The following is a 126977-nucleotide window of genomic DNA, read 5'->3' on the forward strand; positions in this document are numbered from 1 at the left end:
CGATGACGGATCTATTCGCGACTACGTGATGACCGTCAAACCTCGACGCGATATTGTACCACAGGTGGACGAGCTTGGCGGCATGGTCCAAGAGATCGAATGCAGACGCGACAACCCACTCGCTTGCCATAGCACCGTGACGCACATGTGCGAGCTCTACGCTGCATGCGGTGACAAACGCAAGCGTGACTGGTCCAAGGCGACGCAGTGCCAAGAGTACTTCCATGGCAACTAAAGTGGATCTTCGATCTGCTTCCACTTCAAAGGGATTAAATAAAAGGGTTTAAATATACTGAACTTTGTAAGGACTCTTCAATCGAATGTCGCGCATAACAGCATTGCAGCCACAAACCATTTTACTTTGGAAAATGAGCAGCGTAGCTCGCCAAGAAGTGACGACGGAGGTGACGACGCCTCCATCCACCGACACGGCTCCCATCTATCGTGTTGAACTTCAACCACGACCGCATGTGACTTTCGACGAGAGCGTCGTAGACAACGAGCACCTTGGACGTAGGCGCTCCAACAGTAAGTCGATTCTCGGAACCTTTTAACAATTTATAGTGGCTGACTTCGTTTGGTGCCATAGAATGCTGCATTTTTCACAAGAAGAGGGAGTTCGGAGAGAGCTCCAGTGAGAGCGGTGATAACTCAGATGGCTCGGATAGTGGTGGTGAGCATCATAACCACAATCACTCACATGACTGCAAGCATAAAGCGCGTCGACGTCGGACGAGGCGGAAGAAGCGGGCGCCTTCGCCATCTTCTTCCGACGAGGAAAAGATGTCTGCGCCGGCTGAGTAATGTGGGCGGTAAGGAAGTTAGTAAACAGATCAAGATGATGGAAGAAAGCACTTTGTATTCGAGCGTGAGCTATACTAGTTGACTTGCCAACTGCATTACGGTCGGGAAGCACCTCCACGCTATAAGCACCGCGGTCTGGAGAGTTAGAAGTGATAAAGACCGCTTGCACGACTTTAATACAGCTAGTACACAGCATTGATTTACTAGGTTGTGCTCGCTGGTGTCTCCTCCACTTTCTCCTGCAGCGACTCCCCTTTCGCTTGCGTGTCCGCTTTCAACTGTTCAGATCTTGCCTCAGAGCCCTGCATCAATATCGATTAATGACTCTAGCGAGCTGCTACAATAACGGAGCATGAGTGCCGCCTCTTACCTTGTTTTGGTCAACAATTAGCATGCAGTCGATGATCGCACGTGAGTTCAACAACGAGTTGTCCCATAAATTAAGCAAATGGAGCAGAAAGTTGTGGCGCAAACCGTGATCCAGGAGCCTGTGGGCGCAAGACAGTGAGCACCAATAGAGTTTCTCGTTTGAAGTGGTTGAGTCAACGCACCATCTCCCGTGGTTCCGAGCGAACATGCGGCACGAAGACGCTACCATAAAGTCGGCCAGGATCCTGCTCGCACATTATGAGAAGTCAGAGACTACAGTAGTTCTCATCACCCATTCACAATTTGCACATACTTGGACTCCTTCACGTGGCGGTTCCACTTCTTCATAAACTCCTTCTCTTCCAGCGAGACATCCTCAAATTCGTCCAGTAACTACATCAATAGAAACGAACCACAAAAAATATCAGCATTCAGCTCATTCGCCACTCCATTCCCCCTGTCAAGCTCAACACGTACCCGCTCGCTCTGCTTGGTGATCCAAGTCTCATCAACATCGTCGTCGCTGTCATAGTCCTTTTCGTGGTCCAGTACCACAGCGCCAGTTCGAGAGTGGAAATACTGGCGTTGTAGAAGAGGCGCATAGAACTCCTGGGGCTGTTCTTGCGAGAGCTCATCCATCTCATCAAACTCCTGCATCAAGCCTTCAACAGCCTCCACTGCCTGAGAGCCATACGGGCCATATTTCTTTCCAGACAAGTGGGTAAAGTGGTGCTCAAAGCGACTTGGCTCCTCATTCGGAAACATGTCAAGCTCCGACAACGCTGAGCGGCGACCGGAGCTGCCATTCCGCGGGTGATACTCTTGCATTACCATCACATAAATGTGCGGGATGTTATCGTGTCCAACCTGCATGTTAAAAATGTAAATTAGGCATTTAAATCATCGCGTGAAATTCGTAACCGGGCACACAGCCGCCAACTCACCGTAGCTTGGAAGCGGAAGCGGTCGTGGGACGAAACCAAGTGAGCAACCAGACCACGCAATGAGCCAGCAAACATGTTGCACCATGCGCACGAGTACTCCATGCGCTTCTCGCTCATTCGTCGCAACATCGAATGGTACAGAAAATGGAACCACACCTGCACAAGATTATCAAATCAAGATACAAAGAGAGAGTAAGTATCCTATGCTCCTTGGCTTATGCAGTAAGAGTATAACATACCCCTGAACACGGATTCTGCTCAGCAGAGGTAACATCCCGTTTCGGGACGGCTAATGCGAAGTCCTCGTCGATTTGCTTGCTCTCGTCCTCCGACTTCAGCTTGGCGTCATAAATGCTTGCAAGACGCTGCATCTTTTTCGTCTTAGGCAGCGGATCCCACGTGATGCGGAACTCGCACTTGACGCCTACAGCACATCACACATTCGATCAGCTCGATCTAGTAAGTTGTCGAGCTGCTGAACATGTACTCACCACCATTGACCGACGACGCAATCGCCGGCAATTCAACGGTAACATATCCCACACGACGACGTGACATGTTGAGACGCAGGAGGTTGCCGAAGAGAGGCTTGCGGCCGTTGGCACACGTCGTCAGCAAGTCCTTCCCCCTTACGATGGACGCCACTGACGGAGCTGCGAACTTAAAAGCCGACTGGGCAGCGATCGTCTCGCCGACGTCACTGATCTCCACCACCTGGAAGACTGCGACGCAAATATCGGCGTTGAGGTCCACGAACTCCTTGGAAAGCGTCAGATCCTTGGAGCATGGCACGGGGATTAAACACGTGGCAAGAAGCGTGAATTGATTGTCATCGAACTTCTTGCCGTCAGCTTTGTAGAGCGAGACCAGCACTCCTGGACGCTGTTTTTGGCTCTTGAAGGCCTCCATGGTATCGGATGTCATGCCGATCTTGAAATCCTTCATGGTGGCACCAGCCTGCGCCTTCTTTACCTGCTTCTTCTCCTTCTTTGCTTTGGCCTCCTTTTGCTGCCAAGCCGGATCCAAACGATAACTCAGCGTCCTTGGCAAGAATAACGGACTTTGGAGGTGCTTGACCTCCAGCAGCTTATACAGAGCGGTAAGTCCGTGATACGTCTCCGCAAACTCATCCTCCATGTGCTCCTGGCGGACTTTGGTGCGACGCTCCTTATTGAGCGGCAGCTTACGCTCATGGCTCTCGTCACGTTTGCGCTTGCTGCTCCCTGCGTCCGCCATCCTCTGATGCGCGCGAAAGCTAAGAAATGCGGGCAGCCAACCCCGACCACCTATGCAACAACATGCTATGAATTTTAAGGAGCTTTTGGATATTCTAAAACAAAGGATTATGTACTATCACCGGTCATCTGATTCTGATAACATCAGCTAGAATCTTTTTCTTCAGTCGAAAATGACGGTTTCCAGTAGCAGCGAGGCGACGATTAACGCTGCGCCGATGGCCTCAGTGCTCGCAGACGCGAGTGCAGATGCGTCCATACTACGCAACTTTGCTGTGATTCTGTGCAGCGAATGTCAGTATCTTGAATTCCCGGGATGCGACCTGCACGGCGCGTTATACACACAGCAGCTGACGGACCCGGACGGGAAGCTACACGCCAAGTGTCCGAGCTGCACGGCGGCCACCAATAACGCGCGGCCATTTCGCGATGGCTGTCGCCGCTGCAAATCGCCTACTATTGTCTCCATGTGGTCCTGTTCGTTGCAGGAGATTCAGCAGGCCATAGACGCCTTCCCTGTTTCAGCAGAAGAGATCGAACACACTGTCATTAACTGCGAGCGCTGCCTCAGTGTCATCTTCCCAAGAGCTAGAGAAGTGTTGACCACGCGTTCAGCACTGGAACTGCTGGCAGCGGCTAGCGGCAAACCACTGAAAGTGGCTAACTTCCAACTGAGCATGCCACATGTGGACGGGTGTCTACGAAAAGGGATGCCGTTGCAGGCGGTGGCCGTGCAATTACCAAAGAGCGAGCTGAAGTTTGTGGTGGACAGGATCTCCAGGTGTCCGCTAGCTCCGAAAATGACTGGCAAACCGCAATATCGACCTCGAAAAGTGGAGCTGGTCACCCAGCAGAATCATTTACAACAGGTGACGACATCAACTCGTGATAAATGTGGACTTGTGAGGACTAAAGCACTGTATTATATGCTGCTGTAGGTTGCAATTCGACTGCTATCGACAGTAATCGATGCTTTTGATGCAGATTCGCCTGTTGTGGCTCAACCACTTCGACAGGTTTGCAGTAACGGCTACAGCGTCTTGCGAATGATTTTCTGACAAGTGAAATACTGCAATTAGGTTGTAGCGGTGCTTGGGAAGATGGAACCCCTCGCTCTATTCTCTGAATGGTCTCCACCTCGCCAGCTTTCAGCGGAGAAAGTGTTTCCGAAGGAAGTGACTGCAAGCTCGGTTTTCGACGAGCAGCATGCCGCCTCTAAGTACGTTGTTGGTGTTTTAATTATATGTACGGATTTATCCGCATTAAAACGTGATATTTGTTTTGATAAAACCTCACAGAATCTTTGAAAGCGATTCAAGTTTTTGGAGATCAGCTAGCAAAACAGATTACCAGTCAGCACAATCGAACGAGTGGATTGTGTGTCAGTTTGGCTCTGCGGTCTCGCTTTCGTGCGTTGAGCTAAAGTGGAGAGCAGACTTTGTTCCGGAGAGCTTTTCACTTAGCATTTCGACAGACGGAATGTCGTATGAAACTGTGGCAATTGTTACGGATCGCATCACAGACAATCGGATACTTGTACCGAAGGTTTGTTACACGAATGACATATTTCTTTGCTGATGGAGTGGTTATTCAATGCTAATGTCATTGTTTTTCGATTGACAGGGAACACTGTTAGCCTCTATTAAAATTACCATGTTTTCTTCAGGTGTGGTTGGTACGTTTCGATAGCATGTGTCATTACTGTAAGGTCATAGCTTTATGACGTGCTGGTTGTTGTCCAGGTGAAACGTTTGGTCTCGAGGCAATTGTATGCCAAGAAGCAGCGTTTAGCTCTGTGCACACGTCACCTGACGTGATGCTGCGTAGTATTCAGCAATGGCTCTTTGATGCTGCTGTTTCTTCGTTGCCTGAAATCCGGGATCTCGCGCTTCAAGCTCTGCAAAAGCTGCTGCTTGCATCAGGTTCCCTTTGTGGGCTTCTCCAGCTGGCAACGTGCCTCGTGCTCAATACACACGTCACAGCCACAACAGCTACTGCTGATTTCGATAGACAAGATTATGATCGCCTGGACCTGCTTTCCGAGGACGGAAAGAAATCTGCGCGCGTATTTATGAAAGAGCTGGCGACGTCAATTCAGCGTATTATGATCGGCAACCACTCGCATGGTCGTGTTCTAGATCAGCAGCTCATAGAACAAGTGTTTTTGATGCATGAAGAGGGGGATTCTTCACCAAACAAGGTGAGGAGAGTTAAACTATCACCTTTTCAACTGTTAATATGCTAAGGTACTCTTTTACGATGTAGGAGGCTACCAATGCTGGCTTATCAGCTTCTCTGGTGACGCTTCTGGTCGGGCGACACCAGTTCTTAAACTCTGTGGAGCGCAGATCACAGGTACGCTGACCATTCTTATTGTCAGTAAGCTCACTAACGAAACTCTGCAGCTGGGGATGATTATTCTTCACATGTTGAGTGAACTGTCGGCGTGGCAAATGAAACGAATGCAGAAGGCTGAAGAGTTGACCGGGAAAAAAGAGCTCGAGCTCATGCAGTTGGAAGAACCTTTCTCGATAGAGATTTGTCCCGACTTTTTCGCTATATCTCACCGTCTACTTGTCAGCATACTGTCGCGTTGGCTGTCCAGTGTCCAGGATCAAGCTAAGAGTGAAGGAAAAGGAAGCGATGCTGTGTCCAATGGGGATCACGGTACTGAAGACGTGTATGATGCGTTGGCTTCGTCGTGTGTGCGTTTTTGCTCCGATGCTGATCTGCTAGGGAGCCAGAGTGGTGTCGATTCATCCCTGGAACTACCCAACGGTGCAAGCTCGGGTCATTCGAAGTTCTCTCCTGATGGTCTATGCGTTGCTGTGCTCGAAATCATAACCTCAAACCTTCGTCGTTTGGTTCTCTCGAGGATTGACCCATTTGAGATTGGAATTACGCCAGCTCTGGTCCGAAGTGAGAGCGATTTACTGTTCGCGCCACCTGCGTTGAACCCCACCGTGACTTCACTTGAACAACTCATCTCACTCGGTACCAAGCGGAGTGACGCATTCTTTCCCGTATCCTTGAAAGCTGCTGCTGCAATGGAAGTTGGAACCGAAGCCTTTTATCCCTCATCACACCAGCGAACGAAAGTATTGGCGTCTCGCATGGGAAAGGGCGCGACATTAGAAGCACAAGTGCGTTGGCCTGTTCAAGAGCGTGACCAAGAAGATCCACGCTACGAGCGACTCATTTTAATGCTCCAGATGGAGTGCATTAAACTGGGCATTCGACACGCGATTCGAGGCAGCTGGTATTTCTTCATGCACTTGGTAGTGGAAGTGCCTTCAACTCGAGACACGGAGGAGGTGTTGACACAGCACTTTGCGTCGTGCATTCAGCGTGCGGGCTTCTCGTCGTGGCAAGTAGCTGCAGGCGCTCAAGAGCTCTCAATCAATCTGCAGCGCCATCTCCATTGGAACCGCGTGGAGAAGATGTCCCAGGACTCGGGAGCTGGCTGGATTCGCGTGTACCCTGCTGACGTTGCTGCGTACGATGAAGTGCTTACCGATGTCGAGGGATTTCTTGCAGAGCACGGGAAGTATAAGACGACAATGGCACGTCCCTAGTGTCTCCTGCATATATGAAACCAAGGTTGAATACAATAGACTACGATGAATACGTTAAAAAAATGTTGCTGTTCATTGAATTCCTCGAGCTACGAGCGTAACAACTGCCTTATCTGTAGCTGAGTAGGCGAATAGCGACGTGGCAACTTTACCTACCACCTTGGGGATAAATGTCACCATCACCGGAATAAACTTCCGAGGCTCAATGGTTGTCGTGGAGTACGCACACGAGAAGGGTTCCTGCAGATCTTGCAAGAAGACCGTCATGGGTTCGTTCGAGCCATTGCAAACATACACAGGTGCTTCGTGTGACTCGCCAACAGGGCAGTTTCCAAACTCGACAGCTCTGGCGTGGAAGTACAAGCCTCTCCGCTTTCCGCGCTTGGTGTAGTAAAAGGAATCTGTCTGTGCAGAGAGCTGGTGTCGAGATCGAGCGATCGCATCAAACGGTGGTAACATCCGGCTTACTCGTCGATCAACCACAACACTCACCTCTCGCATATAAATCTCGCCAACTCGAATTTTCAGCGAGCCAAACCAGTTCTCAGCTCTAGGCAACAGGTTTGAGCTGCTTTTATCATTACCACGCTGCATAAGTCCAGCCTTATCAACGGGTTGGGATATCGGCATCACCGATACAATGACTTCAGATGCCGGTTGAATCATCCCTGTAGCTGGACGCACCTGTAGATTCTCTGTAGTACGAACTTTGAATGGCAATATCTGGGCTGTGTTGTTTGACAACCGCAGCTTGGCCTTCGTGGTAATCCTTTCGGCGCTTTTACTGCGAACACGATCAAACCGAATAAACGTGGGGCGAATTTCCACTTGGTCGACAGATGTGCTAGCTTGGAGCTCGTCGACACGTCCACTGGCAGTATCAATTCCGTCACCTTTCTTTGTGTTTCCAGATGCCTCCAATTCCAACTGCCGCTTCACACTTGCTTCGATGACGACCTCGTATGGGTGGAACAGCGACTCCACACCCACTCCTCTAAACTGGAAAATCCCTGCTACTGCCCCCGCATAACGTGCATTGAAGGTGACGTGGAACGCACTCGAGGCCTTGGGTCCTATCTCCAACACCGCTGGCGAGACGCTAAACTGCTGACAGCCAGTGCTAAGTGGAAGAAGGGAGACGCAAATTCTTCCAACCGCGTTGGTTCCATTCGTGAAAATGATTTGCTCTGTCATGATGTCGCCAACGGAGCAGAGAAACCTTCGACACCGGCGTGGCACCTACCAGCACAAGCATTACACCAAAGTCATATTATTGTACAAAGCATAGTAGGAGGCGGGTACTCGTACCATAGCGGTCTCCATTGTCACGTGAAGCTTGTTTCGATCGAGCTACAAAAAAGAAAAGCAAAAAGTTTAGATTACGTACATGTACAAAGCAGATAGCACAGCGTACCACATCGATGGGCCTCTCGGACGTATACGGATATTTCGGAGCTGCATTTGTTCTCAAATCGATACCAGCAATAGCACGATGCTGACCAATCAAACGCTTTTTCTGCGACATATTACGCGAGCGCTGGGCATTCTCCCCGTAGCGAAAGCGTACGCCGTTCGGATCAATGTCATCCGACTCCAAACCAAGTTCGTCTCGAGCTGTCTCGTCATTGTCTGGCACTCTGCTGTAGCGATCTCTTTCGTAGTCTTCATTTCCCACAGAAGCGTCATCAATATCATCTCCGCGCTCTTCTTCACTCTCAAAACTATCGGCCTTTGAGCGATACATTTCATCGCGGAACGGGTTCTGGGTAGCAGCCACTTTAGCCAGCGATTGATCAAAAGTAGCGGACGTAGATCTGGATTTCAGACCTTCCGACCTCTTTGAATCCACGCCGCTGAACTGCTTACTCGGTAAATGATTTTCTTTCGGAATACACTTCGGTACATTTCGTTTTTGAACTGCGTCATTTGCAGAGCCATTTGCAGAGCCAAGCTGATGCTTTATTTGCGGACGGGGCGGTATTCCAAATCGCGTGCAAGATTCAGCAGACTGCGGGCTTCTAGACACAGAATCGGTGTTGGATGGACACGAAATTTCACGAATAGTGTCCAGCTCTGGCGTCTCTTGCGATCTACTTCTCCTCACACCGTTCACAGGACCAGTACCACCTGAAAGCCGTTCCAGCTCTCGACTCTGACGACAAACATCATCGTCAAGTTGAGTAACCGAGATATCTTCTCCCCAACTATCGGTAGTTCGCGACAGTGGCAGCATTGATTCCAGTGGACGCTCATAATTACGAACAAACTCGCGCACATCCTCGGGCAGCTCGACACCCAATGGCTCTTTTGCAGGGGGAGATGATGCTAGTCGGATCGAATTGTCAATGAGAGCATCGATCTCACGCAAGGATTCTTCTATAACTCCAGGCCCTCTTTGCAATGTCGCCACATACTCAGGTGACGGATCCTCTAGAATTTCTTGATCAGGAAGTGACGGGAGCCTTCTCGTCACATTTTCTGCTTCACCAGCATAATCAGCAAAGCTTTGATTCGGTTCATGGTGAATGTGTCGTCCGCCAGCGCTTCTAAGGTGACTTTTCTCCTAAGAAAAAGAAAAAATGCGTTAACCTCAATAATAAGCGCAAATGTTACAACTAGCATCATGCCACCAACCTGTAGGTACTTCAACGAGTTGGGCGTGTACATGAGTTTCGCATTGTCAAAATGTACGTCGTAGCCTGACGAAAAAGATGAGTTCGATCCAGAGAGCTCCAAGTCGCGATCAAAACGATCGTGAAGCGCCACACCCTGAGAAGGATCAGTTGGTGACAGCTGCTGCTTTGGGGTGTGCATTCCAGACCCTTCGTCTTCAGCTTTGGCAGCTTCAAACTACACAGCAAGAGCACCTTAGAATACACGAAGCCAGCTTGTTACCCTCGTTCGATATGTACATACCAAAGGATCATCGACATTTCTGGGCGACGAGAGCTCCACATGGTCGAGGTTACGTGACTTACTCTCGAAGAAGTCGCTGGGCCTGCCGCTGGAGTAATGGGACTCCGCCAGAGCTCCAACATCTTCAGAAAAGCTGTCATCCCCACCCAACTCGTTCTTCCTTAAAAAAGAAGCTGGTCCAGCCATTTATAAACCACACAAAAATCTCGTTAGGCTGTGGTTTTACCACCTATAAACAATATCAACCCACCAGCGTCCACGAACTCCTCGTCCGCCGGCATGATCTGCTGCTCATGTGTCGGTAGCACGAAGTCTGGGGGTGGGAACGCGTCCACAGCTGGCAAATCGAAGCTATTGTTAGCCTCATGCTCGTATTGATGGCTCTGATCTATCGGTTGGGCGTCGTAGCGTTCCTGTTGTACGTTCTCGCGTTCGATGGCCGAGATGAAGCTGAGCTCCTCGCCCACGTCACTGCTGCGGCGTGGCTGCTCTTTCTGGCGCCGGAGACGACTCTGAGCCTTCTGTTCCTCCCAACGCTCTAGATACGACGCCATCTGCGTACGCACCGGCGCCTCCATTGCCGGCTTCGACGTCAGTTGCCTTTCGCGCGGTTCGAGTTTTTGAATAAAACGTTCGAGTTGATGTGATTTAAACATTTTGTTATGTCTCGCCCTGTCGCGTGTTTTTTCAGCTTGCATTTGCGATCATACAAAATTTAAGTTTGAAAATGTGATGGCACAAGTCACAGATTCCTGTGGTGGATGGCAGCCGGCGACCACAAGTGAACGAGCGATCAGGAAGACGCGACGTTCATGGCGTCCGAATCAGTGTCTGCTGCGCCAGTCAGGGCAATGCCAGCGCCAGTGAATGTCAAGCTGTCGGAGCCTATTACTGCAGCAGCAGTGACGCAGCCGCCTGCCGCTGCCACCAGCGTGCGCGTGCCCAGCAGCTCCTTCACCTACCGGCATTTCATGGGCGGCGCTGTCGGTGGAATGACGGCCGCACTCATTACGTCGCCATTGGAGGTCGTTAAGACACGATTGCAGATCCGCGGCGGAAGGTGCGTCCCGTATTGATTGAATTGAGGAGTGCTTGAGCTAACAGAACACTGGTTTGATATGGTGCAGTGGATCCTTCGGCACCCAGACGACGTTTGGCGTCATGCGCTCAATTGGAAGAACTGGTGAGTAGCTAGCGTCACTAATACAATAGTAGCGTAGTTTCTGATTAATATTTTGGTGTTGCAGAGTCGATTTATGGCTTGTGGAGAGGCATCACGCCCACTTTGGTCGGCGTCATCCCGGCGCGTGCTATCTACTTCGGCTCGTACTCAACATTCAAGGAGAGGTTTGCTAACAACGGCCTGAATGGACGTTTGTACAACTTTTTGTCTGCTGCCGGAGCTGGATCTCTCTCGGCAACTTTGTGCTGCCCTATTTGGGTCGTCAAGACGCGCCTCCAGCTCATGCCAGCACATGCATTGACTGGTTCAACGACCCGCCGAAACGTCTTGTCAGTGGGATTTGCTGAAGTTGAAACATCAGTTGCATCAAAGGCAAGACCGCAGTTTTCAAGTGTCCGTCAGGTGGCTCTGGATATGTACTGGAAAGAAGGCCCACGGGCATTTTTCCGCGGCTTGTCGGCCTCGTATTGGGGCATCTCAGAGAGTGCGATTCAGTTCGCTTTGTACGAAGAGTGCAAGGACCACATTGAAGAGCCTTCGAACCTCAAATACTTTCTGACGGCTGGGGCTTGCAAGCTGCTCGCATCGATGTGCACATATCCCCATGAGGTGCGTATCGTTGCCTGATATCTACTTGCTTGTGTACATTTACTTACCGTAACAATAATTCTGCTTGAATAGGTCGTACGAACACGAATGCGAGATCAGCGCGCACCATTGGATTCGAAGGAACTCAAGTACGTGTACACTGTAGAAGACTGCGCTGGCCAGTTACATTCTCTCGGTCTATGCTAACGTGCCTGTTGTGATCTGTATCGCAGATATAAATCAATGATCCAGTCGATCATCAAGATATACAAGGAGGAGGGACGACGTGGACTGTACTCGGGCATGCCTGCGCATTTAATGCGTGTGGTACCTAACGCAGCAATTTTGTTCATGGTGGTTGAAGTGGTCGCCAACACAAAGTAAGTCGCTTTCTCCACCTTTAGATTCCGTCCCGCCCTCCTTGAAATGTCAATTATTTGCACTGGATAGAAGACCGGGTGGCGGGGCTTTGTAGTTAAAAACCATTAGGCAAAAGTACATGTAAACTTCAAAGTCGCTACTGTGTCAAAAACTTACTTCTATAAGACAACTTCAACATCTGCGTTAAATTGCACAATTTTATCCAATCAGATTGCACCAAGATATTCCACTGGTCCGTAGGCACCGATCAAGGTCTGTCTGTACCTCTCCATTCCTGCACCAGTCCTTAACAAGTGCATTAGATAACTATGGCGTCGCTGGAGGCCCAGATTAAGAAGCAAGTGGAGTTCTACTTCTCCGACAGTAACTTCCGTCGCGACCGCTTCTTGCGTGAGGAGACCAAGAAGCACGAGGGCGGCTATGTGCCGTTCAGTGTGCTCTTCACCTTCAAGAAGCTGGCGGCGCTCACTGTGGATGGTGCTGTGCTGCAGGCTGCCATCGCCGACTCTGACGTCGTGGAGCTCAATGAGGCTAAGAACGCGCTGCGCCGCAAGAACCCGTTGCCCGAGACGGACGACGGCCCCGATCGCACCATCGTGCTCGCTGGACTGGGCAAGGCTCTGCCCACGATCGACGAGATTAAAGAAGGCCTGAAGTCGCTGAACGTGGAGCTTCTCTTCATTGACCGCAAGAGCTACCGTCGCAACTTCTCCGGTGTGGTCCACGTGGAACTTAAGGACAAGGATGCCGTGCAGCGCGCTGTGGACTCGGCGGCCTCGCTGAGCATCAATGGCTACGTTCCTAACGTCATCTCCAAGGTAGACTACCTGAAGCTGTCCGATGACGACCAGGTTGAGTTTGACAAGGCTACCAACGCTATGCTCGTGGCCAAGGACGTGCCAAACAAGCCCGTGACTTTCTTCCTGGACGAGTTGTTGCCTATCTGGAAGGACGACGCCAAGCTGCGCGCCCGTGTACGTTACTTCGAGGGCCCCAAGGAGCTCTATCTGCTGTTCTCGCAAGTGGCATTCGCTGAGAAGGTGTTGAAGGCTCTCTCAGAAGATTTACCGGTTGTTGTGGACGAGACGAAGCTGACATTTGAGCTGGTCACCGACAAGGAAGCCATCAAGGCTCGTCCTCGTCGCCCCCACAACGACAAGGACGACAAGAACGCGAACAAGAAGCGTAAGCGCGACGACGAGAAGGTCATTCACATCTCCAACATTGGTCCTCGCACACGCATGGACGACATTAAGCAGCTCCTTGCTACTGTCATTGACCCGACAACGCAGTCGCCGTACGTCGAATACGATGGCCTGGACACAGCTTCATTCAGAATTAGCGTTGCTGAGGCCACGTCAGTGTTTGAGAAGCTGTCGGCGCTTTCGGGACCGGAACTTGGCGGCAAGAAGGTGTCGTTCCACTTACTGGATGTGGATGAGGAGCTGAAGGTCGACGTCCAGTACGACGAAGGTCTGATTGTGCGTTTCAACGAGGTTGACGGCGAGGTGTCGCGCGATGACATTAAGAACACGATCAACGAGAAGCTTGGCGACAAGTCTGCCGATGGTGCTGGTGTTGCCTTCATCCAGTACCAGATTAACGACAAGGATGGGTACCTTCGTGTCACTAACGCTGATCTCGCGAAGGAGGTTGTTGAAATGTTCGCGGACGGTGGACTGGAAGTGAATGGCGTGAAGATCCCTAAGGCTGCTGTTATTGAGGGTGAAGAGGAGAAGAAGTTCTGGGAAGACGCTCGTTCGGCTCGCTACAAGCGCTTCAAGCAGTCCCGGTCGAACCGTAACCAACACCGTGGAGGACGCGGTGGCCGAGGTGGCCGAGGTGGCCGTGGAGGACGTGGTGGCCGTGGTCGTCGCCACTAGATAGATACAGCGAACCGCGCGCACGCACACAGCGCAGCTGTATGTATGCAGCTCGATAAGTGCAGTGCGACGTCAGCTACTTACGTTCACTTTTGCATGCCTTTGGCATGATTTTGAGTGACAAGCTCCGGAGGAGAGGATTCCTAGAGACGCAAAAGAATAAATATATTGTGGGACCTGCTTTCATCTTTAAAACCTCGGAAGAATGGTTACGTTTCTTCACGTGTCACGTGCCAGATACGACGATGCATCGTTCATTTTAACGTTGCCGTCAACTCCAGAGCTCAACTGGTGGATCAAAGCCTGAAGTTTCGCTTGCTTCCCAACCTCATTAGCCTGCTCAGAAGGACGAAATGTTAAAGTCTGGAACATGCAACTGAAGGCTCACAGCAATAGCTTACCAGGTGACGGATCTCTTCTTCGCACTTGCGCAAATGCTCGTCCTTCGACTCAGCCACAAGTCGCTGCTCGGCTGCTTGGATCTCAAGCATGGCCATATCACTTTCGAGCTTACGATGGGCTTTCCTGAGATCATCGAGATCACGACTAGCAGCTCGACGTTTCTCCCGCTCGTCTTCTAGCGCATTCTTGCTAACAGCAGCAGCGTCATCGAGGCGTGCCATCTACATGTACAGTCGACGTTGAAAATGTTTGTAAGCCCTTTGCAGTCGTCGTGAACGAGAACTTTCATCGCACCTTTCGCTCCAGCTGCTCCGCAAGCTCTTTCTTCTCTTGTAGTCGTGATTGAATTGAGATATTCATCGACTCGAGGCTTGCCACCTCGTCTCGAATCGCGTCCACTTCGCCCTCAATGCTCTTCTTCTCGTCAGCAAGAGCTTTATGAGCCTTTGATAGCAGCACTAGCTCTTTGTACGTGTTCTCGTTTGTCAGCTTCTGTTCATTTAGTTCATCTTCCAGTCGCTGAAGAGCAATACACAGCGTACAGTCAAGTTAATGAGCCACATATCCAACGCATCGCATGTAACGTACTCTCGTCTCGTCGTGAGCCAACTCCAGCTGTTCTCGCTGAGCTGTGTAGTCTCCTGAGATGGTTGCCATCTCCTCACGGAGCTCCTCTAATTCCTTTTCACGCAGCGTCATCTCTTCCATCGCAACCGAATGAGTCTGGGCAATTTCCTCGATTCGGATCTCCAGTACTTGGACCTTCCGTTTGAGTTCACTATTTTCATCTTCCAGCATTCCACGCTTTGCACGACTCTCTTGAAGAAGCGCTTCACGTTGCTGAAGAGAACTAATCTGCTTGTTCATGTGCTGTCCCATGCTTTCGCATTGCATCGTGACCTCGCGAAGTTTCGATTCATATGCGTCACGCATTTTCTGAGTCGTGTCTTCTTTCTGACGAATTTGTTCAGCAAACTTGACTCCAATGTCTTTGAGGGCCTGATTTTGCTGAGCCTTGAGGTCATCTTGAAGATGCAACATTTGTTGCATCTCAGTCTGAAGCTTATCTACTGTCTTGGCACTCACTTCAGCATTCGCTTGGAGCGACGCAATAGTCGACTGCAAGTTGTCACTTGCGTCTCCAAGTCGCTGGCTGAAACCAACGATCCCCTCGGCCAAGCCCAAATCATGAAATCGTTTATTCCCAGATATCTGAAGCTGTTGGGTCAGCAGCATCAGAGCCTCCACCACAATATCTTTGTCGGTCCGATTGAACAATGCAGCGCCAAGCACCGCCGATACTTCAGAAGTCTGGAGGAATTGGACTAACGCGCGCTTGTTCTTATCGGCCATGCTTTCGTCGGATATCAGACTCGAGAGAACGCTCTACCAACATCGTAAAAAAAACATTAGTCAAAAGGTTCAGAATAATACACAACAGCTCGGCATCCTTACCACCAGGTGTATGGACAGTTGAGGGTGAAAGCGAATCAAATCCTGAGGTTCGACAGCGCCGATGAGAGCAGACTCAACTTGAATTAGTGTTGCGCTCTGTCGGTTATTCATTAAGAAGCGTCAGTAAGAAATGTTACACCATACTGCGATGTATCTTTCTAGCGTACCTGGTTCAGACTGATGCTTTCAACGCACAGCGAGCGTATTGTTGGTAGTTCACTCATTTTGGCCAGAAGATGACATACCTCCACGCTGTGGAGATATTCGTCAGAGTTACTTAGTACCTCATTGTCTTCGGCGCTTTGCACGACTGTGGTGGTGTCAGTGATGCATCGTATCATCCCAGTGACGACAGGGTTTAATCGTTCTGCATTCTCTGAAGACTCAAACAAACTCCGAATAGAGCGGACGTCGTCCCCGATGATCTTTAAAATCAATTGGGCAGTCGTGGTAGCCGCCAGCTTGGACGGATGTAGTGTCGCTTGCAGCACACGGTACAGCACGTCTTGATCGGATAAGCTTTTGACCAACATCTTCCGGAATACGTGGCTGAGTTGGACGATGGAGGCGAGGAAATGAGCAGCAACCAGAATCTGCTCGGCTTCCCCGTTTAAATTGATCGTCATCAAGCAGTTGTCGATCGTAGGTGCGATCTTCGGATACTTTTCTAGCAGCTCTAAAATTTCTTGACTGTCGGCAAGATCACACAGTAAGTCCACACTCACCATCTGCAGCAGGGAACGTCGATCCAGAATCGTGGTCGTATCCGACATGCTCTCGTCCGCGTTATCGTGCCAGGATCCGTCCAACACAGAAAAGACCAATACAAACGCCTGGTCCACGTTCTTTTCACTAAAAAGTTTGCTTCCCATTGACTCCGTAAGCACAAGACGTGCGAGGATCGCCATGCTAAACACCAATAGCTCAGCGTCCTCCGTGCTGTTAAGTAAGATTGTCAACGAGCGGTAGAAATCCTTGATCTTCTTCATCTCCTTGGCGTAAATCCTAACACCAGCACTTATCTTAATCATCTCAGCCAACACGAGAAGTTGCAGCTTCAGTCCTGTGTCCACTTCGCAACCATTCCGCAATGCTGAGACTGAGACGCTCTCGACGAGCCATTGCAACAGCTTACACAGCGCATGTGATGGATACCCAATTGCCGTTTTCCTTGCAAACAAGTAGCAGAGCTCTAGCAGTTGCAGCGAGTCCTCTGGAGTCTGCTGTGTCTGAGTCGGCTGCGAGTACTCTGTGGATGCCTCGTCCTGTACGCCTACTGCCTTATTCGACGCCACAACAGCGAGAAGATGCTCTGCCAACGTATCGAGTAGCTGCAAACTCAGCGCAGTGTGGTTTGCAGCGAAAAATTCGTTGTGTGCTGAGAGTTTCCGCGCTGCTCGATACAGATCGGAAGCTGTACGACCACTTGGGGACGCAAGATAACTGTCCACGGCGACCACCAGAGCGGATTTGCCCGGCTTCTTACCACGCTTTTCGATAGTCGCTCGACGGCTGTAGATTCCCGACACGGAGGAGGAGAAGGAGGTGAACGTTGCGCCGTCAGAATCGTTCATGGCGTTGGCACAGTTGCTGTGTTACTTGAAAAGTTCGCACAAATATCATTCTATCAAGACAAATGTTTGATAATCACTTACTTAAGTAATTCAGATATTGCTATTGTTTAAATTCGTTAATCAAGAGCACAACCCATTTGCAGCCCAAGTTGTAATTTTAAATGCTGTGCTCCTATTGGCCTGATACCCCCAGTATCGACAACAAATAAAATTGGGGTACAATTTGAACGGTAAGATTCAGAATTAATTAGTGTAAAATACGGGAGCAACCAGCCGGACCAATAAAAAAATCATGAAATTAGTACTGTACATAATAGTTCGGACTAGTTCAGTGTAAAAGTCAATCAATTTTCACCATTTTGTGGAACCAATCTCAATTTGCATCCCCTTGCAGACGTGACAAACACGTCAAATTGTGACCACCTGTTTAATTTCACCTTACCAACTGGTAAAACGCGTAACTAACACTTGGCTATCCAAAATCTACAGATATTTGGCCGTAATGCCTCCAACTTCATTAGCAAGAATTAGCGATAGGTTTGGAAATACAAGGTAGAATGGTGAGTTAGATTGTTTTAATTTTACAGTTATCTGTGTTGTGCACAACACGGACGAAACGGGAGACATAGCCTACAAGACTACCATGCACTGGAAAAGCTTCCAAATAGCAAGGTGCTACATCTCGGAGACGAAGACAACTTTCCGATGTAGCTACTATCGCGGTCGCCGTGGTGGGCCTGGCTGCCTCGCCAAGCTGGATGTGATGCGGCAAGGTCGGGTCAAGGAAAAACGATTTCCTCCTCGACGAAAGTCAGAGTCGCAAACATACTAGCCAGTCTCATGGCCACGAGGTTCAGGCCAGTGAGATCATTGAGATTTCGGAGAAGTCATCTGAGAGACAAGGAGAGTCGGCTGCACCACCGGAACCTCAAGATATAAGTCAGGAAAGGGCTGAGGAGACCAACATTTTGGCCATCCCACAGATTTCCGCGCCCCCCTCGCAGATTTGGAATCTCATTCGAGAAGAGTTCACTGGTGGCACAATCATGCGAGGGTTGACCCGGGAGCAGGCCATCAGCCGCGTCTACCAAGCCCGTAATCGGCACTTTGGAGGGTCGATATATATTGAGGGTGAGGCGAGGAAGGAGGAGGAGCTTGAGTAGAAGGGAGAAAAAGAGATGTGATTGAATTTTATGAGTCTGTCTTCAAAGAGTTTTCTGGGCACCATTGATTTATCTTTCCTGTAAAAGGTGATGCAATTGACTTATGCAGGATTGGGTACAGAACATATTAAGTATGGTAAGACATTTTGTACAATAACTTGTACGCTATGTCACCAATTAGGACAGCCTCTCTGTGGCCCAAGTTGGGGGCAGTTCGTATCCCAGATGGTGCAGCTGAAGACGTTGAGGACTTTGACTAAAATTACTACTTCGAGGATAATCGACTGTTTCTTGCGGTAGTGAGTTGCTAGAAGAATGTCTATACCTTTATGAAGGTCGCAAAGTTCTTTACCGTCGTGCAGTTCTAGTATCAGTGAGATAAGCTTGCTTTCTCTTCCGTATTGTTCTCGTTGAGTGCATTAAGTGTTCATTTCCTGATCTTTCAATGTGTGCACAGGTGCAGTTTTCTTCTGATTTGCATGCAAGTATTGAAGGTGTTGATCAAGTGCAATCTTCAAGGGAACGAGACTTAGTGCGATGCGCGCCTGACGCTATAGTCTGGGCTAGCTCTGAGTGAACTTGTTTCACTCGGTAGCGAATCGTCTCCACTGGTCTCAAAAACCTTGGGTTTTGTCATATTGATTTACTGCAATCAATATTTTGCTGCTATGGTTTATGTGATTTGCACAGAACTAATATATTATCTTTTGTATACACAGATGCCTGTCAGTCTTCGCGCATCAATTTTGTGCCAACATCAAGAGATGCTGTCGGACCGGTACTCAATGTGCGGTTTCTTATTGATCAGCAACGTTCTTCAGACTAGGAATTTCATCACCCCAGCCATGTTGCGGTCTATTTTGGCTCGGTTGGTAGAGGTGAACCCAAGTGTGGATCATGGACATACACGCTACGGTGCCTACACTATGAATTTGCTGCCTACACTACGAATTTGTTGCAGAAGGGTCTGCAGAAGCGGCAGAAACAGCTGATTTACCTGAACACAAGGTCGGGGTTCAAGAGCAGACCCAAGCGACCTGCCTCCACCGTGCGGAGTCGAAAATCGGCTCTGCTGATTATAGGTAGGCGGCCTGGGCAACGAGCAGGTACATGGCATTGTATCGCTCGTGCCTGGGTTGGTAACAAGTTTGTGTTCATCGATTCCGACACCTATCACTTCTTCCCTAACCGGGAGGAGCTTTTGACAAGTTTCTTTGAGACAGTAGATGGTGTGTACTCAATTGAGGACATTCCTCGTGCTAATCTTTAAAATTTAAATAATACGTATTTACTTTTAACAAAACGTGTTGTTGTATAAATTTTATATATCGATTTTTTTTCTTTTTCTTATTTCTGTATGAGTGTCTTACATAGTGACCCTCTTAAATTAAAAAAAGGTGTTTTAATAGTGCTTTTGTAAAAATGTCTGCTACAATTTCTTTGGTGTTGCAGTATTTAATTTCAAATTCTTTTCGCTCTACTTTTTCTTGTACAAAGTGATACCGAATTTACTTCTGCCATGTAGTTCTGGGTTGTAGGAAAGTTTAATACAACTTTGATTGTCCTCAAATAGAGCAATAGCATGTAAGCTTTCGTGTTTAAGCTCTACTAAAAGAAGCTTTAAGAAAATAAGCAGCGACATAGGGCTATGTTTCTGGTAGTTTCTGGGATTCTAGGAACGTCTTTGGTTCAGATATGTGTCTGATAGCCAAAAGAGCGTAGATATGAGTGAGGTGCTCTTTTCGTTCGTTAATGTCGAGTGGATCATCAAGTAGACACGAGTGTTCATCCTCGTTCTGAGCGTTCGTTTTGTGTTTGACTTTCTTCATCTTTACCACTACTGCCGCGGCAAGCGCATGGACGCTGCGTTTTAGTAGTGAGGCTATTGGAGGGAGGAATTGTGGTGTTGGTAGCGACGGTGATAGCGTCGGTGCGGGGCTATTTTGGTCCGAGATTGCTGCTGTATTGAGGAATTCCAAGTGTGGGGACTCGTCTTCTCTAAGCACAACATCCCTGCTGTAGATAACACGGTTTTCTTTCGTGTCAAGGAGTCTGTATCCCTTTTTGTTTGATGGGAGCCCTAAGTATATGCACTTCTTAGCACGTGGTTCTAGTTTTGTGCGGTGTATCTCAGGGATGTGAGCGTACGCAGTACACCTAAACACTTTGATGTAGTGCGCGGATGGTTTCGCTTGAACCATTTCTCGTATGGGGTGACCTTATCGGTTACCGAGCTGGGAGTAATGTTCAGAAGGTCAGCAACGTGTTTGACGCATTCTCCCCAAAGAACCTGCGGTAGGTTACCATCAATGAGGAAAGCCCTGGCTCGTTCGAGTAGTGTACGCATGCGCCTCTCTGAAACTCCATTTTGCTGGGGCGCGTACGCATTTGTAAATTGTGCGTGCGTATTGTACTTCTGAAAAATCATTTTTCCAAGTTTCTCATATTCTCGGGCATTGTCGCTTTGAAGATGTCTAATTTCTTCATCGGGTATGTTCTCATTGAACTGGAGTTCGCCTACATCAGCGCGAAAAACATTTTGTGCTTTCTTGCGAAAACCTTCATAGCATTCGTACAGCTCAGACTTTCGCTTGATGGTGTAGATGAACATGTACCGTGAGTAGTCATCTATGAAGGTCAGAAAATATTGACACCCCGAGAGTGTGGGGACGAATGGACCAGCCATATCGGAATGAACCTTTTCAAGAGAGAGCTTTGCCCGTTCAACGGTACGTTTATTAAATGGGTTACGATGGGCCTTGACGTATGTGCAGGAAGAGCAAAAGTAGTCTTTCTTGGAATCAAAGTCTCCAGGCCCATGTCCATGACAGTGTTGCCTTTAGCCAGATCCTGCATAATGCGAAAGTTAGGATGACCCATTCGTTTATGCCAAAGTAAAACATTATCAGGCTTACCTGAAGTGGCCACATGGGCTACCTGACTTGAGGTTGCCGGGCTCGCTTGAAACTGGTAGAGCCGAGTCCCTTCACCAATTTTGGCTTCAAATTTGGTTCGGCTAGCGAAGAACAGAGCGCACTTCTTGGCGTAAGTTGATTTTGAAATCATCTTCGACGGCTTGGCGCACGGAGAGTAGGTTGAGCTTCAGCTGGGGCGCATATAGCACGTTGGTCAAGGATATTTCTTGTTTCTTTCCCTTCGTGTCCTTGATTGTCATCTTGACATCACCAGTTCCTTTTATCGGAATCTGGTGATTGCCGCCGACAGTGATTGACTTGCCAGCACTTGGGATCAGCTTCTCAAACCACTTCGGATTGGACGTAACGTGGCGAGTGCAGCCCGAGTCGACAGTCCACACTGGGTCATGCTTCGCATCTTGGGCGGTGAGACTTACAGCCTCTGTTTCTCGTCTGAGGTCCAGAGTGGTGATGGCTATGATTCCATACTCGTTGTCGGAGTCGGTGTCCTTGCGGCGACCGTGGAATTTATTGTGACTCTTGGATTTTCCAGATGTATTCTTCTGGTTGCCGTTCTGGCTTCTGTTTCGATTGCTGTTCCGCTTGCTCTTGTAGTCATTCCGATTATGGTTTCGTGACTTGCCGCCGAAACCGTCCTTGTAAGGATGCTGTCGAGCTTGATTAGACGAAGGTTTCAGCTTAAAGTTGGCGGGAAGCACCGTTCCTGCCATTACCTGACCATTTTGTAGGTGGCGCTGTAGAACATAGCAGTCGACAGTATCGTGATTGGTGCGTAGGCAGTATGTACAGCTCATCGTTGAGATGAGAGCCTTGCTCTCTTGATAGGGAGCTTGAACCAAGATTTGTTCAGGTGCTAAAGCCTGTAGGGCCTGCTCGTTTCGGGTTTCCCTCGATTCGGGTGTTCCTTGTTTGAGCGTGTAGCGGTTTTTCGCCAGCTCATGCTGCACCTTGGCCTCGATGTGACGCTTTAGCTCTTCGTAGGGAATATATTTCCTGCTACCCTTTCAGACCGATAGTTGCTGCTTCCATTTTCCAGGAAGCGCATGGTACAAGTAGAGTGACTTCTGTTCGTCACTGAGCACACTGTTTGTGGCTTCGGAGGCAACCTTCATCGCAGATTCGATGTCAATTATAAACCCCGTAAGGTCTGAACCTTCTTCATACCTCAGTGCCATCAGGTATGATAGCACATGATACGGGTCGCCGTGGATGGCAGCACCTTTGTACTTGCTACAGATCGCCTGGAAGATCTCAAACGCAGTAGTCTTGTCATTGACCATGAGAACATGTTGGTCATCGATGGTCTTGATAAGGAAAGCTTTTGCTTTTGCCTCGTTGAGTTGAAGCTTTTTCGAGCTCAGCCTCTGGCTTTTAGCCTTCAGCTTCTCTGCTCGCTTCAGTTCATCCCGCTTCTGAGCTGTGAATGACTGGAGAACGGGAGGATTCTCCTGCCTTATTTCCACATCGCCGTCGTCTCCGGCTGTGGGTGCATCCGAACTTGCGGAGCTGGCATCAGAGGAGGACTCGCTCGGTGCGGAGCCCACCATTTCGTCGGCCTTGGGAGCAGCGGCAGCATCAAGCGCGGCGGACATGTCGTTCATATCGGACAGTGCCGGGTTGAGTTCTTCATCGGAGTCGAGCTCGTATTCGGAGTCACCGGTGTAGTCGATACGCTCGACGTAGCCGAGGAGGTTATTTCCTTCGAGGGCGGCAGTGACGCGGGTCTTCCAGATGATGACGTTCCGGCCATTGAGGCGCGGAAACTCGCGGTCGTCAGCGGTGGAGGCTTGCGTTGAGCTCATAAGCTATTGAGGGTGAGGCGAGGAAGGTGGAGGAGCTTGAGTAGAAGGGAGAAAAAAAGAGATGTGATTGAATTTTATGAGTCTGTCTTCAAAGCGTTTTCTGGGCACCATTGATTTATCTTTCCTGTAAAAGGTGATTTATCGACTTATGTAGGATTGGGTACAGAACATATTTTGTATGGTAAGACATTTTGTACAATAACTTGTACGCTATGTCACCAATTAGGACACATCATTGACAATATACGGTCAAATTGAAGTCCCTCCTCTTTCGCTAGCTCGCGACGGGACGAATTTCTTTCACTTCAACTTTATTTATTCTAGTGAAGACGGCCCAGAACGCGTTCTTTGATGGGGACACCCCGCGCTGATTCGGCTACTGATTTACGCTAACGTTTCTCTTTTCATCGACAGCACATTCCACTGTATTCCTCCATCTGTCTATCAGTGTGTCATCATCATGGTGTACGACAAAGCGTCCCGTTGCTACGTCCCTGCCGTCACAATGCTATCGACTAGCAAAACTGAGTGGAATTAGTGGCACTGTCTACACTATGTACACGTAAAAGCCAGCATGAACATGGAGCCTAGCACAATCACATGTGACTACGAAAAAGCAATCATCAACGCGGTGAGGAATCAATTCCCTGACAGTTCGATCGTCGGTTGCCTATTCCACTTTAAGCAAGCGGTTCGCCGTCGGATGCAGAAATTGTGCATTCCAATAGCTGAGATTTCTACTGCAATGGGTCGGGGAATGCTCGACGTTCTCACAATTCTGCCCCGCGACCAGATCGACCCTCTCGGTACTGAGTACGTCATCGAGCGTAGTAAGGCGTCCCTAGCAGCAAAGGCATTCCCTACAGTGAGGAGGTCTTTTGGACCTACTTTCGTCGAACGTGGATCGAGATTCTCCCCCTCGTCTTTAAAATGTTCGTGGCATTAACCGGCGTCTGGTCAACCGAATCAACACCCCCTCGAAAGGTCTAGCCGCGAATTAAACTCAGCATTCCCCCTAGTCTGCGTTGGAGTATGCAGTGAAATATTGCTTTGACTCATACCGCTCTAGGTTTAGCTTTCCACCAAGGGTGATGCCAAGGTTGCGTGTACCGTTCAAGTACTTCAAATCTCTCTTAACGGAATTCCAGTGAGGTTTTCCTGGGCTTACCAGGAATCGACTGACTTCTCGTAGAAAGTATGCAAGATCAGGTCTAGCACTTACAATGTACATTCGGGCAGGACGAAGTAGGCTCCTTGGGTAGGCAAGCGGGCACGACCTCTGGTAATGTCGTCGAGCAAAGTGAGATAGTGGTGTGCGGGCCTCTCGAGTACACCAACAAAAGGGGCGAGATTGGGTCTTGGTATTTCAATTGCCCAGACACAAGACGATCTGTGGAAGGCTATATCACATATATGTGTGGAAACCCAATTTCATGGCAATCGAGGAAGCACCACACCGTAGTTCTGTCCACAACAGAGGCCGAATACATAGCTTTATGTCAGTGCATGCAAGAAGTTATTTTCTTAAAGCTTCTTTTAGTAGAGCTAAAACACGAAAGCTCACATGCTATTGCTCTATTTGAGGACAATCAAAGCTGTATCAAACTCTTGTACAACCCAGAACCACATGGCAGAAGCAAACACATTGACATTCGGTATCAGTGCAAAAAGAATTTGAATTTAAACACTGCAATATTAAAGAAATGGTAGTAGACATTTTTACAAAGTCACTATCAAAACCCCTTTTTATAAATTTAAGAGGGACTATGTAAGACACTCATAAAATATACATATATATATATACAACATCAAGTTTTTAAAAGCAAAACGTATTATTTAAATCTTAAAGCTTAGCACGAGAAGTGTCCTCAATTAAGCACACCCCATCTATTGTCTAAAAGAAACTTGTCAAAAGCTCCTTCCGGTTAGGGAAGAAGTGATAGGTGTCGGAATCGATGAACACAAACTTGTTACCAACCCAGGCACGAGCGATACAATGCCATGTACCTGCTCGTTGCCCAGGCCGCCTACCTATAATCAGCAGAGCCGATTTTCGACTCCGCACGATGGAGGCAGGTCGCTTGGGTCTGCTCTTGAACCCCGACCTTGTGTTCAGGTAAATCAGCTGTTTCTGCCGCTTCTGCAGACCCTTCTGCAACAAATTCATAGTGTAGGCAACAAATTCATAGTGTAGGCACCGTAGCGTGTATGTCCATGATCCACACTTGGGTTCACCTCTACCAACCGAGCCAAAATAGACCGCAACATGGCTGGGGTGATGAAATTCCTAGTCTGGAGAGCGTTGCTGATCAATAAGAAACCGCACATTGAGTACCGGTCCGACAGAATCTCTTGATGTTAGCACAAAATTGATGCGCGAAGACTGACAGGCATCTGTGTATACAAAAGATAATATATTAGTTCTGTGCAAATCACATAAACCATAGCAGCAAAATATTGATTGCAGTAAATCAATATGACAAAACCCAAGGTTTTTGAGACCAGTGGAGACGATTCGCTACCGAGTGAAACAAGTTCACTCAGAGCTAGCCCAGACTATAGCGTCAGGCGCGCATCGCACTAAGTCTCGTTCCCTTGAAGATTGCACTTGATCAACACCTTCAATACTTGCATGCAAATCAGAAGAAAACTGCACCTGTGCACAAGTTGAAAGATCAGGAAATGAACACTTAATGCACTCAACGAGAACAATACGGAAGAGAAAGCAAGCTTATCTCACTGATACTAGAACTGTACGACGGTAAAGAACTTTGCGACCTTCATCAAGGTATGGACATTCTTCTAGCAACTCACTACCGCAAGAAACAGTCGATTATCCTCGAAGTAGTAATTTTAGTCAAAGTCCTCAACGTCTTCAGCTGCACCATCTGGGATAAGAACTGCCCCCAACTTGGGCCACAGAGAGGCTGTCCTAATTGGTGACATAGCGTACAAGTTATTGTACAAAATGTCTTACCATACTTAATATGTTCTGTACCCAATCCTGCATAAGTCGATTGCATCACCTTTTACAGGAAAGGTAAATCAATGGTGCCCAGAAAACTCTTTGAAGACAGACTTATAAATTCAATCACATCTCTTTTTTCTCCCTTCTACTCAAGCTCCTTCACTTCATCACCTCCACTTCAACATGAGGCAAACCACACACGTTGGTGGTGCCACCACATGCTTGACAAGTATCACTTCATCGTCTTCAACTTCAAGGTACTCGTAGGCGCGGCAGTTGCTGCACCGTGGCTCTACGGGGATTGTCCGCTTGATGCACTCACCGTGGTACGGCTGCCGATAGCTGTCTTGGTCACACACCCATGTCTCACCATCTAGAGGATTCAGGCATATGACGCAATCGGTAACACGGTTAACCCCGTAGCCTTGCTTGATTCTTGGTGACCAGGTGCCTGGACGTGCTCCTCTTCCCTATTTTCCTGACGAGCTTGATCATCTTGTGCACCTTGAATCGCTTGGTGGTCGTCATTGTCTTTATGTTCTAGCTCCAAAAGGCTGGGCATGGCAACGATGTCCGAAAGGTCATCATCTCCAGTCAGCAGCAGCTGATCAAGAAGATTATGTGCATAATCATCATCCACCTGGTCCTCGGCGTCATCACGGGGCCAAACTAAAGAGGGCCATTTATAGGGAGGGTCATTTCAAAAAACAGGGCTGTAGTCGATGCTTTGTGCAAGAAAATGATCAATAAAAACATCTGAAAACTGTTTGCGTTGTCGCTGCGTTGTTGTTTACAAAAGTGAAGATATAAAAAAATCGTGTCCGTTGCATCCAACCGTGTCCGTTGCAGAATCAGCAAAAATTCACTGTGACAGGGAGCATACAAAAGTCAAGTAATTTAAAAAGTGTGTCTGTAGCAAGAAGGCGTGTCCGTTGCATTGTCAAAATGGCGCCTAAGCCAACACTCCCTGCCTGCGGCTACTTGGTGGTCTACCTCGGCCTATCACCGTCTACTACAAGCGCTCTACTGGATGAAGCAAAAGGACCGAGCTGTGCCAAGTTCTGCTTGGAAATACTGCTGTTAGATGCGATGCAAATGCTAAAGTGAGATTTACAGTTAAGCTCCTACCCACGAACTCTGCCAGTGCAGCTCCTGCTGCTCTCCTTGTGTCGCGGCAGGGTTGCAGTTCAATACTGCAACTTCATGTAAGGTTGTGGCTGTCGACTTGATTCTGGATAGCCTTCTTTCAGTCCAAAATGTAACTTACGCAGTGCTTCAGACTACACTGTCCCCGAAGACGACATCCATGTCCATAATGCAAATATAGAAAAGTGACAAAACGTGTCACTCATGATGAATCATCATGACTAATGATCACTCATGACCATGTTACCCCATAGACGATCCAAATGTGAGACGGGCGGGTGTTATTGGTCAAGTTGCACTTCAACTAGCTGAAGTTATTGCTCCAAATCGTCGCACGGTCCCGTTAGCTACTGGCAGCTGTAGCCAATGAAGGATAGGCTCGTTGAAGTGCATGGTCACCACTAGACGTCACATATAGCGCCACATGCGAAGGAACGTCTTTTTGAAGTGAAGCCATCATTTCCCATGAGTTCTTTTCTTGCTGTAGACCTTCCCACGATACCAATAACTGCCAAACACCATTGTCTTTTCGGTGGTTTAAAATGGTTTCCACGCCAAGAACCATCCCTTGGTTGCCAACATGAGCCAAACGTTCTGTGTCGATATTGAGGCTAGAGTCGGCATAAAACTTGAGACGCGAGCCATGCACGATGTAACGCTTGTTCGTCACTAAGTGCCTAATTGTGAACGAATGTGGAGCTGTCATCACAACTTCGAGCGGGCCAACCCATCTAGCCAGCAACTTGTTCACTGATAAACGTGAGTCAATACGTGACCAGAGGACGAAATCTTTGATAGTGAAGTTGCACCCTGTCCATTTGGACCGAGCCATATTCTGGAGTCGACGTTTCTCGCTCTGATCCATAACTTCTCGGTGCATTTCAGCTAGGCTGGCACGCAGCCTGTCTAGCTGTTGATCTTGCATTTCAGTGGCATCCGGTAGGATCTCGAGGTTTTGACCTCTCGATCAGGATTGACTCGAAAAGGGTTGGTCGTGGTAGCCCCGTGAGGAGTTCGCTGGGGGCTTTATCTCCCAGCGATCGTACAGGTGTGAGGTTGATGTTTCCTTGAACTAGCGACAGCAGGTACACCCACTCATGCGTGTCCAGTTTGAATTCCATAAGTAGAGCACGTAGAACTTGCAGTACGTCGCGGCTCAGACGCTCTTCTGTTCCGTTTATCCATGATGCATATGCGACTTCCAAACTCTGGTCGACGCCAAGCCTTTTGCAAACTCGACTGATCACCTCATTCTTAAAGTGGCTACCCTGATCCGATATCAGTACAGTCGGTGCACCGAAACGTTTCCACCAATCCACTAGAGCCCACGCCTTCACTGTACTTGTTGGTGAATCGCACGCCACTAGCTCACAAAAGTGCGTCAAACCGTCCTTAAGTACCAGTAAATATCGACTCGAGCCCATGCTATCGCCCATGTAGAGAAAATCAACGTGCAACAGCTCATTCCGTTCCTTGGCGTCGTACGTACGTCCCCACGGGCGAGGTATAATATTCCCTCCTTTCACATGCTTGCAGAGGAGGCATCGGCTAAGAAAACGGCGACACAACTGTGCCAAATTGCCGATCTCAAATAGCACTGTCACGGTAGTGATCATTGGCTCAATGTCCCTATGTCCTTGCACGCCACAGTGTGCTACAATCAGGATACGTTGCAGAAGGGCCGGCTCAGCTCCCGGTACCCAGAAGCGATCGTTAATCAGTATGGTACCCTCATCGTCGCGGCGCGCGGAGGCTGGTGCGAGACTTGTGTGTTTTGTCTGAGCCGCTTTGATCTCGCTGAGTGTCGGGAAAACAAATCCTTCTGCTCGCGGGAGTAAACGCAGCATGTCTACATTTGCTGTTGAGACTTCTCTCTGTTCACTGCGCGTGGTGACCACCTTGCATTTGGCCACACCACCTCCCCCACTCGATGGAAGCCCCCATCGCGATAGCAAGTCAGCCCACAGGTTGACTGACCCGTCGATGTGTTCAATTTGATACGGTAGTCCAGTCAAAGAAAGTGCCCAGCGTTGCAATATTCCACGCACGTGTTGCTTCACTTCTTGTCCGGGAGCCAAACACGTAGATGAGGTTCTTGTGGTCACAGTATAAACGGAAACCATTTGCACGCACAAGCAAGTACGTGGGGTTTCGTGAGGCCCAAATAATAGGGTATGCTTCCTTTTCAATGACACTCCATCGCGTTTCCGTATAGTCACACTTACCACTCTTGCAGACAAGCAATTCGTGCTGTTGACCCGTCACAGGCACTCCAGCGATCCAGTCACGAGCTTGAGTGACAACGAGACCCCAACCTCGGTCAGAAGCATCCGACATCACACAAATGTCAGCGTCACTCGAGGAGAAATTTAGCGTCTGTGCCGTCGTAAGAAGCTGTCGTGCCTGTTCGAAAGCGTCACCGTCTTCCGGTTCCCAGTTAACCACAGCACCTGTAGCCAGTCGCTTCGTCCGGCCGACCAGCTTTAAAATTCCTTCCAATTTGTCGTGCAAAGGCTGCATAACTCTGCTGTAGTCCATTAGCGAATCGCGCATCCATCCTGTAGCGCAAAGAAACTGCTGCAGGTCCGCAGCCGTAGACGGTAACGGGAGCTCGACTAGACCACTGAGTCTTTCAGGATCGTGACAAATACCTTCGCCGCTAAAGATTTTCCCACACCACTAAGTTTATTTACGAAACAGGAAACTCTTCACAACACTCAGCTTCAGCCGTCGCTCACGGACACGAGCCAACAAACGGCGTAGTGTCGCGACAAATTCTTCTGGACTACGTGCATGCATCAGAATATCATCAATCCAGATAAGTACTTCATCGTGCATGTCCTCAAACACGACGTTCATCTGGTTTTGAAAATGCAGTGGTGAGTCAGCTGATCCTTGCGGTACACGACAAGGAGTCCATACTCCGTCATCAGTGATGAAACTCATAGATGCTTGACTGTCAAAATGAAGCGGTAATTGTTAGAAGCCGCTTGGCAGATCAAATCCAGCAAACCCATAAGCACCAGCAACTTTCTTCGCCGACGAAGTAAGATCGGACCCGGTACCAGCTATCGGAACTGTTACCGCATTCACTGGGCGATAGTCGATTGTCAATCGAAACTCATTTGGCCTACCAGCTTTCGATACGGGCACCGCAGCACACGCCCAGAGACTCATGTTGTTTCGACGAATGAATCCCATCGTCTCGAACTGTTGACCATGGTTCCGCAAGAACGCACTCTCTGCAGGTGCGTAACGGCGTGGGCGAGCTCGAATTGGTATAGCATCAGGTTGTAACGTAATGCGTAGTGGCTCGACATCGGCCGGAGGACCAGCTAGTAGATCGATTCGAAAGACATCTTCATACTCCAGAACAGCCTCTCGAAGAAAGCCTAAATATCCCTTGTCAAACTCGTTGTCTCCAGCTGCCACTATCATGTCTTCCAACTTGGAGTGGATCTCCGTTGACGGCATTGACTCAGGAACTCCTACGTCAAAAGGGTCCTTATCCGCAGGAGGGGGACCAGGAGCGAGTTGTGATAGCTGTTCATTGGCATCATTTCCTAAGGCCAACAGAGTGTCGTTACCTAGGAGGAAATCTTCTTCATCTCCCTCCATAATTTTACAGTAGACATCGGCCACATGCACTGGTCCAGCCATTGTCTGCAACAGAAGATCAAGCTGAACGGCTTCGCGACACTCCACAAAATTACCACCGGCCGCTACTTTCCTTTCCACTCTTGCCAGTGGCACAATGTCAATCGTAGCTCCAAGTTCCTTGAGCTCGTCGAGGTACTGACGAGGTAACCAAGTTTCGTCTGAGCCGGTGTCGGCAAGGTACGAAATTGTCAAATGGTTGTTTACCAACACTTCACCTGGTGCTGGCGTAGCACCGACCTTCTTGACCCGTCCTCGGACCTCTTTCATCTTTTCCACTGCTCTGGCCTTGTCTTCCTCCTGGTGGCGGACGGGCAATCGCGTAGCCAATGCGAACCCTTGCAATGCCAGCAGCCTGTTTTGGGCGGTGACGTCTCCTTCCTGGATGGTTGGGGCCTGGTATAACCACCAGAACCTCCAAAACCTATCCAACCGCAGGTGCCACCCGGAGTTCCAGCAGTTGTTTTGCTGTATACGGTCTTAGCTACAGTCTTGGTGGTCCGGTCAGTCGACTTGTCCTTTTTGGTTAAGTTCGGCTTTGCCTTGTGCTCCAGTGCAAGTAGATGGTACTTGTGCTGGGCACGAGCTTTCTCCTTAATTATGCCAAATAACGTGAAGACGTTGCACTTCGCCTCGCGACATTCGTACTTCAAGTGTCGCTGAATATCCTCACGGAGCATTTTCGGCTCCAAATTGTCAAGGAGAACAGTGTACCAAAGTTTCATTCGATCAATGTACCCGGGCTCAGTGGGGTTTCCTACTCCAAGAATCTTCCCGAGTCCATTCTCTTCGATGAGAGCCGAAAAATCACGATAGTATTTGAGCACTCTGATGTCAATGGCATATTCGCGAAGGTCGACTTTCAAATGCTGCTTAAAAAAAGCATAAAGGTCTGGGACCTGAGCATTCTTAACCGAGCCAAGCTTAGAGTCAATGAGAGCGATCAGATCCTCGGTCGTCACATCTTCTACAGCTTTATGTAACTCGTAGAGACACAATACTTGCATTAGTGTGCGCTCAATTGCCGATTTCACTGGCTTAGTGGCCACTTCTGGACGTTCACCACTTTCGACGCATGGTGTCGACGTGCTGGTCCCAGCGGCGCTTCCGGCTGACTACAGCATCCAGATTCCACTCCTCCAACTTGGGACATGGACGAACTCGAAAACGGGTTGGTGAGCACTTTTCATCACGGCATCACCGTCGGCGTCATATTGAGCTCCTTCTTGCATCTTAAGCGGTCCTTCGTGGACTAAAGTTAACTTTGTACCAAGTTCCGCTTGGAAATACTGCTGTTAGATGCGATGCAAATGCTAAAGTGAGATTTACTGTTAAGCTCCTACCCACGAACTCTGCCAGTGCAGCTCCTGATGCTCTCCTTGTGTCGCGGCAGGGTTGCAGTTCAATACGGCAACTTCATGTAAGGTTGTGGTTGTCGTCGTGATTCTGGATAGCCTTGTTGCAGTCCAAGATGTAACTTACGCAGTGCTTCAGACTCCACGAGCTAACACTCCCGGGTTTAAGATTGTGGGTGCTGAGCATGACGACGCATACCGCGAACAGTCGCGAGTTCAAGCTCGATCTCCGGAAATCGGCTTACTGCGAGTTGTCATTAGCGCCGTGACTGCATGTCTGGACCCGGCTTGGCTTCCTTCGGTCTTTTCCTTCATGCGCTCGACTCCGGGAGGACAGGAGCAATAATCTGACCAAGACTGTTCTGCATCTGTCATCGCTGCAGCGTCCAAGAACAAGAAAACGCGCGTGCCGGCGAGCATGATTCTTGCACTGAAGGAAGGAACAAGTTTAAAAGTTTATGACGGTTGCTTCACTGAGAAGGATGATACCAAGGCTCGCGTCGTGCAAACTCCAGTGGGCTTCTGTATCATTTTCCATGGGGGTCTTATTCACAATGGTGTGCCGTACGACGTGGTAAACCATCGGATTCACTGCTACCTTTCTTTTCGTGGACTGAAATGGGAGCCAGATGTGGTGACTAGTGTTCCGCCAAAGACTTATGACTGCCAGCACTGCGGGATTAAGCTTGGTGACTCTGATGCAATGCGTTCGCACCGTCGCTTCTGTACCAAGAATCCAGATGCAGTCAAGAATGAAGCAATTCGCCGCCGAACGGACAACAAGGAGGGAGAATGGAAGTGTCCTCTTTGTCTAAAAACGTTTGCGAAGAGCGGGTCACTTCAGTCGCACAATTTCCGTGGATGTAACAACAAGAGCAAGACCGATTAAGACAAATCTTTGATAAAATTCAATACAGGTTGGGCCCCTTGATAACTTTAACCGATAATATTGTACACCTTGTAGCTAAACAACAGACTTACCTTGAACTTGCGTATCCCCAACTTGCGTATCCCCAAAAGCGGGCAGGGGCATTAGTTGGCTGAAGCACCGAGGGCTCTTGAGCAGGCGCCACTGGTAAGGTAAATGCTGGTGGAAGAACTGTCATCTGCGTGCCAGTGTTTTGCTCACTACTTGAAGGTGCTGCTGTTGGTGATGCTGGATTGCTAAGATCTACCCTCTCAAAACGTACTGGATCTCTTCGCGTGCCATACGGAAGAGCATTAGCTCTTCTCGAGCGGCGTCGTCGTCGCCTGAGTATATGTGCAGCTTCATTAAACACAAGTTCTTGAACTCGGAGAGGAACGTCAGCAGCTTGCTCACGATTAATCCACCAATGCAAATCGAAATCACTTGGTTGAAGAATTCTTTCTCCATTTGATTCCGCCAACACAATAAGTTCGTGTATGCAAGGACGGCCATGCACACGCCTGAAAACACCGAACATTCATCCAGGTTCAATCTACTAAAGACAACCGTGCGTGCATCCTCCCACAACGCATGTGTTTAAATAAGCGCCCATACTGAAACGACGCGAACAACGGCTGCAAATCGATTACATTGTAGAAGAAAAGGAGCTCGGACGGCATTCCGCTGCGCGAGATAAATGCAACGGACACGGTCATAATTAGCTTGATTTAAGTAAAGGAAAAACCTGTATCCGAGGTAATGCACTTTGCAACGGCCACGCTCGAAAGCAACGGACACGCTTGAAGTATCTATGTTTCAGTAAAAGAAAAAAAACTAAACTAGAGTCGGACTTGACTGTACTTTCTAACTGACTACAGCTCTTATTTTTTGAAATGGCCCTCCCTAGAAATGGCCCTCTTTAGCTTGGCCCGTCATCACAAACAACTTTATCTTGGGCGTAATCACGTTAATTCGTATTATCCGTGTCGCAATCATCCACCTGACCCACCTGATCTTGCCCATCGTCCGACTCAAGCAGCTGGTTCAACCTGTGAGTGTTGGTCTTCTCCACACCACATGTAAATCAACCTCGTAAATATCATTGATCTAGAAGCTGTATTTACCATCTAGAAAATGTTTTTACCAGAGTTCTAGATGGTTGGTTGCCGATCTGGCACGCGTCTGGAGCTCACCAAGCTCCAGCACTTGCTCTCTTAAATCTCAATCTCACTCTTCTTTTTACTAAGTTCTTCCCTTGTGTTCTTCTCTTTTCTTCCGAATCCGCCATCGCCGGGTGCTATGGCTAGCCAGGTTGTCAGCCCAACGTTGGGGGGGGGGGGGCAGTGAAGACTTCCCGCGCCTCAACGGATCCAGCTTCACAGTCTGGAACGCTCGTGTCCGCGCTGCTCTCGACGGCCAAGGCCTGTTAGGCTTCATCGACCAAGAAAACTTCGACGGAGACTCTGACTCGGCTGGCTTCGATCTCGACGAGATCGACCCCCTCCCACCCATGTCCGATACTCCACCGTAGCCGACGCCGTCCGAAGCCCTACTTGATTCTGACACCGGGACGCTGCCGCCAGACGACAGCCCAACTGAAGATGCCGATGGTGACCCCGCCGGACGTCAGCCCGACCCGTCGTCCTCTGAAGCTCCATCAGATTCGTCTTCGGGCAACTCATCCGACCCGAAGGTGGATACGCCCAAACCCTCCCGCCCGACTTAGACGACCTCCAAGGCCCAGTCGAACCTACCGGCGATCAAGTCATTCGCCGACACTAAACGGGAGAAGGAAAGACGCATAGCATTGCTCCTCGCAAAGGCCAAGCAAGCTCGAGCAAAGCTCCGAGCCGCCAAGAAACGTGCCGCTCGCAAGCCGAGCTCACGTGATAGACACTGCATGGAGCGCAAGACTCGGTGTTTTCTGATCTCTACGATGGATGATGCGCATGTGCTCCTTGTTGAAGGATACACGTCAGCCTACGCGATTGACCAGAAATGGCGTGATCGCTACGAAGCCTCGTCAGTTCACGGTGACCCCTACTACATCAATCACTACTTGATGACCATCAAGTATGAGGAGAGCACCGATCTCATGGCATTAATCCTTTAGTTGGAGCGTGCACTCAAGGATGCTGCGGAAGCTACTGTTATAGTGATGACAGATGAGCAAACGTCACTGTACCTGTATTATGCCATGCCCAGCTCGTGGAAACCAGACCTCGCGATCTGGAAGGGAAGCAAGAAGTTCATTCCCTACACCGATCTGAAGGCAACCGCCAACAACATCGAGCGGTAGGTGCTTGACGTCTATGCCAAGCGCAAGTACATCATTGACAAGGGTAGCCCGGAGTCTCGTGTCACTTACAACGAGACGGCTCTTAAGACAGTGCACAATGTCCCGGATGGTCGTGACGATCCAGCTCCCCCAGCCAATGTCTGCACGTACTGCCAGAGACCGAACCACGCAATTCGTGACTGCCGCCGTGCTGCAGAAGCACTTGCGCACTCGTACTGTGAAGTAAGGAACCGTCCTCCCTGCCAATTTCACCATCATTGAGTGGAAGCCGCGAGATGACAAACCCCCGTTTCCTGCTAAGCACCCTCACTTTCAGCGTTCCGACGACCGCCAACGGCCCTCAGGACGTCCTGATCAAGGTTCACAACCCTGGAAGGCGCCTGAAATGTATGATCGATTTGACAACCCGGTGAACTATCAAGACCTTCAGCGCAATTATAACTCGCGTGGTCGTGAAGTCGGCCTCATTACCTATGCGACAATCTTAATGCCTGACGTCGGTCTCTCGGCTACACCCTCTGATCCTCATGATCCTACGTGGACTGTCGATTCGGGATGCACCCGCCATGCTGCCTACCAGGAATCTTGGTTCAAGGAGATCCGGCAGTATGACGGCGCCATCATGGTTGGCGGCAAGAAGCAATTACCTATTCGCGGCATCGGTGATATCATCCTTGAGGTGGTCGACTCCGAGGGTACCACTCGCCAGCTTGAGTTCTGCGATGTGCTTTTCGTGCCGGACATGAAGTTCAATCTTCTGTCTTTCGCTCAGGTACTGAAAATGGGCATTCAGCTCGTCTTCAGCCGCACGAGATGTACGTTCTTCGTGAGCAAGGATTACAAACTTCAAGTTGAGCTCGCGGCCGACATGGACTTGTTCCAACTCAGGGCCAAAACGCCACCCAAGAAGCCTCCAAACGCGCTCATGGTCTCGGATTCTGCGGACGACAACCCCGTCAACGCCTTAGTGACTTAGCCAGGTATGGACCCTAATGTCTTATTGTGGCACAAACGTCTCGGTCATCCTAACTTTCGTGTGATGCAGACCATGTCTAAGACCCAAGCGGCTCCTGAACTAGCGTTCTCCCAAGCATCTGCGATCCCCAAACACTTCTGCACTTCGTGCATCTTTGCTAAAGCGCATCGTGCTCCTTTCAATAGCAATGTGTTTTGCTCAATAGATCCTCTTGACAAAGTTCATTCTGACATCAATGACCCCTTGCCTTACCCCAGCCTAAGTGGTGCTCACTACTGCATCACGTTCATCGATGACTATTCGCACTTCATGCACCTATATGTGGTGCGCACAAGTCTGACTTGTACGATTGCTATGAAAAGTTTCGAAGGGCACCAAGAACCGTTTTAACCCTGAGGTTAGTACACTTGAAACCCAGTATGACCTAGAAGTTCAACGGTTTCAGAGTGACAATGGAAATGAATACGTAAAACTAGGCAAGACCATTTTTGATCGCTACAGTACCCATGCTCAGTTCACAAACGCATACACGCCTCAGCAAAACAGAGTTGCGGAGCGCCGGATGCGCACCATTCTCGAACGAGTGCGAGCTCTACTGATTGACGGTGACCTACCCGCTAGCTTTGGGGAGAGTACTGTCAATACGTCACTCATCTTATCAATGTGACCACAGGTAGCGTACTCCTAAAATGTGTTACACCGTATGAGCTCTGGCACATCCCTAACGTACATCAAAGGTTTTGGTTGTGCAGCATTTGCTCTCACACCTGAACCACATCGCAACAAATTACAGGTACGTGCTCAATTGTGCATGTTTGTCGGCCCACCGCAAAACAAAAAAGGATACCGCCTTCTTAGTACGACAGAGAACAGAATCATTTATAGCCGCGATGTTACGCTCAAAGAGGAGACGTTCCCCAACCTGACGTTCCTTGAACGCGCCATTCCAGACCCACTTAGTACGTCTTCACCATTTCAAACATAACTCCTACCATCACTAAGTGCACTCCTCAAACGAGATTACGCTCCACTGATGCTGACGTTTGTTCCTCTTCTCCAAAGAAAATCAAACATCAAGACGCTGATGTAGTGTATTCCAGAGCTCTATTGCTGAACGAGCCCATTGACTGAGAAGAAGAACAAGCCCAGCGTTATACCATCATCACTATCTGAACTGCTAGCTTTGACCCGGAGCTAAAGACTTATAAGGAAGCAATGCGGTCACCGCATGCATCTGACTGGCACATTGCCGCTCTCTCAGAATACCATTCGCTCATGCACAATAAGACATGGACTGACCGCACAACCGTAAGGTTCTGCGTACGTAAGCGTGATGCCGCTGGTAGCATTGTGCTCTTTAAAGCTCGCCTGACCATCAAGGGTTTCCAGCAGAAGTATTAAATTGACTATACAGATATATTTTCACCTGTCGTACGGATGGAAGTCCTCCGACTGCTGCTCACGCTTGCAGCAATCCTTGACTATGAAGTTAAACAGATGGACGATAAAACGGCTTTCCTCAATGGTTCACTTGATGTTGAGATCTTTATGGAGCCGCCAGAAGGTTTTAGGTCGAAATCGCATCCTGGACTCGTTTGCAGCTTTAACAAGAGTCTCTACGGCCTCAAGCAAGCACCTCGAGTCTAATACTACACTCTCGCACAATACCTCGGACGTCTTGGTTCCGTCGCCTAACTAAGGACCGTTGCGTTTTCTTTAAAGTTATATTCAATCCACCCTGCTACATCTCAGTCTACGTCGATGACCTATTAGTCATCTCACCGTACAAGCAAGTCGTTGCACCAGGCGCCAAGTTTTTCTGAAAGCAGTTGATGACGAGGTCACACCGAGCGGCACGAAGTCGAGGAAGCAACTTTGTAAACCGCTTTCAGGTACAGCCTTGCAACAAGCCACGACCTCCCTCGAGCTCATCATCGAGGAACTTGTCGACTACGTCTTCAGGGATAAGACTTGGTCGTCCGATCACACGAGCGCCAAACTTGAGGCCGTTGAAAAGGCAGTTGTAGTTGTCGGTAGCGTCCAAAACGCGCTTGCCGAACTCGTCGGTCTCGCAGAACTGCTAGAGGTGCTTGACGCCGATCTTCTTGAAACGCTCCTCGAGCTTCACTTCTTAGCCGTGAGACTCCATCAGCAACGCTGCAGGTTCCCAACGCCGATATCGCCGACTTCGAGGTGTGGGGCGACAGCTCCAAAGAACAGAGACCTCCGAGATATCTCCCTTGCTATCCTAGCGGGCGTCGTCGATCTGCCATATCTCGTACTTGGCCTCTGCATCATGCACCCACATTTTCTCCTCGGTTGTCGGCTGGTCCTCGTCTCTGCTAATCGCGTCCTGCGAGCCAACTCCAACAGAGCAATCACTCTCGATATCATCACTGCAGAAGCTCTCTTCGACCTCTGAGTCGCTGCACGGCGAGTCCTCGGTTTCGTCTTCCCCAGACGACAGAACAGTCGGTGGCTGTAAGCGCTGCTTCTTTACAGGAGACTGGAGCCGCTGTTTCTTAGCAGGAGACAAAAGGGGCTCTGTCACAAACCTTCCAAAATGTGTCGTAAAGCCTTTACTGATTTAACTGTAAGAAGACTTTAGCAACAAGCACACGTTCTAGATTCTAGATAAATCAAGATTTAGACTGGTCCCGTGTACCAACTTCCGAACCGGCCATACAAGTGGTAGTTTTCGGCGACAGGGAGAGTGTGAGTGTTGGTTTTCTCCGCACCCCATGTAAATCAACCTCGTAAATATCATTGATCTAGAAGCTGGATTATTTACCATCTAGAAAATGTTTTTACCAGAGCTCTAGGTGGTTGGTTGCCGCTCTGCCACGCGTCTGGAGCTCATCAATCTCCAGCACTTGCACTCTTAAACTTCAATCTCACTCTTCTTTTTACTAAGTTCTTCCCTTGTGTTCTTCTCTTTTCTTCCGAATCCGCCATCGCCGTGTCCGATGGCTCGACACAGCCGATCTTGCACAACATCAGATTCCACCAGTTGGTCTTTGGCTCCCACGTCGCTATCGGTGGTATGCTGCGTCGAGTTGTCGCCTCGCAGCTAGTTACGGTGCTCGATGCGATCGGCGAGATTGCGGCACCTACTCCCTCGCTGATGGCGTGTAACATGGTGCCTATTCCCCTTGACCCAATTCCAGCACACGTCACAAAGCTGGCACGGGGGCGCTGGGATACCGCGGCAGCGTCCTTGCTGGTGCAGCCGTAGGTGAACCGAGTGCCAAAGTCGTGGTGACAATTGTCACACACGTATCCTGGCGTCGATAGCGGTTTGGAGATGTCTATACTGCATACAATAACCAAAACAAATATATTACGCTGGACCAAAACAGACTGTTCATAAATTACGTGTGCAAATAACCTTGGTACAGTAATCGCTCTCCATTCCGGTACTGGTATAAAATAATATCCCTAAACATCGATACAATCGCTTTAAGGAGGGTGTACTGACGGGGATTCTGGCGCGAATCGCTCAGCTCCAACCATTTGAAGAGCAACACAGTGATCATAGGCTTCAGATCATAATTCACATTAGTTTATACCCATGGGGAGCTGGATGAAGATACAGCAGAAGCGAGGCCTCATCCAGAAGGCAGCAGATTGTCCCGACATGACAGAAGAAGTGCTGGCTGCGTGGGCAAAAGCGACGTACAGGCTGAGGCGAGCGCCTGCTCAAACTACTGTCTAAGCGTACCATTGAGAATTGTTTTCGCCATACGGGTATTCTTTTTAATGCCGCTGATGAAAGAAGTAAAACGGCCGGTCACACTAGCTACGGACCCGATGTAGACGTAGAAGATATTATTATCCTTGCCTCTCAGTTAACCTTGTAAATGTACTTTAGCTTTTTCTTTAAGAAAATATATCAAATCCTAGGATATGGTCGGACCACGATACCGGAAGCGAGAGCGATTATTGTAGTCGCACGTACTCTGTAGACCTTTCGCACCAGTAGAGCAGATAGCTTCGCGGTAGTTTCGGTAGTAAAGCAGATTTTTTTAAACGTGCGCAGCCTCCGGATGCGTCCCGTGCGAAATGTATTCAATTGGCATAAAAGAGCCATAACCTTACCCTATTTCGGCCCCTCGGAAAGGGCATGCCTGTTGTAGATAAGGGAAATTGTGTGGCTTAGTGTACACAAAATTACCATACCCTACTCAAAATGGCACAAGATCAACGAAGTCCTACTTCGAGATCGCTGAACCTTATTCATAATCTCCGCCATGTACCTCGACCTAAAGTAGCTTGACTTGCGATTGTAGAGCCGCCGCTTCACAAATCGGCTGATACTGAGGAACTCCTCCGTCGTACGGATGTTATTCGCCCTCGAGCGACACGAGCTCTGCTCTGTAGCAACTGGTACTCATAGCTGGGGTTCTGTTGTGCGTCGCTCCACCATGAGTTGTGTCTTTGCAGTCTTAACTTGATTTTTCGAGAGACGATCTGACTTACAATTTGTAAGAGAAGGTGTAAAAGGCAGCCGTTTGTGCTACGGTGCCTGCAACCAAGGTTTCAAATGGTTACATATTTCAAGGGTCTATTACCGAATTGGTCAGGGTCTAGACCAGAATATATTTTGTCCCAATTGTGATTTGTGTAGATACAAAAGGATAAAATCTGATCAAGGTCCGGCCAAGAGACTATGTATTTTGGCCGATTACTATCGGGAGGTTTTACGTGACGGCTTATTGTTGCCTATTTGCATGACTGGGAGTGCTTGTATTGCATCCCTTTTATTCTTCCAACCGAGTGTTCAACACTCGGTGACATCATAAAAGGCTTACCCGTGCCTGGTACCCTTCTGCTGCTGATCCGGATCCAGACCATAGAAATAGTGTAAACGGCCCTGGAGGTTTTAGCTAGCCGGCTCCCACAAATTAGCATATGAACTATTTTAAAGTACAAGCAACCAGATTTCAAAATTTGAATAGAAACACCAGAAGGATGTGAGCCTGCTAATAATCAATTGAAAAATGCTGGCGGGCTCGGGTAGCACAGCAATTCAAAGCAGATCATTGGTGGTTCAAATCCACCGGGCGTCCTAACTTCACGTAAAGCTCGTCCGTCCGCCGAAGTCCATTTTGAGCACCTATACGGTAAAATTCCTGGGCTAACCAGCCTAGTTGTAAGCGGTAACAGGGCTAAGGTAAGGTACACGAGATCGGTGTGCGATAGAAAGGGAGCGGGAGTAAGTTTTTGTTAATTTTTAAATAGTTTTTTGTGGCAATAGCCATGAGACGAGGCTCCACCTTCAACAGAAATGTCGATCGCAGATTTACTTTTCGTTTATTTTACAAAAATCTTCAATGTTTCAGCTTGCTTTTCTTATTTGTATTTGAGCTAGAGCTCACGACAAAACCCCGGGTAAAAACCTGAGTCCTCTATCTAACTGTTAAGATAAAACTAAAATGGAAGATGTACCACAGAAATCGACAGGAAAACGATTTCTCCGGAGCTCCCATTTTTAAGTACATAAAGCTATTGACCGCCTCTCTGTACGGGATCGCTTTCATCTCATTCTTTTCTTCTGACGCTTGGGGGCACATGGCCTTCGTCGGCTTCGCACTGGGATCAGTGGGTGTATTAAACGGGTGTGCATCGAGATGAGAGAAGCGATCCAGGACTTTGGTAGCGTACTTCTCTTGGAGGATGAAAATGGTTCTGTCCGAACGGTTGCGTACGCTTGACCAGTCTAAGATGTATTGAGCTTCACCGAGATCAGATATTTTGAAGTGCTGCTTGAGAGCGTTCCTTATGTAGTTAATGATGCCAAGCATAGGAGCAATGATGAGAAGGTCGTCCACATAGACTAGAATGTAGCATGTAGCTACAACTCCAATGAAAACAGATTAGTATTTAATGAGTTTGTGGAATTTCATGGTGAGAAGAAAAGAGCACACAGTAAGATACCAGATTCGACGTGCCTGCTTTAGACCATATAGGCTCTTCAAAAGCTTACAGACTAAGTGCTCTTTTCCACACACAGTAAACCCTTTAGGCTGCATCATGTAAATTTCCTCATCGAGGTATCCGTTCAGGAAGGCTGTTTTAGCATTCATTTGATGGATCTCAAGGTCAAGGAGTGCTGCAATCGTCAGTAAAAGTTGCAGCACTTCCATGCGGATCACTGGAGAGAATATATCATCTTAGTCAGCGCCATACTTTTGCAAAAAAACTTTTATTACCAGGCGAGCTTTATAGCGGTCAATACTGCCGTCTCCATTGTATTTTACTGCGAATGCCCATCGCCACTGTAGGGCCCTTGTCTATGACGGTAATTTTGTGAGGACCCCCGTTTTGTTGTCAATCAATGATTTGTATTCGCAAATGGCTGCCTTCCCCCAGTGTTGGGCTTCTAGTAGTTTCTGAGACTCCAGAAACGTATTTGGCTCAGATATGTGTCTGATAGTTAATAGAGCGTAGATATGAGTGAGGTGCTCTTTTCGTTGGTTAATGTCGAGTGGATCATCAATTAGACACGAGTGTTAATTCGCGTTCTGAGCATTCGTGCTGTGTTTACCTTTTTTTACCTTTATCGTATCCTCTGCGGCAAGCGCATGGACGCTGCATTTTAGTAGTGAGGCTATCGGAGAGGTACTTCTGGTGCTAGTAGCGACGGCGGTAGATTCGGTGCTGGGCCGTGTTTGTCCGAAACTGTTGGTGTGTTGAGGAATTCCAGCTGTGGGAACTCGTCTTCTCTAAACATAACATCCCTGCTGTAAATAACACGGTTTTCTTTCTTGTCAAGGAGTCCATATCCCTTTTTGTTTGATAGTCGTCCTAATTACAAGCACTTTTGAGCACGTGGTTCGAGTTTTGTGCGCTGCATCTCAGGGATATGAGCGTACGCAGTACACCTAAACACTTTGATGTAGTGCGCGGATGGTTTCGCTTGAACCATTTCTCGTATGGGGTGACCTTATCGGTTACCGAGCTGGGCGTAATGCTCAGAAGATCAGCGACGTGTTTGATGCATTCTCCCCAAAGGACCTGCGGTAAATTACCATCAATGAGAAAAGCCCTGGTTCGTTCGAGTAGTGTGCGCATGCGCCTCTCTGCTACTCCATTTCGCTGGGGCGTGTACGCATTTGTAAGTTGTGCGTGCGTATTGTACTTCTGAAAAATGATTTTTCTAAGTTACTCATATTCTCTGACATTATCGCTTTGAAGATGTCTAATTTCTTCATCGTGCATGCTCTCATTGAAGTGGAGCTCGACTACATCAGCACGAAAAACGTTTTGGGCTTTCTTGCGAAAATCTTCATAGCATTCGTACAGCTCAGACTTTCGTTTGATGATGTAGATGAACATGTACCATGCGTAGTCATCTATGAAGGTCAGAAAATACTTGTTTCCCGAGAGTGTGGGGACGAATGGACCAGCCATATCGGAATGAACCTTTTCAAGAGAGAGCTTTGCCCGTTCAACGGTACGTTTATTAAATGGGTTACAATGGGCCTTGACGTATGTGCAGGAAGAGCAAAAGTAGTCTTTCTTGGAATCAAAGTCTCCAGGCCCATGTCCATGGCAGTGTTGGCCTTAGCCAGATCCTGCATAATGCGAAAGTTAGGATGACCCATTCGTTTATGCCAAAGTAAAACATTATCAGGCTTACCTGAAGTGGCCACATGGGCTACCTGACTTGAGGTTGCCGGGCTCGCTTGAAACTGGTAGAGCCGAGTCCCTTCACCAATTTTGGCTTCAAATTTAATTCGGCTAGCGAAGAACAGAACGCACTTCTTGACGTTGGGGAAGTTGATTTTGAAATCATCTTCGACGGCTTGGCGCACGGAGAGTAGGTTGAGCTTCAGCTGGGGCGCATATAGCACGTTGGTCAAGGGTATTTCTCGTTTCTTTCCCTTCGTGATCTTGATTGTCATCTTGACATCACCAGCTCCTTTTATCGGAGTCTGGTGATTGCCGCCGACAGTGATTGACTTGCCAGCACTTGGGATCAGCTTCTCAAACCACTTTGAATTGGACGTAACGTGGCGAGTGCAGCCCGAGTCGACAGTCCACACTGGGTCATGCTCCGCATCTTGGGCGGTGAGACTTACAGCCTCTGTTTCTCGTCTGAGGTCGAGAGTGGTGATGGCTATGATTCCATACTCGCTGTCGGAGTCGGTGTCCTTGCGGCGACCGTGAAATTTATTGTGACTCTTGATTTTTTCAGAGGTATTCTTCCGGTTGCCGTTCTGTTTCGATTGCTGTTCCGGTTGCTCTTATAGTCATTCCGATTCTGATATGCTGCACCTTGGCCTCGATGGGACGCTTCAGTTCTTCGTAGGGAATGAATTCCCTGCTACCTTCAGTAATAAGAAAAACGACGAAGGATCGGAAGATAACGCCTTTAGAAATGAAGAAACGGATGAAGAATTAGAAGAATCAGACGTTGCGCAAGACGATGGAGACAACAGTGTCGACGAATATCACGCGAGTGACTTCAGCAGCTCTTCTAAAAGCATGAGGATTACGCCCTTAAAGACGGGGAGTAGATATGAGTGGTAGTGCTTAAAACTTTAAGGCGCAAATCAGTCGTTTCAATTTTGTACTGGAATTTGTGAGTATAAAAAGTACAATAACGGACGATAGTACAATAAAGGGCGATGGTACAATAAGGGATACAATAAGGGATGACTGTACAATATAGGACGACAGTAGTAGAATTGAGGGGGTTAGTATAGCAGAGGGCGATAGTACAATAAGGGACGACAGTACAATTAAGGACGATGGTACAACAAGAGACTTACAGTCAGGGACGACAGTACAATGAAGGGCGATGGTACACTGCTACCTCACTGGTTCCCCTTCGCTAACTAAGCTTACGAACTCTTGTTGACGGTAAGTTCCTTGCCAACGAAGGTTGTGAAGTCCTTCTCGAACTTGTCTTGGTCATCGTCGTACTGCTCGCGAATGAACTCGGCGATGATCTTCATTCTGGAGAGACGCGAGCGATGAACCTTCCGCTCATGTGAAAGCATGTCAGATCCTGCCTGACACTGGTGGCAGTCCGGATTTGCATTCCAGTACTGATGAACATAGTCTTTCCACGACTTGGCGTCCGGAAGTTCAGACACTAGTGCTGTCGTATCAAATCCTAGCTCATGATTACCAGCCGCTGGCACTTCAATACCTTCGTCACACTGCTGTTCCTGGGTTGAAAGCGGTGTCTCGCTAATAGTCTTGACCATATCATGCAGCCCTTGAAGCAGTGACTTCAACTCTCCCAACTCGGTATTAGAGGTATATGTATGATCTTGTGCGTCTGCTGATTCGGTTGTATGCTGAGTATCCTGCGTACTAATAACTGGGGGTCTCCACAGTCGATATCCCGTATACCTTCGAGAGTCGCGCTACTGCATGACGTCGCGTCCGAGCCAGCGAGCCGCCCAGCTGGTTCTCTTCTCGATCCAGTACGTCGTCCAGCAGATATCTAATTACTGTTACGGACTTTTCGCTTGGTGCCCACCCTGCCCACCACTTCACGAGCTTCAGTGACCACCGTCGGCAAACATGAACAGGTACTGTGCACCAGCTCGAAGGAAACAGTGTAAGTCGCTATTGTGCATAGTCGCAAAGAAAAAGTTTCCGCCTCAAAGACAGTCTTTTAAGACACGATTTGTCTCCGAAATACTCAAGAAACCACAGCATTTGGATGGTGTTATTCGAGATGAGGCACTGACAGACGAGGACACCAAGAGTTGCCGACGATGAATTTAGTGACCTAAGAAAAGCTGGAAGGAGACCCCGAATGCTGCCTTGGCGCCTGTGGTAGCTCCATCCCAATTCACGATGACCTTCTATTTACGGAGGCCACATAATCCGTGACTGACTTACCGATACAAACTGCACGCAAGTAAGTAGGGAACGTAGGATAGCAGTATTATTAATAGTAGTAGAAATAGGAATAGTAGTATAGCTAGTACTACTGAAGCGCATGTGATATGAATGTCTTTCGGAAAACAGGCAAAAACAAAAGAAAAAAAACGGTTTTTAAACCAGATTTTTCTTTAAATTAAAAAATACAACCCATCCCTACTTTGCAGTGACTACAGAGTCACAAAGATTTGGATGTGTAATCTTCGGGTCTCCACCAATCCGATGCTCCGAAACAGCGTATCACCTTGCGGCACTGATTACTGTACATGTATCAAACGAATTTCTGCTTCAATTTTTCCACTTCACTGACGTCACTTTCGAATCTACCGGCTCAGCAGCAAGCGACCAGCACAAAGGCTACAGCATCTAGCAAAGACACCAAGCTACAAGCAAACACCGCCAAGAAAACAAACTCAACCATGACGACCAAGAATACGTGGGCTGTTTCTGAGAAGGGGACGTTCGTACGCGACCCGAGCAAGTTTCGCAACTGGATCGAGCCTAACGCCGACGCTGAGTTTCCCGCTGAGGCGAACCGATACCATTTGTACGTTTCCCTTGCGTGTCCGTGGGCTCACCGCACGTTGATCACACTCTACGTCAAGGGCCTTCAAGGCGCCATCGGACTCTCGATCGTGCACCCGGTTTTCCAGCGTACTCGCCCCAACGACCCAGAGGACCAGCACATGAGCTGGGCCTTTGCCGACCCCAAGAAGACCCCATGGCTTGCCGGCCCGTCGGGGCATGGCCAATATTCCTCAGATGGCGCCATTCCGGACACGATCAACAACGCGCAGTATGTCCGCGACCTGTACGAGATGTGCTCTGAAGGCAACACGCGCTACACGGTGCCTGTTTTGTGGGACAAGGTCAAGAAGACCATCGTCTCGAACGAGTCTGCCGACATCATCCGCATGCTCAACTCGTCGTTCGACGGTATCGTACCGTCCAAGGTGGACCTGTACCCAGCCAAATACCGCGAGCAGATCAACGAGGTCAACGAGTGGGTCTACAACAACATTAACAACGGCGTCTACAAGTGCGGCTTCTCGTCCTCGCAAGGGGCGTACGACGAGGCCGTGAACAAGCTGTTCGATAGCCTCGATCGCGTGGAGGAGATCCTATCCAAGCAGCGATTCCTTATGGGCGACGTGTTCACTGAAGCGGATGTACGTCTATTCACGACGCTCATCCGCTTCGACGAAGTTTACCACGTGCACTTCAAGACGAACAAGAAGATGATCAAGGAGTACCCGAATCTGCTCAACGTAAGTGGCTATCCTTGTTTTTGTATTGCATCAGTTGACGACACCGAACTAACGTTGACGATATTTCTGATCATTGTTGCAGTACACTCGGGATATCTTCCAGTTCCCGCCCGTGGTCAAGTCGATCGACAGCAAAATTCTCATGCAGCACATTAAGTTCCACTACTACGGCTCGCACACTCACCTCAACACCTTCGGCATTGTCCCCACTGGGCCGAACACCGACTTAAGTGCGAAGCACGACCGTGATCGCTTCCAAAGCGCTACACTCCCGGAGTTTTCTATCAACAGCAACTAATGAGAGGCAAGTCGGAGGTGATCGGTGCAGGTGTAGCATTGAATTATAATCCGCGAACACGAACGAGTTTGCATTATCACACTTTGTTGAATTACAAGCAGACAAGAGAGTCTATCCCTTTTTGATCACTTGTCACTCGAATAAACAGCAACCACAGAGTCGGTAGCACCTGCCGCCAAGAACAGTCGATGCGGATGGAATGCCAAGCATGACACGGGGCCGATTCGTTCACCCAGGAATCCATCGTGGTAACGGATAAGCGCCAACTGCTCGCCGTCGCTCCGGAACACTTTAATAAATTGATTGTGCGAACCACTGCATGAAGCGAAGCAAGAGAGAGCGTAAGTAAAATCTAAGCATTCTACGATCATATCATAACGTACCTTGCAAATATCGGGGCGTAGTCATGCACGGCGAGGGCAGTCATCGGTGATCGATGCGCTTCCAAAGACTTGACACTATTCTTCGGATACCGCATATCCCAGAACTTTAACTCACCGGTCACGGATCCAGTTAGAAGCTCATTGCGACCGGCGTAGATGTGGGTCTGCACCACCCACGACGTGTGTTCCTTCATGATCGTTTTGACTGCGTAGTCTGGTCTGCTACGTGCGTCAAAGACTCGTAAAGTGCCATCACCAAAACCAGCCACCAGCATCCCGGGGAGACTCTTATCACTCGTCATACTTGTGATGCAAGAGTCCGTCTGAGTAGGAAGTGCGATGGTGCATTTCTCTTGTCGTAATTCCCAGCCTCGGAGCATGCTTGAGTTGCCACCAGCATACATCATACCAGTTTCTTGCTGCCAATTCATCACCAAACCAGATCCACGAGTTCCCGGCACTAGATCAGGCACCGCAACGAAAGCGGATAGAAGTTTCGGACTGCCTATCGACTGGTGAGGACTGTGCAAACCATGGTAAATCTTTATAACGCCATCATCCGAGCCACATGTCAAGAGGCTCTCCTCAGTTTCATTGATCCAGTTCAATGATGTCAATCGCGAGCTGTAGTACAAACCAACCCACCGAAGAAGACGTTAGATATATGGTATCATTTATAAAGGCAACAGCGAACACTTACCCGGGCGGATTCTTGTTTCCAAACGTCAGCATCTTCGTCTCCGTTTCTTCAAAGTTGTAAAGTGAGATTTGGTCTTTCTCGTCAGCAACAAGTAGCATCGTTTCGTACGGGTGGAACAGCAACAATGATGTCATCTCTGCGTCGTTATTCAGCACAGCCCGCTGACGGAGGTTCATCGTAAAGTCCTTTACTTCTTCCTGGTCACCAAGAGTTGACATACGACGTGCAGCATCATACTCGATAGGTGAGTACGGCGGTGGATTGTGCGGACTAACATCCCGCATGCCTAAACCAAATTTCTGCGTTGTCGAGCTTCGAGGAGAAGAGAAACCAGGTGCAAGTTTCATAGCTGCACCTCGAATGCGGTTGTAGCGGCGACAGCGTTCCCACCTCTCAGCGCCCATCTCACTTAGTGGGTCCTCGTCCTCCTGTACGGGCTCCAGAATCGAATCATTGAAGTGAGCTTTGTGTCGTTCGTAGCATGTGGACACTAGTGTTGACGGGAAGTCGTCGTGGCGGCCATAGCGTTCCATCGGAGGGGGAACGTGCACTGGATAGCCTCCCATGCCTCCTTCACTCGGCAGACCATTGTTCGCTACTCTGTATCCCCCCATGGGAGAAGAGGTTTGTCCAAGATATTGTCCTGCAATCATTTTACTCCCTGCGCTCGTGGGAGGTGGCATCACGTGGATATCTCCAGTGCTCTGAATACTGCCAGATCCTTGTTGAAACTTGTTTTGATACTGCTGGAAGTTGCCCACCGACGCAGCTGATCGCAATCCCTTTAATGTAGACGCAGCAGGTTGCATTTGCGTCTCTGGAGCTCTAATCAAGTTGCCTTGCTCGGCAATTGTCGAGGTGAGAGATGTATTCTCTAAGGGGACTCCAAACCGGTCGTCATTTCGTTGAACCTGGTTGTTCGCCAACCCGGGCACAGAGCCTTCTCGTCGAAATTGAGACGCCGCAGCAGGACTTCTCTCCGTACGCGTGGCCGTGAGCTTTTCAGGAACTGCACTACGCGGAGGGGAAGCTAACACGCTTCCCGTCTGACTGGTTTCTCGCAGTTGATCCTGCTCAGCTTCCAAGATACTGGCGTTCACGAAGCTGACAATCGCTTTAACAGCGTCAACCACATGCGGGTATGGGTCTCTGGACTGCATTTCCTTGAGCACATGCCAGATTTGCGCATAGTGTTTAGCATCCTCTCCGATTTCATCCAGAAGCTCCTCGTCGACGAACACATCTGCGCTGCCTTGAAAAGCCGCGTCGTTGACACTCTCAAGCGAATTTCGAGCATCATTACCGCTCTGAAAGCCCATATCAACCGCAGAAGATCTGTGGTCAGCAGGAGAATTGGCTGAAGCACTCACTGGCTGGTTCTTAAAGTGCTTGGCTACGGACTCGAAACGTGGTTGGTGGTAGTTGTGCAGGATAACATTGGCCAGAGCTAACACACTCTCCCGACGTACCAAAGGAGATCCATCCCGACAACCACGCAGCAGCTCCAAAGCTACGACAATGTCGTCATGCGCTCGCTGTCGAAGAAAATCCTCTAAGCGGTTCATATCAACATGCTTCCCGCTTGTGTTGGGGTCACATTGGAAGCCAACTAAAGTTCCAAGCGCGTAAGCGGCAGCAGCACGCACTTCGGGGCGATCGTCACGAAGCCTGCCGCCAAGTATCCGTGGCACCTTGTCTTCGATCACTATACGCTTTGCGTCGTCAAAATTATCCCACAACTTCGCCAGACACAGACAAATCCACTTGCGCACTTCTTCGTCAGGATCTTGAAGCAGATTGATGCAAATCTTGTGCAAGTATTGTGGCAAGCAGCTCTTTTGGCCAGGTTGGTACTTGTTGCAGATCACAGAGATAATGAAGGCCGCCATGACTTTCTGCTCTGCAGGCATCATACTGCTCGCAGCGCTGTAAGCACTCTGGCTCCCTCCACCGTTGTGAAGCCCTGCAGCGAGATGAGAGATGAAGTAGGAATGACCATCATCCTTCACAAGGTCCACTTGGCAACTTGAGTCCAACGCCAGGATTTTTGCCCAGATAAAGACAAGCACTTGTCGAAGCTCACTCGCTGGAGATTGGAGCAGCTTGAGTACATACGGGAATATTCCAACAGAAAGAGCCAAGTTCACAGCCCACGGTCCCAAGTCGAGGAATTTCTTCAGTAGCACCAGTGCGCGAAGACGATGAACTTGACTTAAAAGCACTTGCAGAACCATAGGCAGCTGTTGCGGCGGTGGCTTCTCCGAAGACCCGAACTGTAGCCATACCTCGAACGCTGTGAGCTGCTCCGCGAAGAACCGCGACGGCTGGAAGCTCATATCAACATTCGGGTATGGATTTGACAGTTTGTAGAGCTGATTTAAGCAAACCTCAGCAGCCAAGTCCCACGAGCGCCACAAAGAGTGGTGATTTGTCGGTGGTAAGGCCGGAAGCGAGCATGGTGAGCAACCTGCAGACTTCATAATACGCTCTGCTAGCAAGAAGTTACGGAAGAGCGACGCCACAAGTAAATCCTGACGAAATAGCTTCTGGAAAAGTTCACGAGGCAGCATATTCCACGCAATTGTATCGGTAATTGCTGTGAAAATCCAATTGAGCTCTCCCAGGGGTGTCTTTCTGTCGGTCAGCTTTCCAGGGATACGCTCAATGAAGCTGGCATCCAAATGCGCCATCGAGAGTTCGTTCTGCGAGATAAACCATCGCAGCGCGACGGTAATAGGCGTCGTCAAGCAAGAAGTAAACACGTCTGCACACAGCTCCGGGTTCATCGGTAACAGTTCGTCATCAGAACATGCAGCCAGCACGATGGCTTCCTTAGCTGATGGGCTTCCATTTCGTCCGTGCATTTGAGGTTGACTTGCTGGAGGCGACGTGAAATGGCTCAGCAGGACTCCTGCCGCCGAGCAGTCAAACACGTAGATCGACGGCGTCCCCACCCACGACTGCAGGTCGTACACTAGCAACGGGATATATTGCGTATAGCTCTTATTGAACACCCATACCTCTCCATTCTGCGTCGGTCGAGGTACACCGTGGCCATTGTAGTGGAATAGCATGCGGTCGTGCTTGGCTAGTCTTCGTCGGTTCACACACAGCTCGCGAATCTTTTCGACCGTCGGATCTAAGCTCTGTTTGTAGCGAGCACGTGGTTGCCAGCGCTCGTACTGGGACTGCAGTGTGTTGCCAATGGTTTCAATAGCCTTCTTGGCCGGCATAGAGAACGGGTCCACCCAGCACTCTTTGCGAGCACAAGGAGACGATTTCTCCACGTCCGGAGGGTCTGTTCCAATGTTGAGACACAGAACCAGGGCCACGTCCATTGTCTTCATACGCTCACGCATACGCCACGGCACAATGTCCATGGGTTCAGGCAGCTCGTCTTGCTTGTCTGTAGTACTGCGCCTCTCTGCATCCTGAGCAAAGCGTAGCCCGCCGGCTCGCTCACCTGGTCGATTACCATTAATACTGAGGGGCTCATAACCGTTGCTAGTCGTCGAAACCCGCGGCGACGCGAATGCGAGAGATTGCGACGTCACTGCCATCGATCGAGGAGATGTTTTGTGATCTATGGAGCACGTGCCAGCACCAGAAGTACGTCGTTCGACGGCCAAGACGATGGTCGAGTGGATGAAGCTATTAGTAGAGCGCGCGGGGCACTGGAACGGACGCTAACAGCTCGTCCACGCCGCAACTCACAATCTGCTTATCGCCGCCTTCTTTGTGGTTCAAAGAGTGCGAACTTAACGATTCTGCAGAAGTGCGAACTTAAGGATGTGAACTCAAGTCGTGCATGAGTTGCGATCGCCCTTTTAAGCGCCGCAAGATCATCATGGAGAACGCCGCGGTGAGTGCCCTTAGCGGCCTATTGTGCCAAGAAAAGCAGCTAAATCACTAGGTCACATGACTGAGGACAGTATGTGGTGGTCGTTGCTGCAGTACGAGTTCCACCAGATCCAGGACGAAGTCAAGAAGATCACCCAGGAGGTCCAAAACGCTGCATTTGGGTTACAAGAAGCGAGAAGACGAGACTTAACGCGTGTTAATGCTGGATGTAGATCCCCGAGAAGGTTTTGACCGGTCACAGCTACCACGCAGCGGACGTGCACCAGTGGACGACCGACATCTCATCGCAGTGTCTGAAGGAGCTGAAGGGTGTGGCCAACGGCTCGGCCGGATTCAAATACATTGGTGCGTTGATAAGAAAGCCAATTGATGCAACGGGTGGATGTTTGCAATTGTCTTAAATAATTACAGGCAAAATTGAGTACGTACGCAAGCTAACGAAGGCCCGTGTTGGGCGTTGCTACAGTGAATTGCACGATCCTGCAGAAGAGGAACGCTGGCTACCACACCAACTCGTCGTGCTTCTGGGACGCTGAGCGTGACGGTGAGTACTGGGTGTCGACGCAGTTGCCTTGGTCGCTCTCGATTGACACGGTTTTATTCATGTTTGTATCCTCTGGGTATCCAGGAAGTGTATCGATTCGATGGGAGAACGCGACCATGACCTGCGTGCTCACGGTCTACTGCGTTAGTCTTCAGTAAAATCTCATCCAACGACGGTCGAGAATAGTGGCAGTGGCATCATTCCGCTGCGGTGTGTAGATGTTGGAGTCTTATATCTCCATGGAGAGGTTTGACGTCGTATCCATTGACAGATTCGCGATGTCCATAGAGAAATTCACGTCCATGGACATACTCGTAAAATCCACCATAATCGACTCTTCTTGCTGCTTTTCCGGATGACGTCTCTTAGAGCCTAGCCGACGACCAAAAATGACAGTATCAATCACATTACGACGGAAGCGGTCTGCATACGGAATGGGTTTCATGCACGAAATCCCCTTCGCGTCACGACACTGTAGTCGCACTCGCACCCAGCGTTCAAGGCTTTTCTTGAAAGACCAGGGGGTCAAAATATCAATGATACCCATGTTCACGACACAAGCGTCCGCAGCGAATGTCGTTAAGTTACCCCTAGGGCGGTTTAGTCCTTGGAGTGTCGCACCATTAGGACTCAGTGATTCCAAGTAGCCCGCCTCGTCACTGCTATTCCCACCAACAAATAGTTTTCCCTTCACTGGTGGGCCACCGCTCCGTGAGAGAACTGTTCCACCTCCACTGGAAGTCGAAAACGATTTGTGGCGACTCAGACCGATCACTAGACTATAGTCCATCGAGTTCATACGCTGTAGGAACTCCGTATCAGCGTATAGTTGACTGCCTAGCTGCTCAGCAACATCGGTGGGAAGACCAAGGCGTCGACACGACCAGTTCAGATCTTTTCCTACCACAAACTCCGCATGGCCGAATCCAGCATTTGGGTTCTGCGAACACATCTCCTCGGACATCCCCACAACGAAGTCGTGACCACAAAACTTGCACACACGTTGAGTTCCACTAGGTGAGTCGCCGCGGTGACGGCCAACCCATGCACCCTTGAGATCGTAGAGCTCGTCAATATTCACGGTAGGATTGTTCAGAATGTTCGTGAGCACAATGAACAAGACGGAGTGGTGCTCCATCACCAGTTCGTGACAGCCCACATAGCGACAGAGGTAACTGTTCGGATTGCGACGGAGGTGGGCCATGTACTGAGGGAGGATGTACAGAAGATACTTTTGCTCAGCTGGGGTGCACGTCTTGAGAATGAAAGTCTGGTCGCCTGTGTAGTAGAGAAAGGAACCACTCTTGCCTTCACTGAAACGTTCGCGTGTACTGCCCTTGAACGATTGGATGTAACTTTCGCGAGTGATGCCAGACATGCGTCGGATTTCATGAAAAACCTCTGGTTCAAAGTCACGGAAGATCGCCTTCTGACCAGACGTGGCACCATCCAATTCAAATGACAGCACACTTGGGGTCTGCGATACAGCGCCAAGTCGTAGCTGCCACGGAAAAATACCTGACCGCTGCGTGAAGGAGAAAATCGACTCGACATTTGGATTGGTACTGTCGTTCTCCGGGGTTCCCTTGGCACTACTTGCACCCAGCTGGATACCTTTGGTGGCAAAGTACAAGATTTCACGACGAAGCACCCATGAGGCGTCGTATACTTTGAAGTAGTCGTCCCAGTTGCGTTGACGCCATAGCTTAAACGTCTTTAGTACGCCCATAGATTTCGTCCATAATATCGCGCTGCCGGTACCCAGAAACGCAATTCCCAAGCGTCCTACGAAACGAAGAGCTTTCTCCCCAGACGAATTTATGGCAACCACGTTGCGGTGCCGCAAGATGTAGGGGATCGTTACGATCATCCACAGTGAAAAGCTCCAGAACAAGAAACTGCGCATGGAATCCAGATTCGTGCGAGTTTTTGAGTTCCCACCCATTGTGAGTCGAACGCGTTTGGTAGCTAAGATGTAGCAGCCGATGCTCACGCAGTACCCAGCACAAACCGGAATGAAGAAGATCTCCAACAGGATAAACTCGCCATCGTCGTTTTCGCTGCCGTCCTCAGCTGCATACCAGCAGTAGCCGTAGGAGCTGACTCTGCCTGTTCCTAGCTGCCAGGCTACGATCATGACAGCCACACTGGTGCCCCACACCACCACGTGATAAATCGGGTTGAGCCACCTCGACGACCGAAAGGGGAACTTGGTGGTGAAGTAGAAGTTGAATGCGAGTGCAAAGAAGTACAGTTCGTGTGAGAATAGCGCGAGCTGGACGACAGGGGCCGTGGTGCAGCAAGTACCGTAGGTAGCGGATGTCTGAGCTAGCACAGTGCCGTGGAACAGCATCCCCATGAGCGCAACCCACACGAGCAGCGACGAGTGCTGCTTTCGCACGGGTGGGAACAACAGGTACGTGGTGAGAATGAAAGCGAAGCCAAGCAGGGACAGTGCGTTCACGACCATGGAGATAGCTATGGCGCCAGGGAACTCGGTCTCGAGCTGCACGTAGCCATCGTCACCTGCGCTCGCGGAGCTGGCGACACTGGTTAGTAGCCGTCGGCCGAACGGATTGGTGCTGTCGCTCGTGCTGGCTACACTCGCGGCTGCCGACGCGTTTTGCGACGACCCAGGGATGCACAACGCCATCGCCCGTCGCTCTAGTGCGTCGCGTGAGCCCTGTGGAGGCTTGTCTCGAGGTGAAACAAGCACCGCGGTCTGCGAATCAGCCAGGTGAATGCTGTGTGGCTCGATGAACCATGGCGAAAATGTCTGTGCATAGCCGATACGGATGAGAGACGGTCAAGATTTGCCGCGTAAAAAGGACCAAGCGTCGCTTTTTGGCCAGTGAAATAGCGATTTAAACGCTAGCTAACACGAAGAAGCCCTTAAGCGCGCAATAACGTGATGAGTGCGGTGACTCATTTTTACTTTATTTTTGTAGGGCAGATTTAGGGTACAGTTGCAGACAACTCTCCATCCAAGACTCGAATCGAGAGTCTCAATGTTGATGGCCAGTGTTGACCGGACGTTGCTTCATCGATGGAGCTCCACTCGCGGCGCTTGCCCGAGTGGAGCCAAGCCTCGGCTTGGTGCCAAGTTCAGTGGTCGGGTTTGGCGAACCGCGTACCGGTATCCAATAACAGTGGAAGTGAATACTGCTGGTGTTGTTGGGGTTGCTGGCGACTCGCCAGTGGCGAGACGAGGCCAGCGTGGCAGACGGACGTGTACATGTATCAGCGTCGACAATGCCGCCGACATAAGCGAATCGCTGCCAGCGATGCAAATTACACGGTGCAACATCCATGTACCCGCTTTAATAGGAGAGGCAACAACTAGTAAGCAAAACCTGTTTTAGTGGAAGTTCACTTGAGGCTCTGCCACCGCAGCCACCCCGTGAGTAGCATTCCTCTGTGACAGAGGAGCCCGAACCGGACCTGCAAAGGTTCACGAGGCTTACCTTCAGTGCAGCGATAAGCAGAGAGCGTTTGTACGACAAGTGGACAACGAGCAGGTAACTTCAACTTGTCGACCACAAAAGCCGCACCTAACAAATCGTGCCTGGTCCAAAACCGCACTTACTGTTGATCAGCCGTATTTAAGCTCTGCCACACCACTTTGTGTCATCTACACCCTTCAAACAGTCGATTCCCTTAAGCCCACGAAAGCATGAGCGCGCTGGTGACCGTGGCTACGTGCAACCTGAACCAGTGGGCCCTCGATTTCGATGGCAACTTGGAGCACATCATCGAGTCAATTCGCGTGGCCAAGGCACGCGGCGCACGTTACCGCGTGGGGCCCGAGCTAGAAGTGTGCGGCTACGGGTGCGAAGATCATTTCCTGGAGCAAGACACGTTCTTCCACTGTTGGCAGTCGCTCGAGACCATCCTGCGCTCTGACGTGACCAATGACATCCTGTGCGATATCGGTATGCCCGTCATGCATAACGGCGTGCGCTACAACTGCCGCGTGTTCTGTTTAAATCAGCGTATCTTGTTTATCCGTCCCAAGCTCTTCCTGGCCGACGACGGCAACTACCGTGAGAAACGCTGGTTCACCACGTGGAAGCCCAACCTAAACAAGGGAAACCCACGCGGTCTTGAAAAGTTTGCACTGCCCGCCAGTCTACAGAAGCTCACGGGCGCGGTGCATGTGCCTTTCGGCTCTGGCGCTGTGTCCACACTCGACTCATCGTGTGGGTCCGAGACGTGCGAGGAGCTCTTCACGCCCGACAGCCCGCACATCAACCTCAGTCTTGCTGGCGTGGAGATCATCGGCAATGGCTCCGGATCGCACCACCAACTGCGCAAGCTCGACCAGCGCATGGATCTCATCCGTGGCGCGACTACCAAGAGCGGTGGTGTGTATCTATACGCCAACCAACAAGGTTGTGACGGTGGTCGTCTGTACTTTGATGGCTGTGCTGTCATTGTGGTGAACGGCCACGTGGTAGCACAGGGCTCGCAGTTCTCAGTCAAGGACGTGGAGGTGGTCACGGCCACCGTTGATCTTGATGATGTGCGATCGTACCGTGGCTCTGTCAGTAGTCGTAGTGAGCAAGCTAGCTCATTGGACACTGTGATTACCAAGGTCGACGTCGACTTCAGCTTGTGTCACGATGAGGAGGACATTCCAATTGCCCACCCTACGCCTGCAATTGATGTGCGCTACCATATCCCCGAGGAGGAGATCGCGCTGGGGCCGGCGTGCTGGATGTGGGATTACTTGCGTCGTAGTGGGGGTAGCGGCTTCTTCTTGCCTCTTTCGGGCGGAGCAGACTCGTCTTCAGTGGCATGCATCGTCGGAGTGATGTGCCACCTCGTGGTCGAGGCTGCCAACAACGGTGACAAACAGGTTATCAAGGATGTTCAGCGTATCATGGGAATATCGGACCAAGAGTACCAACCTTTGACGCCTGCTGATCTGGCATCGCACATTCTTCACACGACGTACATGGGCACGAAGAACAGCTCTGCTGCCACCAAGAAGCGTGCTGCGACGCTCGCCAGCGAGATCGGATGCTACCATCTCAACATGGGCATGGACATGATGGTTGATGCCGTTGTCAAGACCTTCTCGCTTCTGACTGGCAAAACACCTCAGTATTTGTCACGAGGGGGAACCTTGCAAGAGGACTTGGCGCTTCAGAACATTCAGGCTCGTCTTCGTATGGTGATGGCTTACCTGCTTGCCCAGCTGTTACCCTGGGTGCGTTCGAAGACTGGTTTCCTACTTGTGCTGAGCTCTGGTAACGTCGATGAAGCGCTGCGTGGATACATGACAAAGTACGATTGCAGTAGTGGTGACTTGAACCCGATCGGTGCCGTGTCAAAGGGCGATCTGAAGAAGCTTCTTCGTTGGGCTGCCACTAAATACAACTATCCTGCTCTTCAGACGGTTGAAGAAGCTCCTCCGACGGCAGAGCTTCGTCCCACCGACGAAAATGCTGAAGAAGACGCTGATCACTCTCAACTAGACGAGGTAGACATGGGCATGACGTACGATGAGCTGGGATTCTTTGGTCGTCTGCGCAAGATCGATAGATGTGGCCCCTACTGGATGTTCCGCAAGCTCACAAACTTGTGGAATCATCTGGCGCCCACCGAAGTGGCAACGAAGGTCAAGCGATTCTTCTTCTATTACTCCGTTAACCGTCACAAGATGACTACGCTGACGCCGTCTTACCACGCTGAGAACTACTCGCCGGACGACAACCGCTTCGACCTGCGCCCATTCCTCTACAACTCGCGCTGGACTCGTCAGTTCAGCTCGATTGACACGCTCGCCGCGAAGTTGGAGGAGAAGAAGGAGCAGTGATTCCGTCGTTCAGGTCAAAATTGCTGGCTGCTTGCCCGCTGCTGTCGCGATAGCGTCATTGATGTCCTTGATGTCGTCGCCATCAATAACTAGACTTGCAATAGTTGGTAGCAGCGTTGTGTTGATCGGTGATTGCGGGTTCGAGATGATCTCCTTAAGGCTGTCTCGACGGCAAAATGAGAAACCTCGAAACAGGTTGTTGTCTTCTTCAATGACCGGGTCGCACAGCAGGTCCGAAGCTGACATGTCTGTGAATTTCTTGTCAAAATTACTCGTGTCCGCTTCGTCGGAAACACTGGGCACCATTGGTGGAGGAACGCGAAGAGTTTCCATCTTCTCCCAGTCCACCGACTACATTTTTCACACAGATATGAGCTTCAGTCAAAGGTCTAAAGTGCGTCATTAACACGACGCAAGCCTCACCTTGAAAAAGGGGTGGCGCTTTATAGCCTGCACTCCTTTCACCACGAACATGGACGACTTGCCACCGCCAAGTCTTTTGCTTACATTACGCTCCAACAGAGACTTGATCAACGAGTGAGCTTCCCCTGAAAGCCATCGCGGCAATTGGATCTGTACGTGGACAAAGGGTACGCCATGAGATTATAGCAATCCTTAGTGAGCCACAAAGCTAACCTTAGCTGAGAGAATTTTCTTGTGCAAGTCTGCTGGGTTTTTCGATCTGAATGGCGGGTTCCCGGTCAGCATCTCGTACGCAAGAGCGCCAAGTGACCACCAATCTACAGCCTGGTGAAGGCAAACCCGACTCAGCGCCAACAAAACGTGCCCATTTGTAAAAATACACATGTTACCGAGTCGTATCCCTTGCCGAGTAGCATTTCCGGGGCCATGTATTCTTTTGTGCCGCAAACTGTTAGCAACTCCTGTCCTTCAACATACTCTTTTGCCAATCCGAAGTCGGTCAGTTTGATGTGCCCTTCGGCTGAAATGAGAACGTTTTCAGGCTTTAGGTCGCTAGAAGGATTGCAATACCAAAATCAAATTAAGAAAAGGTTCAGATATCAGCACGCCGAATAAAACGAACCGATGAATAATGCCATGTCCATGAAGGTGCTCCAGTGCCAGAATCATTTCGGCCAAGTAGAAACGTGTGGCATCCTATAAGTGTAGAGTTGATCAATACAGCTCCAACACACTGCCAAAAAGTGCCGACCTCAGTAAAAGTGCCTTCTTCCTTCAGATAAGAGAATAACTCTCCTCCCGACTGGTAATCCATTACCAGGTAAACCTATAACCGGGTCAAAAAACTGAGATTGGATACGAATTGATGATACACCAAATGCTCAAAACTTCACTTACCTTGGACTCGGTTTGAAAGGCATAATTCAGCCCAATCACGAAAGGGTGGCGAATCTACAAAGAGCCGGTATCATAGAGCTAGATTAAACAGTATATAAGGCAAACTATCAAGAGAGTCTTCAATCCACCTTTGTCATGACATCGCGCTCAGTCTTCATGTAGTGAACGCTATCCATATCAATGACGAACTGTTTACTGATGATCTGGCACACCACAAAAATAAATAGCAATCACGAGAAATAAATTAAGCGTGAAATGAAAGCATTTGAAGCTTCTGTCGGTGGATGCACCTTCATCGCGTGAACCTTTCCGGTGGTAAAGTGTCGCACCAGTAGCACCTAGCGCCAAAGGCAACAGTTCTCAGAACCTCTGATCAAGTACCCATGCACAACCTCTTAGACGGCATGTTTCACCTTGCCGAATGCACCCTGTCCGATGACACTGAGCAGTTGAAAACCTGCCAGACTCACAGTTTTCTTGTCGCCTGGAGCTCGGATCCTGTCGATCAGAAGATTCTCCCATTATCAATAAATTCAAGTACCGGTAACCTACGATCGCAAAGTAATACCATACAACTCACAGCAACGTTTCCGGCTCGCCTCCAAGGTCCACCGGCTTCTTCCCATTCCTAAAACATTCCTTACACACTGGACGCTGCAGGTGACGCTGTCCGCCATGAAACCTTTTCCAAGCAGCAATAAAATGCAAAATTTAGCGCTGAAATACCTGTCATTCTACCACAAAGGAGGGTTCAGGTGATCTCACTTGTTAAAGCCTTTGGTGACGCAACAGGCAGCGCAGAGAGGCATCTAAGCGAAGTTCAAGTGCGCCGCCGAAGCTCATGGACGGAGGTCGTCTACAATCGCATTTCAGCCAATCAAAACCATTAATCACCTGATTGGTTAACAGAGAACAGTACTGTTGTTCAACTTCCGCAACTATTTTTACTGCAATCCTCGATTCTATCTATGGGCATGGCACAGCAAGGCGAAACGTCCCGCTAAACGAAAATCTCCGCGTGACTGACAGCTCTAAACGAGGATAGGAAAGAGAACACTCATCCTGGTCATTCCGTGGACCCGGATGCAACTCTGCTAGAAGTTCTGGTCTCCGTTTCGACTACGAAACTTTAGTGCTTCGACTTGGCCCGCAGCTACGTTTAGCTACTCTGTATAATGCCTGACTTCAAGTCGGTTCAACCGCTTCCGTCATCGCCTCCTACACCTCGCAAAAGCACCACCCAGAGCTCTGCAAGCTCCAGTGTCAGCAAGGTCGCGCCATCGTCTCCCTATGGGATAACATTGGAAGAGGTCCGAAAGCTCAATCAGGACCAAATGACGGAGGCAAACCTTGAGGAGCTAGCTCGGATAGGAGGCGTAATTGCATTGGCCACACTGTTGTGTGTGAACGTGGAGCACGGTTTGCCTCGAACCGAGATTGACACAAACTTCACGGTTCGACGGGATTTATTTGGCCGGAACCTCTTCCCAGAGTCTCCAATGAAAGGCTTGTTTCGGCTTTTTGTCGAGAGCTTACAAGACACGACGCTGATCATCTTGATCATTGCTGCTATTGCTTCAATGGTTACCGGCTACATGGAGCACCCGGAGACTGGCTGGAGCGAAGGAGTTGCAATTTTACTCGGAGTGATCCTCGTAGCTGTCGTGACGTCAATCAACAACTACACGAAGGAAAAACAATTCCGTGCTCTCAGTGCGAAAAACGATGACGTGTTGGTGAAGGTTCTTCGAGACGGCAAACCTGATCAGGTTCCCGTAGGAGAAATATCCGTGGGTGAGGTGATCATCCTTGAAACAGGTGACAGAGTGCCTGCGGATGCTGTTCTTATTAACGGGAGCGATCTAAAATGCAACGAGTCCAGCCTTACGGGGGAACCTGATGATGTGAGTAAGGTGCACAAGAAGGACCCCTTCCTGCTTTCGAGTTGCCTTGTAGCCAGCGGTCGTGGGGAATGTCTAGTGATCGCTGTTGGTTCTGAGAGCCGCTGGGGAAAAATCAAGTCCAAACTGGTCTGCGAGCAGAAAGCTACGCCTCTTATGGAGAAGCTAGAAGAAATGGCAAAGCATATCGGGTATGTGGGCATGGGTTTTTCTATCGCAACGATGGTGGCGATGATCATCATCTACGCCACGTCAGACGACAAGAAGCTGGAATACTCGTGGCCGTCGTATATTTTACACACATTCCTTATCGGTGTCACGATCATTGTCGTTGCAATTCCAGAAGGACTGCCACTTGCCGTGACGATTTCGCTGTCCTATTCAACGAAGAAGATGCTTCGGGACAACAATCTTATCCGTGTTCTGGCTGCATGCGAGACCATGGGCAATGTCACAAGTATCTGCTCCGACAAGACAGGCACGCTTACGGAAAACAAAATGACTGTGGTACAGGGCTGGGTTCTAGGCAAGTTTTTCAAGGACGAGCTTACGAACACAAGTCGAACGCAGTTACAAGTGAATGAAAGAGCACTCGACGAACTTGCCGTCAACATTGCGGTTAACACTAGCGCTTATCTCAAGGATGTCAATGGCGCGCCACAGGTACAAGGTAATAAAACCGAAGGCGCCGTGCTATTGTGGATGAACAAACTCAAGTTGTCCATCACTGACCTTCGCCGAGAAAACTTTCAAATTACACGTGGCGATCGACTGTTTCCCTTCTCGTCGGAAAAGAAATCCATGGCTGCAATTGTCAAGCGCAGTGATGGAACTTGTCGTCTCTATTCCAAGGGAGCCGCAGAGGTCATTTTGACACGAGCAACCAAGTACATTGACGTCGATGGTCATATCCAGAGACTGACCTCATCAAAGCGTGACGAGCTGAATCGTATCATCAGACAAATGGCCGAGTCTGCTTTACGCACAATCTGTATCGGTCACCGAGATTTCGAGGCCGGAGAGCTACCAAGTGACTTGCAGTCGCTTCCTGATGCGCCTGACCAGGAGCTAGTTGTGAACGCCATTTTTGGTATCCAGGACCCTCTTCGACCTGATGTCACTGATGCCATTAGGGACTGTAAACGTGCCGGTATAATGGTACGCATGGTCACGGGTGACAACATCCACACTGCATCAGCTATTGCGAAACAATGTGGCATCATGACGGAGGACGGTGTCGCGCTTGAAGGTCCAGTATTCCGATTCATGAGTGTAGAAGAGGTGAGTAAACTCATTCCCCGTCTTCAAGTCCTGGCTCGGTCTTCTCCCGACGACAAGTTTCGTCTTGTGAATTTGCTGAAAGATCGATCAGAGGTTGTGGGTGTGACTGGTGATGGCACAAACGACGCACCAGCTCTACGAACAGCAGACGTTGGTATGGCGATGGGAATTACAGGCACCGATCTTGCCAAGGAAGCGTCAGATATTATTATTATGGACGACAAGTTTTCATCGATTCGGAAGGCTGTGTTGTGGGGACGTTGCGTTTATGACAATATCCGCAAGTTCTTGCAGTTCCAGCTAACCGTCAACATTGTGGCGCTTGTGGTTACCTTCGTGAGTGCCGTTACTGGTAAGGAACCACCACTAAATTCGGTTATGATGCTCTGGATCAACCTTATCATGGACACCATGGGTGCTTTGGCACTTGGAACGGAAGCCCCCACGGAGGCACTACTTGATCTACGTCCTTACAAGAAGAGTGCAAAGCTTCTTGGAAGATGCATGGTGAAGAACATCATTGTTCAGTCGCTTTTTCAGCTTCTCCTTGTTTTTTTATTGCTCATTTACGGCGCAGAACAATTTGGTTATCACGACGGTAACAAGTGTGTGTCTTGGAAATACAGCGTTAAGTCCAGCTTTCCCACCCTCAGCAACGACACCTGCGTTACAGTAAACGGGGATACATGTTGGAGTTTATCTTGCGACGACTACGCCCAGAACTCAACCGTGCTTGAGTATCCGGTCGATTGTCTGGACGATACTTGTACTGCTTACGACTATCGCCATTACACTATTATCTTCAACACTTTCGTATTCAGTCAGCTATTTAACGAGTTCAACGCGCGGAAGACAAACAACGACTGGCGAGTTTTCAACGGTCTGGTGGCGAACCCTCTCTTCATCATGATAGTTTTGATCACGCTGTTCGTCCAGGTACTACTTGCTGAGTTCGGTGGCGACTTTATTAAAACGAGTGGCATTTCATTTACGCATTGGCTTATTTGCTTCGGCTTCGGCGCTCTCTCCCTCCCTGTTGGTAAGCTAACGTATCCGACTTCGTTGTCGTCAAACCCACTTACCTTTTGTTCGATACTTTGCAGGTATAATAATGCGCTTGATTCCAGTGACCGAGTCTCCTGGCGCGTTTGCAAACCCGAATGGTATTTCTCAAGGATGAGTCTTTGCATCTCCGACAAAAACTACCTCTAAATTGTACTACTGTACTACCATCAACGCCGCGTCCAAGTAGACTTTGTGTCCATCAACCCGCCTCTGTAGAAAGATACAATACCTTCGCTCGAAGAACGAAGTAGAGATTGCAAATGCCCGCGAGGCAACAACACAACAGTGAGTGGTGTAGTTTATTCAAAATGCTAATATACCCGATCAACACAAAAAGCAGTACCGTTCTTTTAGATGACTATAAGAATGCCCTCAGCCCATTACTGGCAGCACCTTGGCGTTGCTGGCTGGAGTTTTCATCGTTCTCGTCTTGAGGTGTAGTGCGGTTCACTGGTACGTTTTCCTTACCACCATCCGCATTGCTTCGTTCGGACTTGACGTAGAAGAACATATAGCATGACTCTTGGCTTCGGTATGCTTGTAGGGCATAATCTTCTGAGATCTGGAAGTGCACGAAGTGTAAATGTTGCGGAACTCGGCAGAATTCTAGGTGGAAAGAAGACGATGCGTACCTTAGACTCATGCGTATCATTTCGACGGATCCATTGGCCATTAGCATCGCATACGTCGGCAACATAATGTCCTTCGTCAATACTCTTTCCTAGGTGGTGAATGACACTCTGGAACACGCCAAGAGCGCACAAGTTAAAATATTTTAGCAAACACGTCTGCATCGATCAAGCCGAGGGTTACGTACTTTCAGCACATAACGGGATTCACCGCCCGACGGAGCGGAAATGGAACGAGTCGGATCAAGCACAGCAGGTGGTATGACCGGGTCGCAACGTTTGAACGATGCCCCGGTATGTGGGTTTACTTCAAAGCGCTTCAGATGAAACACAAGGACCGACGGCAACGACTTGATCTGGTACGCCGACTCCGCTTCCTTTCCGTCTTTGCACTTCTCGCAAGTCAACTCCAGTACCTCGCTTTCAAATTGTTTCTGAAGCAACGTTTCTAGCTCAAGCTGTGGTGGCCGAGCTGACCATCCGCACGCTGGGGTTGACGGCGTCGTAACACGTTTCAGCGCTGTATCTGCAGTTTTCGCAGGAGACTGTGCCGACTCCAGACTCTCCACGACTTTTTCACGGTAGCTGCAAGACGCTTTCGGGCAGCAGTAGTAGCGCTCGTTGCCTGATCCATTTGTAAGGGGAGTTAGATTGCAGAAACACTGTCGTTCAGGCGAGGGTGGCGCTTGCGGCTCCTGCTCAGCTGTGGGTTCCGGCTCCGGAGTAGCGTAATACGGTAGATCCAAAGAGAAATCGTAGAAGGTCTCTGCCTGTTTCCGACTGTATCCACACCTCCGACACGTCAACGTGCGGTTCAATTCCGCCCGAAAGCACTTCGCTGGAGGGAGACGACATATGAGCTCCGACTCTGCATCGAAGGTCTTGTCATTCTGCGTTTCCTTCGCTTTTGGGCCGTTGCGGAAGAAATTCAGAAGACTGCTCTTCTGTACTTGAGGAGCCGACTTGGCCTCTTCCTCAATCTTCTCGGAGACTTCATGAACCATTTGTACGAGCTCTTTTTCATATTCCGTCACCAGATTTAACAAAAACTCGTGAGCGTCTTGCTGAAAGTGCCTGCAGCAACCAAAAATGCGGTTAGAACGAGCTAAATTCCATATTAGTAGTAGTAAGGATGTACGCACGTTGCGAAGATGGGATTTTTCTTTCCCATGACGTTCTTGAGGGGTTCCGGGTTGATAGACGTTTCACTGCCATTGATAACTTGTTGAAGCAGCTGCTTTAGCGTGTACTGCAGAGGGAGATGTTTGGAATCACCGCTTGTCCGCCAATTATCAAATATGGCCTTGAGTTGCTCCATTGTCTTGACCTTGACACTCGGTTGAGGTTGTTTTCGGATAATCTTCAGCAAGTTTTCTTCGTCTTGAATGCCACTTACAAACTCGGGGAGAGCCGCCAGCGCCTGTGCGATAGCGTTCATATAGCAGTAATTGCCCAGATTGAGCAAGCCATGAGTACTTCTCTGCGTTCCATCACCAGGTGAGTCACTGGACCTCGGATACGAATCTTCCGTCTTATCATTCGCTTGTTCGATCTCCTCAGACGCAGACTCCATCGACATATCCAGTACACGAGCAGTTTTATCGTGAAAACTTGAAGGAGAGCTCATCGTGAGGAATTGCGACGTAATTTTCTTGTGAGCATGGTTCTCTGCTTCCTTGATACTTGACTCGTCGTCCAGCATCAGCTGGAGGGATCGAACGCGCTTATTTATCGACCCCGTGATTGATTTCTGACGAGACTTTTCACCAGAACTCCCACCAGAGCTTTTTTTATGCCCCATACTACGGATCTCCGGGGTTTGAGTGTGTTGCTTGAGATCTGGCGGTGTCGGTCCACTCCGCAACTTCAGCGATCGAGCTGGGCTGAGCCATTCACGCGCAGGAGACTTGGGTGGTGTTTTCCCCACACTATTCAGTGATTTTCCTCCACTTGACGGACTTTGCGAGAGTCGAGCTTTCTTACGGAATGGAGAGCGGAACGGTGATCTCACTGGAGACGCAAGAGACGAGGAAGTTGACCCCTTCGTCGTCACAGGTAGCGGAGGCGGGAGCGTCAGCTGTGGAGTTCTGTTGGGTGTTCCAATGTCTGCAAGAGGACTGCGCTTGGGTGTCATGGGAGGCTTCACGGCCGGACTCTTGCGTAGTGGTTGGGGGCTCTTCATGGGGCTTTTGAGAGTGTTGACGGGAGTGAAGCCCATGACTTGGCTCAGCTGTTTGCGGATCTTGCGCTTCTTCTTGCGGATTTCCACACCGTCCACTTGGTCCTTAAGCTGGCTATAAAAGTGTTTACCCGCAGCATCCAACGGGACGGTGAAGACAAAGCGCCGCTTGCCATTCTCGACACGCACAGTGCGCGTAGGTGCAGAGTCCAGTGTCGAGTCCTTGTGTGACAACACGCCCTTGCCCACCCAGAGCATGGTGTCGCCGCTCACAAGACGCGCATTACCCACCTCCTTTTTCAGTACGAGTTCGGTCTGGAGAGTGCTGCGGTCGATCTCCCCGTCGTCACGTGTGACCTCCAGCACAACATTCTTCACGCACTATAAGAACGACAAAAAGAGTTAGCTATAGGAGACACAAAGCAGCCGCCTTTAAGCACACACCTGGATTGGCAGGTCCGCCATAACCGTGTGGTGCTTAGCCGGAACGAAGCGAAGTCAACTGCACGTCCAGAGTTGCGAGATTTTGGCGGGTGGTTTTGGCGGCAAAGAGGAGGATGAGCATCAGATGGCTGCACCAATCATTTAGCGAATTGGGCTTCATTTCGACCAATCATTAAAGAGATAAGACAGATACGTCTAGCAACATACACTCACTTCAACTTGCTCAAATTTAAAACTTGACTCTTGACTACACTACGGCGAGACAGGCATTCACGAAGTCGATGGCTAATGCGCTGGATCGTGAGACTTGACGCTAACGCAACCTAGGTAATTACGCTAGGCGGTCTGTGGCCTCGGCAAAATCCTCCTGCTTGGCTGCTCTTGGCGCATCCTTTGGCGCGGCATCTCTTTCCTCCTGTCACAGCAATGGGTCATGGTTAGAAATACAGAAAACAAGGGGTGTGATACAGCCCCTTGCTGCACTCTGTAGTTACCTCCATGACTCTTGCAGAGTCCTCGAGACTGGGCCGAGTTCTTGCATCCTTCGGTCGCGCACCGCTTGCCTTATTGCCGACTCAAGCAGCGTTAGACGGAATAAAAAAAAAATGTTTTGACAGTCTCAGCAGCGCACCTCCGCCGTGTCCAATGCAAAATCCGCCTCCTTGGTCACTGCGAGTGCACTCTGGAAAGGTGCATCGTTTCCCACCACCATGTCGCTTGCAGAGTCCTCTCGAGCGAGCACCTTTCGTGCAGCCAGGGATCATGCAGTCCTTCGACTTTCTCGCCGACTTACATTGCCGTCGTGGTGCACCTGCGGCGTTCGAATATCGACCACTCCACGACGCACGCTTGTGTCGAGTATTAGGCTTCTGATGTTGAGAAGCTTCGAAGTTGAGCGCCCTGCTGGCCGACCGTGATGCCGAGTCTCCCGCATCTCGCTTCGCGGTCGAACTGTTGCGCCTAGTTGGTCTCTTCAGTTGAACCAGTTGTTCAGCTGCAGCAGGATAGTTGCCCATTTGATGAGCGTGCTCGCGTTTCACCACGGGTTGTCGTGGAAACTGCTCGCGTAGACCAGGACGCCGCGACACGTTGCCTGCAGCCACCAGAAACAAGACCAGCAGAGCAGTGTAAGCTTAGGTTAAAACAGGAATACAGCCCAATTGTGTACGTCGAGGACGGGTGAGTGGCTTCAGTATCGTTGGACGCTCCGCAGAAGAAAGGACGTTCAGCGATGGGAGCTTTGGTATGGCTGGGCTGTCGAGAAATTCTCGGCCTGTGACCTCTATCTCTTGGCCTCCTTCCATCCTGGAATGCCGCTCGAGGCACGCGTCGATATCGGGACTGACATAATCCAAGCACTCAGTCTGCTCAAGAAGTTCGACCCACTCGAGAGGGTCAAGCCTGCTTCAACACCGAATGGTAAAATACAGCACACTAGAGTTCACAACCTGTATATATCAACAGCATCCTCTTGGCAAGGTGTTCGTACCGTCGATCGCCGACAGCAGGAAGGGCATTTTCAGGAACAACAGGTTGACCCATTGGGTAGGGAATCCATGGGAAAAAGTCGTGGTGCCTGCTTGGGGTCATTCCTGTTCTGGTCTGTAGGCAATCATTACTGCGCTGAGGCTCCATGACACCATATATAATCTCTCGCTTGATACACGGAGTTAGTGCAGAAGAGCTCGCTGCCGTCTGATCCACCGACTCCATGAGAATGAGTCGCCGCTGTCGCTGGGGTCTGTGCTCTCGGGAGGATAAACTAAAAGTGAGACGTCTATGAAAACCCTCAGGCTTCATACCAAACCTTCTCCGCCAGCCGAGAAAGGGTGCGCCGTATTTGAGTGCGCGATTCTCGCTGCTGCCGAAGTGGTGTCTTTTCTCGAGTTGTTCTCTCAGCTCGAGATACTTGCATGCAGCCAGGACGACATGAGGTGAGAGCAGGTCGTTTGAGAAAAGTGATAAAGATCGACATGAATTGTGTCTGCAAGCGTGTGAACCTCCAGGGGCACGTCAAACAGCAGCGCGGCGCGGGTGAGCACCTTGAAACGACGTGCGCGCTGATGTACTTTTTAGGAGTGATGGTCGGGGAAGTTGAAGTTGTGTAAGCCACACCACATGAACACGAAAAACTGATCGGGTGTTTATTGTTAGCTGGCAGTGCAAGAATGAGTCGAGGGAGTCGCCGTAGCGGTCTGGTGCTGTGTTTTCTCGCATTCTTTATGCTTGGTGTAGCTACGGTTCATGCTCTTGGAAATGGTGAGATTTTTTACATAGCTCTGAAACTTTGTTCCTTCGACTAAAAGTGTTTATGGGAGTAGCTGGAACTTTTGATTTTGATGCACCAAGTTACATATTCCAGGAAGATGCTGGTACAGTAAAGGTAAAGATTGCTCGAACGGGTGGCGCACATGGAAGTGTGAACGTCGAGTATGGACTCGCGAGACCCATGGATGCAACAGCGACAGTCAACAATAACTTCAAATTCGCGGATCCGATTTATGCAGTGAACTTTGAGGAAAACCAGCTCGAAGGCTTCATTTACATTGAGCTGATAAATGACGTCGAGTACGAGGCGAATGAGTATTTTTACATTGAAATCAAAAGTGTGGACTCTTCGGCAAGCATTGGAACCACTAACCCAATCGCAACTGTGTTTATTTCGGACGACGGTGATGCTGGAACGTTTGATTTTGCAGCTCCTTATATTTTCTGCCGAGAAGACAGTGGGAATGCAGTCGTGACTATCGAAAGAAGCATCGGCTTTTCATCCGCGTCCTATGTTCCCGTTGCTCTTAAAGTGGCTACGGCTGGAGCTGACAGCAATGCCACAGATGGCGGCAGCAAGGCTTTCGACTACTTAGGAATCTCCCAAGAGCTTACGTGGGCGACGGATGAAGTAACTAAAACATTCGCCGTCAAGGTATTTAATAACGATAAGCATCAACCAAATTCGAGGGCCATCAAAGTTCGTTTGTTGTCCGTCACAGGCGGGGCGATGATCGGAACAAAGTCCGAAATGTGGATCTACATTATTGACGATCGCGACGCGGGAACAATATCGTTCGCTTTACCCCATTACGAGGTGTTAGAAAATGCTGGTAAAGTCACTGTAAAAGTTATCCGTTCAGGAATCCCGGATGCGACTAATGTCAACAAGTACACGGACGGTGAGGTGAAGGTGGACATTGCAACATACAGCGGCACAATCGTCCCGGGGAAATCCAAATACGACGTAGATTACGATTACGGAGTTGTCGAGACACGTGGCTGTACTCATATTAGCCCTTGCACTGCAAAAGAATCAGTTGCGTATACACCCATCCAGACTACAACACTCACATTTGCTGACAAGGAAGCGTTGAAAACTATCGATATTTCGATTACAAATAACGACATTTTCCAGGCACCTGATCAAGTATTCAAGGTCGTTCTTAAGAATGTGGTCGGTGGAGCGCACCTCGGGGTAGATTACGAACATCCTGTCGAATGGACCTGGCACCACGACGAGTTCTTCGCACTTGAGACGCACACAAATCAGTTGCTTGATAATGTTGGAACAGTTGTTACGATACAAGACGATGGGGACCCTGCTGTGATCGTGTCGAAAGCGAGTCTGTCGGTGTCTGAAATTGGTCAAATGGATACTTTTCGCATCAGATTGAATTCGCAACCTACTTCGGATGTCACTGTTAGTTTGAGTGCTACTGCGGCAGAGCTAAAATTATCTTCAAGCTCTCTATCATTTTCGTCTACGAATTGGAAAGAACATCAGACCGTCATCGTCGAAGCAGTGCCGGATGATGTAGCAGGTGGGATTCACAGTAGTGTTATTTCTATCACCGCCACCAGTACCGATACATCCTACAATGCTCCATTCAAGACAACAGCCGGTGCTGTCGGTTATACGCTTGCTGTTGCAATATACACGCAGAAATGGGGAACATACGACACTGGAAACGCCGACCATGCCTTTTCCTGGGCAGAAAGTGACGGAATTGTGACGTCTCCCGCGCCACAATCATCGATTAAGGCATTCATATTCGATGATGATCAACCAACACTCCGTATTATACCTGAGACTGTCCGCTATCGGCAGGCTGATCGCAATACGGGAAGTATTGTATGTGTTCGAGAAATTGGGCATAATGCATCCGTCCAAATTGAGCTGACGACTCGCCCACTTGCAAACGTTGATATCTCATTCGTGGTAGACGCGAGTTCCAAGATTCAGATTGAGCCTGCAACGATTCACTTTACACCTTCGTCATGGAGGGAAGCGCAGAGCGTCAGCGTCTCGGCAGTTGGTGGTATGAGCTCAAAAGAAGTGCACTACTCAAAAATATTGGTCTATTCGGCCAGTAGCGGTGATGCCATGTATAACCAAGGCTATCAGCCAGCGGGTACGCTGTTTGTGCAGCGATTTCCTACTGCTACAGTGCTGTTGGATTCCTCTCGTGTGACCGCTCGAGAAAACGGAGGGAATGATGTGACGTACAAACTACAATTAGGTAGTGAACCGATGCATTGGGAGCCAGCTGAAGGCAACTACGAGCCATTCTACGTTACACTTGGTCCTACCGCAGATACTACTCTTATTTTTTCAACACACTCGCAAGGAGCTTTAGGAACGTCCACGTCACTTATGGTGGCATCGAATTCGACGCAAAGCACACTACAGAGTACTGTGAAGTCCGTAGCAGTAGTTCGATTTGACATTTTCCCGTCAATTCAAAGAGCAACGGGCAGCTCGCAGGTTGGATTGGCCATGCTCCGATTGTTTCGATTATCTGGAGGAGAAAACCGCGGTCTGGGTGGAATTATTGTGGGTGTTACCACTTCTACAATTGAGAGATCGGACACCTGGAACGAAACCTTACTAGAAACCGAATGCACAGAAATTAATTCTAAGCCTGTTCCGAGATGCTCTTTGACGGAAAAGGGATCTGCCGTGACATCACTTTTTCCGGGTACGACGACATTCGAGGACGTTTACGTGCAGACCGATGGAGAAACCCCTATCAATCAAAGTACGGAGATTGATCCGAATACCAATGAGTTTGTGTCGTCGTCCGAGTGGGTTGAAATCGACGTCACCACTGCTTTAAATCGTGTTTTGGCGCAACAGCGAGATCGATCTTCGAATTTCAGTACCATTTCTTTCTTAGTGTACTCAAGATCCGTTGTCACGTTCCTTTACGATGGTGTGGATGAAGTTACTTTCGCGTCAAAAGAGCACAGTGATACCACATTGCACCCTCAACTTAAAGTTACAGCGTCCGGCAGTGTGAACCTTGCTTTGTCGGGTACAGCTTCTCAAAGTCAGCAAGGAAAGTCTGGTGCTGCTATTGATGGTAACATTAAATCCGACTCAGGGATTGCTTCAACTTACGCAATGTCACGAATTGAGGATGTCTATCCGTGGTGGCAGATCGACCTGAACCAGATCCGACGCATCGAGGACATCGTGATCACCATTAAGAAAAAGGTACCAGAAGGTGACTTGCAGGCAGATCAATTGACAGCGAACATTTGGACTTTCCTGTCAACTACCCCATTCCCAATTACAAACAATGCAACTGAGGACTTCCTGTCTACAAAATCCAGCGCGCTTTATCTGCATGAGTTTGAAGCTTCATCACGTTCTTTTGATGCATCGGAGATGGAGACGATCACCTACCGATGGCGTGTAAATGGAGAAGCGAATGGGCATTTTGGTGAGGACCGGTTTATTGCTGACTACAGCGTTTCTACTGAAGCGCGATATCTGCGCCTACAGGTCGAAGGGGACAACAGTATTTTGTTGAACGAAGTTGAAATCTATCAGCAAGCTTTTGCGAGCAGCAAGATTACAGTTGGCGGGTACATGCCCAGTGTTACGAGCTATCGTGCTGGTGAAAATCAAATCGTATTCTCGCTTTCTCCCATGCAAGATGCAGATCCTTCACCTTGTGATGATACGACTCGAATTTGTCGTCACGAAATGGTCTTCACATCAGGGAATTGGCGTGACTTTCAGCGAATTCAAGTGCACGCTATAGACGACAAGGTTGCGGTTGGTGATCGCGAAGTATTCATGACTCATTCGTCTGAGTCGATGGATCCTGATTACACTGGAGATTCGTTGTGTGGGGTCTCTCAGGTAAATTGCAACGGTAATCTATTCAATGATTCCAGTGTCAAGAAGCTTCTGATATTAGAAGATGATGAGAACAAGGTCATTCTTTCAAAGTCGAAGTTCACAGTGATCGAAGGAAGTCACGCGTATCCAAATGCTACTTCGTTTTACAAACCGTCGAAGCTTGAGGCCCGTTATCTCCGCTGCAGTACTGATCCGGACGAAGTTATTGATCTTCACAACACTTCCAAACAAGCATGTACGGTATCATTCAGTGAGGTATCTGGTGCGCTATGGGAGACTTGCATTACCAACAGTACTGCAAAACCCCTTGAGACTGGCAGCGCATGGATAATGGCTGGGTTTGAATCAGCAACGAACTTGTCCAACTTGTCTTTAGCCATCCCAGTGCTGACTGGAGCGAAATATATACGACAACTTACGCTATGGGGTAACCCAAAAACTGCAATCACTAGTCAGGCATCTGACATTCTCGATATCTCGAAGGATTGGATTGAGATAACAACGATTCCAGTGTCTATGAAGTCTGGTGCATCTCAAATTGTGACGATGAATGGTCTCTCACTTTTCAATGTGCACAGCATTTTGATCGTGTTCGATAAATCCTACGATTCGATCAACCGCTGTATTCTCGCGCCGCGCATCACTATGACCGGATACAAACCTGTAACTTTTCCTCTTCCTGTCAGGGGTGATCTTACCAACCCAGATAGCGTGCCTCCAGCGACAAGTCACTTGTCACGTATGCATCTTTCTGGTGTTTCAGACAGTGTAGCTGTAAGCTTATCGAGCGAACCCCTTGCTGATACTTTCGTATCTGTCTTAGTAGAACCCGGAAGTGCCGATGTTACGACATTTGATGCAACCAACGCGTCTGGATCTTCCGCTTCATTGACAGATTTAGTTGGTGCAAAGTATGAATCTGGTGACATTCGACGGTATCGAATGTCAACTACTCTTCAATTTACCCCTGAAAACTGGAATATAGCTCAGGAGCTGACCCTTTTGGCGGTTGATGACAACACTTATCGCGGAAACCGAACACTCACGATGCAAATAAGCTCATCGTCATCTGACAGTGATGGCCTGATTGTGCCATCTCAAACGATTGGCAGTAATGGTGTTGTACGCTCTAATGTCCAGCTCTTAGAATCTCTTTCATACTCAGGCGCGGATTTTGTAGTTCGTGATCGACAGGATGACAAATGGCCCTTCCATATTGCAGCCAAATGGGAGTCTTCGTCTGGATCGATTGAAGTGACTGTAATAGATGATGATCTGCCTGGCGTGACCATATCAACGAGCGAAGTTATCGAGTCAGAAAGCAGTCCAAAGGCACATTTCTCAGTCTCGTTAGATTCTGCTCCAATGCAAGATGTCACCATCACTATATCGTACGAAAAAGACACGAGTCTGTTCTCAACTTCACCTTTGCTGTTGACTTTCACACGCTTGAACTGGTACGAACCTCAATTTGTTAACATTTATCCAGTCGGAAACGACATTTACGACGCGGGTTATCCATTCACCTTGAACTATGAAAAGCTTGTTCCAAAATCGAAGCAGCCTATTCTTCTCCACAAGGTCACTAGCATGGATACGGTGTATGATGGGCTACAAGTTGGTACCAATGAAAACAATCCGTCCACCGGGTATGTGGTAGATCAGGGCGTTCGGATCGTCATTGAAGACGATGATACTGGCTGTGAAAAAGAATATGAATGTCTGAACAGTGGCAAATGTCTGAAAAGCTCAACGGGGAATGTGTGCTGGTGTCCACCAACGTTCGGAATGAAGAATTGCTCACTGGTATGCCAAAGAAAAAGCGAATGTGCTTTTGACCGGGTTTCATTGAACATTAAATGTGTTGAAGCTGAAGGAACAGTATGCGGGTCCACATTTTCTGCAAAAGCGCTGACGTCAGTTCTGTATCGAATGCTGACAACACAGTCTTTCACTGGAATAAATGGACAAGTGTATCCGAAGCTCTCACTCAGTGGAGTATCAGAGGCAATATATGTCGTCAACAGTTCTGAAACTATGTGCGTGGATGGCTCAGATGGCTGTGTTTCCGTGTCGGTTGATTTCATAAGACCGGATCTAGACGACACTTCTGTCATAAGCAAATTATTTGCATATCAAGAAGCAGGGTCTTTGAAGACATCGCCCATGCACATCGAATTGATGACATCGGATCCCCAGTACGTGGAAAGCATTAGAGCAATGATCGCAATGTGGATTTTCGTCGGGTTTTGTGGTGCTGCGTTAGCAGGTGCTGGCACTTTGCTCGCTGCTCGAGCAATTCACGCCAAAACAAGTCATGTAATGCCTGATAACGATGAGCATACTGAGCTCTTACCGATTGGAGCTATATCTCCCCGTGCCGAGGCAGCACTATCATCCACAATCAGTACATAGTATCCTTTCACTCGCGTTGGTTATAGGTCCTCTCAAATCAGCAATAACTACGTATACTGCATTCAACAAAAACCGCTGGTCGGTGTCCCTTTGACACGAACTACAATCAAAGTCACATTAAAGACAGTGATGAATGACCGCCCTGCAACAATGTTTAGCAGCTTCCCGTGATTCCAAGGTCCGAAAGCTTCACAGACGAAAGACCGACCCAGCTACGCATCGCATTCACTATCGATAGATCGCGGTGCACGCGAGTGTACTTGCCTCCAGCAAAACCGTCAACCGTGTAGCCACAGGATCCAGCTCGGAAAGCCTTTTCGTACGGCACACTGGCCGTGCATTTCTGGCCTTGAGATGAGTCAAACCCGCTACAGTCAGAATAACCGTCGGGAAACCCACCGGCTCCGTTTGTGAACCACGTGTAGGAACTCAATACAACCTTGATCTGCCAGTCCGCATCGGTGCGAGTAAACAACTTGACCTCGAAAGAGCGATGTTTAGCAACGTCCTTGTCTTTAATGAGCACTGACCCGGAATCGCCCATGTCCCGAGAGGAAGAGCCTTCGTTCTGCTGATCGTGGTCATCGTTTTGAATCACAAATCGAGACGCGGGTAAGATCCAAGAACCACAAATCGGGAATTCCTTCGGGTAGTCCGACGACCAGATTTTGAGCTTGGCAATATCAGTGGAGGAGATCCCGTTGGCAGCGTACTCTGCATCCAATCCAGTGTAGAAATTATAGCCCGAGTTGGCGTTGCATGCCAGAAGGCTGGCTTCACCACCCAAGATCACTTCGCCCCACGAGATGAAGTCGTCTGGAGAGCTTCCACCCATGTATTTCCTCAAAAGCCCGAAAATCGCGCCTGTGTCGACAGGTCCAATGTGTTTGAGTGCATCCAGCCGAAGTCCGCTGAAACCGATGCCCAAGAGATCGACGAAGTACTGAGCAATACGCTCACGAACGTAGGTTGTCTCGGTATTTAAGTCCGTCAGGCCGCTAAGCCACCCTGTTTCAAGTTGAAGTGGGTCGGTCCACGAACTCATTGAGCGCTCGCAGTGGAAATCTGTCGGTCCGAACGGAACAGCCGGGAATTCAAGCGCGGGGTGAGCGTTTGTATAAGCATTTACGCCGTATGTAAAGCTGTGTGTGTAGTAAGGGGACTTTTTGGAACTGGACTTGGCACCCCACGTGACACAAGAACCACCACTACTGTAGCGGTGTGAGAGTACATCGTTGCCACCTCCAGACATGTGGTTCACCACTGCATCGGCATACACGCGCACTCCGTTGGCTCGGCAGGTTTGGATCATGGTCCTAAGTTGCTTTCTCGTTCCAAGACGTGAGTACAGTCGGTAGCTCACAGGCTGATAAACGAAGTACCATGGGTTTCTCTGGCCGCTTTGAGGCCATGCATCCGTCAGCACAGATTCTTGAGGTGGGTTGATCTTCACGCCCATGTAACCTGCTTTGCCCAGGAAGTCTGTGCACTCTTGAGCTATATCATTGTATGGCCATCCGAACAAGTCGACAATGGCACCTTTCTGACCTCCTTTCATGCCACTGGGCTGGTTTACCGCGTTGTTCTGCCAGACGAAATTGACCGGATCAAGTTCCAGTTTCCACGATTCGTCCCCATCCGTGCACGTAGCTACAATCACGAGGTCGTCTTTCAGCGAGTTCGTGACTTGATACGTTGGGGATGTCGACTTCACACCATTAAACGTGTACGAACATGAGGCTGAAGCAACGCGCAGGTATGTTCGCACAGTCACGGTAGCAGATGTACGAGACGATCCGTACACGACATGCGCGTACCCGGTCAGCGATCTGTAGTCTTGGTATTCGGCGGACCATCCACTAGCATTACGAGGTGGGGTTTGCCACTTTCTTTGATCGTCAGCAGCCGGGAGTTCGGTCTGCGTGGAACTGGAGCACGAATCAATGCCATTGTAATTGTAGCAGCTTCCGGACGGTGTGGGTGCAGGTGTTGTTGGTGTGGGTGCTCTCGTTGACGTTGGTGTAGGACTGGCAGGCGAACTCGGACTCGGAGTGGTGGTTGGCGCTGGAGTGGATGTCTTCGTGGCTGCTGGCACACTCACAGAGCTCATGACAATCCACCGTCCAGCACTGGTAGCTTTGTAGTTTGCATTGTTGTTGTTGTCCCAAACACCGTTCCCGTTGTTAAAGACAAACTCGAGAGATGCTTGTGGGGCTGGCAAGGTATACTGGAACCACCCAGCTGAAGCGGGGTACTCCGAACTGGTACTTGCAGACATGAGCTGTCCAGGGGACGTCGAGCAACAATCCAACGGCATACATTGGAGGGTAGTCGAGGGCCCCGCGACAGCAGAAGAGGTGCACCCGGATATTCAGGTGCTTGAGCACAGTCAGGATGACGGGGACATCGTCTTCGAGGCACACCCCTCGATTCATGGCATACAATGGGATGTGCAGGCGACAATTGCTAACAAGCGAGTGCTGTCAGCTATCAACAAGCAGCCTTTCAAACGCTACCAAGTTGCAGAGAAAGGATTGTTAAAGACCCAAGTGGACGGACTAGATGTACGGAGGAGAACCGACGAGTGGCAATGCGGGGCCCTAAGCCAACTACCGAAGCAGCTCTGGTCCCATGGTAACGAATTAACAGTGTACCAAGTTTGGGTGGCGTACCGGGTCGCTGTGGCACAGCTAAATCTCTTCCACGAAGGCCGACTAACGGATAATAGCTGCCGGAAGTTGCCGGAGTGTCAAGGAGTGAAGGAGACCCTAGCGCACATATTCTGGGAGTGTTCATGTGCGCAGGAGTGCTGGTCCAAGCTAATCAGCCATTGGACGGGAGATCACAGAGAAAGCAGTCGTCGCGAACAGTACCGCAGCAATTGCGCGGCCAGGAAAGCACCGGCGTTAATTACGCCCAGAGTGAGAAGCATCATAGCAGCTCATCCGGAGGACGAGAAGCTCTACCGAGAAGAATGGACGAGGATCTGGCGTATCCTATCCAGTGTCTGCATTACCACGCTGTGGATCCAAAGAAACCGAGTCGTATTTCAGCACGAGGAGACATCTATCGATGGCATAGTACAAGAGTTTTGGACAACCGGACTCAGGCAGCTAACGGCGCTCGCGAAACGCGAGCGCCGCTCACCAGAACGGGATGGAGCAAGGAACACGACTACAGGGGTGTATCAATACACTGGAAGACGAACCAAGAGAGCAGTCACATGAGATGACAAGCCTCGCACAACCACCGGATCTAGCGCAGACACCGGCGTTGCTAACCAGGCTTCGAATTTACCAGACATCTAGAAACTAAGGTTAAATAGATAAGTCTGTCTCTCTCTAATACAATATTCGACATGTAGCACGACGATGAGTGCTTGAAGTAATCTTGTGTCCAGGCGTCTCGGCTCACCCAGAAATTACGGTTGCTAATGCCGCCCCTATAATACTGCACCGAACAAGCCATATCCTTCCTAAGCTTACACCCGATCGAGATAATAGTCCTGTCTTGTTTATTCTTCTGTGCGCTAGTACTAGCTTAGTACTACCTACGGTACTAAGATGATGACTGCTGCAGACGAGCTGCTCCATTGGCCCTGACTTTCTATCCCACTCCCTGTTTTCGATCAGATCGGATAGCCAAGTTAAAACTTCGAAAACAGGACATTGCACCCATTTAAAACAGCTTTACCTGTATACTCGGTAATTAAAAAAACGGTGGCACTACTGCCCATGCCATGATGACAACCAGGATCTATCATGGACATGTCTATGATCCGTCACGTATTTTACCTTGCACCATACGGGTCCAAATCCCCAACACTTACCCTACAGTACCTCATTCGCCGCCTGAAGACGAGTGGGTTTTACATCGAGTCGCCGCCGCCGCTGACGTCTGCCCTTTCGCTGCAAAAGCCTGCATGCCTCACGGAAGCAGCAACCGCGACCCGCTGAGTCGTGCAAAGAAACTACCACAAACCGCTCGTAACGAACCGATGGTTACGACGCACAGAGCAGGTGCCAAAATAACTCGCAATAGCACCGAGGCGGTCATGGACGTGGACCCATATCAGGACATGGAAGTAAGCCAGGAAACAGGTCGACGCCAAAACAGAGTATAACGATGAAGTGGAGCGCAACGGTGACAGAGATGGCAGCGAGGATGCACCCAGCGCGGAAGACGGCAGCGATGACATTGAGCACGCCAATGATGATATGTTGGACGAGACTACCACCGGCTCTCGCCGTCACAATTCTCGCAAACGTACCAAGCGGGCCACCACATTATGTTTTGACGAGTTGCCAGGCCGCGCAGAGGACAAGTCAGACAGCACGCCACAGCCTGACCCTGCGTGTCGACGTCCTGGCAAACAGGTCGAGGTGGAGGTCCATGTGGACCCGCCTCGAACGTGAGATGCGAATTAGGAAGCCTAGTTGGAATACATTGGAGGGTACCAGACTAAAACCCATCAGGTGCTGCGGATCAGGGAAGCTCTAACAAACAATACCAAAAACGAGCATGTGCTGAAAACCAATCGCGGTAGCAGTGGGGTCGGTCTCATTTCAAAAGAGCTCGACCCCCACTTCCCTGTGTACATCTGTACACACGGGTGGAAGCTTTGCAAGTCGCGAACGGCTGGAAAGACCGGTAAACGTGCTCGCCGCCAGGTCCGCACTACTGAATGTCCACTGCGATTCGTCGTGCAGTGAAGTGAGCATGGAATCTCACTCGTCTTCAGGCGGCGAATGAGGTATATACATGTTGCGCATTAGCGCCTTGTCGAACATCTTTGTAAAGCAGTCATGGACTATCTGTTGTGTCAGACGAGTAGTTGTAGTTGTCGCAATGCCGTCAGTATTTGGAAAGTGAGATGGCACACGCCACCTCTCCGTAACATCCCTCGGCTTTCCCTTTTAATGGCCAATGCTGGCCTCTTCCCTTTGGCTGGTTGTTAGTGCATCTACTGTCTTAGCCAATAAGAGCTGATTTACATTTCTTTTAGCCTATCATTTTATTCAATCGGTAGCATACAAAGTAATATATACTATGGCACAACACTCCCACTTAAGAGCTAGCATTGTCCATCAATCCTTCTTGTAATCTTTCTTGGAGAGTACGACTTCAACCATGTTCTCAGATCTTTCATGTTTATTTCCGTGTCACAATCCCAAAATACGATTTCAAGAATACCGAGCTTAACTTTTGTACTCACCACGATGTTTGGAAGAATGCCCAATTTAATGAAATTAACACAAAATCAGATTTAATACTTTGCTTCATGATAAACCTGTTTCTGGGGGTGCCGAATCTGTCGAGCCCTCTCACTCTCAATTTTGCCTCCATACTACGCAAGTACTGGTCCCGACGAAAACCTCCGGGGGGCGCCCACAGACCACTTGTACTCTTCCTGGCAATAGCGGTCTGGCCTAAGCCACTGAGGCCTTAATGGTCCCGGTCTTTGGGCATCCAACGGACCACCAACTGCTAATGGGGGGGCACTGCAAGGGGAAAGTCGGATCATTCAGCAACTCGTGGGCGTCCAGTCTTTGATCGTTTGTACTTCTTGACGTAACGATTTAGAGAGTCAAGCGTAAAATTCACTGTAAATATAGTCAAAAAGTACTCTGGAGTAAGGGACTCATAGCCCGGACATGCCCAAATGCCAATATTAGGGCTAGGTATGCACTAAAACCAATGTTTATTTCTTAAAGTTTGCCTTTAGTCCCCTTAAAGCTGAACTTGTTTGTTAACTTTCAAGTGGAGTTTGTAGCTTTACCGGTATTTTGATTTTTACTTTGACCTTGTGTTATCCTCCCATTACTTCAATGTCCTTATATGAGTTCAACCACCTTTATTTGAGGGGACCTTGAACTTTTTTGGGTACTCCGATTTACTGTCCTACACTCCTGGACAATTATACGGCCACCTCGTCGAGTGCCCATAACTCAGTCAATTTTTATTATTTGGCGGTGCGGTTTTCACACAAGTTGCTAAACATGCTTAAAAATAGCAAATATGAGCTAACGCTCGCGATTTTGCACTTTATAGGGACGGTCACATACAAAAAAGAGATTTGTCAAGCTGGACACTATTTACGGCCATCATCGGTCCAATACAAAACCCTATGTAAAATAAACATGTGTCATTTTGGGGACTAGAAATTTGTATGGACTGAGTTTGTGTAGGCGATTAAATTGACACTAGGGATCGAAAGCTCAAAGTAGTTGTATGGGGGTGCACACAATAGTATTATATGTAACGTGTCGCACTCACACCTTTGCTTGATCGATATTAATGAAATTTTTTTTATCTAGTTGCAATAGAACAATCCGCATGTTATTTACTATTGCAATTCATAAGGAGAACACTGTGTAGTCGTCGCGATCTTACGCGAATGCGAGCAGAAGCCGCAGAAATTCATATCGAGCTACAGGAGCAAATACCTCTTTATAATCAATACCATACATTTGGGTATTCCCTTGAACTACAAGCCGAGCTATAAAGCGATCTACAGACCCATCAGCTTTGTATTTAATATTAAAGAGCCAATGGCAGCCAAGTGCCCTTCGTTCTTTTGGAAGAGGTACTACCTCCCATGTATTATTACTTAAAAGTGCATCATACTCAGCTTTAATAGCACACTCCCACTGCTTAGCTTGTGGGCTAGATCGATCCTCTTTTATCGATTTCGGAATTTGTGTTTTAGGCATGTTAGCCGTTACAGCATGTAGCTGTGTGACATAATCTCTGAGCCGAACGCTCGGTATCTTTCGGCGTTTTGACCTACGTATGTCACTTTGTGACCTGTACTGTACTCTCACCGTTTGGGATCTCGGTGCTTCTGGACTCAACAGGCGTTGCCGCTACAGCTTCAATATCACTTCTAGATCGCTTTCCTAAATTGTGAATATTACTTTCTTCTTGTGTATTATTACTACTATCCTCAGTAGGAAATGATCGCCTAATCTTAGCGTCTGTACCAGTAGGAGATAACTTAACATCTCGACCTACTAAGTATTTGTTAGCCTGTACATCTAACAGCCTGTATCCCTTATGTTTAGGAGAAAATCCTAAAAGTTTGCACTCTATGGCTCTTTCACTTAGCTTTAAGTCCTATCGTTTAGATTTGAGGACATGTGCATAACATGTAGAGCCTTATTTTCTTAATGCTAAAACATTTGGTTTCTTGCGGTGCAGTAACTTATAGGGGGTCTTCACCCCAAGTCTAGCCATAGGTATTCGGTTAGTGATATCCACAATGTATAATAAGGCCTCCGGCCACCACTTAGCAGCCATATTGGCACCTCTTAGTGCACAGCGGACCCCGGCCATCATGGTCTGGTGAGACCTCGCTGCACTACCGTTTTCTTCTTGAGATTCTACATTTGAACTCTAAAAAAACCAACCCGAGTTTAAAACACACTTAAGATAACTCATTTATAATTTCTGAGCCCCCGTCAGTGCTAATTAGTCGTACCTGAAATGACGGAAATTAGACGGACAATTGTTTTAACAGGGCTTTTATGCTACCCGGTATTTCTTTTAGAGACTTGACTACAATATACCACTTATAGGCAGTTGCATCATCGACAGCTGCTAACGCATAGTGATAGCGAAACGACCCATATATATTGTTTACTCTTATCCTTTCGGTTGAGTACATATGCAACGTATGCAGAGGCTCAGTAGCCTTGTTTCCAATCATATTTCTATATGACATCCTGCGGTCCTTCATGTGGGCACATGTATTACAAAAGAAGGGTACTTTATTGAGTCCAGAGTAGGGGATATTTGGCAAACCCTTAATTTTCTGGTTACGCATACTCCTAGTTAGCCTCTCTTTACAGGCATGGCCTAATCGTAAGTGCCATTCTTCGAGGATATTACCCAATCTTTCACTTTGAGCACTAAATACACTCGTCTTCGATGGCTTTACACTCGGCAAGTAGTAAACCTCACCTTTGCTACTGCTGCGAAAAGAAGTTTACCGTCTTTCCTAGAAAGATCAAAAATTTCCTGACTTTGCTTGGATGTGACTGCAACCTTGTTTAGCCAGATAGAATGCACTCAGCAAATTGCTATTGCACTTTTGGTCAAATGATATATCGGTTAATGTTTCAGAACTCAACCTCCTATTAGGATTCAAAATATGTAGTTTTATTGATCCCTTAAGTGTGCTGTGAGAGGTGGATCCATTACAGTAGGTGAATGTGTGGCTCTGGCCAGGCTGAAGGCCCCCTCTAAATCAGTCTCTATCTGGTGTTATAGCACGACCTGCACCAGTATCAACCACCCACATATCATCCGTTAGAGTAAGCCTTTCTAGCACACTTAAATAAGAGGCATCACGTTTACTTACCTCTGCTTCAATGCCATACATAGTTTGCGGCGACTGGAGCGGTGTCTTTGCTGACTTGCAGCAATCCTCAAAACCCTCATGGTGCGCTGGGACCACGCTTTCGATGTCGTCCATGTCCTCATCTTCAGCACATTTCTCCAAAAAGGTCTTCTCACCCACTTTTAGGCGCTCCATACCCTCACTAATGATTGCCTTAGCAGTGTTAACTGCGCTTTTAGCCTTCTTACCCCCCGGCGCAGTGTTGACGTCAGTCGCAAATTTACCCTCTCGATTTGGGTCTCTGTCGGCCAACTTGGTAGGACATTCCGGCTTGAAGTGGCCAGTTTGGAAGCAGTAGAAACAACTCCTCTCACCCTCGTTTCCACTGGGTTTTCGCTTTGCACCCTGCTTGACCCGCACATTGTTGACAGTAACTGCCTGGGACTTATCCATAAGTCCCACCTCTTTCTTCGATTTATCCCCGAAAATCCGGCGCCTCGAAGTTTTCACCTGATCCACGGTAAAAACCTCCTTTTTCATTGAAATTGATGATGCCCAAAACTCACTAGGCATCTGAGACAGCACTTCAACGCAAAGCCACGGCTCTATCACCATGTCCTGTCTCAAAAGCTGGCAAGACTTCCTATTAATCTCATTTGTTTGTTTTCTTAAGTTGCGCGAACAAAGTTCACCAAGTCGCACCAAGGAGTGCGTGTCAATTTAGACCAGGCTCTCGTTAACTCATTGAGGCCGGCTGCATCTCCTTGCCCCAAATCCTTTTTGAGGAGTCGAATAACCTCACATCGATCCATTGAGGAAACCATAACCGGTAGGGTTGGCAAAAAGAAGTTGAGAAGAACCTGATTCAACAGGTTCTGAAGATCTCCCCTTGCCTGTGTCCAATGCATCACCCCCCCCCCCCCCACCGCATTGCGTACGTCTCTTCTGTGGCGGTTTCGGTGGTCGGCGACCCCGGCTTTTCGGCGTTGCTTCTGAGGAAGTCAGCCATCAGCACCTTCGCTTCGGGGTGCCTCTTCTCAAGCTGCTTCGTTTGGTACACATGGTCCAACTAGTTGACGTGCGTAAGTAGCTTGTCCTTCCACATTGTGTAGGACTTGCCGTTAAACTTCTCGAGACCGCCACTAGACCTCGCGTCAGTAGTCATCGTACTTAAAATGTTGTGTGAGACGAATAGTTGTAGTTGTTGCAATGCCGTCAGTATTTGGAAAGTGAGGTGGCACACGCCTCTCCGTAACGTCCCTCGGCTTTCCCTTTTGGTGGCCAATGCTGGCCTCCTTCCTTTGCCTGGCTGTTAGTGTATCTACTGTCTTAGCCAATAAGAGCTGATTTACATTTCTTTTAGCCTATCATTTTACTATAATTGGTAGCATACAAAGTAATAATATTACTTTGTAATAGTGTTGTGCCATAGTATATAATATATGCCATAGTATATTTAATATACAATGGCACAACACTATCTACGTCAAATCAAGGACAATCATGGACTTTAGTACATGTGCTTGCATTTCGGGCTCGATGACACTATGTATTCGAGGACGCCGAGGATATAAAGATATTTTCATATCCTTCGTAAGTAAAGTATCCGATTTGACGGTATGTCTAAAAACATGGGCAAAACATGGGACGATCCTGTATTAATACTCAGTGTTCCATAATTTTAATCACGGGCAGTATCACTGTCCATTAAAAACTATTACAAGTAGGTAAACATGTAAGGTAATGCGCGTTGCTGAACAAAGCCGTGTTTAACACAGAGATCACAGCTGTGTGCTGGGCGGTGCCTCACCAATTGGCTAAACAGTACTAATAATGTGCGTCTGACGTGAATAGAATAGAGAAGAGAGGGCTACACAAACGTTGTACTCAAAGTGAAAGGTTCTAGTCAATTTGTTTTGTTCAAAGTGAACTTCGCATGCGCTCCTTTTTACTGTATACAATTACTGCAGCCCTGTATTCCGTCGGGTGCTTTGTTTCCAGCAGTAAATAGCTGTGCGAGTTGCACTCCGATCACATGTTGGCGGTATGGTAGAATTTGAAGCTTTATCGGACCTCACTAAAATTTGGTACTGGTATCTTACAGCCAATGAGATAATTTTGCTGTAACGTTATTTAAAAGCTTTAATGTCATTCAACCAAACAAATTGAATAGGGATAGACGAGTCCTCTTCGCCAGCTGATCAGACGTATCACGTCCGATTGATACGCAAATATGTGTATGCCTATACGAACTACACCTTGCGGGCTACGGCAACAGCCATCAGTGCCCAGTCCAGAGCACATTATACCATTGCGCACACGAATCTCGCCGGCACTGCTGATACAGCGCTCGAATAATAACAAGTGTGGGTGGGTGGGGTGGGGGGCGATTCCCTACTATCGGCTTTATGATGTATTCAAAAAGGTGCTATTTATAAACATCTACTGGCTTGTCGTACACATGTCCTACGAGCTGACGTATATCTTGGGTTGATGTAGGCGCAGGGCTAGCAAATTGGTCCACGGTGAAGTGTGTACGGTACGTGGTAAAACGGCCGTCAAAGGCCCCTAAGCGGTGCAGTTTGCACATCTCATGCAGTACGCTACCGCCGCCCGTCGCTCGGATGCCTTGTCCACTCAGGAAGCCGAGGACCGTCGACCCTGCGCGTTGTCCGACCTCGAGAGCGCGATCCTTGTAGTCCTCCGATCTCTCGTGAAGCTCAAGGAAAGGCTTTATGTACGCGACGATCAAGCGGTAATCTGACTTATTTTGTCGGTCGTTAGAGCTTCAGACGCGAGGCTGCCGTATGTACCACCTGAACCAAATGGGTGACAGGTCGGTAGTCGCTTTCTTTCTGCGTTTCGATGCAGGTGTTTGAACTGATGAAACTTGCTCCTGTTCTGGAGTTTGGGCTAGATCTTCTTGCGCAGGTCGCTTAAGGATGGCAGCCTCAAGCACCAGCCGGCGTGCAGACACTTTCGAAAAGCTCGCTAATGACAGCAGCACGATGACACTCCGTACGGTTGCAGTCTTTTTTTTAGTATCCTCTCTTTGTTGAGCAGATCTGGAGGCGACATGGTTCAACGCGACGGACCACGCCAGCAGGTCGGTGTGGAAGATGTCAGTTGCTTCCAAGTATTCTTCTACTCGAACAACGAACTCCTGGGCTCAAGAGTCTTCACATGCGGGAAATGCCTAATCAGGTAGGCGGTAATAATCCTAACTACTCTGCGACTCACGATTAGCTTGTTATCCTTCAGCTCTACACAGGAAGTGAGCAGCAACATCTGAAATCGGGTCATGCGCTCCTGTGCTCCATGGTCGAGAATGGCAACATCAAATGTCGGTGCCTCGTCAGCAGCCCACCCGCTCAAGCCTCGTGCTAATTTATTATCCTCGTGTGGCGTATTAAATACGTCGACGAAGCCCTTGTTAGTGCGCGTCATGTCCCAGTACCCACAATTAAAGATTCACTGTGCTGCCAGCCGCTTGTCCCCGTTTGCATGTTGCGCCCCGCCCCGTCTGAAGGACTGCGAAGTCAGGTTGGCTGAGGCTCCTGCAGGCTCTGACACCCGATCGAGGAGCCGGTTCACGTACGCTTGTACCTCGTCGTCACCACGAGCTTGGTTGGTCTTTGAAGGGCTGGCTGCAGCAGAGCTCGGATCGCTTGGCTGGGTGGTGGCAGCCCGGTCAGTCATCCCTGCTACAGGAAGCTGCGAAGAGGTGGCAGCATTGGCCGCAGGTACTTGACGTACATCAAGAAGGGATGCTCCTGCATCAAGAGAGGGCGCGGATGGTGTCACAAGAGAAGGAAGCTGGCTTAGCAGGGACACACAAGGCGAATCCTGCAGCACCAAGGCCACTGCGAGCGTGTGAAGCGGAAAGATCACAAAATCCGCCCGATCAGGTACGAGCGTGAGGACTTGCTTCTCAACTGTCTTCATTCGAAGCAGAAAACGTTTTCAGCTGACAATGCCGATGACCGGCCGAATCGATGATACATGAATCACGCAAGCGCTGCATCTTCGTAATCTGAGGCGACGGATGCTGTTTTTTTACACATATCACATTAGTGAGCACAAATCCGCCTTTGTACAAGGTGCCGCCTTGTCAGTAAGCCCTCCATTATCACGTTTTAGGCAGTGTTTTTCTAGAGTCTTCCCTTGTTGAAGCAATATTAACTCGGTTGGCAATCTTAAATGAAGATACTCATTAAGAAAATGAAGCGTCACGTTTCCAAAGTAAGAAATGGCGGTGTTGGGCCCCAACTTACCTTTCTTATTTTCGCATGTGGCGAGAAAGTAGCCAAAACGATCCATCACCGCCGCTAAGCTCTTTCCGGAGCTGTTGCTGAGAATGCATGCTCGGACAACGTTCATGGATACATCCTCGACTTTTAGCATACGCTCGAGCGCACCTATTCCGGTAGAACGCGCTTTCTGCGTGTTTGTAGGGATAAGTGCGGAGAGGCTCATGCTGGTTTCTGGTTGTCTCTTCTGCTCTATTTGAAACGGACATGACTGGTTGAGTGTACCGTTACACTACTGTTCAATGTTAACCTAAACTAAGAGGCATGCCGCATTGTCGGAATCACAAAAAATATTGACATATTTCTTACACGACTTATATTCAGCATTGGTTTTTAAACATTTAGCTCAAGCTTCCGACAAATATGTCAGAAAATATCGGAATGAAGAACCTGCTCCTGTGCGATCTAATTGGCTAATTTGGATTAAAGGTAATATATGATTGGATATTAATTACATATTTACATTTTTGCCTTTGTGTCTGTCGGAAAGACGTGTATATTCATCCATACCATAATTTATCCGACTGGAGGACCTCTCCGACCGGTCCCAAGAAAATGGTACACCATGCATAAAATTGTACAGCGTGCCAAAACGTTTGACTGACAAACACGGTAATTGTTGAATGATTAGGGGAGATGATAAAATATGCAAAAGGTCACAAGGTCTGTTTTAAGCCTAGTCTATAGGCGCAAGGAAACTGTCAGAAACGCTCTGTAGGCTGAGAAAATCAAGAAAAGGTAAAAAAAAAACGATTAAATTGGGCCGGAGCCATGTGCTCTCGGGCAGGTAAATTCAGTAATGAGTCCATGATTTTCGAGGCGGGGTCCACTATTAAGAGCATGCTCACGATTAGTCGCTGCTGTGTATGCCTATTAATAGAAATATCTACCAATTATACATGCCCACGCATAATTGGATAGACACGTGGCTAGCTGTTGGCCAGCAGCCACAGAAAGCTAAAGAAGGCCACAGTAGCTCTTCGGTTCGGCCGACAAAGAGGGGGCATTGCCAGTCGTCTTTTTTCAGGCCGACCCCCCCCCCCTCAGACCTCCCAGCCCGACTCGTCGCAAATTTGGTCCTGCAGGTAGCCGCTTCCACCTCCACCCCCCTTTCCCCGACGATGTAGCTCACCGGAAGAGCGCAGGGCTTGCCCTGAGGTAGCTGGTTCAACCCCAGCCGCCGTCATCATCCCAGAGGTGGAAGCGTGCCACGTCCTGCAGCCATGAATCGTGTACGGCGTGCCAATGCTGCTGCGTGCTTTGTAGGGTCCTACCGGGTCTTGTGCGCGTTGTTGGTGCCATGGTTTCGATGATAAATAGTTTGCTAACATGCACGTGTATTTCGCTCTTATCTTCGTCGTTTTGTTCTGTGCGAGTGTCTACGTACTAGCTACAAGCTCAAGGCCATCCTGTCGATCGGGATCTTGGACGGCTGCAGCACTGCGCAGCTGCTGCAGACGCGTGATCTTGTCGTTGAGGGCGCCTCGCTGATATAGGTCGTGGAGGTGCTTGCGAACTGCCGTGGAACCGCGCGACTTGATCTCAAGCCTGCCGAGAAATGCCAGCACCGCTGCTTCAGCTTGCTTGCCGAGCGCGAGGACTTGTGCACGGTCATTGACAGCGCTTGGGTCCAGCTTTAAGTCGTCAGCTACGTACAGCTTCATGAAGGCCACGAGCTGTTTCGCGTTCGAGCGCTGGCGTTTAGGGGCATCAGCCAGTCCGAAGGGCTCCTGTGCGCGGTACGCACAGGAGCCTGCTGTTGCGTGAAGGTGAGTCACTGATGTCCGTCTGCACTTGGTTTTCTCTTGTACTTGGCTTGGCCCTTGCTTACGCTTCTTGTTCGTGGCTTGTGTTGTACCCCCTTCTTGCTTAGCCTCTATGACATCCATGCGCTCATCTCGACGCTTGATGTGCAGCATTAACTGGTTAATCACACGTCGTTGGTGATCGATTATTTAGGATTCGTTGCTTGTTTCCTTGTGCATTGGCGTAGGTGGTTCTTTGCGTGGTGCTGGCGCAGGTTTCTTGTAGGTGGCGAGGTGTGACGACCCTGCCAGAAGATCTGCAATCGCAGCCCCTGCGTGGACAACAGCCGTCTCCAAGCGCCTGACGGCAAGCCCACCGGAGCGAAGCGTTTTCAGCAGCGGGTAGTGCAGCACGAGGTACGCTGTAAGAACATCCGCCACTTTGGGACTGATGTTGTACTTGGAGCTGTTCATTTTGTAGCATGTTGCGAACAGAAGCCGCTGTACACCTGCAATCTTCAGCCGCGTCTCGGCGTCAAACGCGTCCAAGTCCAGCAGCTCCACGTCCGCGCCCGTGGCAAAACCACTAAGCGCCTTGCCTATCATGTGGTCCTGTCTGCTCGTGTTGAAGATGTAATTAAACCCCTTGTTTGTCGATGACATGTTCCAGGCGCCGCGGTCGAAGATCCAGCGCTCCGCGAGTCCATCACAGCCGTTGACGTGCTGCGCCCCACCGCGCCAAAAGGAATGAGATGTCAGAGGCTACGCGATCAAGCAGGCGACTGACGTGGGTGTAAATCGTCGGCACAGCTGCGGCGGGCTTCGTCGAGCAATTGGCGCGCGTGGCGGTGGCGTCAAGCGCGGCAAATTCACTTGGGTGGTTCAGGACCTCAAGCAGTGGCGTCGCCGGCGACAGGTTAACAGCGGCCTCGATCGGGATCTCCGGCAAGCTGTCGATCAAGGCCGGTGTCGGTGCAGACTGCGTGATCAGGGCCATGGCAATCGCGTGAAGCGGGCACGTGACGAAGTCGGTGTCCGGGAAGAGCGAGAGCCCCTGCTCCACGGATTTTCATTCGGATGAAGCGTACGAAGAACACGTCGGCCGCATCGACGGACAGGTTTGGCTTGTGCACAAGCGACAGATCGGAAGCACGGCCGAACAGGTGCCACATCAGACACAGTAAGGCAGCATCTTGGTAGTCGCTAGGGGAACCATGTACTCTCATACAAATACAGCATCATTTTCTTTAGTCATTCGTTGAGCATGGTGGTGCTTTGTTAACCACCTTTCCGTCTCGCTTCATGCAAAAGCGTTCGAGCGTCTTCCCCATGCTAAGCAACTTTGCTTCGACAATGTGCCGTTGCACGGGGAAGAGCTCAAAAATCCACATCTTACTCTGTCGGTAGTACTGCATGGAGGTGTTCCGGGCAAGTGGTTTGCCCTTCTTGCCCTCGTTAAATGCAAGATACATGCCATACTTATCTAACACAGACACCAAACAATTACCTGTACCATCCTGTTCAATGCATTGCTTAACATAGTCAAACTCAACATCTTCGCTCTTTACGAACGTCTTAAACACCTTGATGGCTGTTTCCTTGGCACGCTTGGTGTTGCCAGGTTTTAGCTCGTCTAAGCCCATTCTGGTCGGATAAGACGGATGGGCTGCAAATATGCAAGTGATATGCCTTTCACTTGGCGTTTGTAGACGGATACACATATTTTTAGTCCGCCTCCGACCCGATACGTCCGAATGGCTGGCGTAGAGGACCTACCACATCTTCCACATTCTGATTGGCTTAAATAAAAGATGGAAGAATTTCGATTGGGTCGAGCTAATAACAAACTGCTAATTGGTCGATAATGAGCCCCCATGCCCCATAAAAAAATTAGGTGAGGTCGGATAACTGATTATATTCATCCATATCGCAACGGTTCCAACACCTTAGCTCTTCCGACAATTTGGTAACAGGAAAAAGAAGAGCCCAAAACATGTAAACATCATACAGCATATTCAGCTAAGTGCGAGCCAAACATTGGATGTGAGCTTCCAGTCAGCTTTCATGCTGCATTCACAGGGACAATAAAATGGCCTATAGAGGCCTGTAGGCTGAAATATTGCCATTTTCCGTTACACGCATGTTTAAAGCCTCAGAGCAATGTGCTCCTCACGCAGCAAATTCATTAATGAGGGGAGTGAGAGGGGCCACTAATTGAGGTGACCTTGGAGGCACGAACCTGGATATAGGATAAATTATTAGCCAATGAAAGGTTGATTGCCTCCAATTGGATCAACTCTACCAATGAGCTAATGCCACTTGTCTTGGAACAGACACGCGCTGCCATCAGTGGCTATCGAAGCGCCACATGTGGGCCGACTGCCGACAGAGCTCAAGTCGAATCAGTTTTCTTTTTTCATCAGCTACTAAGCAGAGCTCTGACCCCCTCCGACCGCAGCGCCGTAGCTCAACTGGTAGAGCCAGGGTTTACCCTGAGGAGCCCGTTCAAGTCGGGTCGGCGCTATCCTTTGAGACATGGTTAGTGACGACTACAGCTGCTGGATAGAGCGACGTTGGTGACTGGTAAGGCTGCTGGGGAGGACGACGCTGGTGACTGCTGCGGCTGCTTGGGAGGACGCTGTTGGCGACTGCTACGTCTGTAGAATAGTGCGGTGCTGGTTCGTGCTGACGTCGCTGCCGAGAAATGCGTTGGTTTGTGCTAGGGAGGGCGGCGATGATTCGTGCTGCCGTTGAAGGGGCTCGTGCTGAGTGTTCAACGTTGTGAGGTGCAGCACCAGGTTTGTTGGTGGTGAAGAAGCAGTTCGCTGTACGAAATGCGTTGTATTGTAACTAACTGTACTAACTGTGAATGTAATTGTATTCAAGAGGGTTTAGCCGTGCCCCACCACGGCGAGTATGTCTTTAGTGTCTACTGGAGCAGGGTCAGCTATTCTTCCGGTGGCAAGGAGGCGCTTGTACGCGCTTATGCGATCATCCAACGCCCCAGACTTGTGGAATGGTCGTAGCGCGTGCAGAGCACTGCCAGCTCCCTTCGCATTAACGCCTTGCGACGTTAGAAACCCGAAAACAGCTTCTTATGCCCTGCGACCGGCGTCGAGAACTTGGTCTTTGTAGTCCAGCTTGGATGTCTAACGCGATGCCATCTGCCAAGAAGATCTTTATGAATGCGACGACGTGGCGCGACTCGGACTTCTTTTGACACTCAGTACTGCTCCACACAGGAGGCGTCTTAGTGTACCACTCGTACCACGTGGCGGACAGGTTCGTTGCTTGCTTTTTCCTTCGCTTAGGCTTTGGCTCTTGATTTGACGATTCTTGCTCTTGTTGTTGCTCTTCAGCTGCTGCCTTGTTTACAAAGATGAGCTTCGACACTTGAGTAGCGCGGCCTCGACGATGGTCATGCGTTCTGCTAGGACACGATTGAATGCAACTAACTATTAAATGACAGCCAAAACATGATTCATTGCCGGACACATGTGCGTTGCTTCTTAGGTTTCTTCTTTGTCTTGAGCAGGTACATCAGCTTTCTCGTTCAGCGCTATAGACCACTTCAGCAAGCTCGCAAGGGGGATGTCAGCAGCAACCAGGCACTCTTCAACGCGCATGACTATGGGTGATCTAGGGGCAAGAGCCTTGAGCTGAGGATAGTGTCGGACAAGACAAGCTGTGAGTACGCTGAGAACCTTTGTACTCACGTTTAGCCTGCGCTCGTTGAGACTTGTACAGATGGCGAACAACAGCTCCTGTAACCGTTCAAGATGCTCGAGCGCCGTAAAGTCCAGCAAAGCCGTGTCGATCACCTTAGAAGCAGCGTCAGCACTCCAGCCGCTCAAGACGCGCGCCATCTTCCTGTCCTCCCGCGCGGTGCTGGTGATATAGGCAAAGGCCTTGTTGGTCTTCGTCATATCCCAAGCACCATGGTCGAAGATCCACTGAGCAGCAAGTCGGTCGTCGCCATTAACGCGTTGAGCACCTCCTCGGCGAAAGGAATGAGAACTCAACTCCGCCTTGACCCCTGCAGGCTCGGTTACGCGCTTCAGCATCCTGTTGACGTGGCTCTGCATGCTGTCCTCGCCTCGTTTCACGCCTTTGTCCAGTGTTGGGATTGGAGCGGGTGAGTTTCTGCTAACTGTGTCTTGGGGATTTGTAGGTCGCGGGGTAACGGCAACGTGGAGTGTGTCGGGGGTCAAGGAAAGCTAGTCGTGTATTGAAGCTCCAGCATCAAGCATAGCACTTGTCTGTGGAGTTAGCGCTGGCAAGTGACCAAGTAGCGACGGACTAGGAGCTTCTGGTATTGCCAGCGCTACTGCTAGCGAGTGCAATGGCCACGTCAAGAAGTCGTCCTTGTCGGGGGCAAGTGTGAGGCCTTGTTCCTCGGAAGTCTTTACGCGGAGCAAGCGCAGATAAAACACGCCGTCCGATGACACCGACACATGTTGCTTCTGGACGTAGCAGAGGTCTGATGATCGACCAAAACAGTGCCACATCAAACGCGCCATGGCAGCGTCTTGGTAGTCTGCGTTGACTCGTGCATTGCTGTAAACATAACGTACTATGGCCTTTAAATCCTCTTTAGTACAAGGGGGAGCTTTGTTAGTTAACCCTCCATTTTCACGTTTTAAGTAGTGTTTATCTAACGTCTTTCCTTGCTTTAACAATATCAATTCAGTAGCTACACGCAAGTGAGAATACACATCGAATAGCCATAGCTTTACGTTTCTATATTTTGAGGACGCAGTGTTCCTTGCAAGCTTTCCTTTCTTACCTTCGTTAGTGGCCAAATAGACACCAAATCGGTCCGTTGTTGCCGCTAAGCGTTTGCCAGAGGTGTCGAGAAGAATGCTAGCTTGGACAAATTCCAAATTAACATGCTCATCCTCCAGCATCCGCTTGAATGCTGCAATTGCAGTTGAGCGCGCCTTTTACGTGCTCGTAGGAACGAAGGCCGAGAGGCTCATGCTGAGCTTTCTCTTCTGCTTTTTGAAAAGTAAGGAGTGCTGTCATCTATTGAACTCCTACGTTAGGGATATTCCTGCTTTAGCCTATATGTCCGAATTCGTAGAATATTTAGCTTTTTTTTATTGTATTGGAATATTCATATTTATGCCTTTACTTCCGACAAATATATGTCGGAAAGTGTCGAAGAGTCCAACCCCTACCCCTAACACCTATTACTGGCTAAAAGCACCAAAATAAGAAAGGTGTTTGGCTAATGTAATTATTAAACTCACTCTGGTCGTAACTATAAAATTTATTTGTCGGAAAGATCACTATATTCATCCATATATTTTTTGCGCGGAATGTACAGCTCCGATACACTACGCGACAGATCACACCGGACACCCACTTACAGTGCTCTAGCGCCGTCAATACTGCGAGTTAGGTCATACTATTTAGATATATGCGATGTTGTTGACAGTAGGAAAAGCCTAGTAGCGCTAACGAGCGCAGATTCGGCCGCTGAGGGGGACCTCCAATACAACTTTCCACTTTCAGCTTCACGACAGATCAGATCGGACAGTACAGACTATACAAAAATCAGGTTTTTTTTTCCTTAGTAAGTCGTTCTATCTCCTTTCTCGGCAACAACCGCTAAGCAGCGACGCGGCATTGACTCTACCAGTGACTGCAGCAAAGCGAGAGGGATGGAATGCCAAGCTTCGAATCGGGCTTCTTTCAGACCACACACCTTGTCGAATTGCTTACCGTTCCTGTAAACGCGCCGGCTCATTATTGACCATAGGTTTTCAATAGGATTTAAGTCGGGTGACTTAGACGGCCAGTCGAGCACCTTGACTTCCTGGTCCGCAAAAAAGTCCTTAGTGCGGGCTAAGATGTGGATGCTGGCATTATGTTGTTGGAAGATATAGTCTAGACCGTAGTTGGCATGTGCATAGGGAAGCAAAACTCGGACAACGTGTACACGTAGTCGGTAGAGTTTCGCTTCCCATTCAAAATTACCAGCTGAGACTTTCCCCGCCCACTAAATGCAGCCCAAACCATTACCGATCCTCCCCTGCTTGCCTTCTATTGGTCCTTCGGGGAGGTCGGCGTAAGTCCCTCCAATATTGCTGAAAGCCGTCGGGCTCATCAAGGTTCCATTTCTTCTCATCAGAGAAGATAATGGAATCCCAATAAGACCCGGCGTCTTTCAGCAACAGCTTCCCCGCTGCCCACGTGAAGCGTGCGGCCATGTCTTCCGGCTTCAGCGGAAGCGTGTTAACCATTTTCGTGTAGACCAGCCAGTCGACCCTCACTAGGACGCGCTGGATGGTCCTCACGTGCACGTCGAGGCTTAACTCGGCTTTCAACTGCGCCGCCGAGTGCTCGCCACGCGATGCAGTGCGCACAAGACGCCTGACCTCGCGGTTCGTCAGTGCTGGGGGCGCTCCGCTTCGCTTGGGGGGCTTCGCGGTCTTGCGTGCCTTGGGTGGAGGCTTGGGAGGCAGTGCACGGCAGATGGTGTCGGGGCTGCGGCCGAGGCTGCGCGCGATGGCGCGCTTGGAGGCTCCAGCCTCAAAGAGGATGTCAATCCTCCCCCTCTCTCGCTCGGTTAATGGAGGCTTCTTGGTCTTCGGCATCTTTTAGAATGAGCCATGCACTCCACGCTCATGGCAGCCACCCACCAGGTACACGCGCTGCAGCCACAAATTTTCAGCTTAAAAATATACTTGATTTTTGTATAGTCTGTACTGTCCGATCTGATCTGTCGTGGAGCTGAAAGTGGAAAGTTGTATTGGAGGTCCCCCTCAGCGGCCGAATCTGCGCTCGTTAGTGCTCCTAGGCTTTTCCTACTGTCAATAACTCGCATATATCTAAATAGTATGACCTAACTCGCCGTATTGACGGCGCTAGAGCACTGTAAGTGGGTGTCCGATGTGATCTGTCGCGCAGTGTATTATCCCCTTCATCCCAAATATTCAAGGTACGCTGCAATATTTAAATTTAGAAAACATATTTCTTTGCTAAGATACAAAAAGGAGCTGTAAGAAATGTTTTCAGTCTTATTACCAATATTTTACCTGAAATTTGCTCAAACTGACACTCATTTTTCGAATTTTGGCAAGCGCAGGAGCATACTAAATAATGGATATCAACGTGGTATGGCAGGAAATAATGCGCTTCCAGGAGACAGTCATTGGTACTTCTGGGCACCTGTACGCGGCCGAACAGGAGAACGCACTGGTGCATGATTTCCTGGAGAGGATCCCCGTCGAGACACTGTTCGCTTGTCTACAGGACGCAAGCGATCGTGGATCCTCCAAGCAGGTCCGTGCGCACCTGGTTCCAGCCAACGACCCTTACTCTCCTAACCCGGTAGTATACGCTGCAAACAGGTGAAGCAGGCGTGTGCCTGTATCAACCGCGTGCTGAGCGCTGAGGACGACGGTACCGGTCTCTTCTTTCAGCCAGACGTAAGTTTTTGTGTATCTATTGTACAATAACCCGGCCTCATATGAACTGACATGCACCGACAGATTGTACCGTTTGTTCTGGCTGGACTAGCGCATGTAGAGAAGGAGGCGAGAGTGCTTGTGGTGAACCAGTTTATTGCACAACTAGGCAGGAAGCCGTCGCTGGACCAGGTCAAAGTCGTGGTACGACCTGGAATCGCCTGAAACTCCTGCCAATGCTAAGTCTTTCTCTACTATTGCAATAACGCAGGCGGACCCACTGGTTTTGACGCAGGTTTGCGATGTAATAACGGATGAAGACATTGAGGTGGCTGCCAAGGCGTCGACTGTGTTGGAAATGGTGAGAGTTCACGTGTTTTTTTTTGGTTCGCTAATAATTGATGTGGGTCTTATAGCTTTCAAACATCGCAAACAGTGGCATCTACCAAGCAGTGCTAGACTCACTGAAGACCAAAGCGCAGAGCAGGTCTGCCGAACATTTGAAGATTTTTTTAGCGGGTGATGTACTGAAAGTTGATGTTTATTCAGTGAAATTACAGAGAATTCAATTGAATTCTTACGGTATTTGGAAACAATTGTGAAGATCTGCGCACAGAAGGATGAACACATGGAGTATGGCATCTCTTCTGGTGCCATTGACTTGGTACGTCTAGATGAAGCTAAGCTTTATCGACACCTTGAATTAATTAGCAGACTTTGTGGCTGTGGATAGATTCTGAACTGCCTAAAATCAGACGACCCACTGTTCTTGATGAATGTCGTCGACTTGGTGCCCGCATTATGCCAGACCAAGATTGGTGTGCAGTACATATTTCAGTCCGGTATGTCTGCTTCATGCTGCTGACGCCTTAGTACTGTATGAAGCTCATACGTCTTGGTGCAAGTGCAGGAACGCTGAAGACTCTGCTTGCGATGACAGAAGGTACACAACAATCTAATACCATTGCTGTGAATGTTAACTTAACGAGCTAACGCTATCCCAAATTGTTGTCAGATCCATTTGTTGGAGGCAACGCCGTTCGACTTGTGGGCGAAGTGTCAGCTACTGCCGCCAGTTTGAATATTCAATCATGGAGTTGGAGCGACGCCACACTCTCCAAGGCTTTTCTGGAGACGGTGGAGAGAAAAATGCAAAGTTCGGATTCGTTGCAACAGATTGCAGCCATGGACGCGCTGGCTGCGTTTGCGTCCTCGTCCGACAAAGGTAAACTCAATATTTCCTCTAAATATTTTTTATTACTGGAAATTGTACACTGATGTTTTACAATGATAGAGCTCCAACTTCTGCTCCAATACCGCAGCATTTGTCAAGTGTGGCTACAGTTCGGTAGCAGTACGAAGATGCCGGTTAAAGCCAATTGTTTTCACTCACTGGCACGAGTGCTCGGGGCACACACGCGACTCGCGAAGCAGCCTGAGCAAGTGCCTGAGGAGAATGCCGGTGTCTGGAACATGTGCGAGCGGTTGTTCAATAGTTTAGGAGTGGAATGTGCGCAGCAGTCGACTTTAGTCTTGCTCATGAACGCGTTGAAGCAGCCGTTCGAGGAGTTGCGGACGTCTGTCTTCCACGTTCTACGCTCCGTGGCTGCACAGAACAGCGCTTGGGGGATGCGTGCGTTGCTCTCATACGGCGGCTTCTTCGAGTTCCTCATGGACCGCACCACTGAGCCGACCAAGGAGACGCGGGAGTGGAAATTCGCAGTACTGGACGCTGTTCTAGCCTCGCCATTCCATTCGCTGTTGGGTACGTATGCTGCTTGCCTCAGGCTTTGCAATGGTGGACCGTAGGGATTTCGCGTCGACTTATGCAGTGCCCGTTCGTGATATTGTTGTTGTCATGTTGCAGATGCATCTTTACTGGAAAAGCTGCAGGCGAGTCTGCGTCGAGGTCCCTACGCTGGAGCGGCAGCCCCTGCCGAGATGGAGCTCGAGTCGGCCTGAGCATGGTGGCTGGTGTATGCTTGGACAGGAGGGATCTTTCTTGCATACAGGTCGCGTCAAGTGAATGTCATTCTTGAAGTGCAAGCAACCTCTCACTCGACAGTCCCACTACATTTCATCCAATCACAGTAATCTTTTTTTGATATTCTACCAATAAAAAGTGTCAACCGGCTCCCATTATCTATCCTCACGGCATAGTCAGTCGCGCTGTCTCGGTGAGCGAGCGGAGCGTCATGGACTCCCCAGGGCGCGCTGCCTTCCTGTGCACCAGCACTGCCGCCTTCCACCCACCCGACTGGTGCGTTTTTTTCGCTGCGATCTTGTGTAAATATCGCTCTAAGCTTGACAATTGCGTCACAGGGCGTGCATGCCAGTCGAGGCCAACTCCCATGCAAGACTCGAGGCCTTTCGGGACAGTCGCCACTGCGCCACGTACATGGTGGCTACACAGCGTGTAAACATTTTAGGTCGCGACCAGGAGAGCTGCGATCACGTGCTTGGTAACCCGTCGGTCTCCAGGAAACACGCGGCCGTCATCCACGACAACGAGGGCGGTATTTATGTGAGTTTAGCAGCGTTGTCTGCAGCCATATTTATACCAACTTCGGCTTCATGCTGATGTGGGTATGTTGTTGTATGGTGTAGATGGTGGACCTTATGTCGCGACACGGGACGTACGTGGGTCGCAAGAAGATTCCACCGCATGATCCTTTTCTTCTGCACGGTAGGTTCTGATCTAAGGAACAGATTGTAGTGTCATGATGCTGATGCTTCAGTGCTGCTAACTAGAGGGAGATGTGGTTCGATTTGGACAAAGTGTACGCGTATACATCCTGAAGGGTGCAAGCAAGAAAGGCAGCAGCAGACCTGTGAAAAAGTCGTGGGGACGCAAACTACGAGTCCCTCACGTTAGTATCAGTGCTGTGGTTCCGAAGCGAAGTCCTAGTAAACCGAAGGCTTCATCTGCCGTGACGAAATTGGTGAACGCGGTTTGTTACGGTACTCTGAGGGACGAGAAGATAGTGATGTTTGTTACGGGCGTATTGGAGCTTGGGGACGAAGACAGACAGGTGCGAAGAAGGATACTCTGGATATTAGTGACAAGCTCGATTTAATTTACCTTCTGCGGCTTCGTATATCTGCGTACAGGGAGTTGCAGACACGCTGGTGGAGAGGCTCCAGGCCAAATACGAGTTCTACGCTACCCACGTACGTTTTATCTACGCTAAAGTACTAATTATCGTACTAATGGATACACTTACCTTTACCGGATACTCTTTTCAGGTTCATCGGAATGCGTTTGTCGCCTCTATGGCTCTATTAAAGCAGAATTTGTGTGTGGAGGAATTTGAGGAGAATCTGGATGTCTTCACGCACATTTCCCAACAGCGGAATGACAACATTTATCGCGCTGATGCGCGAAAATTCTTACAAGCGATTGCTGCTGTCCGACTAGATCCAGATAATCCGCAGTTTGCTGATCCGGATACTTCCGAAGAGGATGTTGGCTCCGCTTGTCCGGTCACTGCGAACAACCGGGAAGGCCGGGAACGGTCAATAAGTGACGAAGGGAAGAAGCTCTTCCTAGCTGGCCATGGAATGCCCTATCCTGGACGAACTGAATCGGTTGGAACCATTAGCGAACTTGGAATGAATCACAGGGAGACGATTGGTCACAATGACCCTCGGTTCCAGACGTCTCATTATCCGTCGAGTAGCGAATACGATGATCATGACGGAGAATCTGATTCGAGGTCGATGGAGAATGGCTACGCGCCTCCTGTCGGTTTCGCGATTGGCAATGGAGCGAAGCCACCTCCTATGAAGAGTACTAAGGGATCAGGCTTCAACTTTATTGGGCAACCAGCACCAGAAGCGACGAAACCTGACGGATCTGCGTTTGGATTCATTGGTGGAGCCAATCCTGTGGATGATTCTTCGTCTCGAACTAGCTCAACAGATCGACCTTCAGGCCAATCCGCCACTGGGTCCGTTGCTAAGACCCCTGCTGTTGCTGCTGAGGATTTCTTGGTGGAGCATCCATCGGTGGATGATTGTGACTTCGAGGACATGTGGGAGTCAGCGAACGACGAATCGTACGTTGTTGCAGCTAGCGTGGCTTGATGAATTATTGTCGCTAATGAGTATTTTGTGTCTGCAGAGAGGAATGGTCGGTGGATCTCGGCTCCGTAGACGCCCACGAGCTGGATCCGCGCGATCTCCAAGCGTTCTTACAGTCGTACCGGCTGATGTGTGCGTCTAGCAAGAAGGTTGGCGGACAGCAGCAGTGGCTGTTTGTTGCCGAGCAGGTATTCTTCCTCTTTGACTCAGTAGGCTCTACAGATGTGTTCTAACTTTTTTTGTACGTAGAAGTCCGAGGGAACTCTGTTCTTGGTGGATATCTCTGTCATGCCAGGCTTGACCGACATGTCTGTGACGCTCAAGTGGATTGTCAACTCAATACTCTACAGAAACGGCCACGTCATCTTCATGGAGATCCTTAAGGATGCTCTCCAACAGTTCGCGGAACAAGCTCTAGTGCGTCCTGTAAGAGCATTTCAGCCCCAGCATGACCCAGCGCAGATTAAAGCCCAGCAGCAGCCTCAAAACGGAAGAGAACCCGAGCCAATCAAGCTCCAAACAACCCCCTACACGGCGTCCCACTCAGCGTCTCGTACTGCGTCTCACGTCACATCCCAAGACGACGAAGAGGATTTTGACGATGATGAAGACGAGATGTTAGCACGCGATTATTTGGCCGAAAATCCTGCGATTGACGCGGCAAAGTTTGAACAGGTTTGGGCCACGGCAACGGAAATGTAAGTGTCGTTGTTAGAAAGTGTGCAAATTGACAGCGTCTAACCTCATTTTTGCGCTCTTTACAGCGCTTCATTGTCATATTCTTTGAACGAAATGCCCGAGGTGGATGAAGTTATTGAGTTCTTCCGCAGCAACTGCCTGAGCTGTTTGGCAAGCGGAAGCATGGACAAGCTGGTCAAGTTCTTCTTCTTCGCGGAAATGGTACGCTGTTGTTGCAAGTTCCCCATATTGGTCAAGGTCTGACGCTTGCATTTCGTCCTTCAGACCGAGCTCCAGTGCGTGTTTTGTGTCGAGATGTCGATCGCTGTGGACACTGGCGCCTTGGAAGGAACCGTAAAGCGGTTAGCCGTCCACGAGCGTAGCGAAGAGGAGGAGGAGCAGATTGACTCGAGTTTTGTAAGTTACATTGAAGAAGTTCTCCAGGAGCTATAGGAGAATGTCAACTTCGAATCAATTCAGCAAGTGTGAGTGGAAATATGCGCATTGTTTTACATCCATTGTTATTTTCTTGCTACAGCAAAGTACACTACACACATCGCATGCTTCGATTCGCTCACGCTTTGTCGCACTTCATGTGACGGAGGAAGATTGAGCGCCAGTTGGGAGTTCGGATCTGGTCGCGACCGCTTTTGATGTTGGCGAGGATGGTGGTGCAAGGTGACGAGCCATTAGCATGGAAGCTCTGACGGAAATCATCGCTGAAGTCGTGCACCCCGCCACGGCATTCATCGTAGAAGACACACGTCATCTTCTCTACGTCTTCAATGGCATCGAGTGCGTCAGCTGAGGCGTCTTCCATCACGGACGCAACTGAGGAGCTGTTCAGTGCCGCAGCCAATGCCTCACTGAACCAGTTGTCTGTTGTCGTGTTGCTGGGCACGATCACTGCTTCCACGAACTTATGCTTTGTTTCCGTGTTGTTAGTGCTTTCAAGCTGGCGAAATGGTACACCAGATCTGAAGCCGGCACCAGGACACGACGTGAACATTTCAGCCAGCAATCCAGTCATCTCGTAGTTGTAGCTGTAGACACCAAGGTCGCGAATGTCCGAGAAGCTCAGGTATGATGAAGGAAGGTCGGCGAAGAACGGGTCAAGCACGTTGAACTGCGAGAACACAGACGTCGGGTTTATTCCTTCTTCACCAGTGCGAAGCAAAATATTCGATTGCGGGTACAAAACGTTGCGATCGATTGCGTTCACTGGGAGTGGGCGACGACGCGGACATTCCGTGTACACTCGAGGATCGGACAGCTTTTGTTCGAGCGGAATCGGGACAGTGTTGCCGACAACACATTTGTAGAAAATGGAGTGCAGCAGGTCGATGGTGGCGTGATGGGAAAAGAAGATGGGATCTGCCGGCGCTTCAAGGACGCCCATAGCTCCACCAAGAGCACTGTGAACGGTGTCTAGATTACACGAGCACAACAATGTTAGCCAAGTTACAGATGCATCGATTAAACGTCATTGGCGAGCTTACTGTGAATGCCGAGTTCCAGATTGGTTACAACACCAGAAATGGTTGGAGTCGCGAAGAGCTGACGAGCAAGTGAACTCACGGACGTCGTCGGTGGGAATGGAGAGCTTAACCAGTCTCCACGAGGGACACAACGCGCGCAGTTCCCTCCGCGGACGTGCGTGGCTTCGCAAAAGTGATCCAGGGGCGGTGTCGCCACGCAGGTTCCACGGATAGGAGACCCATTAATCGTGATAGAGCGGCTAAACCCGTTCAACGAGCCTCCAAACTCACGTAAGAGTAGTGAGCACTCCTCCATACTGCGGCACCCTCCCAGCAAATAGCGCTGGTTGTCGTCTACATAGTTCCAGTATGGCACGGTGATGCACGAGAACTCGCCTCCGTAACTCCGCAGCATGTTCTCGAAGCCTAACAGCAACAAGCGGTGCCAATAGACAAACATGCATGTGTTGTGGGCTTCGACCGTTGTCATCTGCTCCGTGTGGATCTCCACGAATTTGATGTAGTAGCCGTCATCCATGGACATCGCAATCGCGCGCAAGTAGAGTTCTTTTTCGGCAGGGAGTAGCAGCTCCCATGGCTTCCGGATCCGCGGTCCACAAGCTGCGAATGATATTTGCTCTGAGGCTTCAGCATTGGCATTTGCAGACGGAGGCCCATTCTGCGCAGTCGTTACTAGCGCTACGGCGGCAAGCAGTGTGGTGACGAAGAGCCAAAGCAGAGTGTTCTTCATTTTGTAGCGACTGGTTCTGGTTCTGGTGTCTCGAGGACAATCGAAGTATGAGCGATGTGCATCGAATGCTTCTTCATTGCGGCCCGTTCTTGGCGGTAAAGATGCCCGCCGCATGAGGGAGAAGACTCGACTTCATCGATGGCCGTCGACCTGCAGCCACTGCGCGCGTGGCGTTGTGGTGACCTCACGTGTTCTCCATCAGACCTGGCAGTGCTCCGTCTCAAAAAGGCAACTTCTGTCTGTAGGATTTTAATCAAACGTCTTTTCAGGATACTTTAAAACATCACGCATTGGATGAAAATAAAACAAATTAATATCTTTTCGACAAATGACCGTAGCAGAAAAGTTAAAATACCGACCAATGAACGCTAAGATCGACCTGGCTGGCCAGCAACCAATGGAGCTGAACGTGCCCCGCCGCCAACACCCAGTTGGAAAACACAGCAGTCAAGGCGAACAATGGTGCGTTAGGACACGTGATTTATGCGCGGCCTTATCTCGCGACACACACGTCCGTTGCATATGCAACCTGCGCGATTCAATAGCTAAGACGCCCGCGTACACGTTGCACTAATTTTCTTTCATTTTCCACACCAGGGTGCCAACAACTTTGTGCTGTTTGAGTCGGCCTCGGGCTATGCAATCTTTGAGGTCGTTGAAAACGAGGAGATCGGCGGTCTCCTCTCCGAAGTGCAGGCCGCGGTGGCGGACGTGTCTTCGTTCGGACGTATCGTCAAACTCAAGGCCTTCCAGCCCTTTACGTCGGCTGAGAACGCCCTGGAGAACATCAACAACATCTCGGAAGGCTTGTTGAGCGAAGATCTCAAGAACTTCCTGGAGATGAACCTGCCCAAGGTCAAGGCCGGAAAGAAGGCTAAGTTCGCTCTGGGCGTGCAGGACAAGGGTCTGGCTCAGGCCATTTCGGACGAGCTCAACGCCCCGTGCAACACTAGCGAGACGACGTTGGAGATCGTGCGTGGTGTGCGTGTGCACTTCGCCACGTTCGTGAAGGAGCTGGCTCAGGGCAACCTGGCCAAGGCTCAGCTTGGTCTTGGCCACTCGTACTCGCGTGCCAAGGTGAAATTCAACGTGAACCGTGCCGACAACATGATCATTCAGGCCATCGCTCTGCTGGACCAGATGGACAAGGATATCAACACGTTCGCCATGCGTGTGCGTGAGTGGTACTCGTGGCACTTTCCCGAGTTGGTCAAGATCGTCAACGACAACTACGTGTACGCTCGTTGTGCCTCGTTCATTAAAAACCGCAGCTCTCTCAACGAGGACTCGCTCGAGGAGCTGTCCAAGATCGTGTTAGATGAGGACAAGGCCCAGCAGATTCTACACGCCTCTCGCTCGTCCATGGGCATGGACATGTCGGAGATTGACATGATCAACGTCGACAACTTCACCACTCGTCTCGTTAAGCTGGCCGAGTACCGTCGTCAACTGCACGAGTACCTGGTGTCCAAGATGTCGACGGTGGCCCCCAACCTCGCGTCGCTTATCGGCGAGTCGGTGGGTGCTCGTCTTATCTCGCACGCTGGTTCGCTGACCAATTTGGCCAAGTGTCCGGCCTCGACGGTGCAGATTCTGGGCGCTGAGAAGGCTCTGTTCCGTGCCCTCAAGACCCGTGGCAACACGCCGAAGTACGGTCTGCTGTTCCACTCGACGTTCATTGGTCGTGCTGCTGCTAAGAACAAGGGCCGCATCTCTCGCTACTTGGCGAACAAGTGCGCTATTGCGTCGCGTATTGACTCGTTCATTGACGAACCTACCACCAAGTACGGTGACAAGATGCGCGAGCAGGTAGAGGAGCGTCTGGCTTTCTACGAGAGCGGCGCTGCTCCTCGTAAGAACGCTGACGTGATGCTGGAGGTGTCTGAAGAGCTGAAGAAGGCTGCTACCAAGTCGGACAAGAAGTCCAAGAAGGACAAGAAGTCCAAGAAGCGTCCGGCTGAGGACATTGAGGAGATCAAGGAGGAGATTAAGGAAGAGACATCCACTAAGAAATCCAAGAAGGAGAAGAAGAACAAGAAGCAGAAAAAGGTTGAAGAGGAGGAGGCTGCTCCTGCTGTCGATGCTGATAAGAAGAAGAAGAAGAAGAAGGGCAAGAAGAAATCCAAGACTGCGGAGTAGAGTGCCCCCGCCCACCGACGCTAGCGGTAGTAGTACACTTATTCTCGTTGCGGTTTTTTTCATTCTTGGACGGCCTTTGTTGCTGCCGCCAAGCGTATTGTACATGTCGATAACGCTGGCTGTGCGCGTCAAAGACTCAATATATTTGCAATCTCATTCACGTCTTGTACTAGCGCATTCCATCCAAGTGTCCGTTGTGGATTTCTAACGGTTGCGGTGCGTTTCAACGGTGGCTGTTGATGTCATCGAGCACTTTGAATTGTTGGGACTTTTAAACAGGTTAAGGTTGTTGTTTGACGGCCATGGGGGACAGCAGTACTCGAGCCTTTATGCCGTTGGTCCCGGGTATGAGATCTACTTACTACGAGCAGATAAACAAGCCGCATTTTCGTCGAGGACAACTCCTGGAGCGCATGTCGATTGGCAAACTCACCAGCACCGAGACGTTGCCACCGGCACCGACGAGTACGTTCCGATCGGTTGTATCCGACGCCACAGGAGTGAAAGTTCAAGAATTCCGGCCAGTTACTACCACACAAGCCACTTATACTGCACCTGCACATCCCGAAGTGAGTCATCTCCAGCTTCCTAGCAGCAAATATCGAGTGGATTACTCGCAACCAGCGTGGATCACACACGATCGTCTTGTACTGCGCTTCTTTGCGTACTTCACTGAACCTATTGAACTCGCTGATGGACGAAGGGAGCTACGGGTGAGACGTGTAGTCGTGTGTTTCTACCTTAGCGATCGTTCCATTTCCATCTCGGAGCCTCGAGTCACTAACAGCGGGATCCCTCAAGGTGAGTTCATGCGACGCACAGTCGTTCGCAAGTCCGGCAACAAAAGTCTCACTTATCCTCGAGAAAACATCTTGGACGATTTCTATTCACCAGAAGATTTTCGAATTGGCGGAGAGTTGCGTTTATACGGACGAACATTCCACATAGTGGACTGCGATGCCGCCACTCGGAATTTTTACGCTGAAGCGCTCGGCGAGACGCTGGAAACCCCACGCATGTATCCAGACGAAGAAAGCTCAAAGATGAGCGAAGTTGAGGAGCTCAAAAACCAACTACGTGAACGCACCAAAGCTATTGGTGCTAGTAGAGCAGAAGCGATGCGTAAATTTCATGATCTGAACCAGAAAGTGCTTCGATTCTACGCTTCCTGGCGTGATGATCATCCACTGTACCCTGAGACTCGATATTTCATCGTACACTACTATCTGTGTGACGACACCGTGGAGGTCATAGAAGATCGAGACCGAAACCGAGAACGTGGCCGAGGCCATTTTAGTGTCTTGTTATCACGGAGGCGGTTAGCGAGAGAGTCAGGTACTGGGAATCAACAGCAACAAGACGATGATGTAGCGACTTACTTCATTACGGACCGAGATTTACGCTGTGGTGAGTGGATAAACGTCTTCTCAAGACGATTGCTACTCGAAGACTGCGATGCATTTACGCGCGACTATTATCTGGAGACTCATGGTGTCACCCAAGAGAAGTTTGAACCACCTTTGCTAGAATCACCCGATACGCCAACTAAGTGGCAGCCATTTCGTGCAGCTCAAGATCCTCAACCCCCACTTGCTTCTAGTGGTCGAGGTACGAGTGGGTATGCCGTGAACAACAACAATAGTTCCATGCAAGGAAGACTCGTGGCTCCAATTCCAGGAGGTCAGAACCACAGTGTAGTGACCCCGTTATGTCAATACGACGATCTAGATGGGAAGCAATTGAGATTTCGAGCTCGATTCCAAGGACTTCCACGTGGCGATATGAACGCTCAACGTGAATTCGTGGTCACCTATTTCCTTGAAGACGAAACGCTAGCTGTATTCGAGCCTCGCGTGAGAAACTCGGGAGTATTGGGAGGTCGGTTCCTAGACCGTGCTCGCTTTCGAAAAGATCCCAAGCTAATTCAAAGTAATGGTATGACACATGAAGGAGTCCCACTGCACTACCAGGCTTCAGATATGTACGTGGGAGCAATTCTCACCTTCGAATTCTCACCATATCAACGATTGGAGCTTGTGGAGGCTGATTCGCAGACATTGAGTTTCTGTGAAAGTCACCCTGAAGTCTTCCGTTTCTCTGACAGCTCTGCTGTATTAGCATTTACTGCTAAACTCTGGATGAGAGGACCGCGTCCTGTAGACTTACGTCGTGAATGGCGACAACTCGACAGGAACAATGCACATGTTGTAAACATGGAAGCGATGAAGAATGTCTTGAGTCGAGCAGGACTAGCGTCAGGTTTGAATGCACAGCAAATGATAACACTATTCAGGAGGTTCCAGATCGACAACAACCAGAGCGAGGAGCTACTATTCGCGTACGACGATTTCTGCGATATCCTCTCAGCTCTTGTGAGTATCCCACCGTCGCATGAGGAGCGCAAAGATACAGAACGTAGCATGAGCTGGAAGCTGATGAATATCCCGAAAGTAAGACAGCTTCTATCTTACGCTGGATCAAGTAACGACTATGTGTCGGTCTCCGACTTGCTGCGTGTTACGGATGATCGGTCCGTGACGCTGTCGAAGCCAGAAATCGATGTACTCACTTCCAGGTTTACAGCTAGCAACGGGAGGATCGACATCCACCGCCTGTGTGACTACGTTTTTCAACTGCAGTCTGACCAAGCAGAAGAAGTCGACCCGAAGGATATCGATTTCAGCTTAAATTTCTCCAAAGAAGGTGACAACGCATTGCCACCAGGAAGCGGACGCTCAACCGAACGGTCGACAAGCTCACCAGAAGTTTACAGACCTCCACAATCTGCTAGCAAAACGGAGCAGCACTTGCAACCCCTAGCGGATCCTCGCGTTGTAAGCTTATTGCAACGAGTGTTTGGGGCTCGGAAATATCAGCTACGCAAGGCTCTACGAGAACGAGATGTCGAGAAAAACGGCAGACTGCGTGAAGATGAATTCATGGATGCGCTTCTCTCTGTTGCCCCCCAACTATCTGACGATGACTCGTACCTGCTCGCAGACAAGTTTTTCCCCACCACCAACTGCTCCGTCGACTACCCGTTACTCCTCGACAGCGCTTTTCGAACCTAATTAAGCGTCTCCAACGTAGTTGTTGGTTCAGTACTCCGTTGAGGGAGCAGCCCAACTTGGTTCTGACACTTTGAACACTTGACCATCAAGCTGTGCAGCACATACACAAACGTTAGAAATTGGCCTAAAACATTTAAAGAGGAACGCCGCATTACCTTGTACTCTAACGCATGCAGCCAGATCTTCGAGCAATGTAGCTGTGTTTCGTTGAACGCTTCAGCTTCGCCAACGTAGCACCACGTGCAAGTTCGTTTCATGAATTCGTCTTCGCTTTCGTTCTCCTTACGAGGAGTCGAGAAATCTACAGGGTCCTTCGGCGGAAGATCATCTTTAATGCGTTTAGCAGCTGCGATCTCTTCGGCCCGTTCTGCACTCTCACCAAAGTGTAGCTCTCCTCCGTAGCACGGGTCATTGGCGATGGGAAACCCGATGAGCTGCAAGTGCAATCGAATCTGATGCGTTCGTCCTGTGACCGGCTTGCATTTCACAAGACTGGTGCACTTGTCGGTACGAACAAGCCGCACTAGAGTCTCAGAGGGTTTCCCCTCTTCGTGACACTCCCAGACACCGTCACGGGCTGACAGGCAGCGGAGTGGACAGCTGATAAGGACGGCACCCTCCTCTGGAAAAGTGATGATACTGGCCGGGCAAATCTCTTTTGCTTGAGTCACCAGCTTGTCTTGTACTTCAGAGCTGAGGACATCCGGAAATCGTCCACGCACACGCGCAAGGTACGTCTTGGAAGCTTGGCGGTCAGCTGATTTATAAGGAATGCAGACATTTAACGTTAGAATTAACAACAAGCTGCATTTTAGAAGACTTACCAATGATGGAGGATAAAACCCTTGCCTTAGCCGCATTTTTGGCGAGGAGCACAACACCTGTATAGTTTATAACGTCGTTTAAGGAGACGCAGATCTTCACTTGAGTTGCGATCTTAAACGCACCAGATGTAAGCCGATCAAGCCGATGAACGATATTCAGCTGTGGAAGGTCGGGTCGGGTCGCTTGCAGGATTGTGTGCAGCGAGTTGTGTCGATAAGCCCCGCATGGATGGGTAGGCATAGATGGAGGCTTTGACACGACGATCTAATAAAGAAAGCCAGTATCTATCAGTCCATAGCACTCAACAAGGCTTTACAATGGCTAAACGACGTACCAAGTCGTCGTCCTCGTACACCACACGCACTTCTTCCCCTGACACGGGTGGCTCGTGCCGATGAGCCTACAGGAAGTCAATCAAAGCAGCAAGCACACCCAGTTAGGAAACCCACAGGTACTCACATCGACATGCAACCCGTACCGTATGAATAATCAAGTCTCCGTTCTTGATAACGGTGTCTCCCAGAACGATTTTGTTGTTCACTGTGATGCGTCCCGAAGCAATGGCGAATTTCTGCAAGATCCAGCTTCAGTCAGCCTGAAAAAAGGAACATCTAATACGTCAATATCGTACATAATAGTCTGGCGAATTGGCACCGAATTCCTTCGTGAAAATCTCTAACAACTCGCGGTCGAACCATCTTGCCTTTGCGTACGTCCGAAACTCGTACACGTATGGCTCCACCATCCGATAGCCTACATAAAACCGCAATGTGCAACCTAGTTAGTGCCATGGCATCTGTAGTATCCTCTACAATATTCTATCAGCACCATTGGCAAACGAGTATTTGGGTTCCTCGGCATGGAAGCGCTTGGCACTCTTGGCGTCTCGCTTCGCCTTCCGCTTCTTGGCCTGACGTTCGACAGGGTCTCGCTCTGCACGTCGGAGCTTCTTAAGCTGCCTCTTGGACATTTCTTCGCCCTCTACTACTGCCGCTACAATATGCACATTAGGCTGCGCGATAGCAGGCGCCGTGTCCTCGCTCTCCATCGGATTGCTAGAATGATGTCAGCTTTTGCAACAACGTTTAAAAATAGCGTTAAGAAAATCAAAATATCTTGAAATAACGTAAATGTTATTTTGAAATATTACAAGAGCCACTTGGCCGTGTTCAGGGGCTTCTTGCGTGGCTCGGAGGCTTCGCCCCCGTCGGAATCTCTGTCGAGCAGGGTTTCTGCTAGAATAAATGCTGTAGAGTACACCTTTTCCAGCCCAATAAGGCCAAGAGCAAATGGTATTAGCCAAGTGCGAGAGCAGTTTGGCCAACAACAAAAGTGAATTGATGAAGAGCAAAGGCAAATTGGAAGAACTACTACACTACATATGCACTTACATAGTGAGTGCGTGTCGTGATGCACGCACTTCGTCTGGCTCGCTTCAACGGCCTACAGGCATGTCTTCGAGGTCCGTGACCTTCACGTGAAAGGTGAGCGTGTGGCGGTAGCATGCCTCGCACAGACCTGGTGTAGCAACCTCAGGGAATTTCGAGCGAGCAGCGCGTGCGAGATGGAACTGTCTGTGCGCCTTCATCGTGACACCTTCGGGGACAGCAAGAATGTCTGCACGGTGCTCGGTCATGTAATCCTTAACAGCAGACTTGAACGCAGAGAATACATTCTCAATCGGGTTCAGCATGGGCGAATAAGGCCCAAGACGCAGCAGTGTAGCCTTTGAGGCGGAAAAGCTCTCGCTAGAGCATGTTGAATCCCCTTTGGGCTCGGTTGAAGCCTTTGAGGCGGGGAAGCTCTCGCTAGAGCATGTTGAAGCTCGTGAATTCCCCTTTGGGCTCGGTTTGAGGCTGCTTATTGGCGGAACCAAAGAGATCGCGTGCGCATTGGCGGAATGAAGGAATGCAGAGCGTGTGAAGGCGCGAAGCCTACGTGCGCTGCCTGCATACGCAGTCATTCACTGCGCTAACGAATGATCTTCAAGTATGCATATTGATAGGTTGCGCCAATTTGCCTTTGCTCTTCATCAATTCGCTTTTGCTGTTGGCCAAACTGCTCCCGCACTTGGCTAATACCATTTGCTCTTGGCCTTATTGGACTGGAAAAGGTGTAGCTCTCAAAACAGTTTTTTTACTTTTACTCTTAACTACCTATTCTCTAGACTTGTGCTCAGTCTGAGGCAGAAGAAGAAGTGAGCTCGTCCGAGGACGGCATCTCTCCCTTCTGCCCTCAAGTCCTCATCGCACTCGTGTTTGGCTGACAGACAGCCTCTGCCTGCTGGTACACTGTATCCAAGTGCTCTTAGGATCTGTTTAACTCAAGTACTTACTATTGTTTTAATGAAAGTAATTATTTTATTGTGTTGACACACTTAATTCTGTCCAGCATCTACCGACCCTTCGCCGCCTTCGGCGACTCGGCGTCTGATCGCCATGCTGGCCAATACTCCCACTAAGTACGTGGGGAAAGCTCAGGATCCATCACTCCTAGCTGATACCTCAGCTTTAGGAATTGTTTGGTCGGCAATGCCTTTGTCAGAATATCGGCCGCCATCTTTGTTGTGGCATAATAGGTTATCTTGAGATGACCATGTTCCACCAGATCTCTCGTAAATCGATACCGTATTTCGATGTGCTTGTTTTCTTTGTGGTTTCCTGGGTTTCTGACGATGCTGATGGCAGCATTGCTGTGTCAGCAGACTTGCACCGGACCATTTTGTGGAAATCCCATTTCTCGTAGAAGATCCATAGCCACTCGCTCTCATTGGCACCTTCGCTTAGTGGTCTGAGTTCTGCCTCAGCAGTAGAGAGAGAAAATGCTCCTTGCTTGCTACTTCACCAGGACACGCCATTTTAATCACATAACCGGTGACTGATTTACGTTCTTTTGGTTGAATCGCGAAGCTCGCGTCTGTGTACACTTCGTGAGTCACGGCACTCTCTTTTCCATCGAGTAGTAGACCGTACGTCGACGCCCCTTTCAAGTATTTGAGGACCCGTCTAGCCGCTTCCCAGTGTGTACGATTGTAGCACGATAGGAACTTGCTTAATTATCTCACCGCGCTGGCAATGTCAGGTCGTGTTCCACGAACCAGGTATTGGAGTGATCCAACTACGCTTCTGTAGTCGAAAGGCTGCGCTGTTATTTGCGCAGCATACATCTTCGTCTCAGCTTCCAGTGTCAAACCTGGTACTTGTGGGGCTAGTACAGGTGAACTGCTCACCATGTTGTACTTAGCTATCAGCCCAGCGATATACTTGCGTTGTGAGATCATCGTCGCTTGCTGCGTCGCACTTCCATCTTGAGGATGTAGTGAGCGTCTCCCAGATCTTTTATTTTCAACCGTTTTGACAGTTCGGCTTTCAGTCGGTTGATGAGCCCCATGTCACGAGACATAATAGTGAGGTCATCGACATATACCACGACATTAAGTCATTCATCCCGCACTTTTTGCACGTAGATACAAAACTCTTTGTGGCAACGAGCAAAACCCATCGATGTCAAAAAGGTATGAAGAGCTCTATACCAGATGCGAGGGACCTGCTTTAGCTCATATATGCTCTTTAGAAGTTCACAGACCAGCTGCTCTTGGCCTCGCTTCGCAAACCCTTGAGGTTGTTATGTAGATTTTCTTTCCTCCTTCCATGGTACCGTTTAGGAACACAGTGTGGACATCCATCCATTTGATGGATATGACAGTCCAGTATAGTCCCAATGGCTAACACCAAGCGAAGGGACTCAAACCTTGCTACCGGTGCATATACCTCGTCACAGTCAGCTCCAAATTCTTGGTGGCTACCTTGAGTAACGAGTCGTGCTTTGAATTGTTCGACAGTACCGTCAGCGTTGTATTTCACCACGAGCACCCAGTGACACGGTAGAGCCTTTCGGCCAGGCGGTAGTAGTACCAATCTCCAGGTTCTGTTCTCAATGAGAGAGTCGTACTCTAACTCTAGGGCCTGTTTCCATTGCTCCCTATGAGGTCCACGCATAGCTTCTCTGATAGATTTTGGTATGGAGACTTTGTTTTCTAGGATCTCTTCCGCGTTAGCTTTGTCCAGGATTGCCTGGAAGCACTGATAGTCCTGATACCTTTTTGGTCGTTTGGACTCTCGACGGGTCGCGTTACAGGCTGTAAAGCTTCCGCTAGCCCTGCGCTTCGTTTCCTTTTGGATACTCCTACTACTTTAGCAGTCGCCTGCTCATATGCAGTCTGCTGTTTTACCACTGCTCCAGGTATCTCTCGCAGAGCAAATTGAGTTGTGACCTCCAAGTTGGACTGATCAAAGGCTCGATTGACAATGTTAGCTACATTGGTTGTATCAAACACCACATCTCGAGCAACGATGTATTTGGTGTTATAGACATCCCATAGTCTGTAGACCTTGGATACGACTTAGCATGCGGTACTAGCGCAATGTTCGTAAACTGAACCGGTTGGATATTTTCCGGACCATGCAAATAAAGTTTCACAGTGCCAATGTATGTATTTGTATACTTAGACCCTTCTGCAAATTTAAACATGTAACCGTTGTCGGGTCTTTTTTTCCACGAACCGGGACTCCTCACTGGATAGCCCGAACTCGCATCCTGAATCGAGTACCCAAGAGTCATTGGTCAGAAATGTTTCACTGTCAAGCAGAAAAAGATACATGGAGCTTACCGCTGTTTCCATGTTAGCTGCCATCTTGTTGACGCCTGCCACCATGTCGACGATCTGCCCATCATCGGTTGGCGCTTCCGTGACTTGTCCCCGCTGACTGACGTGTCGAAGAACGACATGGACTCGTCCATGTCCATTGGCTCGATGCCGTGCATATCTTCGTAGCCGGGTGTCAACATTGTCGTTGGCGGGCTGACAGGCGGTGGAGTTTGTGGGGCGGTTGGCTGCACCGTCTCACACGCGTTCACCGGTTTCGGTAGACAGTCCTCAACCGGGACCTGCTTGTGGGCTGGTTTCTTGATCTTGGCAGCCGACTTGCCCTTTTCTTGCGGCTTCGACCAGCAAGTGCCCACTTGTTTGCTGCGGCTCCGGATGTTCCTGCGCTTGACGTCCAGTCTCAAGTCGTACTTCATCTTTGGGCAGGCAGCAATCAGATGAGGACCGACATCATTTTTGTCGTTGAACTCCCCGGCACAGTTGTGGCACGATTTATGCCCCACGTTGTAGTGCAGATCGTTGATAGGCTCGGGCGCGGCCTTTCGCTTGCCCAGTGCACTTGCCTTGGGTTTAGCTGTCCCGTCTTTACACCGCAATGCCCTTGCCCAGCGCCATGTTTTGCGCCTTTCTCTTGGTACCGAAGATGGCGACCAGGTTTTGCTCCGCCTTCTCAGCCGTGAAGTCTCCTGACCGGAATTCAATCCCTGAGCCCCACAGGTGACGCTCCGAACCGTTATTTGAACCACAGCGACGCTCGCAAATGCGGAGTACGCGATACATGGGTTCAACTTCTTCTTTATCATCGTCATCAGATGAACTCTCGGCATCCGGATCGGGTGCTGGCTTCAAAGGCGACACGTTGAGAAGGCTGACTTCCCCCTCTTCTCTCTCAGTGTCGGTTCTGAACACGAAGGGCATGTCAAGGGAGGGATAGCTTGCTCTCCTTCTTCGTCGTCTGACCCAAACAACAAGTGCCACAGCGGTTGGCCTTCGAGCGTATTCACATCAACATCATCTACGGATGGCTCAGTCTTGATCTCGGTCTTTAGCTCCGGCGTGCACGGCGTCGACGGGTGTTGCCGGCCGGAGTCTGACCGGGGTGGGTTTTGGTGTTGAAGCATTCCATGGCGAATTGAATTGTGACGGCTCTGCAAGACGAGAACGCTCGTAGAACACTTGCCTTGATTACACAACTTCTTCTTCTACGTTGTTCTTCAACGTAGTCATTACGGACTAGTGTCTAACACTTTCCTCGGAGCTACCACGCCCCAGACTCAAGGAAGCCAGTATCGGCATCCAGTTTACTCACGGTACTACCATTCCGTGCCCAGTTTCAAGGAACTTCAATCACGGTACCACCATTCAGTACATCAGCTTCAAGGAAGCCAGTCTCCGGTGTCCAACATTATCTTAACCTCAAGTTTCGATTTCAAGGGAAGACCAGTTCTGGCGACCCATGAACCTGTGCAACTTGATAGCTTCCACAACCCCGATAACCTGTGACATTTATCATGGGGATGGGTCAAAAGACATCTTTTGGACCTCTCAAAATTTTATGTTTTAGGTGGTCCACACCACTCGGTCACTTCAGACTACCAGCCGGTAGCTCTAGCTATTTGTCCAGAGCTCAACTCCGAAGTCTACAGCTACGACGATCTAGAAGACCCGAATTCGACCATCGTCACGCTAGTACATTGGGTGATCATATAATCAGGATACCAACCACACACTAGCCATGACTGACCACGCTCAGTCTCTTGTTCCCAGCTACGGCTGCGCTACCCTGCGCCAAGGACGCACACACTAGGACGGTGTCCCACACTGCAGATCGTGCCCCGGCCTAGTTTTCCTTTACTACATTTAAAAAACCCAGAAAAACTGGCTGGTAGAATTTTTAGACAACTTAATGAACAAAGATTTCCCACAGGTGACCAGGCCAAATAGCCAGGACTTTGATAAGCATGAGATGGGACGATATGATCTTCCCGCCCAGCGTCTCGATGCTGTTCCTGCTCGCTTGCTCGCGAGCAGCCTTGAGCTGCTAAAACAGATGAGAAACGTTCTTGAAGTCTGAGTTGGCCACCCTCTCGAAATTCAGCACCAGCTCTCTCACGCCAGACGCAGTGTTGAGACCATAAGGTTTCTCAACGGCTTTCCAGATCACATTGACCGGCTCGCGCGTAAGCCGTTCGTCAGCGAGGTTCCTTGACAGCGTCTGGGTCAGAAGATCCTTGATGTAGGAATTCTGTTCCCTAAGTAGTGCTTCTTGCAGCTCGTGCGCCTGCACGCGCTTCGCCGTGCGCTCTCCTTCGAGAATCGGGACTGACGGCTGGGATGTGAGCAAATCCTCGTAGCGCGTCTGCGGATTCGCCCGATTTTGCTGAAGCTCGAGAATCGTGATGGCGTCGCTCTTAGCAGCCAGATGATCCACGAACTTGTCCTTCCAACCAGCAAAATGCGCCTTGTTCCAGTGGAACTGCAGCCTGGTTATGTTGGTCTCAGAAGGCTTGTCCATCTTATTTGAAATGTTCGAATGAACGCTGTAGAGTAGCTCTCAAAACAGTTTTTTTACTTTTACTCTTAACTACCTATTTTATATACTTGTGCTCAGTATGAGACAGAAGAAGAAGTGAGCTCGTCCGAGGACGGCATCTCTCCCTTCTGCCCTGAAGTCCTCATCGCACTCGTGTTTGGCTGACAGACAGCCTGTGACGGGGTCACACAGCACCTTGCGCAAGAGGAAGTTATCTTCCGAGAGTATACAAACTCTCAGTAAACGGCAGTTCACAGGTCCCCTCTTTTATTAAAGAGAGCGAAGTGACCTAAATAAGGTAGATTGTAAACTGAGTATAATTATAGGTAGGTTAAGTTTGGGTTTAATACAAACTGTAAGTTACCTATAGAAATGCAATCTCATTTAACCAATGGTTGGCTTTGAACGAGCTTGGTACCTCGTACCAAATATCTCGGAGTATGACGTGTCATACTCCTGAAGTGTGAAGTGTCACACTTCATGTAACCAGGGTACACTTAGGGCTACGTACCCCGTTACATCCTCCCCCACTTAGGTTCGGTTTACCGACCAATCAGAATGAAGAGGTGTTCGTCACAAACTCTCATTCTCAAAGTCGAAAACCATCGACTTGGCCGCGCGAGCGCGGCGGAGGCTAACTGTGAGCCTCGAGCAGCAACCTGTGCGCTCTTCGTCTAGGTCTCCACTTCGACCGTTAACATGCCTCGTGGCACTACTAAGAGCGGTGCTAAGACACGCTCCAAGGCTGCAGCCGGTAAGGCGCAGGCCAAGAGCACTAAGCCTCACGGCAAAGGCTCTGCACTCAAGGAGGCTACTCAGGTGGCCTCCGAGGCGATCGGTTCCTCGGGGACGCGGCTGCAGACAAGCGCCGCAGTCCGTCGCCCTCGTCTTCAGACAACCGTCCGAACCCTCGGTTCGTAGAACGCGAGTTCAACTCGGGCAGTGAAGACGATGCCGAGTCCGAGAGCACTCAGGATGCTCCTGCGGGCTCTGTGGGAGGGCACAGCCCAGTGCTTAGTGAGCACAAAGAAGGCAGCGTGCAGTCGCCCGCTAGTATCACGGTGATCACAGTCCTAGGACCTCTGTGCGCTCTGAGAGTCCGGCCGTTAAGGCTAAGAGCGCTCCCAAAGCCGGTGGCGATGAGGAAGAGAATCCTCGCAAACGTCTCCCGCTTGCCGAGGGTCTTGCGCGCGCTAAGGTCTCTAAAGCCGAAGGCGCCAAGCCCTCAAAGAAGCGTACCGCCTCTAAGTCTCCACTCCGCGAGGAGAAGGAGACTCGACGCTCCTATCAGAGTCTCTTCGGCTCCTCGGATGAAGAGGAGGAGAAGGAGGAAGAAGAGGAAGAGGAGGGTGCCATTGTTGAGCCCCGGGAGGTCTCGAATGACCTCGACCAGCAGCAGGAGGATTTCCAAGCTGCCCAGCGTGTGCGTGGGGGTTCGGTGGCGGCACCCGTCAGCCAGGGAGCTGCCATCAACTCAAGAGGGTATTGGCCTCCCGAGGAGAGCTCTGGGGCTGACCTCTTCTTAGAGCTTCTCGTCGCTCCTCGTGGCCTTGTGGGCGGCCACACTTCTAGGGGCATCTATGAGCGAGCCCTTGTTCAGAAAGAACAGTTGTTCGTCGACGACTTGGAGGCTGCTCGGTGTGTGCTTCTCGCGCAACACCGCATTCCCCTTAAGGACTTCACGACTTGTCGTAAGAAGCCCGAGACACGGGGTGGTCTCTATCCTGTTTGGGGATACCCCTGGGTTATGCCCGAGAACTGTCCCACGTGGAGTTCTTGTGAGGACATGTTCTGGGCGTGGGTGGAGACTCTCAAGTACTCGTCCACGGAGTTATGGGAGCTCCATGAAGATCAGCAGCTGTCCCACATCCTGGACCAGCGTGATCTTCGTGTGAGGTTTGCCCACTTGATCAGCAAGCGTATGCTGCCAAGGGACATCCTGAAGCGTGCGGCTTCTAGCGCTCACGATGAGCGCGGGTACGGTATGTATTCATCGACCGTACCCCGTTCGGGCAAGAAGCCCCGGACTACTTATGAAGCTGTCGCCGCTTTTGTTCCCAGATTGCGACAGCCTTCGGGCTGTCAATCAGGAGCCGTTCAATCGGCTCCCACGAGTTCTCGGAGTGGGCATAACCCCTCCACTTCACGAGGAGCTGTCGCTTGCCGCGACACCGTTGCTCCTGGAGGATCCGCTCCACGTGGAAGTGGGCTTCTCCATTCCGGTCAAGCAGGGGCGGAGGTGCCCTCGTACGAGTACGAGTACTCGGCGCCTCCCGAGAGCCACTCTCGTCCGAGTGCTCCGACGGCGGGTCCGACACAGGACCCTGAGGTTGACCGCCTCCGTCAACGTGTCCTCGTGCTTGAGATTGCACTTGGCCTTGGGACTGGCGGTAATGCTGCCGCCCAGGCCGGGAATCAGGGCGAGCTCGCTCGTCTTGCGGGCCGCCTGGACCTGGTGGAGCGAGAGGTCGCGAGCCTGCACCTGCGGGTGGATCGCCGGGCCTCTTCGTCCGATCTGGACGAGGCCTTTCGCATGATCCGACGGATCGAGGCTTTGTTGCCACGTCCGGAGCCGCCTGCGGCACACTCCCAGACGTACGCGTATGGTGCGTACCCGGCGTACTCAGCGTACTCGGCGTATGGCGCCGGGGTCCGTTCGTATGGAGCCCCTCCGGCGTACGGTCTTGACCGCAGCCTTGCCGTCCCGACCGAGACTTGGGTGCCTGCTCCGACGCCCTCGTCGACGAATGTGACCAGCCCTCGCTTTGAGGAGCTGGGTCAAGGGGGATCTGCGAGTCAGCAACCCCCTGCGGGTCAAATTACCGCTTAAGACGTCCGACATAGAACGTCGGGTGCGTCGTCATTGACTTTGGAAGGTCGATGGTGTAAGACGCACCATGGTTGGCCAGGACCGCAAAAAGTCCGATGAAGCGGCGCTTCAGTTTGTTGCTGCTGACAGAGCTAACAGTGTCTAGAGGTAGGTTCCTCGTGTCTAGCAACACTAAGTCACCAGCCTCAAATATACTTAAGTTTCCTCTTCCTTGTTTGTCTGTGTACTCCTTTTGTTTATCTTGGGCCGCTGCCATGGCATCGCGTACCCTGCTGACAATGTTCAGCTTGGTATCCATAAAGGATTCCACCTGTTTCCGCAGCGAAACTGGCCTCACATCCGAGACCTGGGAGGAAAGGGCTTTCCGAGCCTCTCCCCCACTTAGAATAGAGGAGTCAGTGTCTCCTCGAAGAGTGAGAGGCACTCTGGGGTGGCGGAAGCCGTTCAAGTAGAACGGCGTGAACCCCGTGGACGCGTGCACCGCGTTGTTGAGCGCAAACTCAACAACTGGAAGCTGCGACGACCACGTACGTGGCGCTGCCGCGCACACACTGCGCAGAGTGTCCTTGAGCACTCGATTGACGCGCTCTGTTTGGTCGTCTATCTGCGGATGATCCGCAGTGGACATCTGCAGACGAGTTCCCAGTAAAGGGAGCAGCGTTTTCCAAAACGCAGCAGTGAACCGCGGGTCTCGGTCCGAGACAATCGTCTCCGGGAGACCGTGATAGCGGAACACGCCATCGACGAACAACCTTGCGGTTTGCTCGCCCGTTACAGTGACGGGAACTAGAGCAAGATGTACCATCTTGCTCAACCGACACACGAACACCAAAATTCCGGTGTTGCCGTGTCCGTCGGCGGGAAGCCCAAAGATGAAGTCAAGACTCATCGACTTCCAACAATCAGCCGGTACGGGCAGGATCTGGAGTGGAGCCGAAGAGTGCCCTGCGGGTTTGACCCGCTGACATGTTTCACATGTCTTGACGTACCGGGCGACCCACTGGTACATGTGGGTCCACCAGAAGGACTGAGAGACCGACAGAAAGGTCTTCTCGCGGCCCAAGTGGCCGCTGGAGGGCGCGTCGTGCGCCTCCGCGAGGATTTCGAGCTTCATATCCTCGTCGTTGGGTACAACCACACGTGGAGGATCAGTGGGCTCCACCCGATAATAGAGGAGGCCCTCCTTCAACTCATATCGGTGGAGCCGTGAGCGCTGTCGCGACGAGAGCCAGTCGGACTTCGCGCTCGTTCCGGCCTTAAGGAACTTGACGATAGGCGCGACAGCCTCATCGTCCCGATACGCCATGCGTATCCGATCATATAGATCCGTTGTCACCCGCGTGATGTGGGCCAACTCATAGTCGGGACGCCGAGAGAGGGCGTCCGCAAGCACGTTGAGCTTGTATTCGACGCGGAAGTTGTATTCCGCGAAGAAGGACAGCCACCTCGCCATCCTTTGGGAGAGGTGAGGCGAGTTAATCGCCGTCCTCAAGGACGCGTGGTCTGTGTAGATCACAAAGGGCCTAGAGCCCAGAAGGTGAACACGGAACTTCACAAGGGCATATTTCATTGCCAGGAGCTCCTTGTCATGGACAGGGTAGCTCCGCTCGGCGGCTTTGAGCTGCCGGGACTGGAGCGAGATGACTTGTTCCTGGTTAGCCGTGTCGTCCTGCAGCAATGCGCACCCGATGGCGTAATTGGAGGCATCGCAGACGACGCTAAAAGGCTTCGTCTCGTCCGGCAGAGCCAGGACAGGGGCCTCTTGGAGACTGGCCTTGATGCTGTCAAAAGCATCCTGGTGCTCTTGTTCCCAGCGCCAGTCGACGTCCTTCTGAAGGACGCTCGACAAGGGCTTAGCGAAGCCCGCGTACCCAGCGCTGTACTTGTGAAGGTAGTTGGCCAAGCCCAACCACTTTCGAAGATCCTTCTGGGATCGAGGCGTCGGCCATGCTGCTATGGCCTTGACCTTGTCTGGGTCAGCCCGAACGCCCACGTTGCTGACGAAGCAACCGAGAACTTTAATCTCTGGTGACGCGAAAACGCACTTGTCGATGTTGGCGTAGAGCTTGTTTGCTCGCATCACGTCCAACACTCGACGGAAGTGTCCTAGATGCACCTCCATGGCCGTCTTGCCTTACTCGGCACGGCTATGGACGAATATGTCGTCGAAGTACGTCTGTACGAAGGTACGCAAAGGGCGGAACAATTGCGTCACCAGGCGATTGAACGTCGCCGGGGCGTTAGACAAGCCCTGCGGCATGACGAGCCACTCCTAAAGCATGCCGCTTGGAGTGCTTACCGCGGTGAGCGGGATGTCACTCTCTCGCATCAGGATTTGGTAGTATCCGTCTACCAAATTCAGCGCACTGAACAGTACGCTCCCGACCCTGTTGTTCAACAACACATCCTTTCGTGGGATCGGTGATTGGGCCGGCCCCGTTGCGTTGTTCAGCTTGTTATAAGCGTGAACCAGACGCCACTTCCCGTTAGGCTTCCGAACGCAGAAAGTCGGCGTCGAGTGCGGGGATTTCGATTCCCGCACCATGCCTGCCTTCGCTTTCGCGGCGAAGAAGGCATCAATGACCTCGTACTGTTCGCGCGGGAGAGGTTATTGCCTCGTGACACAATACTTTGTGCCGGGCACGAGATCAATCTCGTGCCGTACGCCTCGATCCGGTGGGAGTTGGGTCGGTGGGTGTTTGTTCACCACGTCCGCATACTCCGTCACCAAAGGATACACCGGAACCTTGGGGTTCTTGAGAATCTCAGAACCCAAGCGCGCCTGACGCTGCTTGTTCATGTCTTCCAGGACGTTCTCGTCCAAGACAGAGGAGGAGTTCAGCTCCTCCTGAGTGGTCTCAGGTCTCATGAGTACCATCTCAGCAATCTCTCCAGCCTTGAGGTTGGCCAGGAAAGACTCAGCCGTCATTTCCTCGAGGTTCAGTATCTCCTCAACCTCTGGCAACGGTTCCAAGTGGACACCAGATGCCTTGACGGGTAAACCTGTCTCGCCATCGAAGATGTGATAACACTCTTCCACTGGCCTTGTCGGAGGAGCCCGGGCCCTGGACTCCGAGTCGCTTGAAGCGACGTCGATCGGAACGAAGTTCGGATCCGACTTGCGGCGGCGGCGGTGTCTTTGCCGACGGCGTCTGTGACGGGGAGCTTTGCTGCCCACGTCTAGGGATGTCGTCGCTACGACATCCGAGGCACTCGTGGCCTTGTGTGATACTGTTGTACCCACACAGGAAGCGTGTTCAACGCCTTCCTCTTCAGTTAAGGTCTGGGCGACCGCGTGTGGCACTGTGTTACCCACACAGGAAGCGTGTTCAACGCCTTCCTCTTCAGTTAAGGTTTGGGCGACCGTGAGTGGAGCTCTATTACCCACTCTGAACACGCTGTTCTCAGTGTTAATGACAGCTGCAGCTGTCTGCGGAACTAAGTTACCCGCCTGTGGACCTAAGTTACCCACTTGGCCGACGCCTCTTCTGGGCGCGGCCACCATCAAAACATCCTTGGAGTCGTCATATACGTCGACGACTCCCAAGCATCTACCGGATGCTTCGGTACCCTGGCAGCCCTCGCGGGCGCCCCGGGTCCTGACAGAGGTGGGAACATGACTCACCAATGCTCTGTCGGACTGCGCAGGGCGGCTAGCACCGATTGCCTTGCCTCGCCAGTCGATCCAGAACTCGTGCTTCTCAAGCCAGGGCATGCCCAGGATCATATCATATGGATCCATATCGAGAACAGTGAACTGTTCGAGGCTGTCAAGTCTTCAAACTTGACAGCCAGATCCATTTGGACGTTGGGGACAGTGACGAGCTTCCCGTCGGCCAGTCGCACTGACACCGTCCCGTTGCCCTTGCTTTCTCTCAAAGCTTCGGACAACTTGTTGCTGTTACGAGCAACCGTCTGGCGGCGTGCGAAATTCTTCGACGCCCCAGAGTCAATCAAGATTCTAAAGGGATGATCGTATCCCCGTACACATCCGTGTACTACGAGCAACCCGCCGCTGCTCTTCGCCAATTCGAGAGTGCGAAGACTCTCAGGGGCTAAGTCCCCGTGGTACGCGCCACCCGCGCACCCATCACGAAGACTTAGTTCTTCCCCAGTAGGGCGCTCTGCCCCTACTGGTTCCCTGCGTTCCCCTGTCCCCGGGATCCTGGCTTCTGCCAGCGACCCTTGAGGACGGGCTTGGGGAAGGACCGTCTGCGGAGTCTTTCCGCGGGACAGTCGCGCTTGAAATGGCCCATCTTCCCACAGCCGAAGCAGCGGATGTCACGCTGTTCGGCGGACCCGAGTTCCATCGGAACTGGTCCGTTGGGGCTTGTTCGACCGGGAGCCGACAAGGAGCTCCCAGGCCACGCTGAGACCGGCGTACGCGTCTGGCGATGGCTGTACTCTTCTTGAAGAGCCACTTGAATCGCCTCTTCAAAGGTGCTTGCCTGCACCCGGAACAGCTGAGTGCGTGCGGGGCCCACTCGAAGGCCGTCCATGAACACAGTCATCTTGATGTGTTCATTGAGTGGGTTTCCCACTAGGGACGCCGTGAGCTCCCGTATCTCTTGCACATACTCGTGCAGTTCGCGCCTTCCTTGTTTACACGCGAGAAAGCGCGAACGCTGGCGGTACTCGTAGTTCGCCGGGAGGAACGCGGCTCGGAGCTGTTCGCACAGCTGAGCCCAGGATGTGAAACATCCAGGGGATGTTGCTTCCCGAGTGTACACCCAACTCTTAGCACGACCGCTAAGGTTGGAGAGTGCAAAAGCAACACGCAGTTGCTCGGTCGAGATCAGAGCCGCGTCCATCGCGAGCTCTACTTCTCGGACCCAGAAGTGAAGGTTCTCGCCTTCCTTCCCTTCATACGGCTTTACCTTCAGCCGTATTGGCTTCGGGTGAGGCGGATTTGCTTCCGCCGCCGGAGCCTGCAGGTTCTTTCGCACATGTGCGATGAGGCCCTGCTCGTACGCGTCGAATGCATTGACGCGCTCGAGCTGCTCAGCCGGTGTTGATACCACCAGGCTCTGCAGGGCCTCCATCCCGAAGATGCCTGCCATCTTCCGAACCGACTCGAACTGAGAGTCGTTCAAATGGGAGAAGTCGTTCCTATCCATGGCAACGAACTTTGGAGGTTCAGGTAGTCTACTCGCGATGGCGTGGATTGACTACAAGTGCTACCAAGTGTGACGGGGTCACACAGCACCTTGCGCAAGAGGAAGTTATCTTCCGAGAGTATACAAACTCTCAGTGAACGGCAGTTCACAGGTCCCCTCTTTTATTAAAGAGAGCGAAGTGACCTAAATAAGGTAGATTGTAAACTGAGTATATTTATAGGTAGGTTAAGTAATACAAACTGTTAGTTACCTATAGAAATGCAATGTCATTTAGCCAATGGTTGGCTTTGAACGACCTTGGTACCTTGTACCAAATATCT

At 49.9% G+C, this 126977-nt stretch overlaps 24 protein-coding genes across 24 annotated transcripts in view; 13 read left to right on the plus strand and 11 right to left on the minus strand.

Annotated features, from left to right (window-relative positions):
• PITG_05507 (uncharacterized protein) overlaps positions 1–235 on the plus strand; it is a gene marked incomplete at both ends in the record, with an annotated part of 2671 nt that extends 2436 nt beyond the window's left edge. Inside the window, one exon of the mRNA XM_002999098.1 lies at positions 1–235. This exon is cut by the window's left edge and continues 788 nt beyond it. Within this exon, the coding sequence (XP_002999144.1) occupies positions 1–235 (235 nt within the window).
• A 457-nt stretch (positions 236–692) lies between these two features.
• On the minus strand, positions 693–3366 carry PITG_05508 (polycomb protein, putative; the record flags this gene model as incomplete). Its single annotated transcript, XM_002999099.1, has 10 exons — positions 693–796; positions 904–923; positions 1009–1082; positions 1175–1292; positions 1356–1418; positions 1487–1566; positions 1651–2040; positions 2118–2273; positions 2357–2541; positions 2609–3366. 10 exons carry the CDS (start codon positions 3351–3353, stop codon positions 693–695), a joined length of 1935 nt encoding a protein of 644 aa, XP_002999145.1.
• A 453-nt stretch (positions 3367–3819) lies between these two features.
• PITG_05509 (uncharacterized protein) lies at positions 3820–6927 on the plus strand (the record flags this gene model as incomplete). Its single annotated transcript, XM_002999100.1, has 7 exons — positions 3820–4221; positions 4432–4571; positions 4816–4897; positions 4976–5027; positions 5095–5552; positions 5618–5707; positions 5758–6927. 7 exons carry the CDS (start codon positions 3820–3822, stop codon positions 6925–6927), a joined length of 2394 nt encoding a protein of 797 aa, XP_002999146.1.
• Positions 6928–6999: 72 nt separating this feature from the next.
• PITG_05510 (uncharacterized protein) lies at positions 7000–8250 on the minus strand (the record flags this gene model as incomplete). Its single annotated transcript, XM_002999101.1, has 4 exons — positions 7000–7434; positions 7540–7782; positions 7867–8166; positions 8236–8250. The coding sequence occupies 4 exons, from the start codon at positions 8248–8250 to the stop codon at positions 7000–7002; spliced, it is 993 nt and encodes a 330-aa protein (XP_002999147.1).
• A 2405-nt stretch (positions 8251–10655) lies between these two features.
• PITG_05511 (Mitochondrial Carrier (MC) Family) lies at positions 10656–11998 on the plus strand (the record flags this gene model as incomplete). Its single annotated transcript, XM_002999102.1, has 5 exons — positions 10656–10903; positions 10971–11026; positions 11091–11635; positions 11708–11763; positions 11848–11998. 5 exons carry the CDS (start codon positions 10656–10658, stop codon positions 11996–11998), a joined length of 1056 nt encoding a protein of 351 aa, XP_002999148.1.
• A 266-nt stretch (positions 11999–12264) lies between these two features.
• On the plus strand, positions 12265–13878 carry PITG_05512 (uncharacterized protein; the record flags this gene model as incomplete). Its single annotated transcript, XM_002999103.1, has 1 exon — positions 12265–13878. One exon carries the CDS (start codon positions 12304–12306, stop codon positions 13876–13878), a length of 1575 nt encoding a protein of 524 aa, XP_002999149.1.
• A 219-nt stretch (positions 13879–14097) lies between these two features.
• On the minus strand, positions 14098–17309 carry PITG_05513 (uncharacterized protein; the record flags this gene model as incomplete). The annotated part of the gene is made up of 6 exons (XM_002999104.1): positions 14098–14214; positions 14280–14501; positions 14575–14799; positions 14851–15666; positions 15736–15831; positions 15903–17309. 6 exons carry the CDS (start codon positions 17307–17309, stop codon positions 14098–14100), a joined length of 2883 nt encoding a protein of 960 aa, XP_002999150.1.
• A 29441-nt stretch (positions 17310–46750) lies between these two features.
• Positions 46751–48069, plus strand: PITG_05516 (glutathione S-transferase omega-like protein; the record flags this gene model as incomplete). The annotated part of the gene is made up of 2 exons (XM_002999105.1): positions 46751–47692; positions 47775–48069. 2 exons carry the CDS (start codon positions 46844–46846, stop codon positions 47988–47990), a joined length of 1065 nt encoding a protein of 354 aa, XP_002999151.1.
• A 288-nt stretch (positions 48070–48357) lies between these two features.
• Positions 48358–52453, minus strand: PITG_05517 (regulatory-associated protein of mTOR; the record flags this gene model as incomplete). The annotated part of the gene is made up of 2 exons (XM_002999106.1): positions 48358–48997; positions 49074–52453. The coding sequence occupies 2 exons, from the start codon at positions 52451–52453 to the stop codon at positions 48358–48360; spliced, it is 4020 nt and encodes a 1339-aa protein (XP_002999152.1).
• Positions 52454–52881: 428 nt separating this feature from the next.
• On the plus strand, positions 52882–53664 carry PITG_05518 (uncharacterized protein; the record flags this gene model as incomplete). Its single annotated transcript, XM_002999107.1, has 5 exons — positions 52882–52935; positions 53028–53075; positions 53147–53279; positions 53401–53478; positions 53627–53664. The coding sequence occupies 5 exons, from the start codon at positions 52882–52884 to the stop codon at positions 53662–53664; spliced, it is 351 nt and encodes a 116-aa protein (XP_002999153.1).
• A 43-nt stretch (positions 53665–53707) lies between these two features.
• PITG_05519 (phosphatidylinositol 4-phosphate 5-kinase D3 (PIPK-D3/GPCR-PIPK)) lies at positions 53708–56131 on the minus strand (the record flags this gene model as incomplete). Its single annotated transcript, XM_002999108.1, has 1 exon — positions 53708–56131. The coding sequence occupies one exon, from the start codon at positions 56129–56131 to the stop codon at positions 53708–53710; it is 2424 nt and encodes an 807-aa protein (XP_002999154.1).
• Positions 56132–57151: 1020 nt separating this feature from the next.
• Positions 57152–59299, plus strand: PITG_05520 (glutamine-dependent NAD(+) synthetase, putative; the record flags this gene model as incomplete). The annotated part of the gene is made up of 1 exon (XM_002999109.1): positions 57152–59299. One exon carries the CDS (start codon positions 57152–57154, stop codon positions 59297–59299), a length of 2148 nt encoding a protein of 715 aa, XP_002999155.1.
• PITG_05521 (protein kinase, putative) lies at positions 59238–61428 on the minus strand (the record flags this gene model as incomplete). Its single annotated transcript, XM_002999110.1, has 12 exons — positions 59238–59650; positions 59723–59872; positions 59936–60046; positions 60112–60274; positions 60345–60418; positions 60474–60548; positions 60620–60673; positions 60760–60822; positions 60910–60957; positions 61033–61117; positions 61200–61301; positions 61385–61428. The coding sequence occupies 12 exons, from the start codon at positions 61426–61428 to the stop codon at positions 59309–59311; spliced, it is 1311 nt and encodes a 436-aa protein (XP_002999156.1).
• Positions 61429–61794: 366 nt separating this feature from the next.
• On the plus strand, positions 61795–64981 carry PITG_05522 (calcium-transporting ATPase, putative; the record flags this gene model as incomplete). The annotated part of the gene is made up of 2 exons (XM_002999111.1): positions 61795–64840; positions 64905–64981. The coding sequence occupies 2 exons, from the start codon at positions 61795–61797 to the stop codon at positions 64979–64981; spliced, it is 3123 nt and encodes a 1040-aa protein (XP_002999157.1).
• Positions 64982–65224: 243 nt separating this feature from the next.
• Positions 65225–68139, minus strand: PITG_05523 (ubiquitin-specific protease, putative; the record flags this gene model as incomplete). The annotated part of the gene is made up of 5 exons (XM_002999112.1): positions 65225–65428; positions 65499–65606; positions 65684–66569; positions 66638–68055; positions 68119–68139. 5 exons carry the CDS (start codon positions 68137–68139, stop codon positions 65225–65227), a joined length of 2637 nt encoding a protein of 878 aa, XP_002999158.1.
• A 310-nt stretch (positions 68140–68449) lies between these two features.
• PITG_05524 (uncharacterized protein) lies at positions 68450–69635 on the minus strand (the record flags this gene model as incomplete). Its single annotated transcript, XM_002999113.1, has 4 exons — positions 68450–68533; positions 68613–68692; positions 68750–69211; positions 69608–69635. The coding sequence occupies 4 exons, from the start codon at positions 69633–69635 to the stop codon at positions 68450–68452; spliced, it is 654 nt and encodes a 217-aa protein (XP_002999159.1).
• Positions 69636–70457: 822 nt separating this feature from the next.
• Positions 70458–76675, plus strand: PITG_05525 (uncharacterized protein; the record flags this gene model as incomplete). The annotated part of the gene is made up of 4 exons (XM_002999114.1): positions 70458–70495; positions 70537–74461; positions 74516–74687; positions 74772–76675. 4 exons carry the CDS (start codon positions 70458–70460, stop codon positions 76673–76675), a joined length of 6039 nt encoding a protein of 2012 aa, XP_002999160.1.
• A 154-nt stretch (positions 76676–76829) lies between these two features.
• Positions 76830–78953, minus strand: PITG_05526 (alpha-amylase, putative; the record flags this gene model as incomplete). Its single annotated transcript, XM_002999115.1, has 1 exon — positions 76830–78953. The coding sequence occupies one exon, from the start codon at positions 78951–78953 to the stop codon at positions 76830–76832; it is 2124 nt and encodes a 707-aa protein (XP_002999161.1).
• A 19225-nt stretch (positions 78954–98178) lies between these two features.
• Positions 98179–100448, plus strand: PITG_05531 (uncharacterized protein; the record flags this gene model as incomplete). The annotated part of the gene is made up of 11 exons (XM_002999116.1): positions 98179–98361; positions 98430–98507; positions 98571–98687; positions 98758–98847; positions 98903–98973; positions 99036–99150; positions 99220–99328; positions 99397–99429; positions 99502–99711; positions 99781–100251; positions 100354–100448. The coding sequence occupies 11 exons, from the start codon at positions 98179–98181 to the stop codon at positions 100446–100448; spliced, it is 1572 nt and encodes a 523-aa protein (XP_002999162.1).
• Positions 100449–100681: 233 nt separating this feature from the next.
• PITG_05532 (uncharacterized protein) lies at positions 100682–103743 on the plus strand (the record flags this gene model as incomplete). Its single annotated transcript, XM_002999117.1, has 10 exons — positions 100682–100746; positions 100809–101010; positions 101094–101172; positions 101238–101518; positions 101598–101657; positions 102213–102544; positions 102610–102757; positions 102819–103267; positions 103334–103469; positions 103533–103743. The coding sequence occupies 10 exons, from the start codon at positions 100682–100684 to the stop codon at positions 103698–103700; spliced, it is 1920 nt and encodes a 639-aa protein (XP_002999163.1).
• A 78-nt stretch (positions 103744–103821) lies between these two features.
• On the minus strand, positions 103822–105476 carry PITG_05533 (uncharacterized protein; the record flags this gene model as incomplete). The annotated part of the gene is made up of 2 exons (XM_002999118.1): positions 103822–104675; positions 104747–105476. 2 exons carry the CDS (start codon positions 105474–105476, stop codon positions 103822–103824), a joined length of 1584 nt encoding a protein of 527 aa, XP_002999164.1.
• Positions 105477–105917: 441 nt separating this feature from the next.
• On the plus strand, positions 105918–107771 carry PITG_05534 (nucleolar protein Nop56; the record flags this gene model as incomplete). Its single annotated transcript, XM_002999119.1, has 2 exons — positions 105918–105938; positions 106074–107771. 2 exons carry the CDS (start codon positions 105936–105938, stop codon positions 107613–107615), a joined length of 1545 nt encoding a protein of 514 aa, XP_002999165.1.
• A 146-nt stretch (positions 107772–107917) lies between these two features.
• Positions 107918–110303, plus strand: PITG_05535 (uncharacterized protein; the record flags this gene model as incomplete). Its single annotated transcript, XM_002999120.1, has 5 exons — positions 107918–108080; positions 108342–109022; positions 109143–109596; positions 109807–110065; positions 110199–110303. The coding sequence occupies 5 exons, from the start codon at positions 107918–107920 to the stop codon at positions 110301–110303; spliced, it is 1662 nt and encodes a 553-aa protein (XP_002999166.1).
• A 410-nt stretch (positions 110304–110713) lies between these two features.
• PITG_05536 (RNA pseudouridylate synthase, putative) lies at positions 110714–113204 on the minus strand (the record flags this gene model as incomplete). Its single annotated transcript, XM_002999121.1, has 9 exons — positions 110714–110776; positions 110842–111443; positions 111634–111775; positions 111846–111911; positions 111990–112082; positions 112143–112264; positions 112340–112566; positions 112662–112771; positions 112959–113204. The coding sequence occupies 9 exons, from the start codon at positions 113202–113204 to the stop codon at positions 110714–110716; spliced, it is 1671 nt and encodes a 556-aa protein (XP_002999167.1).
• Between the last annotated feature and the right edge of the window lie 13773 nt (positions 113205–126977).

The sequence above is a fragment of the Phytophthora infestans genome, genomic scaffold (genome assembly GCF_000142945.1).
Source record: "Phytophthora infestans T30-4 supercont1.7 genomic scaffold, whole genome shotgun sequence".
In the NCBI taxonomy this organism is placed as follows: domain Eukaryota; phylum Oomycota; class Peronosporomycetes; order Peronosporales; family Peronosporaceae; genus Phytophthora; species Phytophthora infestans.